At 42.9% G+C, this 138,737-nt stretch overlaps 3 long non-coding RNA genes across 3 annotated transcripts; 1 reads left to right on the plus strand and 2 right to left on the minus strand.

Annotated features, from left to right (window-relative positions):
• Window positions 1-57,831: 57,831 nt before the first annotated feature.
• LOC140690733 (uncharacterized) lies at window positions 57,832-108,890 on the minus strand. Its single transcript, XR_012066011.1, has 5 exons — window positions 108,647-108,890; window positions 105,976-106,090; window positions 71,360-71,457; window positions 64,655-64,778; window positions 57,832-58,062 (listed from the first exon to the last, which is right to left on the minus strand). It is a non-coding gene; the product is annotated as an uncharacterized lncRNA (long non-coding RNA).
• An 836-nt stretch (window positions 108,891-109,726) lies between these two features.
• On the minus strand, window positions 109,727-121,522 carry LOC140690732 (uncharacterized). The gene is made up of 4 exons (XR_012066010.1): window positions 121,295-121,522; window positions 111,887-112,034; window positions 110,597-110,656; window positions 109,727-109,875 (listed from the first exon to the last, which is right to left on the minus strand). It is a non-coding gene; the product is annotated as an uncharacterized lncRNA (long non-coding RNA).
• Window positions 121,523-125,739: 4,217 nt separating this feature from the next.
• LOC140690738 (uncharacterized) lies at window positions 125,740-127,164 on the plus strand. Its single transcript, XR_012066016.1, has 3 exons — window positions 125,740-125,905; window positions 126,312-126,419; window positions 126,932-127,164. It is a non-coding gene; the product is annotated as an uncharacterized lncRNA (long non-coding RNA).
• Window positions 127,165-138,737: the final 11,573 nt, after the last annotated feature.

Genomic DNA, 138,737 nt, shown 5'->3' on the forward strand with positions numbered 1-138,737 from the left:
ATTAACCCGTTCCCTTTGTGCTGGATGAACGAATGTCTCTCCACATGCTCAGTTCTGAGAGATAAGTGTGTGTGAAAGCCGTACTTCACCTAGCTTGAAGGGAACACAAAGTTTCTTTTCAGTTGCCAACTCCACTCCATACATATATATGTGGAGGTACAAGCTCCAAATCTGTTTTACAGTGAAAACCGCAGGCACTTCAAACCGGTACTAGGAAACAGACTGAGAAACCAGAGTAACGGTTTCTCCTGCAACCCGTTCCATTTGTGCTGGATGAACGAACGTCTCTCCACATGCTCAGTTCTGAGAGATAAGTGTGTGTGAAAGCCGTCCTTCACCTAGTTTGAAGGGAACACAAAGTTTCTTTTCAGTTGCCAACTCCACTCCATACATACATAAGGTGAGGTACAAGCTCCAACTCGGTTTTACAGTGAAAACGGCAGGCACTTCAAACCGGCACTAGGAAACAGACTGAGGAACCAGAGTAAGGGTATCTCCTGCACCCGTTCCCTTTGTGCTGGATGAACAAACGTCTCTCCACATGCTCAGTTCTGAGAGATAATTTTGTGTGAAAGCCGTCCTTCACCTAGTTTGAAGGGAACACAAAGTTTCTTTTCAGTTGCCAACTCCACTCCATACATATATATGGGGAGGTACAAGCTCCTACACGGTTTTACAGTGAAAACGGCAGGCACTTCAAACCGGCACTAGGAAACAGACTGAGAAACCAGAGTAAGGGTTTCTCCTGCAACCCGTTCCCTTTGTGCTGGATGAACGAACGTCTCTCCACATTCCCAGTTCTGAGAGATAAGTGTGTGTGAAATTCGTCCTTCACCTAGCTTGAAGGGAACACAAAGTTTCTTTTAAGTTGCAAACTCCACTCCATACATATATATGGGGACGTACAATCTCCAACTCGATTTTACAGTGAAAACGTCAGGCACTTCAAACCGGCACTAGGAAACAGACTGAGAAACCAGAGTAAGGGTTTCACCTGCAATCCGTTCCCTTTGTGCTGGATGAACGAACGTCTCTCCACATGCTCATTTCTGAAAGATAATAGTGTGTGAAAGCCGTCCTTCACCTAGCATGAAGGGAACACAAAGTTACTTTTCAGTTGCAAACTCCACTCCATACATATATATGGGGACGTACAAGCTCCAACTCGGTTTTACAGTGAAGACGGCAGGCACTTCAAACCGGTACTAGGAAACAGACTGAGAAACCAGAGTAACGGTTTCTCCTGCAACCCGTTCCATTTGTGCTGGATGTATGAACGTCTCTCCACATGCTCAGTTCTGAGAGATAAGTGTGTGTGAAAGCCGTCCTTCACCTAGTTTGAAGGGAACACAAAGTTTCTTTTCAGTTGCCAACTCCACTCCATACATATATATGGGGATGTACAAGATCCAACTCGGTTTTACAGTGAAAACGGCAGGCACTTCAAATCGGCACTAGGAAACAGACTGAGAAACCAGAGTAATGGTTTTTCCTGCAACCCGTTCCCTTTGTGCTGGATGAACGAACGACTCTCCACATGCTCAGTTCTGAGAGATAAGTGTGTGTGAAAGCCGTCCTTCACCTAGTTTGAAGGGAACACAAAGTTTCTTTTCAGTTGCCAACTCCAATCCATACATACATATGGTGAGGTACAAGCTCCAACTCGGTTTTACAGTGAAAACGGCAGGCACTTCAAACCGGAACTAGGAAACAGACTGAGAAACCAGAGTAAGGGTATCTCCTGCAACCCGTTCCCTTTGTGCTGGATGAACAAACGTCTCTCCACATGCTGAGTTCTGAGAGATAAGTGTGTGTGAAAGCCGTCCTTCACCTAGCTTGATGGGAAAACAAAGTTTCTTTTCAGTTGCCAACTCCACTCCATACATATATATGGGGAGGTACAAGCTCCTACACGGTTTTACAGTGAAAACGGCAGGCACTTCAAACCGGCACTAGGAAACAGACTGAAAAACCAGAGTAAGGGTTTCTCCTGCAACCCGTTCCCTTTGTGCTGGATGAACGAAAGTCTCTCCTCATGCCCAGTTCTGAGAGATAAGTGTGTGTGAAATCCGTCCTTCACCTAGCTTGAAGGGAACACAAAGTTTCTTTGCAGTTGCAAACTCCACTCCATACATATATATGGGGACGTACAATCTCCAACTCGATTTTACAGTGAAAACGTCAGGCAGTTCAAACCGACACTAGGAAACAGACTGAGAAACCAGAGTAAGGGTTCCCCTGCAATCCGTTCCCTTTGTGCTGGATGAACGAACATCTCTCCACATGCTCATTTCTGAAAGATAATAGTGTGTGAAAGCCGTCCTTCACCTAGCATGAAGGGAACACATAGTTTCTTTTCAGTTGCAAACTCCACTCCATACATATATATGGGGACGTACAAGCTCCAACTCGGTTTTACAGTGAAAACGGCAGGCACTTCAAACCGGCACTTGGGAACAGACTGAGAAACCAGAGTAAGGGATTCACCTGCAACCCGTTCCCTTTGTGCTGGATGAAAGAACGTCTCTCCACATGCCCAGTTCTGAGAGATAAGTGTGTGTTAAAGCCGTCCTTCACCTAGCTTGAAGGGAACACAGTTTCTTTTCAGTTGAAAACTCCACTCCATACATATATATGGGGACATACAACTCCAACTCGGTTTTACAGTGATAACGACAGGCACTTCATACCGCACTAGGAAACAGACTGAGAAACCAGAGTAAGGGTTTCTCCATCAACCCGTTCCCTTTGTGCTGGATGAACGAATGTCTCTCCACATGCTCCGTTCTGAGAGATAAGTCTGTGTGAAAGCCGTCCTTCACCTAGCTTGAAGGGAACACAAAGTTTCTTTTCAGTTGCCAACTCCAATCCATACATATATATGGGGAGGTACAAGCTCCAACTCGGTTTTACGGTGAAAACCGCAGGCACTTCAAACCGGCACTAGGAAACAGACTGAAAAACCAGAGTATGTGTTTCTCCTGCAACCCGTTCCCTTTGTGCTGGATGAACGAACGTCTCTCCACATGCTCAGTTCTGAGAGATAAGTGTGTGTGAAAGCCGTCCTTCAACTAGCTTGAAGGGAACACAAAGATTATTTCCATTAGCAAACTCCACTCCATACATATATATGGTGAGGTACAAGCTCCAACTCTGTTTTACAGTGAAAACGGCAGGCACTTCAAACCGGCACTAGGAAACAGACTGAGAAACCAGAGTAAGGGTTTCTCCTGCAACCCGTTCCCTATGTGCTGGATGAACGAACGTCTCTACATATGCTCAGTTCTGAGAGATAATTTTGTGTGAAAGCCGTACTTCACCTAGCTTGAAGGGAACACAAAGTTTCTTTTCAGTTGCAAACTTCACTCCAAACATATATATGGGGAGGTACAAGCTCCAACTCGGTTTTACAGTGAAAAGGGCAGGCACTTCAAACCGGCACTAGGAAACAGACTGAGAAACCAGAGTAAGGGTTTCACGTGCAACCCGTTCCCTTTGTGCTGGATGAACGAACGTCTCTCCACATGCCCAGTTCTGAGAGATAAGTGTGTGTGAAAGCCGTCCTTCACCTAGCTTGAAGGGAACACAAAGTTTCTTTTCGGTTGCAAACTCCACTCCATACATATATATGGGGACGTACAATCTCCAACTCGATTTTACAGTGAAAACGTCAGGCACTTCAAACCGGCACTAGGAAACAGACTGAGAAACCAGAGTAAGGGTTTCCCCTGCAATCCGTTCCCTTTGTGCTGGATGAACGAACGTCTCTCCACATGCTCATTTCTGAATGATAATAGTGTGTGAAAGCCGTCCTTCACCTAGCATGAAGGGAACACAAAGTTTCTTTTCAGTTGCAAATTCCACTCCATACATAAATATGGGGACGTACAAGCTCCAACTCGGTTTTACAGTGAAAACGGCAGGCACTTCAAACCGGCACTTGGAAACAAACTGAGAAACCAGAGTAAGGGATTCTCCTGCAACCCGTTCCCTTTGTGCTGGATGAATTAACGTCTCTCCACATGCCCAGTTCTGAGAGATAAGTGTGTGTGAAAGCCGTCCTTCACCTACTTTGAAGGGAACACAAAGTTTCTTTTCAGTTACCAACTCCACTCCATACATATATATGGGGAGGTACAATCACCAACTCGGTTTTACAGTGAAAACGGCTGGCACTTCAAACCGGCACTAGGAAACAGACTGAGAAACCAGAGTAAGGGTTTCTCCTGCAACCCGTTCCCTTTGTGCTGGATGAAAGAACGTCTCTCCACATGCTCAGATCTGAGAGATAAGTGTGTGTGAAAGCCGTCCTTCAACTAGCTTGAAGGGAACACAAAGATTATTTCCATTAGCAAACTCCACTCCATACATATATATGGTGAGGTACAAGCTCCAACTCTGTTTTACAGTGAAAACGGCAGGCACTTCAAACCGGCACTAGGAAACAGACTGAGAAACCAGAGTAAGGGTTTCTCCTGCAACCCGTTCCCTATGTCCTGGATGAACGAACGTCTCTACATATGCTCAGTTCTGAGAGATAATTTTGTGTGAAAGCCGTACTTCACCTAGCTTGAAGGGAACACAAAGTTTCTTTTCAGTTGCAAACTCCACTCCAAACAAATATATGGGGAGGTACAAGCTCCAACTCGGTTTTACAGTGAAAAGGGCAGGCACTTCAAACCGGCACTAGGAAACAGACTGAGAAACCAGAGTAAGGTTTTCTCCTGCAACCCGTTCCCTTTGTGCTGGATGAACGAAATTCTCTCCACATGCTCAGTTCTGAGAGATTATTGTGTGTGAAAGCCATCCTTCACCTACCTTGAAGGGAACAGAAAGATTCTTTTCAGTTGCAAACTCCACACCATACATATATATGGGGAGGTACAAGCTTCAACACGTTTTTACAGTGAAAACGGCAGGCACTTCAAACCGGCACTAGGAAACAGACTGAGAAACCAGAGTAAGGGTTTCTCCTGCAACCCGTTCCCTTTGTGCTGGATGAACGAACGTCTCTCCACATGCTAAGTTCTGAGAAATAAGTGTGTGTGAAAGCCGTCCTTCACCTAGATTGAAGGGAACACAGAGTTTGTTTTCAGTTGCAAACTCCACTCCATACATATATATGGGGAGGTACAAGCTCCAACTCGGTTTTACAGTGAAAACGGCAGGCACTTCAAACCGGCACTAGGAAACAGACTGAGAAACCAGAGTAAGGGTTTCTCCTTCAACCCGTTCCCTTTGTGCTGGATGAACGAACGTCTCTCCACATGCTCAGTTCTGAGAGATAAGTGTGTGTGAAAGCCGTCCTTCACCTAACTTGAAGGGAACACAAAGATCCTTTTCAGTTGCAAACTCCACTCCATACATATATATGGGGACATACAACTCCAACTCGGTTTTACAGTGAAAACGACAGGCACTTCATACCGCACTAGGAAACAGACTGAGAAACCAGAGTAAGGGTTTCCCCATCAACCCATTCCATTTGTGCTGGATGAACGAAAGTCTCTCCACATGCTCAGTTCTGAGAGATAAGTGTGTGTGAAAGCCGTCCTTCACCTAGCTTGAAGGGAACACAAAGTTTCTTTTCAGTTGCCAACTCCACTCCATACATATATATGGGGAGGTACAAGCTCCAACTCGGTTTTACAGTGAAAACCGCAGGCACTTCAAACCGGTACTAGGAAACAGACTGAGAAACCAGATTAACGGTTTCTCCTGCAACCCGTTCCCTTTGTGTTGGATGTACGAACGTCTCTCCACATGCTCAGTTCTGAGAGATAATTGTGTGTGAAAGCCGTCCTTCACCTAGATTGAAGGGAAAACAAAGTTTCTTTTCAGTTGCCAACTCCACTCCATACATATATATGGGGAGGTACAAGCTCCAACTCGGTTTTACAGTGAAAACGGCTGGCACTTCAAACCGGCACTAGGAAACAGACTGAGAAACCAGAGTAAGGGTTTCTCCTGCAACCCGTTCCCTTTGTGCTGGATGAGAGAACGTCTCTCCACATGATCAGATCTGAGAGATAAGTGTGTGTGAAAGCCGTCCTTCACCTAGCTTGAAGGGAACACAAAGTTTCTTTTCAGTTGCCAACTCCACTCCATACATATATATGGGGAGGTACAAGCTCCAACTCGGTTTTACAGTGAAAACGGCAGGCACTTCAAACCGGCACTAGGAAACAGACTGAAAATCCAGAGTATGGGTTTCTCCTGCAACCCGTTCCCTTTGTGCTGGATGAACGAACGTCTCTCCACATGCTCAGATCTGAGAGATAAGTGTGTGTGAAAGCCGTCCTTCACCTAGCTTGAAGGGAACACAAAGTTTATTTCCAGCAGCAAACTCCACTCCATATATATATATATGGTGAGGTACAAGCTCCAACTCGGTTTTACAGTGAAAACGGCAGGCACTTCAAACCGGCACTAGGAAACAGACTGAGAAACCAGAGTAAGGGTTTCTCCTGCAACCCGTTCCCTATGTGCTGGATGAACGAACGTCTCTACATATGCTCAGTTCTGAGAGATAATTTTGTGTGAAAGCCGTACTTCACCTAGCTTGAAGGGAACACAAAGTTTCTTTTCAGTTGCAAACTCCACTCCAAACATATATATGGGGAGGTACAATCTCCAACTCGGTTTTACAGTGAAAAGGGCAGGCACTTCAAACCGGCACTAGGAAACAGACTGAGAAACCAGAGTAAGGTTTTCTCCTGCAACCCGTTCCCTTTGTGCTGGATGAACGAAATTCTCTCCACATGCTCAGTTCTGAGAGATTTTTGTGTGTGAAAGCCATCCTTCACCTACCTTGAAAGGAACAGAAAGATTCTTTTCAGTTGCAAACCCCACACCATACATATATATGGGGAGGTACAAGCTTCAACACGTTTTTACAGTGAAAACGGCAGGCACTTCAAACCGGCACTAGGAAACAAACTGAGAAACCAGAGTAAGGGTTTCTCCTGCAACCCGTTCCCTTTGTGCTGGATGAACGAACGTCTCTCGACATGCTCAGGTCTGAGAAATAAGTGTGTCTGAAAGCCGTCCTTCACCTAGATTGAAGGGAACACAGAGTTTCTTTTCAGTTGCAAACTCCACTCCATACTAATATATGGGGAGGTACAAGCTCCAACTCGGTTTTACAGTGAAAACGGCAGGCACTTCAAACCGGCACTAGGAAACAGACTGAGAAACCAGAGTAAGGGTTTCTCCTGCAACCCGTTCCCTTTGTGCTGGATGAACGAACGTCTCTCCACATGCTCAGTTCTGAGAGATAAGTGTGTGTGAAAGCCGTACTTCACCTTGCTTGAAGGGAACACAAAGTTTCTTTTCAGTTGCCAACTCCACTCCATACATATATATGGGGAGGTACAAGCTCCAAATCGGTTTTACAGTGAAAACGGCAGGCACTTCAAACCGGCACTAGGAAACAGTCTGAGAAAACAGAGTAAGGGTTTCTCGTGCAACCCGTTCCCTTTGTGCTGGATGAACGAACGTCTCTCCACATGCTCAGTTCTGAGAGATAAGTGTGTGTGAAAGCCGTCCTTCACCTAGCTTGAAGGGAACACAAAGTTTCTTTCCAGTTGCCAACTCCACTCCATACATATATATGGGGAGGCACAAGCTCCAACACGGTTTTACAGTGAAAACGGCAGGCACTTCAAACCGGCACTAGGAAACAGACTGAGACACCAGAGTAAGGGTTTCTCCTGCAACCCGTTCCCTTTGTGCTGGATGAACGAACGTCTCTCCACATGCTCAGTTGTGAGAGATATGTGTGTGTGAAAGCCGTCCTTCAACTAGCTTGAAAGGAACACAAATTTTTTTATCAGTCGCCAACCCACTCCATACAATTATATGGGGAGGTACAAGCTCCAACTCGGTTTTACAGTGAAAACGGCAGGCACTTCAAACCGGCACTAGGAAACAGACTGCGAAACCAGAGACATTGTTTCTCCTGCAACCCGTTCCCTATGTGCTGGATGAACGAACGTCTCTCCACATGCTCAGTTCTGAGAGATAAGTGTGTGTGAAAGCCATCCTTCACTTAGCTTGAAGGGAACACAAAGTTTATTTCCAGTAGCAAACTCCACTCCATACATATATATGGTGAGGTACAAGCTCCAACTCGGTTTTACAGTGAAAACGGCAGGCACTTCAAACCGGCACTAGGAAACAGACTGAGAAACCAGAGTAAGGGTTTCTCCTGCAACCCGTTCCCTATGTGCTGGATGAACGAACGTCTCTACATATGCTCAGTTCTGAGAGATAATTTTGTGCGAAAGCCGTACTTCACCTAGCTTGAAGGGAACACAAAGTTTCTTTTCAGTTGCAAATTCCAGTCGAAACATATATATGGGGATGTAAAAGCTCCAACTCGGTTTTACAGTGAAAAGGGCAGGCACTTCAAACCGGCACTAGGAAACAGACTGAGAAACCAGAGTAAGGGTTTCTCCTGCAACCCGTTCCCTTTGTGCTGGATGAACGAAATTCTCTCCACATGCTCAGTTCTGAGATATAATTGTGTGTGAAAGCCTTCCTTCACCTACCTTGAAGGGAGCAGAAAGATTCTTTTCAGTTGCAAATTCCACACCATACATATATATGGGGAGGTACAAGCGTCAACACGTTTTTACAGTGAAAACGGCAGGCAATTCAAACCGGCACTAGGAAACAGACTGAGAAACCAGAGTAAGGGTTTCTCCTGCAACCCGTTCCTTTTGTGCTGGATGAACGATCGTCTCTCGACATGCTCAGTTCTGAGAAATAAGTGTGTTTGAAAGCCGTCCTTCACCTAGATTGAAGGGAACACAGAGTTTCTTTTCAGTTGCAAACTCCACTCCATACATATATATGGGGAGGTACAAGCTCCAACTCGGTTTTACAGTGAAAACCACAGGCACTTCAAACCGGCACTAGGAAACAGACTGAGAAACCAGAGTAAGGGTTTCTCCTGAAACCCGTTCCCTTTGTGCTGGATGAACGAACGTCTCTCCACATGCTCAGATCTGAGAGATAAGTGTGTGTGAAAGCCGTCCTTCACCTAGCTTGAAGGGAACACAAAGTTTCTTTTCAGTTGCCAACTCCACTCCATACATATATATGGGGACGTACAAGCTCCAACTCGGTTTTACAGTGAAAACGGCAGGCACTTCAAACCTGCACTAGGAAACAGACTGAGAATCCAGAGTAAGGGTTTCTCCTGCAACCCGTTCCCTTTTTGCTGGATGAACGAACGTCTCTCCACATGCCCAGTTCTGAGAGATAAGTGTGTTTGAAAGCCGTACTTCACCTAGCTTGAAGGGAACACAAAGTTTCTTTTCAGTTGCAAACTCCACTCCATACATATATATGGGGAGGTACAAGCTCCAACTCGGTTTTACAGTGAAAACGGCAGGCACTTCAAACCGGCACTAGGAAACAGACTGAGAAACCAGAGTAAGTGTTTCTCCTGCAACCCTTTCCATTTGTGCTGGATGAACGAACGTCTCTCCACAGGCTCAGATCTGAAAAATAAGTGTGTGTGAAAGACGTCCTTCACCTACCTTGAAGGGAACACAAAGTTTCTTTTTAGTTGCAAACTCCAATCCATACATATATAAGGGGAAGTACAAGCTCCAACTCGGTTTTACAGTGAAAACGGCAGGCACTTCAAACCGGCACTAGGAAACAGACTGAGAAACCAGAGTAAGGGTTTCTCCTGCAACCCGTTCCCTTTGTGCTGGATGAACGAACGTCTCTCCACATGATCAGTTCTGAGAGATATGTGTGTGTGAAAGCCGTACTTCACCTAGCCTGAAGGGAACACAAAGTTTCTTTTCATATGCCAACTCCACTCCATACATATATATGGGGTGGTACAAACTCCAACTCGGTTTAACAGTGAAAACAGCAGGCACTTCAAACCGGCACTAGGAAACAGACTGAGAAACCAGAGTAAGGGTTTCTCCTGCAAACCGTTCCCTTTGTGCTGGATGAACGAACGTCTCTCCACATGCTAAGTTCTGAGAGATAAGTGTGTGTGAAAGCCGAACTTCCCCTAGCTTGAAGGGAAAACAATGTTTCTTTTCAGTTGCAAACTCCTCTCCATACATATATATGGGGAGGTACAAGCTCCAACTCGGTTTTACAGTGAAAACGGCAGGCACTTCAAACCGGCACTAGGAAACAGACTGAGAAACCAGAGTAAGGGTTTCCCCTGCAACCCGTTCCCTGTGTGCTGGATGAACGAACGTCTCTCCACATGCTCAGTTCTGAGAGATAAGTGTGTGTGAAAGCCGTCCTTCACCTAGCTTGAAGGGAACACAAAGTTCCTTTTCAGTTGCCAACTCCACTCCATACATATATATGGGGACGTACAAGCTCCAACTCGATTTTACAGTGAAAACGGCAGGCACTTCAAACCGGCACTATTAAACAGACTGAGAAACCAGAGTAAGGGTTTCTCCTGCAACCCGTTCCCTTTGTGCTGGATGAAAGAACGTCTCTCCACATGCTCAGTTCTGAGAGATAAGTGTGTGTGAAAGCCGTCCTTCACCTAGCTTGAAGGGAACACAAAATTTCTTTTCAGTTGCAAATACCACTCCATACATATATAGGGGGAGGTAAAAGCTCCAACTCGGTTTTACAGTGAAAACGGCAGGCACTTAAAACCGGCACTAAGAAACAGACTGAGAAACCAGAGTAAGGGTTTCCCCTGCAACCCGTTCCCTTTGTGCTGGATGAACGAACGTCTCTCCACATGCTCAGTTCTGAGAGATAAGTGTGTGTGAAAGCCGTCCTTCACCTAACTTGAAGGGAACACAAATTTTCTTTTCAGTTGCCAACTCCACTCCATACATATATATGGGGAGGTACAAGCTCCAACTCGGTTTTACAGTGAAAACGGCAGGCACTTCAAACCGGCACTAGGAAACAGTCTGAGAAACCAGAGTAAGGGTTTCTCCAGCAACCCGTTCCCTTTGTGCTGGATGAACGAACGTCTCTCCACATGCTCATTTCTGAGAGATAAGTGTGTGTGAAAGCCGTCCTTCACGTAGCTTGAAGGGAACACAAAGTTCTTTACAGTTGCAAACTCCATTCCATACATATATATGGGGAGGTACAAGCTCCAACTCGGTTTTACAGTGAAAACGGCAGGCACTTCAAACCGGCACTAGGAAACAGACTGAGAAACCAGAGAAAGGGTTTCTCCTGCAACCAGTTCCCTTTGTGCTGGATGAACGAACGTCTCTCCACATGCTCAGATCTGAGAGATAACTGTGTGTGAAAGCCGTCCTTCACCTAGCTTGAAGGGAACACAAAATTTCTTTTCAGTTGCCAACTCCACTCCATACATATATATGGGGAGGTACAAGCTCCAACACGGTTTTACAGTGAAAACGGCAGGCACTTCAAACAGGCACTAGGAAAATGTCTGAGAAACCAGAGTAAGGGTTTCTCCTGCAACCCGTTCCCTTTGTGCTGGATGAACGAACGTCTCACCACATGCTCAGATCTGAGAGATATGTGTGTGTGAATGCCATCCTTCATTTATCTTGAACTGAACACAAAGTTACTTTTCAGTTGCAAACTCCACTCCATACATATATATGGGGAGGTACAAGCTCCAACTCGGTTTTACAGTGAAAACGGCAGGCACTTCAAACCGGCACTAGGAAACAGACTGAGAAACCAGAGTCAGTTTTTCTCCTGCAAACCGTTCCCTTTGAGCTGGATGAATGAACGTCTCTCCACATGCTCAGTTCTGACAGATAAGTGTGTGTGAAAGCAGTCCTTCACCAAGCTTGAAGGGAACACAAAGTTTCTTTTCAGTTGCAAACTCCACTCCATACATATATATGGGGAGGTACAAGCTCCAACTCGGTTTTACAGTGAAAACGGCAGGCACTTCAAACCGGCACTAGGAAACAGACTGAGAAACCAGAGTAAGGGTTTCTCCTGCAACCCGTTCCCTATGTGCTGGGTGAACGAATGTCTCTCCAAATGCTCAGTTCTGAGAGATAAGTGTGTGTGAAAGCCGTCCTTCACCTAGCTTGAAGGGAACACAAAGTTTCTTTTCAGTTGCCAACCCACTCCATACATATATATGGGGATGTGCAAGCTGAAACTCGGTTTTACAGTGAAAACGGCAGGCACTTCAATCCGGCACTAGGAAACAGACTGATAATCCAGAGTAAGGGTTTCTCCTGCAAACCGTTCCATTTGTGCTGGATGAACGAACGTCTCTCCACATGCTCAGTTCTGAGAGATAAGTGTGTGTGAAAGCCGTACTTCACCTAGCTTGAAGGGAACACAAAGTTTCTTTTCAGTTGCAAACCCCACTCCATACATATATATGGGGACGTACAAGCTCCAACTCGGTTTTACAGTGAAAACGGCAGGCACTTCAAACCGGCAGTAGGAAACAGACTGAGAAACCAGTGTAAGTGTTTCTCCTGCAACCCGTTCCCTTTGTGCTGGATGAACGAACGTCTCTCCACATGCTCAGATCTGAGAGATATGTGTGTTTGAAAGCCTCCTTTAAAAAGCTTGAAGGGAACACAAAGTTTCTTTTCAGATTCCAACTCCACTCCATACATATATATGGGGAGGTACAAGCTCCAACTCTGTTTTAAAGTGAAAACGGCAGGCACTTCAAACCGGCACTAGGAAACAGACTGAGAAACCTGAGTAAGGGTTTCTCCTGCAACCCGTTCCCTTTGTGCTGGATGAACGAACGTCTCACCACATGCTCAGTTCTGAGAGATAAGTGTGTGTGAAAGCCGGCCTTCACCTAGCTTGAAGGGAACACAAAGATCCTTTTCAGTTGCCAACTCCACTCCATACATATATATGGGGAGGTACAATCTCCAACTCGGTTTTACAATGAAAACTGCAGGCACTTCATACCGGCACTAGGAAACAAACTGAGAATCCAGAGTAAGGGTTTCACCTGCAAACCGTTCCCTTTGTGCTGGATGAACGAACGTCTCTCCACATGCTCAGTTCTGAGAGATAAGTGTGTTTGAAAGCTGTCCTTCACCTAGCTTGAAAGGAACACAAAGTTTCTTTTCAGTTGCAAACTCCACTCCATACATATATATGGGGAAGTACAATCACCAACTCGTCTTTACAGTGAAAACGGCAGGCACTTCAAACCGGCAATAGGAAACAGACTGAGAATCCAGAGTAAGGGTTTCTCCTGCAACCCGTTCCCTTTGTGCTGGATGAACGAACGTCTCTCCACATGCTCAGTTCTGAGAGATAAGTGTGTGTGAAAGCCGTCCTTCACTTAGCTTGAAGGGAACACAAAGTTTCTTTTAAGTTGCCAAATCCACTCCATACATATATATGGGGATGTACAAGCTCCAACTCGATTTTACAGTGAAAACGGCAGGCACTTCAAACCGGCACTAGGAAACAGACTGAGAAACCAGAGTAAGGGTTTCTCCTGCAACCCGTTCCCTTTGTGCTGGAAGAACGAAATTCTCTCCACATGCTCAGTTCTGAGAGATTATTGTGTGTGAAAGCCTTACTTCACCTAGCTTGAAGGGAACACAAATTTTCTTTTCAGTTGCCAACCCACTCCATACATTTATATGGGGAGGTACAAGCTCCAACTCGGTTTTACAGTGAAAACGGCAGGCACTTCAAACCGGCACTAGGAAACAGACTGAGAAACCAGAGTAAGGGTTTCTCCTGCAAACCGTTTCCTTTGTGCTGAATGAACGAACGTCTCTCCAAATGCTCAGATCTGAGAGATAATTGTGTGTGAAAGCCGTCCTTCACATATCTTGGAGGGAACACAAAGTTTCTTTTCAGTTGCAAACTCCACTCCATACATATATATGGGGAGGTACAAGCTCAAACTCGGTTTTACAGTGAAAACGGCAGGCACTTCAAACCGGCACTAGGAAACAGCCTGAGAAACCAGAGTAAGGGTTTCCCCTGCAACCAGTTCCATTTGTGCTGGATGAACGAACGTCTCTCCACATGCTCAGTTCTGAGGGATTATTGTGTGTGAAAGCCGTCCTTCACATATCTTGAAGGGAACACAAAGTTTCTTTTCAGTTTCCAACTCCACTCCATAAATATATATGGGGAGGTACAATCTCCAACTCGGATTTACAGTGAAAACGGCAGGCACTTCAAACCGGCACTAGGAAACAGACTGAGAAACCAGAGTAAGGGTTTCTCGTGCAACCCGTTCCCTTTGTGCTGGATGAACGAACGTCTCACCACATGCTCAGTTCTGAGAGATAAGTGTGTGTGAAAGCCGGCCTTCACCTAGCTTGAAGGGAACACAAAGATCCTTTTCAGTTGCCAACTCCACTCCATACATATATATGGGGATGTACAAGCTCCAACTCGGTTTTACAGTGAAAACGGCAGGCACTTCAAACCGGCACTAGGAAACAGACTGAGAAACCAGAGTAAGGGTTTCTCCTGCAACCCGTTCCCTTTGTGCTGGAAGAACGAAATTCTCTCCACATGCTCAGTTCTGAGGGATTATTGTGTGTGAAAGCCTTACTTCACCTAGCTTGAAGGGAACACAAATTTTCTTTTCAGTTGCCAACCCACTCCATACATTTATATGGGGAGGTACAAGCTCCAACTGGGATTTACAGTGAAAACGGCAGGCACTTCAAACCGGCACTAGGAAACAGACTGAGAAACCAGAGTAAGGGTTTCTCCTGCAACCCGTTCCCTTTGTGCTGGATGAACGAACGTCTCTTCACATGCTCAGTTCTGAGAGATAAGTGTGTGTGAAAGCCGTACTTCACCTAGCTTGAAGGGAACACAAAGTTTCTTTTCAGTTGCAAACCCCACTCCATACATATATATGGGGACGTACAAGCTCCAACTCGGTTTTACAGTGAAAACGGCAGGCAATTCAAACCGGCAGTAGGAAACAGACTGAGAAACCAGTGTAAGTGTTTCTCCTGCAACCCGTTCCTTTTGTGCTGGATGAACGAACGTCTCTCCACATGCTCAGATCTGAGAGATATGTGTGTTTGAAAGCCTCCTTTAAAAAGCTAGAAGGGAACACAAAGTTTCTTTTTTAGATTCCATCTCCACTCCATACATATATATGGGGAGGTACAAGCTCCAACTCTATTTTACAGTGAAAACGGCAGGCACTTCAAACCGGCACTAGGAAACAGACTGAGAAACCAGAGTAAGGGTTTCTCCTGCAACCCGTTCCCTTTGTGCTGGATGAACGAACGTCTCACCACATGCTCAGTTCTGAGAGATAAGTGTGTGTGAAAGCCGGCCTTCACCTAGCTTGAAGGGAACACAAAGATCCTTTTCAGTTGCCAACTCCACTCCATACATATATATGGGGAGGTACAATCTCCAACTCGGTTTTACAATGAAAACGGCAGGCACTTCAAACCGGCACTAGGAAACAGACTGAGAATCCAGAGTAAGGGTTTCACCTGCAAACCGTTCCCTTTGTGCTGGATGAACGAATGTCTCTCCACATGCTCAGTACTGAGAGATAAGTGTGTTTGAAAGCTGTCCTTCACCTAGCTTGAAAGGAACACAAAGTTTCTTTTCAGTTGCAAACTCCACTCCATACATATATATGGGGAAGTACAATCACCAACTCGTCTTTACAGTGAAAACGGCAGGCACTTCAAACCGGCAATAGGAAACAGACTGAGAATCCAGAGCAAGGGTTTCTCCTGCAACCCGTTCCCATTGTGCTGGATGAACGAACGTCTCTCCACATGCTCAGTTCTGAGAGATAAGTGTGTGTGAAAGCCGTCCTTCACTTAGCTTGAAGGGAACAAAAAGTTTCTTTTAAGTTGCCAAATCCACTCCATACATATATATGGGGATGTACAAGCTCCAACTCGGTTTTACAGTGAAAACGGCAGGCACTTCAAACCGGCACTAGGAAACAGACTGAGAAACCAGAGTAAGGGTTTCTCCTGCAACCCGTTCCCTTTGTGCTGGATGAACGAAATTCTCTCCACATGCTCAGTTCTGAGAGATTATTGTGTGTGAAAGCCTTACTTCACCTAGCTTGAAGGGAACACAAATTTTCTTTTCAGTTGCCAACCCACTCCATACATTTATATGGGGAGGTACAAGCTCCAACTCGGTTTTACAGTGAAAACGGCAGGCACTTCAAACCGGCACTAGGAAACAGACTGAGAATCCAGAGTAAGGGTTTCTCCTGCAACCCGTTTCCTTTGTGCTGGATGAACGAACGTCTCTCCACATGCTCAGATCTGAGAGATAAGTGTGTGTGAAAGCCGTCCTTCACATATCTTGGAGGGAACACAAAGTTTCTTTTCAGTTGCCAACTTCACTCCATACATATATATGGGGACATACAAGCTCAAACTCGGTTTTACAGTGAAAACGGCAGGCACTTCAAACCGGCACTAGGAAACAGACTGAGAATCCAGAGTAAGGGTTTCTACTGCAACCCGTTCCCTTTGTGCTGGATGAACGAACGTCTCTCCACATGCTCAGTTCTGAGAGATATGTGTGTGTGAAAGCCATTATTCAACTATCTTGAAGGGAACACAAAGTTACTTTTCAGTTGCAAACTCCACTCCATAAATATATATGGGGAGGTACAAGCTCCAACTCGGTTTTACAGTGAAAACGGCAGGCACTTCAAACCGGCACTAGGAAACAGACTGAGAAACCAGAGTCAGTTTTTCTCCTGCAAACCGTTCCCTTTGTGCTGGATGAACGAACGTCTCTCCACATACTCAATTCTGAGAGATAAGTGTGTGTGGAAGCCGTCCTTCACCTAGCTTGAAGGGAACACAAATTTTCTTTTCAGTTGCAAACGCCACTCCATACATATATATGGGGAGGTACAAGCTCCAACTCGGTTTTACAGTGAAAACGGCAGGCACTTCAAACCGGCACTAGGAAACAGCCTGAGAAACCAGAGTAAGGGTTTCTCCTGCAACCAGTTCCCTTTGTGCTGGATGAACGAACGTCTCTCCACATGCTCAGTTCTGAGGGATTATTGTGTGTGAAAGCCGTCCTTCACATATCTTGAAGGGAACACAAAGTTTCTTTTCAGTTTCCAACTCCACTCCATACATATATATGGGGAGGTACAATCTCCAACTCGGATTTACAGTGAAAACGGCAGGCACTTCAAACCGGCACTAGGAAACAGACTGAGAAACCAGAGTAAGGATTTCTCCTGCAACCCGTTCCCTTTGTGCTGGATGAACGAACGTCTCACCACATGCTCAGTTCTGAGAGATAAGTGTGTGTGAAAGCCGGCCTTCACCTAGCTTGAAGGGAACACAAAGATCCTTTTCAGTTGCCAACTCCACTCCATACATATATATGGGGATGTACAAGCTCCAACTCGGATTTACAGTGAAAACGGCAGGCACTTCAAACCGGCACTAGGAAACAGACTGACAAACCAGAGTAAGGGTTTCTCCTGCAACCCGTTCCCTTTGTGCTGGAAGAACGAAATTCTCTCCACATGCTCAGTTCTGAGGGATTATTGTGTGTGAAAGCCTTACTTCACCTAGCTTGAAGGGAACACAAATTTTCTTTTCAGTTGCCAACACACTCCATACATTTATATGGGGAGGTACAAGCTCCAACTGGGATTTACAGTGAAAACGGCAGGCACTTCAAACCGGCACTAGGAAACAGACTGAGAAACAAGAGAAAGGGTTTCCCCTGCAACCCGTTTCTTTGTGCTGGATGAACGAACGTCTCTCCACATGCTCAGATCTGAGAGATAAGTGTGTGTGAAAGCCGTCCTTCAGCTAGCTTGAAGGGAACACATAGTTTCTTTTCAGATGCAAACTCCACTCCATACATATATATGGGGAGGTACAAGCTCCAACTCGGTTTTACAGTGAAAACGGCAGGCACTTCAAACCGGCACTAGGAAACAGACTGAGAAACAAGAGAAAGGGTTTCTCCTGCAACCCGTTCCCTTTGTGCTGGATGAACGAAAGTCTCTCCACATGCTCAGTTCTGAGAGATAAGTGAGTGTGAAAGCCGTCCTTCACCTAGCTTGAAGGGAACACAAAGTTTCTTTTCAGTTGCCAACTTCACTCCATACATATATATGGGGACATACAAGCTCAAACTCGGTTTTACAGTGAAAACGGCAGGCACTTCAAACCGGCACTAGGAAACAGACTGAGAAACCAGAGTAAGGGTTTCTACTGCAACCCGTTCCCTTTGTGCTGGATGAACGAACGTCTCTCCACATGCTCAGTTCTGAGAGATATGTGTGTGTGAAAGCCATTATTCAACTATCTTGAAGGGAACACAAAGTTACTTTTCAGTTGCAAACTCCACTCCATAAATATATATGGGGAGGTACAAGCTCCAACTCGGTTTTACAGTGAAAACGGCAGGCACTTCAAACCGGCACTAGGAAACAGACTGAGAAACCAGAGTAAGGGTTTCTCCTGCAACCCGTTCCCTTTGTGCTGGATGAACGAACGTCTCTCCACATACTCAATTCTGAGAGATAAGTGTGTGTGGAAGCCGTCCTTCACCTAGCTTGAAGGGAACACAAAGTTTCTTTTCAGTTGCAAACGCCACTCCATACATATATATGGGGAGGTACAATCTCCAACTCGGATTTACAGTGAAAACGGCAGGCACTTCAAACCGGCACTAGGAAACAGACTGAGAAAACAGAGTAAGGGTTTCTCCTGCAACCCGTTCCCTTTGTGCTGGATGAACGAACGTCTTACCACATGCTCAGTTCTGAGAGATAATTGTGTGTGAAAGCCGGCCTTCACCTAGCTTGAAGGGAACACAAAGATCCTTTTTAGTTGCCAAATCCACTCCATACATATATATGGGGATGTACAAGCTCCAACTCGGTTTTACAGTGAAAACGGCAGGCACTTCAAACCGGCACTAGGAAACAGACTGAGAAACCAGAGTAAGGGTTTCTCCTGCAACCCGTTCCCTTTGTGCTGGATGAACGAAATTCTCTCCACATGCTCTGTTCTGAGGGATTATTGTGTGTGAAAGCCTTACTTCACCTAGCTTGAAGGGAACACAAATTTTCTTTTCAGTTGCCAACCCACTCCATACATTTATATGGGGAGGTACAAGCTCCAACTGGGATTTACAGTGAAAACGGCAGGCACTTCAAACCGGCACTAGGAAACAGACTGAGAAACCAGAGTAAGGGTTTCTCCTGTAACCCGTTTCCTTTGTGCTGGATGAACGAACGTCTCTCCACATGCTCAGATCTGAGAGATAAGTGTGTGTGAAAGCCGTCCTTCAGCTAGCTTGAAGGGAACACATAGTTTCTTTTCAGATGCAAACTCCATTCCATACATATATATGGGGAGGTACAAGCTCCAACTCGGTTTTACAGTGAAAACGGCAGGCACTTCAAACAGGCACTAGGAAACAGACTGAGAAACAAGAGAAAGGGTTTCTCCTGCAACCCGTTCCCTTTGTGCTGGATGAACGAAAGTCTCTCCACATGCTCAGTTCTGAGAGATAAGTGAGTGTGAAAGCCGTCCTTCACCTAGCTTGAAGGGAACACAAAGTTTCTTTTCAGTTGCCAAATTCACTCCATACATATATATGGGGACGTACAAGCTCAAACTCGGTTTTACAGTGAAAACGGCAGGCACTTCAAACCGGCACTAGGAAACAGACTGAGAAACCAGAGTAAGGGTTTCTACTGCAACCCGTTCCCTTTGTGTTGGATGAACGAACGTCTCACCACATGCTCAGTTCTGAGAGATAATTGTGTGTGAAAGCCGGCCTTCACCTAGCTTGAAGGGAACACAAAGATCCTTTTCAGTTGCCAACTCCACTCCATACATATATATGGGGAGGAACAAACTCCAACTCGGTTTTACAATGAAAACGGCAGGCACTTCAAACTGGCACTAGGAAACAGACTGAGAATCCAGAGTAAGGGTTTCTCCTGCAAACCGTTCCCTTTGTGCTGGATGAACGAACGTCTCTCCACATGCTCAGTTCTAAGAGATAAGTGTGTTTGAAAGCTGTCCTTCACCTAGCTTGAAAGGAACACAAAGTTTCTTTTCAGTTGCAAACTCCACTCCATACATATATATGGGGAAGTACAATCTCCAACTCCTCTTTACAGTGAAAACGGCAGGCACTTCAAACCGGCACTAGGAAACAGACTGAGAAACCAGAGTAAGGGTTTCACCTGCAACCCGTTCCCTTGGTGCTGGATGAGGGAACGTCTCTCCACATGCTCAGATCTGAGATATAAGTGTGTGTGAAACCCGACCTTCACCTAGCTTGAAGGGAACACAAAGTTTCTTTTCAGTTGCAAACTAAACTCCATACATTTATATGGGGAGGTACAAGCTCCAACTCGGTTTTACAGTGAAAACGACAGGCACTTCAAACCGACACTAGGAAACACTCTGAGAAACCAGAGTAAGGGTTTCTCCTGCAAACCGTTCCCTGTGTGCTGGATGAATGAACGTCTCTCCACATGCTCAGTTCTGATAGATATGTGTGTGTGAAAGCCAAAATTCACCTATCTTGAAGGGAACACAAATTTTCTTTTCAGTTGCCAACTCCACTCCATACAAATATATGGGGAGGTACAAGCTCCAAGTCGGTTTTACAGTGAAAACGGCAGGCACTTCAAACCGGCACTAGGAAACAGACTGAGAAACCAGAGTAAGGGTTTCTCCTGCAACCCGTTCCCTTTGTGCTGGATGAACGAACGTCTCTCCACATGCACAGTTCTGAGAGATATGTGTGTTTGAAAGCCGTACTTCACCCAGCTTGAAGGGAACACAAAGTTTCTTTTCAGTAGCAAACTCCACTCCATACATATATATGGGGAGGTACAAGCCCCAACTCGGTTTTACAGTGAAAACGGCAGGCACTTCAAACCGGCACTAGGAAACAGACTGAGAAACCAGAGAAAGGGTTTCTCCTGCAACCCGTTCCCTGTGTGCTGGATGAACGAACGTCTCTCCACATGCTCAGTTCTGAGAGAAAAGTGTGTGTGAAAACCGTCCTTCAGCTACCTTGAAAGGAACACAAAGTTTCTTTTCAGTTGCCAACTCCACTCCATACATATATATGGGGAGGTACAAGCTCCAACTCGGTTTTACAGTGAAAACGGCAGGCACTTCAAACCGGCACTAGGAAACAGACTGAGAAACCAGAGTAAGGGTTTCTCCTGCAAACCGTTCCATTTGTGCTGGATGAACGAACGTCTCTCCACAGGCTTAGATCTGAAAAATAAGTGTGTGTGAAAGCCGTAATTCACCTAACTTGAAGGGAACACAAAGTTTCTTTTCAGTTGCAAACTCCAATCCATACATATATAAGGGGACGTACAAGCTCCAACTCGGTTTTACAGTGAAAACGGCAGGCACTTCAAACCGGCACTAGGAAACAGACTGAGAAACCAGAGTAAGGGTTTCTCCTGCAACCCGTTTCCTTTGTGCTGGATGAACGAACGTCTCTCCACATGATCAGTTCTGAGAGATATGTGTGTGTGAAAGCCGTACTTCACCTAGCTTGAAGGGAACACAAAGTTTCTTTTCAGATGGCAACTCCACTCCATACATATATATGGGGAGGTACAAGCTCCAACTCGGTTTTACAGTGAAAACGGCAGGCACTTCAAACCGGCACTAGGAAACAGACTGAGAAACCAGAGTAAGGGTTTCTCCTGCAAACCGTTCCTTTGTTCTGGATGAACGAACGTCTCACCACATGCTCAGTTCTGAGAGATAAGTGTGTGTGAAAGCCGTCCTTCACCTAGCTTGAAGGGAACACAAAGTTTCTTTTCAGTTGCAAACTCCACTCCATACATATATATGGGGAGGTACAAGCTCCAACTCGGTTTTACAGTGAAAACGACAGGCACTTCAAACCGACACTAGGAAACACTCTGCGAAACCAGAGTAAGGGTTTCTCCTGCAAACCGTTCCCTGTGTGCTGGATGAATGAACGTCTCTCCACATGCTCAGTTCTGAGAGATATGTGTGTGTGAAAGCCAAAATTCACCTATCTTGAAGGGAACACAAATTTTCTTTTCAGTTGCCAACTCCACTCCATACAAATATATGGGGAGATACAAGCTCCAACTCGGTTTTGCAGTGAAAACTGCAGGCACTTCAAACCGGCACTAGGAAACAGACTGAGAAACCAGAGTAAGGGTTTCTCCTGCAACCCGTTCCCTTTGTGCTGGATGAACGAACGTCTCTCCACATGCTCAGTTCTGAGAGATATGTGTGTTTGAAAGCCGTACTTCACCTAGCTTGAAGGGAACACAAAGTTTCTTTTCAGATGGCAACTCCACTCCATACATATATATGGGGAGGTACAAGCTCCAACTCGGTTTTACAGTGAAAACGGAAAGCACTTCAAACCGGCACTAGGAAACAGACTGAGAAACCAGAGTAAGGGTTTCTCCTGCAAACCGTTCCTTTGTTCTGGATGAACGAACGTCTCACCACATGCTCAGTTCTGAGAGATAAGTGTGTGTGAAAGCCGTCCTTCACCTAGCTTGAAGGGAACACAAAGTTTCTTTTCAGTTGCAAACTCCACTCCATACATATATATGGGGAGGTACAAGCTCCAACTCGGTTTTACAGTGAAAACGACAGGCACTTCAAACCGACACTAGGAAACACTCTGAGAAACCAGAGTAAGGGTTTCTCCTGCAAACCGTTCCCTGTGTGCTGGATGAATGAACGTCTCTCCACATGCTCAGTTCTGAGAGATATGTGTGTGTGAAAGCCAAAATTCACCTATCTTGAAGGGAACACAAATTTTCTTTTCAGTTGCCAACTCCACTCCATACAAATATATGGGGAGGTACAAGCTCCAACTCGGTTTTACAGTGAAAACGGCAGGCACTTAAAACCGGCACTAGGAAACAGACTGAGAAACCAGAGTAAGGGTTTCTCCTGCAACCCGATCCCTTTGTGCTGGATGAACGAACGTCTCACCACATGCTCAGTTCTGAGAGGTAAGTGTGTGTGAAAGCCGTCCTTCACCTAGCTTGAAGGGAACACAAAGTTTCTTTCAGTTGCCAACTCTACTCCATACATATATATGGGGAGGTTCAAGCTCCAACTCGGTTTTACAGTGAAAACCGTAGGCCCTTCAAACCGGCACTAGGAAACAGACTGAGAAACTAGAGACAGTGTTTCTCCTGCAACTCGTTCTATTTTTGATGGATGAACGAACTTCTCTCCACATGCTCAGTTCTGAGAGTTAAGTGTGTGTGAAAGCCGTCCTTCACCTAGCTTGAAGGGAACACAAAGTTTCCTTTCAGTTGCAAACTCCAATACGTACAATTATATGGGGAGGTACAATCTCCAACACGGTTTTACCGTGAAAACGGCAGGCCCTTCTAACCGGCACTAGGAAACAGTCTTAGATACCAGAGTATGGGTTTATCCTGCAACCCGTTCCTTTTGTGCTGGATGAACGAACGTCTCTCCACATGCTCAGTTCTGAGATAAGTGTGTGAGAATGCCGTCCTTCACCTAGCTTGAAGGGAACACAAAGTTTCTTTTCAGTTGCCAACTCCACTCCATACATATATATGGGGAAGTACAAGGTCCAACTCGGTTTTACAGTGAAAATGGCAGGCACTTCAAACCGGAACTAGGAAACAGACTGAGAAACCAGAGTATGGGTTTATCCTGCAACCCCTTCCATTTGTGATGGATGAACGAACGTCTCTCCACATGCTCAGTTCTGAGAGATAAGTGTGTGTGAAAGCCGTCCTTCACCTAGCTTGAAGGGAACACAAAGTTTCTTTTCAGTTGCCAACTCCACTCCATACAAATATATGGGGAGGTACAAGCTCCAACTCGGTTTTGCAGTGAAAACGGCAGACACTTCAAACCGGCACTAGGAAACAGACTGAGAAACCAGAGAAAGGGTTTCTCCTGCAACCCGTTCCCTGTGTGCTGGATGAACGAACGTCTCTCCACATGCTCAGTTCTGAGAGAAAAGTGTGTGTGAAAACCGTCCTTCACCTACCTTGAAGGGAACACAAAGTTTCTTTTCAGTTGCCAACTAAACTCCATACATATATATGGGGAGGTACAAGCTCCAACTCGGTTTTACAGTGAAAACGGCAGGCACTTCAAACCGGCACTAGGAAACAGACTGAGAAACCAGAGTAAGGGTTTCTCCTGCAACCCGTTCCCTTTGTGCTGAATGAACGAACGTCTCTCCACATGCCCAGTTCTGAGAGATAAGTGTGTGTGAAAGCCGTCCTTCACCTAGCTTGAAGGGAACACAAAGTTTCTTTTCAGTTGCAAACTCCACTCCATACATATATATGGGGACGTACAAGCTCCAACTCGATTTTACAGTGAAAACGGCAGGCACTTCAAACCGGCACTAGGAAACAGACTGAGAAACCAGAGTAAGGGTTTCTCCTGCAACCCGTTCCATTTGTGCTGGATGAACGAACGTCTCTCCACAGGCTTAGATCTGAAAAATAAGTGTGTGTGAAAGCCGTAATTCACCTACCTTGAAGGGAACACAAAGTTTCTTTTCAGTTGCAAACTCCAATCCATACATATATAAGGGGACGTACAAGCTCCAACTCGGTTTTACAGTGAAAACGGCAGGCACTTCAAACCGGCACTAGGAAACAGACTGAGAAACCAGAGTAAGGGTTTCTCCTGCAACCCGTTCCCTTTGTGTTGGATGTACGAACGTCTCTCCACATGCTCAGTTCTGAGAGATAAGTGTGTGTGAAAGCCGTCCTTCACCTAGCTTGAAGGGAACACAAAGTTTCTTTTAATTTGCCAACTCCACTCCATACATATATATGCGGAGGTACAAGCTCCAACTCGGTTTTACACTGAAAACGGCAGGCACTTCAAACCGGCACTAGGAAACAGACTGGAAACCAGAGTAAGGGTTTCCCTGCAACCCGTTCCCTTTGTGCTGGATGAACGAACGTATCTCCTCATGCCCAGTTCTGAGAGATAAGTGTGTGTGAAAGCCGTCCTTCACCTAGCTTGAAGGGAACACAAAGTTTCTTTTCAGTTGCAAACTCCACTCCATACATATATATGGGGACGTACAAGCTCCAACTCGTTTTTACATTGTAAACGGCAGGCACTTCAAACCGGCTCTAGGAAACAGACTGAGAAACCAGAGTGAGCGTTTCTCCTGCAACCCGTTCCTTTTGTGCTGGATGAACGAACGTCTCTCCACATGCTCAGTTCTGAGAGATAAGTGTGTGTGAAAGCCGTCCTTCACCTAGCTTGAAGGGAACACAAAGTTTCTTTTAATTTGCCAACTCCACTCCATACATATATATGGGGAGGTACAAGCTCCAACTCGGTTTTACAGTGAAAACGGCAGGCACTTCAAACTGGCACTAGGAAACAGAATGAGAATAAAGAGTAAGGGTCTCCCCTGCAACCCGTTCCCTTTGTGCTGGATGAACGAACGTCTCTCCACATGCTCAGTTCTGAGAGATAAGTGTGTGTGAAAGCCGTCCTTCACCTAGCTTGAAGGGAACACAATGTTTCTTTTCAGTTGCAAACTCCACTCCATTCATATATATGGGGAGGTACAACCTCCAACTCTGTTTTACAGTCAAAACGGCAGGCACTTCAAACCGGCACTAGGAAACAGACTGAGAAACCAGAGTAAGGGTTTCTCCTGCAACCCGTTCCCTTTGTGCGGGATGAATGAACGACTCTCCACATGCTCAGTTCTGAGAGATAAGTGTGTGTGAAAGCCGTCCTTCACCTAGCTTGAAGGGAAAACAAAGTTTCTTTTCAGTTGCCAATTCCACTCCATACATATATATGGGTTGGTGCAAGCTCCAACTCGGTTTTACGTTGAAAACGGCAGACACTTCAAAGCAGCACTAGGAAACAGACTGAGGAACCAGAGTCAGGGTTTCTCCTGCAACCCGTTCCATTTGTGCTGGATGAACGAACGTCTATCCACATGCTCAGTTCTGAGAGATAAGTGTGTGTGAAAGCCGTCCTTCACCTAGCTTGAAGGGAACACAAAGTTTCTTTTCAGTTGCCAACTCCATTCCATACATATATATGGGGAGGTACAAGCTCCAACTCGGTTTTACAGTGAAAAAGGCAGGCACTTCATACCGGAACTAGGAAACAGACTGAGAAACCAGAGTAAGGGTTTCTCCTGCAAACCGTTCCTTTGTTCTGGATGAACGAACGTCTCACCACATGCTCAGTTCTGAGAGATAAGTGTGTGTGAAAGCCGTCCTTCACCTAGCTTGAAGGGAACACAAAGTTTCTTTTCAGTTGCAAACTCCACTCCATACATATATATGGGGAGGTACAAGCTCCAACTCGATTTTACAGTGAAAACGGCAGGCACTTCAAACCGGCACTAGGAAACAGACTGAGATACCAGAGTAAGGGTTTCTCCTGCAACCCGTTCCATTTGTGCTGGATGAACGAACGTCTCTCCACAGGCTTAGATCTGAAAAATAAGTGTGTGTGAAAGCCGTAATTCACCTACCTTGAAGGGAACACAAAGTTTCTTTTCAGTTGCAAACTCCAATCCATATATATATAAGGGGACGTACAAGCTCCAACTCGGTTTTACAGTGAAAACGGCAGGCACTTCAAAACGGCACTAGGAAACAGACTGAGAAACCAGAGTAAGGGTTTCTCCTGCAACCCGTTCCCTTTGTGCTGGATGAACGAACGTCTCTCCACATGATCAGTTCTGAGAGATATGTGTGTGTGAAAGCCGTACTTCTCCTAGCTTGAAGGGAACACAAAGTTTCTTTTCAGATGGCAACTCCACTCCATACATATATATGGGGAGGTACAAGCTCCAACTCGGTTTTACAGTGAAAACGGCAGGCACTTCAAACCGGCACTAGGAAACAGACTGAGAAACCAGAGTAAGGGTTTCTCCTGCAAACCGTTCCTTTGTTCTGGATGAACGAACGTCTCACCACATGCTCAGTTCTGAGAGATAAGTGTGTGTGAAAGCCGTCCTTCACCTAGCTTGAAGGGAACACAAAGTTTCTTTTCAGTTGCAAACTCCACTCCATACATATATATGGGGAGGTACAAGCTCCAACTCGGTTTTACAGTGAAAACGACAGGCACTTCAAACCGACACTAGGAAACACTCTGCGAAACCAGAGTAAGGGTTTCTCCTGCAAACCGTTCCCTGTGTCCTGGATGAATGAACGTCTCTCCACATGCTCAGTTCTGAGAGATATGTGTGTGTGAAAGCCAAAATTCACCTATCTTGAAGGGAACACAAATTTTCTTTTCAGTTGCCAACTCCACTCCATACAAATATATGGGGAGGTACAAGCTCCAACTCGGTTTTGCAGTGAAAACGGCAGGCACTTCAAACCGGCACTAGGAAACAGACTGAGAAACCAGAGAAAGGGTTTCTCCTGCAACCCGTTCCCTGTGTGCTGGATGAACGAACGTCTCTCCACATGCTCAGTTCTGAGAGAAAAGTGTGTGTGAAAACCGTCCTTCACCTACCTTGAAGGGAACACAAAGTTTCTTTTCAGTTGCCAACTCCACTCCATACATATATATGGGGAGGTACAAGCTCCAACTCGGTTTTACAGTGAAAACGGCAGGCACTTCAAACCGGCACTAGGAAACAGACTGAGAAACCAGAGTAAGGGTTTCTCCTGCAACCCGTTCCCTTTGTGCTGAATGAACGAACGTCTCTCCACATGCCCAGTTCTGAGAGATAAGTGTGTGTGAAAGCCGTCCTTCACCTAGCTTGAAGGGAACACAAAGTTTCTTTTCAGTTGCAAACTCCACTCCATACATATATATGGGGACGTACAAGCTCCAACTCGATTTTACAGTGAAAACGGCAGGCACTTCAAACCGGCACTAGGAAACAGACTGAGAAACCAGAGTAAGGGTTTCTCCTGCAACCCGTTCCATTTGTGCTGGATGAACGAACGTCTCTCCACAGGCTTAGATCTGAAAAATAAGTGTGTGTGAAAGCCGTAATTCACCTACCTTGAAGGGAACACAAAGTTTCTTTTCAGTTGCAAACTCCAATCCATACATATATAAGGGGACGTACAAGCTCCAACTCGGTTTTACAGTGAAAACGGCAGGCACTTCAAACCGGCACTAGGAAACAGACTGAGAAACCAGAGTAAGGGTTTCTCCTGCAACCCGTTCCCTTTGTGCTGGATGAACGAACGTCTCTCCACATTCTCATTTCTGAGAGATAAGTGTGTGTGAAAGCCGTCCTTCACCTAGCTTGAAGGGAACATAAAGTTTCTTTTCAGTTGCCAACACCACTTCATACATATATATGGGGAGGTACAAGCTCCAACTCGGTTTTACAGTGAAAACGGCAGGCATTTCAAACCGGCACTAGGAAACAGACTGAGAAACCAGAGTAAAGGTTTCTCCTGCAACCCGTTCCCGTTGTGCTGGATGAACAAACGTCTCTCCACATGCTCAGTTCTGAGAGATAAGTGTGTGTGAAAGTCGTACTTCACCTAGCTTGAAGGGAACACAAAGTTTCTTTTCAGATGCCAAATCCACTCCATACATGTATATGGGGAGGTACAAGCTCCAACTCTGTTTTACAGTGAAAACTGCAGGCACTTCAAACCGGCACTAGTAAAGACTGGGAAACCAAAGTTAGGGTTTCTCCTGCAACCCGTTCCCTTTGTTCTGGATGAACGAACGTCTCTCCACATGCTCAGTTCTGAGAGATAAGTGTGTGTGAAAGCCGACCTTCACCTAGCTTGAAGGGAACACAAAGTTTCTTTTCAGATGCCAACTCCACTCCATACATATATATGGCGAAGTACAAGCTCCAACTCGGTTTTACAGTGAAAACGGCAGGCACTTCAAACCGGCACTAGGAAACAGACTGAGAAACCAGAGTAAGGGTTTCCCCTGCAACCCGTTCCCTTTGTGCTGGATGAACGAACGTCTCTCCACATGCTCAAATCTGAGAGATAAATGTGTGTGAAGCCATCCTTCACCTAGCTTGAAGGGAACACAAAGTTTCTTTTCAGTTGCCAACTCCACTCCATACATATATATGGGGAGGTACAAGCTCCAACTCGGTTTTACAGTGAAAACGGCAGGCACTTCAAACCGGCACTAGGAAACAGACTGAGAAACCAGAGTAAGGGTTTCTCCTGCAAACCGTTCCCTTTGTGCTGGATGAACGAACGTCTCTCCACATGCTCATTTCTGAGAGATAAGTGTGTGTGAAAGCCGTCCTTCACCTAGCTTGAAGGGAACACAAAGTTTCTTTTCAGTTGCCAACTCCTCTCCATACATATATATGGGGACGTACAAGCTCCAACTCGGTTTTACAGTGAAAACGGCAGGCACTTCAAACTGGCACTAGGAAACAGACTGAGAAACCAGAGAAATGGTTTCTCCTGCAACCCGTTACCTGTGTGCTGGATGAACGAACGTCTCTCCACATGCTCAGTTCTGAGAGATAAGTGTGTGTGAAAGCCGTCCTTCAACTAGCTTGAAGGGAACACAAAGTTTCTTTTCAGTTGCAAACTCCACTCCATACATATATATCTGGACGTACAAGCTCCAACTCGATTTTACAGTGAAAACGGCAGGCACTTCAAACCGGCACTAGGAAACAGACTGAGAAACCAGAGTAAGGGTTTCTCCTGCAAACCGTTCCCTTTGTGCTGGATGAACGAACGTCTCTCCACATGCTCAGTTCTGAGAGATAAGTGTGTGTGAAAGCCGTCCTTCACTTAGCTTGAAGGGAACACAAAGTTTCTTTTAATTTGCCAACTCCACTCCATACATATATATGCGGAGGTACAAGCTCCAACTCGGTTTTACAGTGAAAACGGCAGGCACTTCAAACCGGCACTAGGAAACAGACTGGAAACCAGAGTAAGGGTTTCCCTGCAACCCGTTCCCTTTGTGCTGGATGAACGAACGTATCTCCTCATGCCCAGTTCTGAGAGATAAGTGTGTGTGAAAGCCGTCCTTCACCTAGCTTGAAGGGAACACAAAGTTTCTTTTCAGTTGCAAACTCCACTCCATACATATATATGGGGACGTACAAGCTCCAACGCGTTTTTACAGTGTAAACGGCAGGCACTTCAAACCGGCTCTAGGAAACAGACTGAGAAACCAGAGTGAGCGTTTCTCCTGCACCCCGTTCCTTTTGTGCTGGATGAACGAACGTCTCTCCACATGCTCAGTTCTGAGAGATAAGTGTGTGTGAAAGCCGTCCTTCACATAGCTTGAAGGGAACACAAAGTTTCTTTTAATTTGCCAACTCCACTCCATACATATATATGGGGAGGTACAAGCTCCAACTCGGTTTTACAGTGAAAACGGCAGGCACTTCAAACTGGCACTAGGAAACAGACTGAGAATAAAGAGTAAGGGTCTCTCCTGCAACCCGTTCCCTTTGTGCTGGATGAACGAACGTCTCTCCACATGCTCAGTTCTGAGAGATAAGTGTGTGTGAAAGCCGTCCTTCACCTAGCTTGAAGGGAACACAATGTTTCTTTTCAGTTGCAAACTCCACTCCATTCATATATATGGGAAGGTACAACCTCCAACTCTGTTTTACAGTCAAAACGGCAGGCACTTCAAACCGGCACTAGGAAACAGACTGAGAAACCAGAGTAAGGGTTTCTCCTGCAACCCGTTCCCTTTGTGCGGGATGAATGAACGTCTCTCCACATTCTCAGTACTGAGAGATAAGTGTGTGTGAAAGCCGTCCTTCACCTAGCTTGAAGGGAAAACAAAGTTTCTTTTCAGTTGCCAATTCCACTCCATACATATATATGGGGAGGTACAAGCTCCAACTCGGTTTTACAGTGAAAACGACAGGCACTTCAAACCGGCACTAGGAAACAGACTGAGAAACCAGAGTAAGGGTTTCTCCTGCACACCGTTCCCTTTGTGCTGGATGAACGAACTTCTCTCCACATGCTCAGTTCTTAGACGTAAGTGTGTGTGAAAGCCGTCCTTCACCTAGCTTGAAGGGAACACAAAGTTTCTTTTCAGTTGCCAACTCCACTCCATACATATATATGGGGAGGTACAAGCTCCAACTCGGTTTTACAGTGAAAACGGCAGGCACTTCAAACCGGAACTAGGAAACAGACTGAGAAAGCAGAGTAAGGTTTTCTCCTGCAACCCGTTCCCTTTGTGCTGGATGAACGATCGTGTCTCCACATGCTCAGTTCTGAGAGATAAGTGTGTGTGAAAGCCGTCCTTCACCTAGCTTGAAGGGAACACAAAGTTAGTTTTCAGTTGCAAACTCCACTCCATACATATATATGGGGAGGTACAAGCTCCAACTCGGTTTTACAGTGAAAACGGCAGGCACTTCAAACCGGCACTAGGAAACAGACTGAGAAACCAGAGTAAGGGTTTCTCCTGCAACCCGTTCCCGTTGTGCTGGATGAACGAACGTCTCTCCACATGCTCAGTTCTGAGAGATAAATGTGTGTGAAAGCCGTCCTTCACCTAGCTTGAAGGGAACACAAAGTTTCTTTTAAGTTGCCAACACCACTCCATACATATATATGGGGAGGTACAAGCTCCAACTCGGTTTTACAGTGAAAAGGGCAGGCACTTCAAACCGGCACTAGGAAACAGACTGAGAAACCAGAGTAAGGGTTTCTCCTGCAACCCGTTCCATTTGTGCTGGATGAAAGAACGTCTCTCCACATGCTCAGTTCTGAGAGATAAGTGTGTGTGAAAGCCGTCCTTCACCTAGCTTGAAGGGAACACAAAGTTTCTTTTCAGTTGCCAACTCCACTCCATACATATATATGGGGAGGTACAAGCTCCAACTCGGTTTTACAGTGAAAACCGCAGGCACTTCAAACCGGCACTAGTAAAGACTGAGAAACCAGAGTAAGGGTTTCTCCTGCAACCCTTTCCATTTGTTCTGGATGAACGAACGTCTCTCCACATGCTCAGTTCTGAGAGATAAGTGTGTGTGAAAGCCATCCTTCACCGAACTTGAAGGGAACACAAAGTTTCTTTACAGTTGCCAACACCACTCCATACATATATATGGGGAGGTACAAGCTCCAACTCGGTTTTACAGTGAAAAGGGCAGGCACTTCAAACGGGCACTAGGAAACAGACTGAGAAACCAGAGTTAGGGTTCCCCTGTAACCAGTTCCCTTTGTGCTGGATGTATGAACGTCTCTCCACATGCTCAGTTCTGAGAGATAAGTGTGTGTGAAATCCGTCCTTCACCTAGCTTGAAGGGAACACAAAGTTTCTTTTCAGTTGCCAACTCCACTCCTTACATATATATGGGGAGGTACAAGCTCCAACTCGGTTTTACAGTGAAAACGGCAGGCACTTCAAACCGGCACTAGGAAACAGACTGAGAACCCAGAGTAAGGCTTTCTCCTGCAACCCGTTCCCTTTGTGCTGGATGAACGAACGTCTCTCCACATGCTCAGTTCTGAGAGATAAGTGTCTGTGAAAGCCGTACTTCACCTAGCTTGAAGGGAACACAAAGTTTCTTTTCAGTTGCCAACCCCACTCCATACATATATATGGGGAGGTACAAGCTCCAACTCGGTTTTACAGTCAAAACGGCAGGCTCTTCAAACCGGCACTAGGAACAGACTGAGAAACCAGTGTAAGGGTTTCTCCTGCAACCCGTACCCTGTGTGCTGGATGAACGAACGTTTATCCACATGCTCAGTTCTGACAGATAAGTGTGTGTGAAAGCCGTTCTTCAACTAGCTTGAAGGGAACACAAAGTTTTTTTCAGTTGCCAACTACACTCCATACATATATATGGGTAGGTACAAGCTCCAACTCGGCTTTACAGTGAAATCGGCAGGCACTTCAAACAGGCACTAGGAAATAGACTGAGAATAAAGAGTAAGGGTTTCTCCTGCAACCCGTTCCCTTTGTGCTGGATGAAAGAACGTCTCTCCACATGCTCAGTTCTGAGATGTAAGTGTGTGTGAAAGCCGTCCTTCAACTAGCTTGAAGGGAACACAGTTTCTTTTCAGTTGCCAACTAGACTCCATACATATATATGGGGAGGTACAAGCTCCAACTCGATTTTACAGTGAAAACGTCAGGCAATTCAAACTGGCACTAGGAAACAGACTGAGAATAAAGAGTAAGGGTCTCTCCTGCAACCCGTTCCCTTTGTGCTGGATGAACGAACGTCTCTCCACATGCTCAGTTCTGAGAGATACGTGTGTGTGAAAGCCGTCCTTCACCTAGCTTGAAGGGAACACAAATTTTTTTTCAGTTGCCAACTCCACTCCATACATATATATGGGGAGGTACAAGCTCCAACTCGGTTTTACAGTGAAAACGGCAGGCACTTCAAACCGGCACTAGGAAACAGACTGAGAAACCAGAGTAAGGGTTTCTCCTGCAACCCGTTCCTTTTGTGCTGGATGAACGAACGTCTCTCCACATGCTCAGTTCTGAGAGATAAGTGTGTGTGAAAGCCGTCCTTCACCTAGCTTGAAGGGAACACAAAGTTAGTTTTCAGTTTCAAACTCCAATCCATACATATATATGGGGAGGTACAACTCCAACTCGGTTTTACAGTGAAAACGGCAGGCACTTCAAACCGGCACTAGGAAACAGACTGAGAAACCAGAGTAAGGGTTTCCCCTGCAACCCGTTCCCGTTGTGCTGGATGAACGAACGTCTCTCCACATGCTCAGATCTGAGAGATAAGTGTGTGTGAAAGCCGTCCTTCACCTAGCTTGAAGGGAACACAAAGTTTCTTTTCAGTTGCCAACTCCACTCCATACATATATATGGGGAGGTACAAGCTCCAACTCGGTTTTACAGTGAAAACGGCAGGCAATTCAAACCGGCACTAGGAAACAGACTGAGAAACCAGAGTAAGGGTTTCTCCTGCAACCCGTTCCCTTTGTGCTGGATGAAAGAACGTCTCTCCACATGCTCAGTTCTGAGAGATAAGTGTGTGTGAAAGCCGTCCTTCACCTAGCTTGAAGGGAACACAAAGTTTCTTTTCAGTTGCCAACTCCACTCCATACATATATATGGGGAGGTACAAGCTCCAACTCGGTTTTACAGTGAAAACTGCAGGCACTTCAAACCGGCACTAGTAAAGACTGAGAAACCAGAGTAAGGGTTTCTCCTGCAACCCTTTCCCTTTGTTCTGGATGAACGAACGTCTCTACACATGCTCAGTTCTAAGAGATAAGTGTGTGTGAAAGCCATCCTTCACCTAGCTTGAAGGGAACACAAAGTTTCTTTGCAGTTGCCAACACCACTCCATACATATATATGGGGAGGTACAAGCTCCAACTCGGTTTTACTGTGAAAAGGGCAGGCACTTCAAACGGGCACTAGGAAACAGACTGAGAAACCAGAGTAAGGGTTCCCCTGTAAACAGTTCCCTTTGTGCTGGATGTATGAACGTCTCTCCACATGCTCAGTTCTGAGAGATATGTGTGTGTGAAAGCCGTCCTTCACATAGCTTGAAGGGAACACAAAGTTTCTTTTCAGTTGCCAACTCCACTCCATACATATATATGGGGAGGTACAAGCTCCAACTCGGTTTTACAGTGAAAACGGCAGGCACTTCAAACCGGCACTAGGAAACAGACTGAGAAACCAGAGTAACGGTTTCTCCTGCAACCCGTTCCCTTTGTGCTGGATGAACGAACGTCTCTCCACATGCTCAGTTCTGAGAGATAAGTGTGTGTGAAAGCCTTCCTTCACCTAGCTTGAAGGGAACACAATGTTTCTTTTCAGTTGCCAACTCCATTCCATACATATATATGGGGAGGTACAAGCTCCAACTCGGTTTTACAGTGAAAACGGCAGGCACTTCAAACCGGCACTAGGAAACAGACTGAGAACCCAGAGTAAGGCTTTCTCCTGCAACCCGTTCCCTTTGTGCTGGATGAACGAACGTCTCTCCACATGCTCAGTTCTGAGAGATAATTGTGTGTGAAAGCCGTCCTTCACCTAGTTTGAAGGGAACACAAAGTTTCTTTTCAGTTGCCAACTCCACTCCATACATATATATGGGGAAGTACAAGCTCCAAGTCGGTTTACAGTGAAAACGGCAGGCACTTCATACCGGCACTAGGAAACAGACTGAGAAACCAGAGTAAAGGTTTCTCCTGCAACCCGTTCCCTTTGTGCTGGATGAACGAACGTCTCTCCACATGCTCAGTTCTGAGAGATAAGTGTGTGTGAAAGCCGTCCTTCACCTAGCTTGAAGGGAACACAAAGTTTCTTTTCAGTTGCCAACTCCACTCCATACATATATATGGGGAGGTACAAGCTCCAACTCTGTTTTACAGTGAAATCGGCAGGCACTTCAAACAGGCACTAGGAAATAGACTGAGAATAAAGCGTAAGGGTTTCTCCTGCAACCCGTTCCCTTTGTGCTGGATGAAAGAACGTCTCTCCACATGCTCAGTTCTGAGAGATAAGTGTGTGTGAAAGCCGTCCTTCACCTAGCTTGAAGGGAACACAAAGTTTCTTTTCAGTTGCCAACTCCACTCCATACATATATATGGGTAGGTACAAGCTCCAACTCGGTTTTACAGTGAAAACGGCAGGCACTTCAAACCGGCACTAGGAAACAGACTGAGAAACCAGACTAAGGGTTTCTCCTGCAACCCTTTCCCTTTGTGCTGGATGAACGAACGTCTCTCCACATGCTCAGTTCTGAGAGATAAGTGTGTGTCAAAGCCGTCCTTCACCTAGCTTGAAGGGAACACAAAGTTTCTTTTCAGTTGCCAAATACACTCCATACATATATATGGGGAGGTACAAGCTCCAACTCGGTTTTACAGTGAAAACGGCAGGCACTTCAAACCGGCACTAGGAAACATACTGAGAAACCAGAGTAAGGGTTTCCCCTGCAACACGTTCCCTTTGTGCTGGATGAACGAACGTCTCTCCGCATGCTGAGTTCTGAGAGATAAGTGTGTGTGAAAGCCGTCCTTCACCTAGCTTGAAGGGAACACAAAGTTTCTTTTCAGTTGCCAACTCCACTCCATACATATATATGGGGAGGTACAAGCTCCAACTCGGTTTTACAGTGAAAACGGCAGGCACTTCAAACCGGCAATAGGAAACAGACTGAGAAACCAGAGTAAGGGTTTCTCCTGCAACCCGTTCCCTTTTTGCTGGATGAACGAACGTCTCTCCACATGCTCAGTTCTGAGAGATAAGTGTGTGTGAAAGCCGTCCTTCACCTAGCTTGAAGGGAACACAAAGTTTCTTTTCAGTTGCCAACTCCACTCCATACATATATATGGGGAGGTACAAGCTCCAACTCGGTTTTACAGTGAAAACGGCAGGCAATTCAAACCGGCACTAGGAAACAGACTGAGAAACCAGAGTAAGGGTTTTCCTGCAACCCGTTCCATTTGTGCTGGATGAAAGAACGTCTCTCCACATGCTCAGTTCTGAGAGATAAGTGTGTGTGAAAGCCGTCCTTCACCTAGCTTGAAGGGAACACAAAGTTTCTTTTCAGTTGCCAACTCCACTCCATACATATATATGGGGAGGTACAAGCTCCAACTCGGTTTTACAGTGAAAACTGCAGGCACTTCAAACCGGCACTAGTAAAGACTGAGAAACCAGAGTAAGGGTTTCTCCTGCAACCCTTTCCCTTTGTTCTGGATGAACGAACGTCTCTACACATGCTCAGTTCTAAGAGATAAGTGTGTGTGAAAGCCATCCTTCACCTAGCTTGAAGGGAACACAAAGTTTCTTTGCAGTTGCCAACACCACTCCATACATATATATGGGGAGGTACAAGCTCCAACTCGGTTTTACTGTGAAAAGGGCAGGCACTTCAAACGGGCACTAGGAAACAGACTGAGAAACCAGAGTAAGGGTTCCCCTGTAAACAGTTCCCTTTGTGCTGGATGTATGAACGTCTCTCCACATGCTCAGTTCTGAGAGATATGTGTGTGTGAAAGCCGTCCTTCACATAGCTTGAAGGGAACACAAAGTTTCTTTTCAGTTGCCAACTCCACTCCATACATATATATGGGGAGGTACAAGCTCCAACTCGGTTTTACAGTGAAAACGGCAGGCACTTCAAACCGGCACTAGGAAACAGACTGAGAAACCAGAGTAACGGTTTCTCCTGCAACCCGTTCCCTTTGTGCTGGATGAACGAACGTCTCTCCACATGCTCAGTTCTGAGAGATAAGTGTGTGTGAAAGCCTTCCTTCACCTAGCTTGAAGGGAACACAATGTTTCTTTTCAGTTGCCAACTCCATTCCATACATATATATGGGGAGGTACAAGCTCCAACTCGGTTTTACAGTGAAAACGGCAGGCACTTCAAACCGGCACTAGGAAACAGACTGAGAACCCAGAGTAAGGCTTTCTCCTGCAACCCGTTCCCTTTGTGCTGGATGAACGAACGTCTCTCCACATGCTCAGTTCTGAGAGATAATTGTGTGTGAAAGCCGTCCTTCACCTAGTTTGAAGGGAACACAAAGTTTCTTTTCAGTTGCCAACCCCACTCCATACATATATATGGGGAAGTACAAGCTCCAAGTCGGTTTACAGTGAAAAAGGCAGGCACTTCATACCGGCACTAGGAAACAGACTGAGAAACCAGAGTAAAGATTTCTCCTGCAACCCGTTCCCTTTGTGCTGGATGAACGAACGTCTCTCCACATGCTCAGTTCTGAGAGATAAGTGTGTGTGAAAGCCGTCCTTCACCTAGCTTGAAGGGAACACAAAGTTTCTTTTCAGTTGCCAACTCCACTCCATACATATATATGGGGAGGTACAAGCTCCAACTCTGTTTTACAGTGAAATCGGCAGGCACTTCAAACAGGCACTAGGAAATAGACTGAGAATAAAGCGTAAGGGTTTCTCCTGCAACCCGTTCCCTTTGTGCTGGATGAAAGAACGTCTCTCCACATGCTCAGTTCTGAGAGATAAGTGTGTGTGAAAGCCGTCCTTCACCTAGCTTGAAGGGAACACAAAGTTTCTTTTCAGTTGCCAAATACACTCCATACATATATATGGGTAGGTACAAGCTCCAACTCGGTTTTACAGTGAAAACGGCAGGCACTTCAAACCGGCACTAGGAAACAGACTGAGAAACCAGACTAAGGGTTTCTCCTGCAACCCTTTCCCTTTGTGCTGGATGAACGAACGTCTCTCCACATGCTCAGTTCTGAGAGATAAGTGTGTGTCAAAGCCGTCCTTCACCTAGCTTGAAGGGAACACAAAGTTTCTTTTCAGTTGCCAAATACACTCCATACATATATATGGGGAGGTACAAGCTCCAACTCGGTTTTACAGTGAAAACGGCAGGCACTTCAAACCGGCACTAGGAAACATACTGAGAAACCAGAGTAAGGGTTTCCCCTGCAACACGTTCCCTTTGTGCTGGATGAACGAACGTCTCTCCGCATGCTCAGTTCTGAGAGATAAGTGTGTGTGAAAGCCGTCCTTCACCTAGCTTGAAGGGAACACAAAGTTTCTTTTCAGTTGCCAACTCCACTCCATACATATATATGGGGAGGTACAAGCTCCAACTCGGTTTTACAGTGAAAACGGCAGGCACTTCAAACCGGCAATAGGAAACAGACTGAGAAACCAGAGTAAGGGTTTCTCCTGCAACCCGTTCCCTTTTTGCTGGATGAACGAACGTCTCTCCACATGCTCAGTTCTGAGAGATAAGTGTGTGTGAAAGCCGTCCTTCACCTAGCTTGAAGGGAACACAAAGTTTGTTTTCAGTTGCCAACTCCACTCCATACATATATATGGGGAGGTACAAGCACCAACTCGGTTTTACAGTGAAAACGGCAGGCACTTCAAACCGGCACTAGGAAACAGACTGGGAAACCAGAGTAAAGGTTTCTCCTGCAACCCGTTCCCTTTGTGCTGGATGAACGAAAGTCTCTCCACATGCTCAGTTCTGAGAGATAAGTGTGTGTGAAAGCCGACCTTCACCTAGCTTGAAGGGAACACAAAGTTTCTTTTCAGATGCCAACTCCACTCCATACATATATATGGGGAGGTACAAGCTCCAACTCGGTTTTACAGTGAAAACGGCAGGCACTTCAAACCGGCACTAGGAAACAGACTGAGAATAAAGGGTAATGGTTTCTAATGCAACCCGTTCCCTTTGTGCTGGATGAACGAACGTCTCTCCACATGCTCAGATCTGAGAGATAAGTGTGTGTGAAAGCCGTCCTTCACCTAGCTTGAAGGGAACACAAAGTTTCTTTTCAGTTGCCAACTACACTCCATACATATATATGGGGAGATACAAGCACCAACTCGGTTTTACAGTGAAAACGGCAGGCACTTCAAACCGGCACTAGGAAACAGACTGAGAAACCAGACTAAGGGTTTCTCCTGCAAACCGTTCCCTTTGTGCTGGATGAACGAACGTCTCTCCACATGCTCAGTTCTGAGAGATAAGTGTGTGTGAAAGCCGACCTTCACCTAGCTTGAAGGGAACACAAAGTTTCTTTTCAGATGCCAACTCCACTCCATACATATATATGGGGAGGTACAAGCTCCAACTCGGTTTTACAGTGAAAACGGCAGGCACTTCAAACCGGCACTAGGAAACAGACTGAGAAACCAGAGTAACGGTTTCTCCTGCAACCCGTTCCCTTTGTTCTGGATGAACGAACGTCTCTCCACATGCTCAGTTCTGAGAGATAAGTGTGTGTGAAAGCCTTCCTTCACCTAGCTTGAAGGGAACACAATGTTTCTTTTCAGTTGCCAACTCCATTCCATACATATATATGGGGAGGTACAAGCTCCAACTCGGTTTTACAGTGAAAACGGCAGGCACTTCAAACCGGCACTAGGAAACAGACTGAGAACCCAGAGTAAGGGTTTCTCCTGCAACCCGTTCCCTTTGTGCTGGATGAACGAACGTCTCTCCACATGCTCAGTTCTGAGAGATAATTGTGTGTGAAAGCCGTCCTTCACCTAGCTTGAAGGGAACACAAAGTTTCTTTTCAGTTGCCAACTCCACTCCATACATATATATGGGGAAGTACAAGCTCCAAGTCGGTTTACAGTGAAAACGGCAGGCACTTCATACCGGCACTAGGAAACAGACTGAGAAACCAGAGTAAAGATTTCTCCTGCAACCCGTTCCCTTTGTGCTGGATGAACGAACGTCTCTCCACATGCTCAGTTCTGAGAGATAAGTGTGTGTGAAAGCCGTCCTTCACCTAGCTTGAAGGGAACACAAAGTTTCTTTTCAGTTGCCAACTCCACTCCATACATATATATGGGGAGGTACAAGCTCCAACTCTGTTTTACAGTGAAATCAGCAGGCACTTCAAACAGGCACTAGGAAATAGACTGAGAATAAAGCGTAAGGGTTTCTCCTGCAACCCGTTCCCTTTGTGCTGGATGAAAGAACGTCTCTCCACATGCTCAGTTCTGAGAGATAAGTGTGTGTGAAAGCCGTCCTTCACCTAGCTTGAAGGGAACACAAAGTTTCTTTTCAGTTGCCAACTCCACTCCATACATATATATGGGTAGGTACAAGCTCCAACTCGGATTTACAGTGAAAACGGCAGGCACTTCAAACCGGCACTAGGAAACAGCCTGAGAAACCAGAGTAAGGGTTTCTCCTGCAACCCTTTCCCTTTGTGCTGGATGAACGAACGTCTCTCCACATGCTCAGTTCTGAGAGATAAGTGTGTGTCAAAGCCGTCCTTCACCTAGCTTGAAGGGAACACAAAGTTTCTTTTCAGTTGCCAAATACACTCCATACATATATATGGGGAGGTACAAGCTCCAACTCGGTTTTACAGTGAAAACGGCAGGCACTTCAAACCGGCACTAGGAAACATACTGAGAAACCAGAGTAAGGGTTTCCCCTGCAACCCGTTCCCTTTGTGCTGGATGAACGAACGTCTCTCCGCATGCTCAGTTCTGAGAGATAAGTGTGTGTGAAAGCCGTCCTTCACCTAGCTTGAAGGGAACACAAAGTTTCTTTTCAGTTGCCAACTCCACTCCATACATATATATGGGGAGGTACAAGCTCCAACTCGGTTTTACAGTGAAAACGGCAGGCACTTCAAACCGGCAATAGGAAACAGACTGAGAAACCAGAGTAAGGGTTTCTCCTGCAACCCGTTCCCTTTGTGCTGGATGAACGAACGTCTCTCCACATGCTCAGTTCTGAGAGATAAGTGTGTGTGAAAGCCGTCCTTCACCTAGCTTGAAGGGAACACAAAGTTTGTTTTCAGTTGCCAACTCCACTCCATACATATATATGGGGAGGTACAAGCACCAACTCGGTTTTACAGTGAAAACGGCAGGCACTTCAAACCGGCACTAGGAAACAGACTGAGAAACCAGAGTAAAGGTTTCTCCTGCAACCCGTTCCCTTTGTGCTGGATGAACGAAAGTCTCTCCACATGCTCAGTTCTGAGAGATAAGTGTGTGTGAAAGCCGACCTTCACCTAGCTTGAAGGGAACACAAAGTTTCTTTTCAGATGCCAACTCCACTCCATACATATATATGGGGAGGTACAAGTTCCAACTCGGTTTTACAGTGAAAACGGCAGGCACTTCAAACCGGCACTAGGAAACAGACTGAGAATAAAGTGTAATGGTTTCTAATGCAACCCGTTCCCTTTGTGCTGGATGAACGAACGTCTCTCCACATGCTCAGATCTGAGAGATAAGTGTGTGTGAAAGCCGTCCTTCACCTAGCTTGAAGGGAACACAAAGTTTCTTTTCAGTTGCCAACTACACTCCATACATATATATGGGGAGATACAAGCACCAACTCGGGTTTACAGTGAAAACGGCAGGCACTTCAAACCGGCACTAGGAAACAGACTGAGAAACCAGACTAAGGGTTTCTCCTGCAAACCGTTCCCTTTGTGCTGGATGAACGAACGTCTCTCCACATGCTCAGTTCTGAGAGATAAGTGTGTGTGAAAGCCGACCTTCACCTAGCTTGAAGGGAACACAAAGTTTCTTTTCAGATGCCAACTCCACTCCATACATATATATGGGGAGGTACAAGCTCCAACTCGGTTTTACAGTGAAAACGGCAGGCACTTCAAACCGGCACTAGGAAACAGACTGAGAATAAAGGGTAATGGTCTCTAATGCAACCCGTTCCCTTTGTGCTGGATGAACGAACGTCTCTCCACATGCTCAGATCTGAGAGATAAGTGTGTGTGAAAGCCGTCCTTCACATAGCTTGAAGGGAACACAAAGTTTCTTTTCAGTTGCCAACTACACTCCATACATATATATGGGGAGATACAAGCACCAACTCGGTTTTACAGTGAAAACGGCAGGCACTTCAAACCGGCACTAGGAAACAGACTGAGAAACCAGACTAAGGGTTTCTCCTGCAAACAGTTCCCTTTGTGCTGGATGAACGAACGTCTCTCCACATGCTCAGTTCTGAGAGATAAGTGTGTGTCAAAGCCGTTCTTCACCTAGCTTGAAGGGAACACATAGTTTCTTTTCAGTTGCCAACTCCACTCCATACATATATATGGGGAGGTACAAGCTCCAACTCGGTTTTACAGTGAAAACGGCAGGCACTTCAAACCGGCACTAGGAAACAGACTGAGAAACCAGAGTAACGGTTTCTCCTGCAACCCGTTCCCTTTGTGCTGGATGAACGAACGTCTCTCCACATGCTCAGTTCTGAGAGATAAGTGTGTGTGAAAGCCGTCCTTCACCTAGCTTGAAGGGAACACAAAGTTTCTTTTCAGTTGCCAACTCCACTCCATACATATATATGGGGAGGTACAAGCTCCAACTCTGTTTTACAGTGAAATCGGCAGGCACTTCAAACAGGCACTAGGAAATAGACTGAGAATAAAGCGTAAGGGTTTCTCCTGCAACCCGTTCCCTTTGTGCTGGATGAAAGAACGTCTCTCCACATGCTCAGTTCTGAGAGATAAGTGTGTGTGAAAGCCGTCCTTCACCTAGCTTGAAGGGAACACAAAGTTTCTTTTCAGTTGCCAACTGCACTCCATACATATATATGGGTAGGTACAAGCTCCAACTCGGTTTTACAGTGAAAACGGCAGGCACTTCAAACCGGCACTAGGAAACAGCCTGAGAAACCAGAGTAAGGGTTTCTCCTGCAACCCTTTCCCTTTGTGCTGGATGAACGAACGTCTCTCCACATGCTCAGTTCTGAGAGATAAGTGTGTGTCAAAGCCGTCCTTCACCTAGCTTGAAGGGAACACAAAGTTTCTTTTCAGTTGCCAAATACACTCCATACATATATATGGGGAGGTACAAGCTCCAACTCGGTTTTACAGTGAAAACGGCAGGCACTTCAAACCGGCACTAGGAAACATACTGAGAAACCAGAGTAAGGGTTTCCCCTGCAACCCGTTCCCTTTGTGCTGGATGAACGAACGTCTCTCCGCATGCTCAGTTCTGAGAGATAAGTGTGTGTGAAAGCCGTCCTTCACCTAGCTTGAAGGGAACACAAAGTTTCTTTTCAGTTGCCAACTCCACTCCATACATATATATGGGGAGGTACAAGCTCCAACTCGGTTTTACAGTGAAAACGGCAGGCACTTCAAACCGGCAATAGGAAACAGACTGAGAAACCAGAGTAAGGGTTTCTCCTGCAACCCGTTCCCTTTGTGCTGGATGAACGAACGTCTCTCCACATGCTCAGTTCTGAGAGATAAGTGTGTGTGAAAGCCGTCCTTCACCTAGCTTGAAGGGAACACAAAGTTTTTTTTCAGTTGCCAACTCCACTCCATACATATATATGGGGAGGTACAAGCACCAACTCGGTTTTACAGTGAAAACGGCAGGCACTTCAAACCGGCACTAGGAAACAGACTGAGAAACCAGAGTAAAGGTTTCTCCTGCAACCCGTTCCCTTTGTGCTGGATGAACGAACGTCTCTCCACATGCTCAGTTCTGAGAGATAAGTGTGTGTGAAAGCCGACCTTCACCTACCTTGAAGGGAACACAAAGTTTCTTTTCAGATGCCAACTCCACTCCATACATATATATGGGGAGGTACAAGCTCCAACTCGGTTTTACAGTGAAAACGGCAGGCACTTCAAACCGGCACTAGGAAACAGACTGAGAATAAAGGGTAATGGTTTCTAATGCAACCCGTTCCCTTTGTGCTGGATGAACGAACGTCTCTCCACATGCTCAGATCTGAGAGATAAGTGTGTGTGAAAGCCGTCCTTCACCTAGCTTGAAGGGAACACAAAGTTTCTTTTCAGTTGCCAACTACACTCCTTACATTTATATGGGGAGATACAAGCACCAACTCGGTTTTACAGTGAAAACGGCAGGCACTTCAAACCGGCACTAGGAAACAGACTGAGAAACCAGACTAAGGGTTTCTCCTGCAAACCGTTCCCTTTGTGCTGGATGAACGAACGTCTCTCCACATGCTCAGTTCTGAGAGATAAGTGTGTGTGAAAGCCGACCTTCACCTAGCTTGAAGGGAACACAAAGTTTCTTTTCAGATGCCAACTCCACTCCATACATATATATGGGGAGGTACAAGGTCCAACTCGGTTTTACAGTGAAAACGGCAGGCACTTCAAACCGGCACTAGGAAACAGACTGAGAATAAAGGGTAATGGTCTCTAATGCAACCCGTTCCCTTTGTGCTGGATGAACGAACGTCTCTCCACATGCTCAGATCTGAGAGATAAGTGTGTGTGAAAGCCGTCCTTCACCTAGCTTGAAGGGAACACAAAGTTTCTTTTCAGTTGCCAACTACACTCCATACATATATATGGGGAGATACAAGCACCAACTCGGTTTTACAGTGAAAACGGCAGGCACTTCAAACCGGCACTAGGAAACAGACTGAGAAACCAGACTAAGGGTTTCTCCTGCAAACCGTTCCCTTTGTGCTGGATGAACGAACGTCTCTCCACATGCTCAGTTCTGAGAGATAAGTGTGTGTCAAAGCCGTCCTTCACCTAGCTTGAAGGGAACACATAGTTTCTTTTCAGTTGCCAAATACACTCCATACATATATATGGGGAGGTACAAGCACCAACTCGGTTTTACAGTGAAAACGGCAGGCACTTCAAACCGGCACTAGGAAACAGACTGAGAAACCAGAGTAAGGGTTTCTCCTGCAACCCGTTCCCTTTGTGCTGGATGAACGAACGTCTCTCCACATGCTCAGTTCTGAGAGATAAGTGTGTGTGAAAGCCGTTCTTCACCTAGCTTGAAGGGAACACAAAGTTTCTTTTCAGTTGCCAACTCCACTCCATACATATATATGGGGAGGTACAAGCTCCAACTCGGTTTTACAGTGAAAACGGCAGGCACTTAAACCGGCACTAGGAAAACGACTGAGAATAAAGAGTAAGGGTTTCTCCTGCAACCCGTTCCCTTTGTGCTGGATGAACGAACGTCTCTCCACATGCTCAGTTCTGAGAGATAAGTGTGTGTGAAAGCCGTCCTTCACCTAGCTTGAAGGGAACACAAAGTTTCTTTTCAGTTGCTAACTCCACTCCATACATATATATGGGGAGGTACAAGCTCCAACTCGGTTTTACAGTGAAAACTGCAGGCACTTCAAACCGGCACTAGGAAACAGACTGAGAAACCAGAGTAAGGGTTTCTCCTGCAATCCGTTCCCTTTGTGCTGGATGAAAGAACGTCTCTCCACATGCTCAGTTCTGAGAGATAAGTGTGTGTGAAAGCCGTCCTTCACCTAGCTTGAAGGGAACACAAAGTTTCTTTTCAGTTGCCAACACCACTCCATACATATATATGGGGAGGTACAAGCTCCAACTCGGGTTTACAGTGAAAACGGCAGGCACTTCAAACCGGCACTAGGAAACAGACTGAGAAACCAGAGTAAGGGTTTCCCCTGCAACCCGTTCCCTTTGTGCTGGATGAACGAACGTCTCTCCGCATGCTCAGTTCTGAGAGATAAGTGTGTGTGAAAGCCGTCCTTCACCTAGCTTGAAGGGAACACAAAGTTTCTTTTCAGTTGCCAACTCCACTCCATACATATATATGGGGAGGTACAAGCTCCAACTCGGTTTTACAGTGAAAACGGCAGGCACTTCAAACCGGCACTAGGAAACAGACTGAGAAACCAGAGTAAGGGTTTCTCCTGCAACCCGTTCCCTTTGTGCTGGATGAACGAACGTCTCTCCACATGCTCAGTTCTGAGAGAGAAGTGTGTGTGAAAGCCGTCCTTCACCTAGCTTGAAGGGAACACAAAGTTTCTTTTCAGTTGCCAACTCCACTCCATACATATATATGGGGAGGTGCAAGCTCCAACTCGGTTTTACAGTGAAAACGGCAGGCACTTCAAACCGGCACTAGGAAACAGACTGAGAAACCAGAGTAAAGGTCTCTCCTGCAACCCGTTCCTTTGTGCTGGATGAACGAACGTCTCTCCACATGCTCAGTTCTGAGAGGTAAGTGTGTGTGAAAGCCGTCCTTCACCTAGCTTGAAGGGAACACAATGTTTCTTTTCATTTGCCAACTCCACTCCATACATATATATGGGGAGGTACAAGCTCCAACTCGGTTTTACAGTGAAAACGGCAGGCACCTCAAACCGGCCCTAGGAAACAGACTGAGAAACCAGAGTAAGGGTTTCTCCTGCAACCCGTTCCCTTTGTGCTGGATGAACGAACGTCTCTCCACATGCTCAGTTCTGAGAGATAAGTGTGTGTGAAAGCCGTCCTTCACCTAGCTTGAAGGGAACACAAAGTTTCTTTTCAGTTGCCAACTCCACTCCATACATATATATGGGGAGGTACAAGCTCCAACTCCGTTTTACAGTGAAAACGGCAGGCACTTCAAACCGGCACTAGGAAACAGACTGAGAATAAAGGGTAATGGTCTCTCCTGCAACCCGTTCCCTTTGTGCTGGATGAACGAACGTCTCTCCACATGCTCAGTTCTGAGAGGTAAGTGTGTGTGAAAGCCGTCCTTCACCTAGCTTGAAGGGAACACAAAGTTTCTTTTCAGTTGCCAACTACACTCCATACATATATATGGGGTGGTACAAGCACCAACTCGGTTTTACAGTGAAAACGGCAGGCACTTCAAACCGGCACTAGGAAACAGACTGAGAAACCAGACTAAGGGTTTCACCTGCAAACCGTTCCCTTTGTGCTGGATGAACGAACGTCTCTCCACATGCTCAGTTCTGAGAGATAAGTGTGTGTGAAAGCCGTCCTTCACCTAGCTTGAAGGGAACACAAAGTTTCTTTTCAGTTGCCAAATACACTCCATACATATATATGGGGAGGTACAAGCACCAACTCGGTTTTACAGTGAAAACGGCAGGCACTTCAAACCGGCACTAGGAAACAGACTGAGAAACCAGAGTAAGGGTTTCCCCTGCAACCCGTTCCCTTTGTGCTGGATGAACGAACGTGTCTCCACATGCTCAGTTCTGAGAGATAAGTGTGTGTGAAAGCCGTCCTTCACCTAGCTTGAAGGGAACACAAAGTTTCTTTCAGTTGCCAACTCCACTCCATACATATATATGGGGAGTTACAAGCTCCAACTCGGTTTTACAGTGAAAACGGCAGGCACTTAAACCGGCACTAGGAAACCGACTGAGAATAAAGAGTAAGGGTTTCTCCTGCAACACGTTCCCTTTGTGCTGGATGAACGAACGTCTCTCCACATACTCAGTTCTGAGAGATAAGTGTGTGTGAAAGCCGTCCTTCACCTAGCTTGAAGGGAACACAAAGTTTCTTTTCAGTTGCCAACTCCACTCCATACATATATTTGGGGAGGTACAAGCTCCAACTCGATTTTACACTGAAAACGGCAGGCACTTCAAACCGGCACTAGGAAACAGACTGAGAAACCAGAGTAAGGGTTTCTCCTGCAACCCGTTCCCTTTGTGCTGGATGAACGAACGTCTCTCCACATGCTCAGTTCTCAGAGTTAAGTGTGTGTGAAAGCCGTCCTTCACCTAGCTTGAAGGGAACACAAAGTTTCTTTTCAGTTGCCAACTCCACTCCATACATATATATGGGGATGTATAAGCTCCAACTCGGTTTTACAGTGAAAACGGCAGGCACTTCAAACCGGCACTAGGAAACTGACTGAGAAACCAGAGTAAGGGTTTCTCCTGCAACCCGTTCCCTTTGTGCTGTATGAACGAACTTCTCTCCATATGCTCAGTTCTGAAATTTAAGTATTTATGAAACCCGTCCTTCAATTTGCTTTTTGGAACACAAACTTTCTTTTCAGTTTAATGCTACACATTTGGAGTGACTTTCGTACATCTAGCACAGTTGAAACTTGTTTCTGGTGGAACCCTCACCCTGCTTTCTCAGACTTTTTCTTAGTGCCGATTTTAAATTCCTGCGATTTTCAATATTAAACAGAGTTGGAGCTTTTACCTCCCCTTATATATGTTTGTAGTCTGGTTTCCAAATGAAAAGCATCTTTTTTCCCACAAAGCTTGGTGTGTTTTTTTTTCACACACACTTCTCTGTAATAATTGAGCATGTTTATTGTCATTCGTCTATCTAGCATTAAGTGAATTTTTGTCAATTTTAACACTTACTCTTGTTCTGATTATGTTTCCAAAACTGCTTAGACGTTCATGCAGTTTTCACTGTTAAATCGATTTCGAGTTATTACCTCCCAATACATATCTATATAGTTTTTTTCCAGTAGAAAAAACTATGTGTTCACAACATGCTTTGTGATTCACGGATTTCACACAAACTTTATTCTCAGAGTTCAGCATTTGAGCAGACGTCCTTTCATCTAACCTAAAGTGACTGGGTTGCAGTTGATTCACTTACTCTGGTTTCTCAGTATGTTTTTTGTGTCAATTTGAAGTTCATGCAATTTTCACTGTAAAACAGGGTTGAGCTATTTCCCCCATATATATGTATGTAGATTGTTTTCCCAGTGAATTAAACTCTGTGTTCCCTTCAAGCTAGTTTATTGATGGCTTCCACACAGTCTGAACTCTCAGTACTGAGCAAATGGAGTTACGTTTGTTCATATAGGATAAAAAGATTAGGTACCAGTAGAAACTCATACTCTGTTGTCGCAGTATATTTAATATTTTTGGTTTGAATTTCATGATGTTTTCACTGTATAACCTAGTTGAAAACTGTACCTGCCAATGTATATTTATGTAGTGTGTTCCTCACTGTAAACAAAGTATTTGATCCCGAGAAGATTTGTGATTTTCGGCTTTCACACACATTCAATTTTTGAAACTGAGTATATGAGGTGGGATTCGTTCATCTAAACTAAACAGAATGGATTCCTGTAAATACACTTACTGTGGGGTCTGAATATGTTTCCTAATTCCGGTTTGAAATTGATGCATTTTTCACTTTAAAACCAATTTGGAGCTAGTACCATCCCGTATATATATATATACAGTGTAGTTTCCTGCTGAATAAAACTTTGTTTTCCCAAAAAACTAGCTAATTGATGACTTTTACACTGACCTAAATCTCAGAATTAACATGTGGAGAGATATTCGTTCATCTAACCTTAAGGGAATGTCTTGCAGTAGAAACGCTAACTTGGTTTCTCAGTATGTTTCCTAGTGCCGGTTTTAATTTCATGCAGTTTTCACTGTAAAACCGAGTTGGAAATATTACCTTCCCATATGTATTTATATAGTGTAGTTTTCCAGTGTAAAGAAAGTGTGTGTTCCAAACAAGCTAGTTGGTTGACGGCTTTCACACACACTTAACTCTCAGAATTGAGCATGAGGTGTGAATTTTTTCATCTAACATGAAGGGAATGTGTTGCAGTTGAAACATTTACTCTGGTTTCTCAGTATGTTTCCTATTGCCGTTTTGAAGTTCATACACTTTTCACTTTAGACACGAGTTGGAGCTTGTATCTCCCTATATATATATAAAGAGAGATTAGTTTCCCACTGGATAGAATCTGAGTGTTCCCAAGTTGCTTGATGATTGACGGCTTTCACACACAATTAATTCTCAGAATTGAGCATGTAGAGAGACGTTCATTCTTTTAGCAAAAAGATAATGGTTTGCAGTAGAAAGAATTACCCTGGTTTCTCAGGATGTTTCCTAGTGTCCTTTTAAAGTTCATATATTTTTCAGTGTAAACCCGAGTTGGAGGTAGTACGCCAATATATATGTATATATGTAGTGTCGTTCTTCACTCTTTAGAAACTATGTTTTCCCTTCAAGCTAAGTGATGTTTTACATTTGCACACATTCATCCCTCATAACTGAGCATGTGTAGACGCTTTCGTTCAATTACGATAAAGGGAATTCTTTGCAATTGAAACACTTACACGGGTTTCTCAGTCTGTTTCCTCATGCCGGTTTGAAGTTCATGCAGTTTTCACTGTAAAACCGTGTTGGGGCTAGTACCTCCCCATATAAAATCATGTCATGTATTTTCCCCATGAAAAAGATTGTGTTTCCCCAACAAGCTAGGTGTTTGACGGCTTTCACACTCACTTACTCTCAGAATTGAGCATGTTAAGATACGTTCTTTCATCTTGCATAAAGAGAAGAGGTAGCACTTGAAATATTTACTCTGTTTTCTCAGTATGTTTCCTAGTGGCGGTTTGAAATTCATGCAGTTTTCAGTGTAAAAACGACTTGGAGCTATTACCTTCCAATATAGATATATGTAGTGTATTTCCCCACTCAAAGGAAACTATGTTTTCCCTACAAGCTAAGTTATAGTTTACATTCACCCTTATTCAACACTCAGAACTGAGCATGTGGAGAGGTATTCTTTCAACTAGCTTAAAGGGAATGATTTGCAGTAGAAACACTTACTTTGTTTTCTCAGTATGTTTCCTAATTCGAGTTTGCAGTTCATGCAGTTTTAACTGTAAAACCAATTTGGAACTAGTACCTCCCCATATATAGGTATTTAGTGTTGTTTCCCACTGAAAAGAATTTGTGTATTCCCAAAAGTTAGCTTCCTAACGGGTCTCACACTCATTTAACTCTCAGAATTGAGCATGTGTAGAGACGTTCATTCATATAGCATAAAGGGGATAGTTAGTAATAGAAACACTTACTCTGGTTTCTTAGTATATTAACTAGTGCTGGTCTGAACTTCATGCATTTTGCACTTTTGAACCGACTTGGAACTAGTACCTCCTCATTTATATGTATGTAGTGTATTTCCCCAATCAAAAGTAACTGTGTGTTCCCTACAAGCTAAGTGATAGATGGCTTTCGCACAGAGTCTGCTCTCAGAACTGAGCATGGGGTGAAGCGTTAGTTCATCTAGGATGAAGGGAATGGGTTGCAGTTGAACCACTTATCTGGATTCTCAGTTGTTTCCTAGTGCCAGTTTGAAGTTCATTCAGTTTTCATTGTAAAATCGACTTCGGGCTAGTACCTCCCCGTATATATGTATGTAGTTAGTTCGGCACTCAAAAGACACTGTGTTCCCTACAAGCTAAGTGATAGATGGTATTCGCTAGCATTAAACTCAAAACAGAGCATGTGGACAGGCTATCGTTCATCTAGTATAAAGGGAATGGGTTGCACTAGAAATAATTACTCTTGTTTCTTAGTATGTTTCCTAGTGTCGGTAAATTTGCTGCAGGTTTCACGGTGAAACACTTGGACCTAGTACCTCTCCATATATATGAATATATTGTAGTTTTCCACTCAAAAGAATATGTTTGTTTCCAACAAGCTAGGTGACTGTCGGCTTTCACACACACTTAACTCTCAGAATTGAGCATGTGGAATCTGGTTCGTTCATCTAGCATAAAGGGAATGGGTAGCATAAGAAACACTTACTCTGATTTCTCAGTATGTTTCCTATTGCCGGTTTGAAGTTCATGCAGTTTTCACTGTAAAATCGACTTGGAGCTAGTACCTCCCCATATATATATGTAGTGTAGTTCCCCAGTCAAAAGAAACTGTGTGTTCCCTACAAGACTAGTGATAGATGATTTTGCACACATTCAACCCTCAGAACTGAGCCTGTGGAGAGACGTTCGTTCATCTATGATGAAGGGAATGATTTGCTGTAGAAGCACTTACTGTGGTTTCTCAGTATATTTCCTCGTGCCGGTTTGAATTTCATGCATTTTTAACTGTAAAACAGAGTTGGAGCTAGTACCTCCCCATATATATTTATATAGTGTCATTCCCAACTCAAAAGAAACTGTGTGTTCCCAAAAAGTTAGGTGATTGACGGCATTCACGCACACTTAAGTCTCAGAATAGAGCATTTTAAGATACGTTCATTCATCTACCATAAAGGGAATGGGTTGCATTAGAAAGACTTACTCTGGTTTCTCAGTTTCGTTCCTAGTGCTGGTTTGAATTTCATGCAGTTTTCACTGTAAAGTTGACTTGGAAATATTACCTCCCATATATATGTGTATATTGTTTTTCTCCACTCAAAAGGATCTGTGTGTTCCCTACAAGCTAACCGATAGATGGCTTTTGAACACATTCATCTCTCAGAACTGAGCATGGAGAGAGGCGTTCATTCATCTAGGATGAGGGCAATGGGTTGCAGTAGAATCACTTAGTCTGGTTTCTCATTATTTTCCCTAGGTCCGGTTTGAATTTCATGCAATTTCCACTGTAAAACCAAGTTGGTGCTAGTATCTCACCATATAGATATTGTGTAGTTTCCAATAGAAAAGAAACTGTGTTTTCCCAACAAGCTAGTTGTTTGATGGCTTTCACACATATTCAACTCTCAGAATTGAACATGTGTAGAGGCATTCGTTCATGTAGCATAAATGGATTTTGTAACTTTAGAAACACTGCGATTTGTACGTATGTTTTCTAGTGCTGGTTTGAAGTTCATGCAGTTTTCAGTGTAAAATCGTGTTGGAGCTACTAGCTATCCATATATATATATACATATATATATATATATATATATGTATATATATATATTTAGTTTAGTTCCACACTCTAAAGAAACTGTGTGTTCACAACAAGATAGGTCATTGACCGATTACACGCACATTCAACTCTCAGAATTGAGCATGTGGAGACGCGTTCGTTAATGTCGCATAAAGGGATTGAGGAGCCATAGAAACACTTAATGTGATTTCTCAGTATGCTTCTTAGTGTGAGTTTCAAGTTCATGCACTTTTCTCTGTTAAACCGAGTTGGAGCTAGTACCTCCCCATATATATTTATGTCGTGTATTTTCCCACTGAAAAGAAACTGTGTGTTCCCAACTAGCTAGGTGATTGACGGCTTTCACACACACTCAGCTGTCAGAATTGAGCATGTGGAGAGGCGTTCGTTCATCTAGCATAAATGGAATTTGAAAGCGATTATAATGACCTATGTTGGTATTAAAACAGTAAAGGGAGGATTAATTTAGAGCCTGTATAGTTATGATCAGCATACATGACAGAATTTCATTTTCAGCATAAATTTCTTTTTTTAACGTTCAGAAAACTTAATTCTTTCCTGTAACTGGATATAGATAGTGAATGTTTTAAAGTCTTTGAGCAACTGCTTTAAACTAGAATTGTTACTTTGCTTCTGGTCTTTAACCTAAGGGAATATCCAGAATTCCAGTGGCAGTTCAAAGCAAGGGCCTGAAACTTGCCTATTACTTGTTTTAAGTACAGTAAGAATAACTGTATACTAGGGTACTGTGGATAACTGAAGGGCTGCTTGGATATGTTATATGTAAGTTATATTTTCAAAAATTATTAATATCATGAAAATCAATCAACCTTGGTGATCTATTTGGTATAATTTAATCTTTAATAATGTAAATTTTGATAGCCCTTTTATTTATGTAACTTATGAAAAATAAGTTGGCTTTATATAACTACTTTTTAAATAAATGATTAAATTTTGGGTTTTTTATCATTTGCTTATTAAAAATAGGATATTAATTACACAATATGTATTTTCCTTCAAGTTCATACACTTTTCCCAAAACTATCTTGACTTGTTTAGATAAGTTAACCCATAGTCTGATTTATTTTAAACACTCAGAATGTTCTTATGTATGTTGCTTTATTAGAGAGCAAGAATTCCTTATTATTTTTAATAAAATATACTTGCAGGAAACTATACTGGGATTCTTTCATTCACAGAGTCAAGCAATGATTCCTGTTTTGTTAGATCAGGTGTCTAGGTCTCTCAACTTCCAAAAGATTACATGGACAAAGTTAAAAACGCCATTAATGATCTACTAAGAAAGTTTATTGTGTTCCTTGATTAAAAGTATAAATATGGGTCAGCCTTAAATTCGGATGTAAAACTGTTATGAATTACATGAGTCTTCTCCAAAATTCTTTTTTTAAACATTTTTTATTGATTTATAATCATTTTACAATGTTGCGTCTAGTTCCAGTGTTCAGCACAATTTTTCAGTCATTCATGGACAATAACACACTCATTATCACATTTTTTCTCTGTGAGTTATCATAACATTTTGTGTATATTTCCCTGAAAAATTCTTTAATTTGGGCTTTAAACCCTCCAGTAAAATACTGGTTTGAAGGAAGAAGAAAGTTGAGAAATGATTCAATCCAAATTCTATGGGAATAAACAAAGCTAAATGTTTCAGTCATTATTTGAAGCAGAACAGATATGTTTTCTGCACCATATGATTTTAATATTATTCATCTGAACATACGGTATAGACACCATGAGACCACAAGCCAACAAACAAGATGTCAGGTAAAGCAAGAAAAACAACTGAGGGGATTTTCTACTGCAAAATTTCCCCTAACTCGAACTGTAATAGAGAACAAATCTGACGCCACATTGGATCTGTTCCTTTAGTTTGAAGCACTGTGCCCTGTTTTCCAGGCTTAATCTTGCTGGCTCTGCACCTTTTGTAAAACAACGTTGCCTTTAGCCTAATACCTACAGGAAAGCCTATTCTTGGGGCTCTGACCTTTAATGATGTTAGCACTTCTGCACTTATGCAGGGATGACAAGTTTCAAAATAGAGAATAACCTTTGTTTTGTTGGAGATTTACAGGGACACCACAGCCTGACACACATGGATGACTGCAAGAACAAAGAATGCCTGCAGCAAGAAGTTTGCACAGCCAACCACACTCCCTCCCCTTTTTAGCTTAAAAGGGGCCTGAATTCTGACTTGGGCAAGATGATTCTCCAGGACATTAGTCCCCCATCTTCTTGGTCTGCCAGCTTTCTGAATAAAGTTACTATACCTTGCTCCAAAACCTTGTCTCCTGATTTATTTTTTTATCGCTGTTGTGTAGCGAGCAGAACAAGTTTGGCCTCGGTAACAGAACCAGCTTTGTCATTTCGTCTGATGTGAAATCTCTCTGGGTGTACACGTGCTTGCCTGGTGGTGGTGGTGGTAGTAGGCAAAAATATTTCACTTCTCCTGATTTCAATAGGCTAAAATTTCCTGCTATTTAAGTCAACTCTAGACTTTTACAGAATCACCTGCAGATGTGCTTCTGGAAGCTAGAAAAATTCCAACAATGAAAATAATTGTATTGTCTCCAGACAAGATACTTTTCCTCAAAACTGAGTAGCTGTGAGACACAATTCAGGAGTACAGATAGATGCAGTGTGCTTCATTTCCCATGTTGTTCCAACACAATTTTCCAGTTATATCAAAGTAAATTAAAATCAGTCTTCAATAGCAGATGCTCTGGCATGATACAACAATGTCAATTCCACATATTGAGCCAGAGCAGCTTTAGAGTAAATAATTTTATACCAAATCCTGCTTGATGTCCTGTCTTCTCCCTGGTGGCTAATTCCTTCTTCTGTCTTCCTAAAAGTTCTCCTGTTATGGAGTTAGCCCTTACTGTGCACATTCAATTGGGAAGGCACAAATTAAATAAATGAGGGGATGACATGCATATTTAATTCTTACTTATACATTAAATACAAACACACAGGACCTGTGTCTTGGAAGACGTCACTTCCTAATATGGGCAAGAGGATGGTCTATAGTTCAATCAATGATCTAAAAGCAGTTTTCTAGGATATAATAAAGCAATGCCTGAGTTATAAGACAGAACAACCCCTGGATATGAAACAGTGGCACCAATCAGTGGGGGCACATGTGTGCACACACACGCCCATGCACACAGAGCAGCCTTGGAGACACTCCATCTGTGCTGATGGAGCAAAGTCATGCTGGGGAGATGAGGAAAAAGTGCCTAATACAATCAAACCAGGACACCTGAGGAATGGGTCATAGGAGTCAATTAAATTTTCTGGTTAGCTGTAGGTCAAACAAAAACACTTTTAGTTTCAAACGTCATTATTAAAAATTTTGTTAAAGCACAGGAGCCTGTTTTCCTGCCTTGCTTAGTGTCATATGCCATATTAAACATGACAGATTCATGCTTCTCTGACTGTGGAATGGGAAAGGCCTTGCTGTCCTATTCTGAATATTAGTCTATGTTTTGCAGCACAGTGGATACTGAAAATGGGGCAATTTGAGTGAATGGGAATGGACATAACCTAGCAGTCATTCACTGTGTGTGATCTGCCAACTTTCTCCAAAAAGAAGGGGTAGCAAGCAAATCAGATTAATTCAGGGATCTTGGGGTGGGGAGTCGGGTGGGCTGACAGCTGGGTGGTCTCATGTAGCTGTTTTACTGTGTAAAATAGTGACTATGAGCCACAGTGACACATTGTCAAATTCTTGTGCCTGTAGCTGTGATACCTGGCCAAGTCTGTGCAGCCAATTTTATCGAAGGTGCATAATGAAAATAACTAACCTTCCCTGAGGACCATCTTATGTGAAATCCATTCATTGTCTCACTGAATTCCCTAAGCACACTTTTTGGTACATAACAGTCTTAAAATATGAAGCAGGGATAAAATGAAGCTCTGAAGTGTTGAAGCCTTGCCCGAAATCATGCAGTTGGGAAGACGCGGTGCTGGGAGCTAAGCTCGAGCCAGACTACAGAACCTGAAGGGCCCAGCAAGTCCCCTCACCCAGGAACCTGGCCCACAGCCACTGCCAGGTCCTGTTCTGTTTCTATGAGTGCTCATGGGAAAGTGCCAGGGACTTAGCGTAAATATGACTTGATTAAGAAATTCAAACTGGGATAGCCTTTTGTTTGGGACTGCAACCTGGGAGTGAAACTGGCAGTGAAGTAAGGGAGGAAACAGCCCTGGTTGTAAGAACATTTCTAGGGAAGAAGGCTCCCTGATGGGCTGGCATGGGAATCGCTGTGGTTGTGAGCCCCCTGTTGCCCTGTGGGGGTGTGGGCAGGGAAGGAGAGAGACTGTTCAAACTGGTCATAGTCACTACAGTTTGTAAACAGCTGAGTTCTGTTCCCTCACAGCTCAGACACATGCAGGACATGAGGCTGCTTAGCTAATGACCAACAGTGGGTAGCAAAGGCCAAGAGTGGGGTGGGGAGGAGAGATGGGACCACCTTCTAGAAAAACCTCTGCCCCAGGGGTCCAGGAATGTAATGAATGATTGGGGATTCATAAAGGGTTTATATGACCTCATCAGGTAGTTCCTACTTTAAACTGAGAGTCTGGAATATATGGTAAAATACGGTGGAATGACTGCTCTTATTTTAGGTTCTGCAAAAACTTAAACAGATGGATTTCTATCTCCATTATACAAGCACTGCTGGGTAACCTTTAGAGCCATGTGAGGATCAAACGAGTGAGTACTTATTAATACTATTACCATGCTTCTACTGAATTAACACTTCTGCAACAGTATAATGGCCATGCTTCTTAACAACTGCCTCTGTAAGAGCTCTTGTAAGTCATAAATAATATTTATAAAGAAAATATATTAAAATAATAACAATTACAGTTACAACATTTATGTTGTTTATAGCGATGTCAGTGTTAGCATCTGCCTCTCATATTAAACAATGCCCAACACTGGATTCCTTAGGAAGTAATGCCAATGCATGTTTGGACTTTTCAAAGTCTTCAGCCCATGAAGACTTTTTACTCACATTGGTCCACCACAGCCAGAATTGCTGTTCCTTGCATGGTGGGCTGCCATGCTGCGATGTCCTGGGCTTTTTCTGGTACCATGCGTCTATACAGGGTAGTCAAGTTTCCACATACCCACTCTGATTTGCAATATATTGTTCTCCAGAGCCAACAGATTGGCCACTGGAAAGAGGCCACAGATAAGGTGGTGAACCCAAACTGAATACCTGTTGAAGGAATGGACACACAACATGGAGTGGTGGATGGATGGAAGGACAGCATCAATTCCTTTACTCCTGTAAAGAGAGAGGGGCAAATGGTGAACTAAATCCCAAAGAGAAAAGACATTCATGGTAATAATAATGTTCAACAGTGAAAGAATCCAAACAAAAGGCAAATATAAAATCTCTCGGAAGAAGACACATTACAACCTGTTTCTTTCACGTATATACCCTTAGTAGGAATAACATACTTAAAAATCTTCAACCAATCATAGTTATTTTCTGGTAACAAACTTGGGAATCTTGAAGCATATTATTCACTCTCAGTGTTGAAATAATACAATCTTGGAAGATGATTTGTCATTGAGGATTAAGAAAAAGAATATTGTGGTTGTATATAAGAATTTAAAAAGGAATAAGGAATGTACTTTTGGGAAAGCTCTGCATAGAGAATGTTGGAGGAAATGCACTGAAAATAGGCAAGTGAGCAAGCTCCCTTGAGTCTGGGAAGGTGAGTGCAGCACATTCAGAGAGTCTATGAAGTTATTACAAGTCACAGAAAGGTATGCAATTAAAGTGTCTTCCTAAGCAAAATATCCTTCTTCAGTAATTTTTATCTTGATATTTCTATGGTCTGTGTGGTCACAGGAAGTCAAAGTTATGGTGGTGGCTTAGAAGTTCTTTTCTCTCTGTCTGTAATTTACAGGGCATTGCTACAGATGGGGCAGCAGAGATCTGCGGTAAGCTGTTCCATGGGGTGGGGGAGCAGTTAGAAATGATAAGGCCAGAGATCTAAAAGACTTTTAGACCCTAACTGGCAGACTTTTAAGTAAACTACCACAGGTATGTAACTAAGACAGTGGATGAAAGGCAAGTTTGTAGTCCCTTTAGTGTTACTGCTCAGTCAAGGGATAGGGACCACTCTGGCCAGGAACGGCAAGACCGTGGATTGGGTGGATGAGTAGGAGGAGCTGACATTTGCTTCTGACCTGAGAGGCAGGGGTGTGTTGCCGAAAAACCGACAGTGCTGGAAAGAAGCCTCATGTCCCCAGCCTAAAAGGAGATGTCATATTCAGGGAAGTCACAGAGAAAGAACCAGAGTTAGTGATGCCACAGGGTCAGCAGCGTGGCAGCAGTGATGTCAGTATCTGTTTCCATAACCCACCTAACCCTACATGAACAAGTCTGCCTACAGGGGGCGGGTAAGTATCAGAAAAATGTGGAGTAGGTGCAGCCACTGGCAAATTGGCAAGTGGACATCTTAATGAAATGCACTGCTCACAGTCACCATATTGGAAAGAGGGCCCCACACTGTCAGATCCCTTTCTAATTCAAGAGAAACTAGAAATTAAGACTTCATTAGCAATCATCCCTGTTCAAACCCAGAAAAGATATCATTTATAATGACAACCAAGGCACAGACTATTCAGAAATAAATTAATGAAAAATGTTAAAATGATTCTGATAAATGACTTAAAAAAGAAAAAAAATGATGATTGAATGAACAATAGAATGCACCATCCTCTTCAGTTGGCAGACTCAAATTTGGGGGACATAGAACATTTTTTCTCCAAAATAAATTTAGTATCTGAATGCAAATTTACTTAATAAACCCGAATGGATTTAAGAAAAATTTCTGAAAGGTGATCCTAAATTACTTCCAGAAATATACACAAATATACAAATAAAATAATGAGGAGAGATGTTTGAATTTGTAATATTAGGCACACTCTGGAAAAGGATAAAATAGGACCAACTGTAGGAGATATTAATCTATGGTCATGGAAACAGTATAGAAATAGTGCACTGAGAGTATGAATGAAATAGAATACATTTCAAGAATAGATGTGGATATTTAAGAGATTTTAGTAATATTATAAAACTGACACTTAAAATCAGTGGATTCAGGTACTGGTGTAATTAACTAAATCATTAGAAGGCCTGGTACATTGTCCGCACTTTTGACATTAAAATAAATTCCAGAAAATTTTTTAATTAAAAATAAAACACTAGAAATAACCCAACATGATTTAATCTGTTCAGATAGTCAAGCGAGAAGAACTTTCTAAAAAGCTTTTGGAACAAATACCAACAAGAGCAAAGGCCTAGCAACACAGCAAGGCCAGAAACGCCCCCTGTAAAACAAAACTGACCCTTGCCCAACCCTCTCTCACTGCCCTGTATTGCTCTCTGATACTTTCTATACTTTCTTCTTCCCTTTAAAGTCCAGTATCTTGGAGAAGTGCCTGCGCTGATGACTCCTCCAGGGCTCAGAGCCCTGCATCCCCCACGGCCCTCACCGCGGCACTGAGAAAGGAGTTGCACTGCCTGTGGCTGCGTGTTTCAAACCAGTGGGCATTTTCAGCTCCTGTTTATTTGATTACCAGGTAGCTTTTGCCGTGGACAAATATTTTCCTCTCAGTGGAATGTTTTCCCCCCTTAATTTTTGTTTTAATTAAATAAATATTAAAAGCCCAGGCAGAAAAGTGTGTGTGCACATATGCACACACACAGATACACACAGATCTGTTTTTTAAAAGCTACCTAAGTGTAGTCCTCCTCCGCCTTTTCCTCAGTTTAGACAATTAGAGGTGGGCTTTAGCCCTTGCTTTTATGCCCCACACAACCCCCTTTCTCACTACGCTCCTTTTATTCAGTGTTCAAATCCCTCTTAAGCCAGGTTACAGCCTTCTCTGTGTTGCCTCAACTCGTTTTCTCTCAACTGCACTGCTATTCTTCTTTCTCTTGGTGGACCTCTCTTCTCCCATTTGCCATGTACATGGCCCTTTTCCCCAAGGCCTCGTCTTCAGTCCTCCACCTGGCAGGACTGAATCGCCCCCACAGCCTCACCCACAGCTCCTCTGAGCTCCTGACTGGTGAAACCAGCTTAACAATGGACATCACCCCTTAGATGTCCCATAGACACTTCACACTCCAAATGTCACACACAGAACCATCTCCTCGAAACCAGCTCCTCCCCTTACACTCCCCCTGCAGATCTGCTCTCTGGATGGGTCACTGAAAGTCAACTCAGCAGCTCTGCGGCCCGCCGCCCCGGTCCTGCAGTCCCCACTGCAGCAGTCACCACTTATGCCCCCCATGTCTCTCTCCTTCTGCCCACGGCCTCTCTGCAGGCATGTTCCAATTATTGTCTGGGTTACCTGGGTTGGTCCCCGAAATATCCTTTCCCCCAAAATTATGGGCCTCCCCCCAAAAATAGTATCTTCCATTCTGCTGCCAGAATAACCAGATATTCTGCAACATAAACATTATGCAATTCTCTTACAAATATTCCAATATATCCCTGCTTCCTTAAGGATATATTGAAGTCTAAGCACACAAGGCCCATCGTGACAGAGGCCTTGTGCACCTGATATTCCCACCTATGGATCCTTTGTTCTAGCTCTACTTGTTGTTCTTCAGTCTGGCCAAGCCACTTCATGCTGTGTACACATATATGTCTCTACCTCTCTGCATGAAGTGTCCACTCCCTCTATCACAAAATTGAGAGCTAACTTCCTTTCACCTTTCAAGATTCAGTTCAAATATTTCCAGCTCTAGGAAGTCCAATTTGTGTTCACCTGCTTAGCAATCCATTAACTACTTGCCATGCCTCGCCTGGCCTGGGAAGTGCAGACACCAAGTCTTACCTGTCTTGGTCTCCCCAGCAGTTGATGCAGTGTTTGGCATAGCAGTACTCAATGTTTGTTGGTTGGATAAATGAATGAATCAGTAAAGAGATGAGAGGTCTAAAATCGCCCCCAGTTACTCAGCTGCCATTTTGGAAAGTTTATTCTGCGGAGTTAAGGAAATGTCAGTGCAGGTGGTGGGCAGTCAGAACAGAGGTGAGGGCGTGGGGGAGACAGGCCTGTTCCTGGAGAGTGCAGGAGAGGAGTGGGTGGGAGAGCACTGGAGAGATAGGGAAAGGAGGGGGCGGGTGCAAGGAGATGTTGAAGAACAACTGATATTAAATGCAGTAAATTAAATGGAGAACATAATATATGAAGGGAAGATCAAGTTAACACAGCAAGGGTGGAAAAGGCAGTACCAGAGATGCAGAGCTCTCACTTCATCCCTCACAGCATTCCACTTATGGCACCCGCCCTCTGGGAAGGCAGCGTCAAATTCTTGAGAGACTGGTGTTTGTGCTGTGGGTGCTCTAAGTACAAAACGGTATCTTATGGCTTCCAGATTTTAAGACTGATAGATTATTTCTCTTATGTCCCATGTCTGAGTTCTCAGGCAGCAGGATCATTCACTGGTGGGGGGAGAGATATTGTGGTTAACAACTCAGGGTTACTCTAATAATCTCAAAGGACAGTGGGGAATTCATGAAAACAAATAGAAGAGAAATTTCACTCAGAAAAAACCATTTGCCATATAGAACCTTGTGGGGGCATTGGGGGCAATGTTACCGCCACCTCATCTAATAGTTGTATGTGAGTGTGTTGAAACTACAAGCTCAAGTCACTTAAACACGTAGGAGAACCAGGGTCCAGGCTGTGGTGCTCCAGACATGGACGGGAAGATGAAAAGTCTGACTACTGCCTCCGACAGGATCACTACAGTCGGGGAGCACAATGGACATGGACACGATCATGCAACATCAAGACAAGAATCAAGTACAATTCATGCCTAGACAGGAGAGCAGATAATCTCTAAAAAGTGGAGGGGTCCCTGTCAAGGCTTGGCAAGAGTCCTTCCAGGCAGAAAAGCAGAGAAAGGTAATTCAGGCGAAGGAGACTAGGGTTGGTGGCTGCGTGCAAGGCCTAACGAAGCACGGGTGGAGGGCTCCAGGGTCATCTATCAGTAGCTGTTCCCCTTCAGCAGCTAAGAGGCATAACTAAAAGGCAGGTGGGGTGTCATTAATGATCATGGGGAAAACTGGGAGGAGGAAACTGAGGTCAGGAGATCACCACCAAAGGCAATTTATTTTAGAGGAACAAAAATAATTCAAAAAGCACTTGGAAATTCTATCTCCCATGAATGAAAAGAACACAAAATAAGTTTCACTCCAGCATTGAATACAGAATAACAGACTTCCTACTCTCAGAAATGGATTGAATTTTCTAATTCGTCAGGGATTATTTAGATAATAGGAAAACGAATAAATCTGAAAAATCTCTCTAGAATAGCTGTTACTCCATCCTGTTATGTAGGGTAGAGTTAGGCTGAATTATTTAATTGGTATTTTAATGAGACTATAAAGTTCTAAAAGCCCTATCAATTTCTCCCAAAAGCGTACAATTTTTCCTTTCATGACATTTATTTGACTTAATTAGAACAATAACTTTTTTCCAAGGCTTTTTTTTGTGTGTGTTAAAATACCTAATGATATGCTGCTCCCAGAATGTTGTTGTTATTATTAATGCTGATAATACCCCCAATAAGACATATTTACCATTATGACTCATTTTGGAATAATAGGTCATTGGCTTAAAGTCCTTTTGAAAATAAGAAGAATAAACGAACATAATTTCTACACCAGGGACAGCAGCTGCACCCTTCATGGAACCTGGTCACTAAACACAGCAAAATCAAAGATGAAACTCAAATCAGACACCAGGCCACAAAGCATAGCTGACTGAAGATGCCACAATATGACCTTTCATTCACCGAGGGAACCAGATGCATTTCTATGTATAATGTATATTTTTAAAAGCAATTATTTTATATATAGAATGTAATTTAGGAAAAAGAAAACTCCATCTGTAGACTTATAAACAGGAAGCACAAAGGGTGCCTTTGCAGACAAGAACCTGCATGCATAAATGCAAAGCCTATTGACAAAAATCCTTTCCTGTCTCCTAAGTTTAAAAAAAAAAAAAAACTACTTCAAGGCAGTGGTGAGCTGAAAGGTTTCAGATACAAAACGTGCACATCAACAGCCTTCTAGTAGATAAAAGTGCACCATGCATAATAGAAAAGATAACGTTTCCTATGGAAATCTATTTTGAGATGCAACAATTTAAAGGCAACTGAGAGCTCAAAACCAAGTTCAACCAAGAGGAACAGAGCCCAAGCAAATGTACGGAAATGGACAAAGACATTGGAGAAGGAGGGGATCTGTGTTCTACCGATACTCCAGATCAGCAAATTCATCCTGAATTCAAGCCAGTGATGTGTCATGAGGTCACTCAAGGAACCAGGCAGAAACCATCAGCCAGAAGAAATAGGAACAATATCAAAGGCAGGTGTGAGATGTGGAAGGGGTGACCCGGTGCACCTTGCTGCAATGAGGCAGGATGCGCTTGCGGGCTTTCTGTACAGGCTGACTGGCTCACATGACTCTGTTTAGAAGGATATCAGCCAACAGCTGTGCCACACGGGCTACAGCCTGAGCTGAGTCACATCTAGTAACGGTTCTGAGTTCATCCTTAGACGACATGACCAGAAGGATCTGAGAATCAATGGTGGAGACATATCTGAATAAGTATTCCATTTCATTCCTTGGCAGTAAATCTTCAGCTTTGTACAACATAAATATTGACAAAGATATACACAGGCACCCTATTTGAAAGCCTGACTGCATAATTGCATCTAATGGAAAAAAGCGGGCTCCGTTTCGGTATGCTAGGACATTGTTTGGCTTGGTAACCGATGCTTCTGAGACCCAAAGCATACTCTAGTATAACCGACAGCACAGAAATCTCCACTGATGACTTACTCATTTCAGGGTATTCATAAAATAACCCCAGTTTGCTCATGGGATACAGATGGTTTTCCCGTTCCCATCGTGGGTTGGTCTGTTCTGCTCCCGAAATTGTGGCATCATTAGATTCATGATCCAGCTGTCAAACAGATCAAATTATAAGGCAGGATATTATCAGACCAAGGTCATAAAAGTATTACTGATATCTCAAGCTGAACACATCATCTTCCCAAGAATTTAATTTCTTGTTTTCAGGATAAATTTCTTTTTATTGCTGCCTCCCTACCCTCAAATATTGTGAAAACTAGTCCTGACTACGTGCCTTGGGTTTACCAAAATTGTAACGACTACTACTACTTTATCTCCTACCTCCTTTTCAGGTGGGCATTTTAGCTTTTAGAAGATGCCTTCCCTCATTTGTCTTTTTTACCCCCACTTTTCTGCTATTATCCACCATGGCCTTTCCAGTCTGAAAATCGTCAGAGAAAATAAGTAAAAGAAAGAAATACAGGTTCTGTGAGCTGGTGATAAGTGCTGTGGAGGAAAATAAAGGAGAGTGAAGAATGTGTGCTAGGGAGGAGTGGGGATGGGGCAGTGACCTTTGAATAAGGCAAAGACGGGAGCAAAGGGGTTTGCAGAGAATGGGCAGAGGAAACAGTGATCACAGGCCTGGAGGTCCCTCACGCTGGACAGACAGCATGGAGACTGGTGTGGGCCACAGTGAATAGGAAATAAGTGGTGGTTTTGGGGGTGGAGCCTTAGAGGCTGCCGTGAGGATGTGGGCATTTTTCCCTTTGAAGGAATTGCGGAGCCCTGGAGGGTCACCGAGCAAAAAAGTGATACTCTAATTTGGATAGAACAGGTCCAAGACCCTAATATAAGCTGAACAAATCAAGGGCCAAAGAAGTGACATGCCACCTCAAATTCAGTGCAGAGCTTGAAAGAAACACAGCCTCGACTCGCAGCCCAATGCTCTGCCCCCTTCTGGATGCTGTCCCACAGAGCTGTCTCTAACATTATGTTTTTTCCTCACTCAGAGGCTTGTGGGCCAACTGAATGCTTCCCCCTTTTTCAAATGGCAATTTGTCCTGAAAGGAAATCAGAGTTGGCAGTGAAACAAGGCATGGACCTGTAGCCTACAGAGCTGTTGTCTCTGAAAGCAACAGGTGGCACGTGGTTTACTCGTGGAGTTCAGCAGAAGAGACAGAGCAACAACAGACAACTTAGCATCTGGCTGAGCTTCGGCTGACAGCACTGCACGTTTGGATGGATTTCAAATTTGGACAGTGAGGCGGCTTCACACGAAAGGCAGGTGTATACATCATACATGCCCACACGTCTGTATGCATACACACGTAGACACACACAGAGCATATGATGTGACTTGTAAAGAGCTGCCTCTGCTTGGTTTCCCACGGCCTCTAATTTCAGCATTAACCTTTCATTGGCCATGCTCCCAGGTCTGCTACGAGATTTCTTTGCAATGGAACATGCCCTTCGCTTCACAATCTTTCCCCACTTCTTTCAATGACATTAGGGGAAGAGCAGGGAGCCCTGGGAAATGCTGGGGATATGGAATCGAGATACCGCTGAATCTGAATCCACACTTCATGGCTTATTTGTTATTTAACTTTATTTACATTCAAAATGCAATTGTTGCAGATCTCAGAAGATGATTTACACTCACTGCTATGGCAGAATGTTGTGGTTAGTAGACTCACCACTGGATCCTCTTATTCAACACGTTCTTCCAATATTTCAGATATTACTGTATCACAAATGCCCATTTCTATATTTTGATATCTGCTTTTCAGTATAATTATCTTCCTTCTTTATTCTCTAAATCTTATGGTTTTAAAACATTTTTCTGAGAAGTGTTCCACAGGCACTTTACATATGATAATTTGATAAAGAGATCCTGGAGATCAAAACCACATTTAAATCCTGAGATAAACTCAACTGTGTCATATACATGGCTAGGTTTAGTCTGCTTACTTTGTTACTTTGTTTAGTAATCTTTGTTTCAAACAACAAGATCCTTCTGTATAGCACAGGGATCTACACTCAATAACTTTTAATAGCCTTTAGTGGAAAAGTATATGACAAGGAATATATATATATATAGTCCAAGAATTAAACGAGAATTAACACAATATTGTAAACCAACTATAGTTTCAACAAAAAAAGTTGAAATAAAATTGAGAGATGAAACTTCCACTGCCCAGGCTGCTATGAGGATGAAAAAATTCAAAGCAGGCCAGGTATTAGCAACCCCCCTGACACAGCAAAACCCCATGTGGGGTCTTCCTTTTGAGCAGCACAGGCTAACCGGCTGTGGTCAACTGTAAATAAGGTTGAAGTCACTTAGACCCTTGGCTTGGGATCACCGTGGCCACAGGGGTGGGGGTCACTGTAGCACCTACGAAAATGACGGGGCCAGCCTGCTGCTGAGGCCACTCCCCAGGCTGCAGCCCAGAGCGCTGCAGGCAGGTCTGTGGTCCGGCCGGGGGCGCACAGCTCCACAGCCCCTCGGAGCCCTGCAGTGCGGGTGGCGCTGGGACTGCACTCGTCCATTACCCTCCCTGGCACCCAGACTCGGGATTCTCCTGGGGGAATTTTTCTCTGCCTCATACTTCCTGTCTCAGCCACTTGTGGAATCCGGTCCATGCCCCAGGGAAGAAGGGCTTTTACCCTCTGGGACCCAAATCCATCACGGTTTGGATCCAGAATGAAACTTCCATGTTAACTCACCTGGCGCTCCCTTCTTGTGCTGAACTGCCCTCCCCCGTCGATGGCATTAGGTCATATTAGAAGTCCCGACTTGCTTGTCCTTAGCTAAGACTCTGAGCCTCTTGCTCAGTGTTTCTGAGTGGAATCACTCATCTGTGGCAGAAAAGCTTGGGCTGTCGTCTACCCATCATTGTCCACGGTCTTTTGGGCTTTCTGTTGGTTTAAGGTTCTTGTGCAGGGATATCAATTTGCACATGAGAAGCAACTGTACACATTTTAAAAAATACAGACACTGGATCCTCCCCCCTCTCCTGCCAAGGCTGGAAGCTTTCTCCCTCTAGCAGGGGTTACACAATCATTTGCTTGGGAATTGACCACACATATTGGCATAATCATAGTATATTGCCCTTTACTCTGTGCTTGCCACGTGGCATTTTCTACTTCATGTTGTCTTTGTACCTTCATTATCACATTTAATCCCTGCATTATAGATTATCACCATTTCTGTTGAGGACACTCCTACTTGCTAATCTTGAATACAAGTATCTTTGATTCTCTTAAACTATTTCATTCCTGAGTTTCCTGTTCCTGAATTTAAAGAGTGAATTATGGACGCATGTATTTAAGATTCTCTTATTATATGTATCTGACTCATCCTCTAACCAAATCATATCTGGAGAAGAGAAATTTTCTCTTTTAAACATTTGCTTTTTCTTATTATATAGTAGTGCATACACACAGTGGAAAATGTAGAAACATATAAAGTAAGAAAATTACAGCCATACATTATCTAAACACCAAAGGACTATGCTATGTCATTTTGGGCATTTAACTATTTTTCTTTATATTTTATCATAAAATTTCCCTAGGAAAGTTGCTTAACCCTGGAATTGTACTAGCCTTTTGTCCAGTACAGAATAACATTCCCAGAAATGACCCCAACATCAAAATAGTATGTGAGGCTGGGAAGGCCACAGGGCACTCAGCTTATTGTCTGAGTCCTACAAAGAATGCTGTTAATTCACTGATGTTACGCATTCGATGCCTGTGAGTCATTCACTCACTCAGCTGGCTCGGACTGAGACCTACTTTATACCAGGTGCCGATCCAAGTGCTGGGGAGACCCCAGAGGGAGCCTGGATCACGGCATCACTGTCCTTAATTTGCTCCCAGAATCCTACTCAAGAACCCTACATGGGATGGGGGGGCGGAGGCAGGTGAGATATGGTGAAATTCATTTCATTATGTTCCTTTAGACATATTTAAAAAGCATGAAAATAGTCGCTAATTTTGGTAAGTTTTCTTTTCCTTTCCTATGTATTTTTGAGGATGGGTATAGTTTTGGTGCAGCAAGAGTAATTGATAGATCTTTGGTTTGTTAGGATTTTATATGAAAAATTAAGAAGGAAACTGCACTTATACAAAGAGAAGAGGCAGTGAGGAAAAAACAAGCCACCCTCGAACTTGGCTACAATTCAGAATTCCTGGTTTTCAAAAAAGGGAAACATAATTCAAAATAAATTCCCTAAATATTTTAGCCCATATTAGAAATACATGGAGGCAAAGTTCAGCTCACTGGAACCTAGAACAATGTGCTTACTTAAGCGAAGGTATAAACAGACCACAGATACTATAATGCATCCTTTATTTTAAACTAGTTCATGTGAGCAAGTTTCATTTCACATAAATTGCTAAGTAACAGTTTTGGAAATATATCCTTCTTGATTGGTAAAAATAGCTCATGGATTACCAGATTCAACAAAATTTAGTATTAAATAATTTACTTATTTCCTTCAGGAAATTCTTTTGAGTAATCTGAGTTAAGTGTTTCCTCTATCTGATCTATTACTTTTCACAGAGAAAAGTAGTATTATTTGCACATGACCTACTTTTACTCCTCTGGAAATATCTGACTGTGAGCTCAGGTTAAGGGTTGTCTACTGCACAGTAGGGAAAAAAAAGTTTCATTTCACAGCGGAGATCAGAATCATTTTTTTGAGGGGCATGGTGAGCTGGGGGACAAGGGAAATGCCTTTGTTTCGAGACAGACCCCAGGAATCCACACTGAAGCTGAAAGATGAAGCCCTTGTGAAGAAATGTGGAAGGACACACTGACACGAAAATGTGTTCACTCTGCAAAAACAGAAAGAAAGAAAGAAAAAATAATTTAACTGCCCTATAAAGAGAATGGACAGAAACTTGGTAATAAGGGAGAGAGAAGGAAGGTTAAGAAAGGGAGGAGAAACAATGAAAGGAAACTTGGATGCGGTGGGCAGAATACCAGGTTTCTGGAGCCTACAATGAAGGATGATAAGAAAAAAGTACAGTTTAAAAAAAGTTACAAAGTTTAAAATAGTTTAAAAATTTAAAACAAAGTTAAAAAAATAAAATTTTATAGTGGCATGGAAGATTTTAAAATGATGGAGGTTTTTTATTTCAAAATTCAAGTTGTTTGAGTTTCTCCCCCATGCTACAAACAACAATAACACCTGCTTGTGTAAGTGGTTTTGGGGGACACCACAGAGAGGGACGAGCTCTGCAGTTAGGTTGGCCAGGAGCATAATGCTGGTGTGGAAGGCAAGACAGAAGAGAGATCAACAGTTTCATGAAAACAGATACTCAAAGCCAGAAATTATCTTAAAAAGGTTAGTGTGGTAGGCAGAAAAATGTTCCCCGCCAATATGTCTATGTCCTCATCCACAGAACATAGGAAGAGGTCAGATTCCCTGGCAAAGGGGCCTATGGTTGCAGATGTGGTTAAGGTTGCTAACCAGTCGACTCTAAGAGAGACCAGCTGGATTATAGATTTGGGCTCAGTGTAATCACCAGGGTCGTTAAAGGAGGAAGAAGGAGGCAGAAGAGGGGAGAGAGGAGAGGAGATCTGACCACAGGTTCAGAGTCAGAGGCACACAACCATGCTGACCTTGAGACAGAGAAAAGAGGTCACAGGCCAAGAGACGCAGGTGGCCTTTGGAAGACAGAAAAGTCAAAGATACAGTTTCCCCTGAGGCCTTCAGAAACAGCCGTGTCAACACTTTGACTTCATCAGGCTTCTGCGTTCAAGAACCCTACAAGGTTAAATTTGTGTTGTTTAGTGGAGACTTTTTCTTTTTTCTTCCTACTACCATGATGTTTGGGGATACTAGTTACAATAGCAACAGAAAGCAAATACAGTAAGCTCCTTGAAATGTTCAGAAATTGCAGATAACACTGGACTGTCCACTTTGATGTGGGATTGGGCTTATGTGAAAATCAAAAGGACAGTGTGACCTTTGCTAACATCTGCTTTTCTCATTTTTAGGAAGAGAACAGTAAGTCAAAACCTCTGTTGTTATTATTTTAGACAGTGTCTCTTAAAACATTATGTAACCCTGTGCCTTAGGACCCTAAGAGAGTCTCTGTTCTTAGAAGAACCTGGATTCAGAGAGATAGGGTCTTACATCTGAGTCCCACAGTGGTCTCTTATTGGCAATGAGAGCTTGGGCAAATCAGTTACCCTCTTTAAGCCACAGGATCTTCATTTGCAAAAGGAAGATAAGAATAAGGATTGTTTGGGTGATTAAATTGTACACACACACACATGCACACATACATATATGTACAACATTTAATACAGTGACTAGCACATACTAGGCACTCAACAAATTCCTGTTATGGATTTTTAAGTGCATATATAAAAGGAGGAGAAATTTGCAGGAAGTTGTAGGAAAACTTAGTTCATGGCCCCAAAAAGGGCTCTGATCAGTCAGTCCCCAGTGCTGTGCTAATAAGCAGAGACTATAGCACTTGAGGATTTATGTTAAACATAAAAAGGAAGGTATTTAAACATAATTATTAAACAGCAGGTACATTTATAATGTTGGCTGGATCATCTTATCTGGAGAGCTTTAATAAGCAGAGAGTCTCCCCTGTTCTAGAGATGGCCACGCAGGAAAATGACGTGGGTGGGTGGGCCGTTCTCACCCCAAGATCACATGACTGAGTACTCACGGAAGTAACACCTCTTGTATGTTATTCCAGATGGACTGTCCTCCCATGATTATTGTCAGCTGTGTCATCAGTTCAAGGAGACAGCCACTTGAGTCACACTGGAATATTAGAAAGAAAATCTCATTTAAATTTTGGATAGCTCTAACATGAAATAAAGTCATTATTTTATGCCTAAAATATCTAAGGAACAGAGAGTAAAGACACTCTTCATTGGGCAACTAAGAGAAAACCTGAAACAGGTTAGACTGTCAGAACACAAAGCTGTATTCACACCTCTTCATTTCTGTATTTTTACAGCCAATACACCAGATCTCACAGATAAGTCACAAATCTGCCCTTAAAGAATGTGTTGTAGAAACACGAGGAGTAGTAGTTGACAAAGTGGAACAAGAACACCTTCATGGCTGGGTTGTTCTCATAGTCAGTCTGGTCCTTGGGAGCTCTGCAGCTAGAATAAAGAAAAGTTAAGTCTGCAAAATTGTGAACGGCTTTGAGACCCTAATCAAAGCCACGGACACATGAGTTAACACGCTAAATATGTATATATATATATATATATATATATATACACACACAATTCACACTGTTTTCATATCAGCTCTTTTGAATTTCTTAACATATCCACTATGTTAATTCCAACTGTACACACTGTTGTAAGAGTTTCTCCCACTAAGAACGAAATATCCCACAAGGCAAAAAAAAAAGTCACCCGTTCCTTAAAATTTATAAGCACAAAAGTATCTAATGGGCAAGAAATTTCCTTTGTCAGGTGTAATTTGAAAGAAAGCTACTTCTAAACATCCTGCTAAATAATATTCTCTTGTCTCCCTGAACGGCAGTAAGGTAGGACTATTGAAGAAGACAAACAAAACACGGGGCAACTTGCTAGAAGCATTTGGGGAACATAAAACGGGTCATCCTTCTAGTTCAGAATTTGAATTGGTCTTAGTATTTTCAGAAGATGACAACTGAGCAGACCACTGGGAGAACCACCCAGCCACATGCAACGTGTGGGAAGCACTTAACTTAGGCCGCTAAGCCGCTGGGTGGGATACAAGCCAGAGAGAAGAAACATTTATTATAGAAGTCGCAGCTGATGAGAATAGAGCTACACTAACGGGAACAGCATGGGGGGAAGACATATAACAGTGTGATTACTTGTCCTCTCCGTAACGCACAAGCAAATCTGCCACTGGAACCACGACCCTCTTCCACTTATTTGCAATACAGAGACTATTTACTTTCAACAATAGGGTACATTATCTAACGTAATTGAAATTGTTATTAAGCACTGACATATTTACACAGAGCTTGGACATTCTAAAGCTTCCTTTGTCCCTTTTACTAATGCAAAAATGGAGCTAATTCACTTCTCACATAGGCTAGAGAAAATACGTTTACACTTGAAGTTAACTAAAGACTGTAATGTACTGCAATTGAAGTGCTTAAAAGATAGTCTCTGTTTTGACCTGGTTCTAAAACTAGTGTAGAAATTATCTCAGCTGCAGGAGGACCTTACCAGAGTCAGTCATCATGATTGCCACTTTCTCATATATGGCGTTCAGGGTCACCATGATGATAAAACTGATGAGGGAAGCAGTGATGGGTGTGGCCCACCTGCACAGTCAGGTACTTTTGGATTGGGTCTGTTCCATTCAGGTTCTTGGGAAGTTTTGCAGAAAATACAATGAACACTGAAAGTCCTTAGACAATGATCCCAATAACTGAAGCAATGGTCAACAGGACCTGACAACCCAAAAACCCAGCAGCATAAGACTCACTAATGATCATATTTTTACACAGAAAACTTGCCCCCAACCCAGCTTAAACAGAAAACATGCATGTGTTGTAAACCCCACATAAACGTGAGAAGTGATATAAATCGCACGTAAATGCCATGAGACGTGAATATCAGGCATGTTAAATTTTAGGGGAGGAGGAATGAAAGATGTCAAAAAGAATGAGTGCATCCAGTAATGTAACATGCTGACAGCAGGAGCAGCTGTGTGCAGGGCATAGGGAATATATGGGAACTCCACTTTCTGTGAATTTTTCTGTAAACCTAAAACTGCACTAAAGAAGGAAGCCTGTTAAGTATATTTTAATGGGTGAAAATGGGGTAACTGGTGGCATGATATTTTGGAGGGAAGTCTGTGATAGCAGAACCAATGAAAGTATCCCTTCTACATCTGTAGAATTACTTAGGTTATGAACTAGTTGTAACCCATGAAGGGGATATGCTTCCTTTCAAGGGAGAACCTATCACTGATTCAGGGGTCAGCAGGTGCTAGCTATCGTCTTCATTCTGAATAAAACCAGTGAAGCTGTGGACATGCCCTGAGGGAAACAGTGGAAGTGACAGCAGGTCTCTGCTGATGAAAGCTTCACATGCTTTTCATACTCCTTGAGATCCTAAAATGGCAGGTATTCCTACTCCCTGCATTTACATAAGTTTCATGTCCCTGATCCCCTGTAGTTCTGACTGTGTGGACCCAAGGGCAGCGGGGGTGTCTGAAGCATAATTTGCACGTGGCTGATAGGGTTTCAGTTCCTCACTTGGCAGGTTTTTTCCTGCCCATTGAAGAATGCACATTAAAGATCCCATTTTTAAACTGTTTTCCTTCCATCTACCTTCTTGGTCATAGTCCAGAAGCATGTACTCAGTGTCCCTGGCTGCTCCTGATGACTGCCCCAGATAGAAAGCTACAAAGAATGTGAATTTCAGGACTAAGTGAACCACATCATGTTATTTACAGTAACAGCGGGTGGCTGGCTTGCACCTGCAGGGGAGAGCAGAGGGAGTGTTTACAAGCCCCCCCTGGAGACACACTCCTGCATCTGGATCCCAGCTCCGATGCTAGCTGTGAGGACTTGTGGAAATTTCTTAACCTCTAGGGGCTTCAATCTCCTCACCCATATAATGGGAGGATAATAATAGCAATTTATAGGACCATTGTGATGAGTCAATTAGTTACTAATTGTGAAAACAATTGGAACATTAACCGCAGGCATGTGAAAAACTCTACCTAAGTATTAGCTATGAATATGGTGACCAAAGTCTTTTTTTAATTATTATTATTTTTTTTTACATTTTTTATTGATTCATAATCATTTTACAGTGTTGTGTCAAATTCCAGTTTTCAGCACAATTTTTCAGTCATTCATGGACATATACACACTCATTGTCACATTTTTTTCTCTGTGATTTATCATAACATTTTGTGTATATTTCCCTGTGCTATACAATGTTATCTTGTTTATCTATTCTACAATTTTGAAATCCCAGTCTATCCCTTCCCACCCTCTACCCCCCCGTAACCACATGTCTGTATTCTCTGTCCATGAGTCTATTTCTGTCCTGTATTTATGCTTTGTTTTTGTTTGTTTTTGTTTTTTAGATTCCACATATGAGCGATCTCATATGGTATTTTTCTTTCTCTTTCTGGCTTACTTCACTTAGAATGACATTCTCTAGGATCATCCATGTTGCTGCAAATGGCATTATGTTGTCGGTTTTTATGGCTGAGTAGTATTCCATTGTATAAATATACCACATCTTCTTTATCCAGTCACCAGTTGATGGACCAAAGTCTTAAAAAGGCGTTCTTCTTAGTTTTTAAGCCATCAGTTTGTAGAGAAAGCATTTTATTTTCTCCTCTACTCTCTTTCATCATCCTTTCCTTCACAGTTAAGTCTTCATGCTTGTGAAAGGAATAACTTTTTGGTGTGTGTGTGATTAAATGTGAAAATTAGTTAAGGCTGAGAAAAATGTATTATAGAAGGTATATTAAGCCTTCCTCTCTTGTACAGCACATATAGGCCATTTAAATAGTATGCATTTTTTAAAAGTCTGCATAATAATTTTTAATTATGTATTAAGTAAACATAAAAGTTAAGAATCCTTAAATGCTTACTATTGCCTCAGCACACATCTATTTTTCAAAATCCTCACAATTACCCTGTGGGGAAAGTAATATTATATCTCTTTTACAGATGAGGAAATAGAGCCACGTGGAAATGATGCAATTTGCCCCAAATGAAGCAACTTTTATGTGAAAGTACTGAAATACTCAAAGAGCCCAAAGACACACTAACTGTATAGCACTATCTCCTACATGGTCTGTAAAATCAATTCTAATTCATTTCAGAACTTTTACAAACTTGAAACATTTCCATTTTTCTTCCAAGCACTTAATGGGTTCAATATTTCTTAAGAAACAGGAAAGCTTTCCATTTTCCTTCCTTAAGTTTCTTATTTATCATCTTTTCTGATCATAAATTTAACATTTGCTCATTAAAGAAAATTTGAAAGCACTCAGTAATGGACAGAACTTCTGTCCTGTATCTGTCCCCAGTCTTAGAAGAGGACCCAGAACTTGCTTTAGGATAAGTAACCTCCCTTTCGTTTTTAGTCCTGTGATTTAACCTCGATTGACCCACTCTTTCTGAAGCACCAGAAGTAGATCTCAGTTGGTTTAAGACAAATAATACCCCTCATTGTATTGGCCTCGCACATGATTGGAGAATTGGCAAATAACCCAGGAAGAGCCACTATTATGTGAGGAGATATGTGCTGGTGCCCATGTGAATCATAAGCTTCCTCTATCAAGAGAGAAAGGGGCCAAAAGGGACCTGTCTTGGTTTGGATGGATGATCTGGGATGCTGCGTGCCTAGAAGCATCATGCTGAGACATCTTTGGACACAGAATGAAGACAGGACAAAAGCAGCCCTTGACATCATCTGGGCTAGAGTATCTCTCCTTGACTGAAGCCAGACCTCAGACTGGAGGTTTTCATTTACAGGAACCAATAAATTCCATGCATCCCCATTTTTTGGTTGTTATTTAAACACATTGGAGATTGATTTTGTCACCTGCAATCAAAAGACCCCAACTCTGAAAATGAATAAAAAATAAAATAAGAATAATTGCTTCGACCTTTAGACATAATTCCTTCAGAACGGTGCATTGTTTGTATATTACAAATCATTTTATATATTAATTTTCTCCTCAAATCTATCATAACACTTTGACATGTCATAAAATATTTTCATGGACACACTTTTTCATGACTGCATACTATTCTACTTTGTGAAGGGTTGGAAGAATATTTTGGCTGAGATTTTATATATATATTTATACACATACATATAAAAGTATGTCTGTGACTTGCATCCATACTGACTTTTCCCTGCCATTTTGATATAATTCCTGATTAAAAGTTTTTCAAAGCTGAATTAGTGGATTAAAACATATGAGTATTTTTGACTCTTGATATCAACTGCTAGACTGCTTTCTAAGAAGGCTTGAGGAGTACACCAGAATTTAACACAGCATTGTAAATCAACCATACTTCACAAAAATTATCCAGTAACTAGGCATGATATTGGTGATCATTGGCATTTCATCCTCATAAACAGAGCTGTGTCACTTGAGAGGTGGAAAACTATTTCATTTTGATGTGCACTGAGTGAATTACCATTGAAGTGTGACATCTATTTTTTCCTTTGTGAATGTGTGTTCATCTTTTCGGCCTTCTGCGCTCCTGAGATTTTTTGATGTTACCTTTGAAGTGATCTGAACTCTCTATGTATTGAAGGAATTAGCCCCTGGTCGGATTTGTAAACAAATAACATCCTCTGGTGTTTTGTTTAAAATTAGGATGCTTCTGATGCATGGAAATCTTTGTATACTTTCCTCTGAAACTTACTGTTCATCTAGAGGCTGTATACTCATCCATATTTATTTCTAGTTTTTTTTTTCTAATTGTGTTACTTTTTAAGTGTTTCTGGAATTTATCACAATATATGGTTCACTGTATGATTTCAATCTTTTCTTTTCCCCCCAAGTAGCTAACAAGTGTTCTATTCACTGAATAACCTTTATTTATCTCCCTGATTTGTAATGCCTTCCATCTCTTATATTAAATTATTATTGATATCAGAGCCCATATCTGGACTTCCTGCCCTATTTTCTAATCTGGCTATTCTTGAACAAGTAAAACTCTCATTATCTTATTAATTATTATATTACTAATATTATTTTATTCACAATAAACCCAAAAGAATTTTATAATTTCTGATACTTTGGAGATATGATCTTTTAATCTAGAATCATGTGATTAAAGCACCTTTTATACCTTTCAGTAATTTTTACTTTTATTTTTTGATAGTTCCTACTATCCTTTTGTTAGGCTATTTTTGGATATTTTACCTTGGCTGTTACACTTGGAAAATTTTAGAAATCTTAATGCCTCCAACTGGTCTCTTAATCAGACCCTGGAGAATCCTAAACCACTGATCTGATTTGAACAAATGAGGTGAAAAGAATTGGGTGAAGCACTGTGAGCAGAAGAGACTGTGGAACCTCCAGAGTGGCACGCTGCATTGGCTCAGATGTTCTCTGGAAAAAGTTTTCTCTATGAGACTACATAGTTCCCAGCTTGACTTTCAGTTTTCTCAGCATTTCACATTAGATTTTAAAAGTCTGTGGCAGGTTCTTACCCAGAAATAGAGCACTTGCACAAAGGGTTATATGTATACACTTTCCCCAGGTGGTAAAGGGAACACGCTCTTCTTCCTAATTAAAAAAACAAGTTTAGTCAATCAAGGGATTACACCAATGAAATGATATTTTTCCTAACTGGTCACTAAATCCTAAACATAATATAAAAAAATAATAATTTTCAGACATAGCCTCATTGTTTGTAAATACATGGGTTTTTTTCTGTTTTTTTTTCTTTTTCTTTTCTGTTAACGATGTCAAACGCACAACAAAATATGTACAGTGTTCGTTTTAATACTATTTTTTGAAAATTCACATGTGAACAGTAAACTGTTTCCCTGCCATGGTCTGAACACCTGACCAGGCCAAGCTTTAAAGCTCTATTCCTTAGCTTGCCTTTGATTTCAGAAGTGACGGTAGTTACAGCTTAGAGTCTGTGCAGGACAGAAAATATCACAGCTGTCTGCAGCTAACTGGTCTCTACTGTGTGTTTCTTGGTTGGACTTTATGTGTTAATTAGCTACAACTATGAAGTTTAAGAATTTCCATTTTAGAGTTTATATTTAGAATTTTTTAAGAGATGAAATCAGTAAGACTCAAGATTTACATGGATTATAAAACCAGATATAGTATAATAATAGCTGTAACTAAGTACATGGCCCTTCCTCTCTGCCAGGAGGCCTTCCAAGTAGATTCTGTACATTACTTCGACCCGTCTTTACCACTGTCATGAAGAAGCAACTCTCTTATTCTTATTTTATAGGAACCAATGGCACAGAGAAGTTAAGTTGTCCAAGATCACTCAGGAAGTAAGCTGCTGTGTTCAAATATGAATTTAGGCAACTTCATTCGCAAGATCTCACTACCACGACGCTGGCCTCTCTAAACAATGGAGCATGCTTTCGCAAGTAAAGTAAAATACTTCAAATAAAAAACTAAAAAAAAATAAGGCAATTTTTTAAATAAGGAAGAACGATAAAGTTAAATGAGTCTTCATCTTCAATTTTTCAACAAGCATGTTTCAATGAAAATTTAAACTTATTAGTTGGCAATTTTAAATTTAAACTTGGCAGTTTAAATGACCAAAAAACTTTTCTTCAGTATTTTTTGTATGCTGCCAATATGATAAGTTTTTGTTTTTCAGGACTCAAAAGCATTATGAACATCTAATTTTGTCTTAGTTTCAGCTTTCATCTCTGAATGTACAATCTTTCACCAACATACGCTTTTACCCACATCTTCAGTTGTAAACAATGGGAACTATTCATAATGGGGATTATTAGAAGCTTATTACATTGTAAAAGACCAATGTCACTTTCTATTGGTAGCTGAACCTCATTTTTGTTCATTTATAAAAAGAGGAGTTTGACCTACTCCCTCCATATCTTTTCAGTGCCAACATTCTGTAGATCTGTGATTCAATTTATTAAATCAATATTTGGAGACATTTTCAGATGATCCTAGTAAAAGCATTTTTTTCCCAAGAGTTATTCATGCTCACAACCTACTGTCCTGTTGCTGCTGACCGCAAGCACCAACAGCTCTAAATTATCTCAGCTGATGGAAAGAAGCAATAATACAGATGACTCAAAAATCATCTTTTCATAGCTCTGGAATGTTGATACAAAGATATATAGTTTTATTTTTTTTAATTTTGCAGCAGGAGTGGCAGCAATAAATTTACATTTCCAATTATGTAAAATGCCTAGCTCAAACACTGCTCAAATACTGATGGCACCTCAACAAATGTTTCCCTGCTTCTTCTACCCTTTCTCTGACTTTAGGATGAGGGTCATGCTTCTTTGTGCACATCCCAATAGGAAGGGGGAGCAGTGACCGGGACTTAGTTCAAGACAAAGGGGCACCTAGTCTACGATGAAAAGGAGGCCGCAATAATGAAGGTGCATGTGAAAAAATGGGAGTCAACTATAAAAACCAATTTGTCTTTCCTTCTACATCTGTGTCATTGCAGCTAATTTATATTTTGCATTTTTTTATTGGTGTTATGAAAGGATACAGATCAATGCCTCTTTTCATATACACTTATACCAGTCTTTTTCTTTTCCCCTTTTTTCTGTTATTATGAAGGAAGGACCTCACTTCCCTTCTGTGTCCACCATTCCAGGCAGTGCTCCTTCAACTTGGCTGCACATTAGAATAACCAGAGGAGCTTTAAAAACTTCCCTATGCCAGAATGCACCCCAGGCCACTGAGTACCATCAGAGTTTGCAGTGATGGAATCCAGGCACCAACATTTTTTAAGGTCCCCTGGTGATTCCAACATGCAGCCAAGGCTGACAAGTCCAGAAGTAAACACACTAAAGTGCATCTAAACAGCACCCGCTTTTCCTGGGTAATCTCATCTATCTCCACGTGGGGACAACGTGCCTCCTATTCTGGCCAGACTTGTTCTTCCTGCTCAACCGTGTCCCATTTGTACTCAAGCACTGCCTGGCGCCGATTCCAGAACTCCAGAAGTAAGGTGACTAACAGAGAGAGAGAACAGCAGAATGTGGATCTTCAGTGATGACTGATGCTTCAGAAATCTGTACTTAATATTTATTACACTTAACACTTTGGTAAATGGTTAATAAAATCACATTTTATTTATAGGCGATACTAAAGAGAAAAATGAGTTAATACCTTTTTTTAAGAAAAAAGAAAATGAAGATAATTTATTGAACTTTTGGAAACAGACAAGCTCTCTAGCTCAAGGGAAAGGTATTAACGTGATGGTCAGAGGCAGGTGACTGTCTGATGCTAAAGTACCTGCTTCCAGCATATTATGCCCACTAAAAACACAAATATCGGGGGGAAGGGTGGGTATATCTCAGTGGTAAAGCACGTTCTAAGCATGCACAAGGTCCTGGGTTCAAGTCCCATTACCTCCATTAAAAAAATTTAAAAAAAGCACAAGTAACTGTCACAATTTAAAAGCAATGCACGGTGCACCCTCCAAGCCTTCTCCTCACATCACTCTGTCTCTTCTGTCCAAAGGATCTGAGGGTGGGGAAGGGGATGAGAATACTTTAGTAGCCCCTGCATTTCTATTTTCCACCACCCCAGTCACACAAACTTAAAATAATATTCTTAAATATGGAAAACTGCCATTTTCCTCAATCATCGGTAATTTTTAGAAATCATCATTCTGTTTTAAGACTCGTAATTTTAAATAGTAGACAAAAACAACATGAAATGTTAATTGAAAATGAGGCTTCAGGGTGAATCCCCTAAGCCCTTCTTCCCACCAGACTGTTACCCCTAGGCCCCAACTCTAGAGAAATTGCAGAATAACCACTGTGTCCTCCACCATTGTACCTGAGTCTCTACAATGCTCTGAGAATAAAGAGGAAAAAGACACAGTCCCTGCTTCCGGGAGCTCCTAGGTGCACAGGACTCATTGTGAAATGATGGCTGAGGAGGCGTGTTAAGAGGGCTTGGATAACAGTCAGCAGAGGGTGCTCGGGGCAGGGAGCCGGAACTGTAGCCAAGGCTCTCCCAGAGGAGAGAACCACTGTGGTGAGCTCTGAGATGCCCTAGAATTGATCAGGTGAACTTATAATGTTAAGGCCATTTCTCCCTGGGGAGCTGCACATGCAAAGGAGGGAGGCCAAAGAGAGCCAGGTCCCTTCCAGGAACTGCAAATAGTCTAGAAGTGAGCACAGGGTGTGGGAGGCAGGTGAGGCAACCAGGTGGAGAGATCACAGGGGCACATCACAAAGGGCTCTGTGTGCCTCCAAGGTAGAGGAGACATGCAAAGTGATCTAGAAAGAGACAAGATAGAGGCAGGGAGGACTATTGGCAGGTTCATGTGGAGGCCTGCTGAGGCCCTGCCAGGAGGAGAGAGAAGAAAACATTTCAGCAGGTGGACGGATTGGCCACAGGTGTGATGGAAGGGCAGGAAGGGGACAAAGATGCCGACCAGCTTTCTGGCTTTGGCAGTGTCTAATTTATAATGCCATTCCCTGAAATAAGAAAGGCAGGAACCTCCTAGAGGAAAACATAGGCAAAACATTATCTGACATACATTTCAAAAATTTTCTCCTAGAAAAAATAAAAGCAAGAAAAAACAAATGGGACCTAATGAAACTTACAAGCTTCTGCAGAGCAAAGGAAACCAGAAATAAAACAAGAAGAAAACCTACGGAATGGGAGAAAATTTTTGCAAGTGAAACCGACAAAGGCTTGATCTCCAAAATATATAAGCAGCTCATACGACTCAATAAGAAAAAAATAAACAACCCAATCCAAAAATGAGCAGAAGACCTAAACAAGCAACTCTCCAAGGAAGACATACAAATGATCAAAAAGCACATGAAAAAATGCTCAATATCACTAATTATCAGAGAAATGCAAATCAAAACTACAATGAGGTATCACCTCACACCAGTCAGAATGGCCGTCATTCAAAAATCCAAAAATGACAAATGCTGGAGAGACTGTGGAGAAAGGGGAACCCTCCTACACTGCTGGTGGGAATGCAGTTTGGTGCAGCCACTATGGAAAACAGTGTGGAGATTCCTCAAAAGACTAGGAATAGACTTACCATATGACCCAGGAATCCCACTCCTGGGCTTGTACCCAGAAGGAAATCTACTTCAGGATGACACCTGCACCCCAATGTTCATAGCAGCACTGTTTACAATAGCCAAAACATGGAAACAGCCTAAATGTCCATCAACAGGTGACTGGATAAAGAAGACGTGGTATATTTATACAATGGAATACTGCTCAGCCATAAAAACTAACAACATAATGCCATTTGCAGCAACATGGATGCTCCTGGAGAATGTCATTCTAAGTGAAGTAAGCCAGAAAGAGAAAGAAAAATACCATACGAGATCACTCATATGTGGAATCTAAAAAACAAAAACAAACAAAAACAAAGCATAAATACAGGACAGAAATAGACTCATGGATAAAGAATACAAACTTTTGGTTACCAGGGGGGTAGAGGGTGGGAAGGGATAGACTGGGATTTCAAAATTGTAGAATAGATAAACAAGATTACACTGTATAGCACAGGGAAATATACACAAAATGTTATGATAAATCACAGAGAAATAAATGTGACAATGAGTGTGTATATGTCCATGAATGACTAAAAAATTGTGCTGAACACTGGAATTTGACACAACCTTGTAAAATGATTATAAATGAATAAAAAATGTTAAAAAAAAAAAGAAGGGCAGGAAGAGGGGCAAGTCATGAGAGGAGACAACTGATTCAGTTCTGGCTGGGTGCCTGTGGGCTCCAGGAGAGATGTGCAGTAGGCAAATAAAAGTCTAGAAATCGGGAGAAAGTTCTAGGCTGAGCCAAGTAGTTTTCCTGTTTCAAGAGGCTAATTGGTGTGAGTGGACAAGCTCACAAGAGGTGTATAGGGATAGCTCTCACCCTCCTGCATATGGGATGCATTTGGGAGCCTTTAAAAAATAGTGCACCACAGCCTGGAGTGGGGCCTTTGTACTGTTTATTATTTTTTAAATACTTCTTTTATTTTTGTGGGGAGTATTGAGCTTTATTTATTTTAATGGAGGTACTGGGAATTGAACCCAGGACCTCTTGCATGCTAAGCACGTGCTCTACCACTAAGCCATACCCTCCCCACCTTTTTTTGTTTTTAGACGTTAGCTCTACCCAGCAGTTAGGGTTGAGAATCAACCTGCAGAGAGCAGAGAGCCTTGGGTTTAGAGAACAAGGAGAAGCTGCCCAGAGCCCTGTAGACCCCACCAGGGGCAGCCGGAGATGCAGGGAGCCTCGGAAGGGCTATGAGGAATGTGAACTCAACACTCCCCAATGGCAAAGACGTCAAACATGTTTCAAGCACCCACTTCCCAGCAGTGTTTGTTCTGACTTTACTAGTATTCCAGTAATACTGAGTGAGAATAGAAATTATCTGGACACAGGGATCAAATTCAAATGCTGATTATGACCATTCTTAGTTGCATGATTACTGATTAAAAATTACTCGTCTGCCACATGTAAAACGGGGGACCTAGCACAGTGCTCGTGGGCTGCTGTGAGCGTAATGAAATGACATCTATAAAGGCGCTCCTGACTCTCAGAGGTAATTGCTACTATTGTCCCCATTTGGGACACCAAGAAACAGAGGCACAGAAAGCTTCAAACATTTGCCCAAGATGAGGGTTGAGGTCAGGAATCAAGCCAATGACTTCTTGGATCCAGAGCCCAGGATCTTCTTACGAACAACACGGCACTGCCCAGGCTCCCTGCTTCAAAATCAGCCTCCCTTTGGCTCAGTTCCATGGCACCTGCACTGCACAGATGTCCTCACTGCCTGCCTGCCCTCCCGGTGTCTGACCCCAGCACTCCTCCCTCTGTCCCACACAGCGCTTCCTTGGGCACACCATCGCTCACGAGGCCATTGCTGTGGCTACTCGGATGTTTACACAGAAACGCAGGTGGCAGCCCAGCTTTTTGCTATACATGCTGCTGTCAGTGGAGGCAAAGAGCTCACAGTTGGTGGGGGAGGCCACTTGTGGTCTCCTCCTTGGCTGGAGAGCTGGATGAAATCCAGTTTCCCTTTGCAACTTAGACATCCAGCATGAGAGATATGTAAGGCCATCTGGCCTCTCAACATAGAAATGATGCCCCCGCAGTCGTTCTTAACATTGTAATCTCCTGGCTCCACCAGGGAGCACAGGCAATGGCCTGTTGTCCACCAAGTTTTGTTTCCTTGCACAACAGCTACAATGGGGTGAGTTAACACCGGACCAGAAAATCTACAAAGCCCTCGTGTACTATTTCCTGACACTTGCAGGTCACCAAAATACCCCAGATCCTCCAAGTAAACAACTAGTAAGAGGAACTGAGCTGGCTCGTCTGTCAGACCCCTGATGGCAGGACTGATTTGGCCTCTCCTGCTCTCGGGATGATCCGTTCTCCTTCTGTGTGCCCTTCCCCGAGTGAAAGGGACTGTTCTTTGTTTATGGGCTAGGGAGTATTTATGGCTGTCTGACCAGAACCTTCAAAAGTAGAGCTCTTGGTGAGAGTGGAAGCATGGCACCCACGTCTCATGAGCTCAGCTACTCAACAGCCTCATCTAGCCAAGACTGTGGCCAACACCAGGGGTCCATGCTGTTGAGTGTTGGGTCTGGAGAGCAATGCCTTCGCCACTGAGAAGCTGCCCCACCACTTGTGACCTTGTCCCCATCGAGGGGGAGGTGACGCATCCATGGGATGGAAGCCGCGAGGGCACTAGGTGACTGTGGACCAAGCTGTGACTGGCTGGTCCTGCCCCCCATGTGACCCATGTTATCCTCAAGTGCAGAAAATCCCCAAAAAGACCCCTGCTTGAGTGAATGGGTCACCTATAAGCCAACTGTTCTTGAGCCGCCTAAGAAGCAACACAGTATATACAGTGAGCCACCCACTCACTGAAGTCCCCAAGGCTCACAGCTCCCTAATGTGACACCAGGTAATCCCAGCAAACAGAAGACCCTTACTTTATAATTGACTTGAGAATTCTACTACCAACACTGCCTTCCACCTTCCACTTATGAAGTTCTTTCCACTCTATCCCCTGCTCTGCAATTGTGCAATCAGTCCAGAGCTCCTTCATGAGACAGGAGGGAAGGGGGAAGGGCACTGCCATTAAAAGAATGGCACAGCCATTAGCACCGAGACGGTGGAAAAGTCAACTCCCAGTAGATCTTGAGCTTCAATACACACTCACTGAAATACAGCAGGATGCTATATGGCACTCCCACAGGTGCCAGGACAGGTTCAAGGCTGACCATGAAAGGTCAAAGGGTGAGTGGTGGCCCAATTTCTGGTAATCGCAACACCTTCCCCAAAGCGGTTGGAATATTCCTCCCACTTATTAGCATATGAAGATACTGAGGGCATAAAAACTAACAACCACACCTCGTGGCTGCTCTCTCTGCTGAGGGAGACAGCCCACACTCTGTCTGTGGAGTGTGTATCTACTTTTCCTTTAAACTGGAGCACCCAACCCTCACGCCTCATGGCCTTTCTGTTGCCTTCTGAAACAGCCCACTCTGTCTGTGGAGTATATATCTCTCTGAATAAATCTACATTTACTGAATTGTGGCTCTCTCTTGGATTCGTTCCTGTGCAAACCAAGGACCCACACATCACGAGGTGCATCTCAGGGACCCAAATAAGACCTGGGATACGGCCATCCTCTCCCCCACATTTTCCTGTATCATACATTCCTTCCCAAAGGATCTCACCTTGTGCACTCCAAAGTAGACGGCACTCATGTGTCCTGACGTGGATCTGCTTCTGCGTTTATCATTTCTTATGTCAACTAGAACGTCATCTTCATGAGGACAGGGATTTGATTCTGTTCACAATGGAAGCACCAGCACATGACAGGTGCAGAAGAAGTATTAGCTGAATGAATGAGCTGTGGGAAGTCCTGGGAATTCAACCTGGAACTCCTAGCCACTTGGGCCCCAGCTCACTCCAGTTGCTCCCTCCTACTCATGGCTGACCTCTTGCCACCACTCTCTGCTCTGCCATCACCTGAGCCTGGATGAGCTGAGATGAGCACACACCACGGAGAGCATGGTGAATGGTTCACGTCGTTGCAACACACTCGCCCTCTGACTGCCAGGGGTTACTTAGGATGGACAAACTGAAGGGAGCACCATGTGCACCGCCCTAACCTACAACTCACTTGAAGCACCAGGAATGCACACATGGGAAGCGCAGGCCCTTTCCAACCTAAGGAGAGGGACTATGGGTGAGAAGAGGGTCTCTGTCAACTAACAGTCTCTTTACAAGCCCAGTCTTAGAAAAGCTCTTTAAAGACACTTTTGGTATCTTCCTTGTGTTTCGGTAATCCCTCTAGATTTTGTCATTTTAATCTATGCATCAGAAATACAGATGCTCTTGAAATCTCTATTGATTTTCAATGAAGAAAATCCTCAATTTCCTTCTCTGCTAGGAAAATTACTGCACTTTATATAAAAAAAGGCAGCTTCCTTTCATGAGTTTCTATCTTCAAACACCTAATTTCACAAGAATCAGTGAAGCAGGACATGAAAATCTCGCTGTGCTTTATCACCTACTGGTGGGCAGGAATGAAATGAATGAGTACTGATCTCATGAGATGGGAAGGCTGGGGCTGTCTTATTCCTGCTACAGATGGAAGGGTCCATATCTGTGAAGGGGAGGAAGGACCAAGGATGAGAAACCAACATTTTCTAACCCATTTCTCTTTTTCAGAGTCTCAGACAAAACGCTGTGATTTTATAAACAAAACAAGAACATCTGCACCCTTTTAAAAGCACGCTACAACTTTACTACTACACACGGCACTCTGTCATTGACCTAAAGGCGAATGACAGCCAAGAAATTTGCGGGGATCTTATTCTGTGCTCATCCCTTTTGGTCTTTGGAACCTCAGGAAGTTTGCCTCCTCTCCCTGAGTGTCGTTTTTCTCATCCTTCAAATGGGAGTGTAACAGTCATTCATTTGCTCAGTGTCCATTCGACAACAGGAGACGGCTTATGAAAACAATAATAAAAAAAGCAAAACAGCATTTCTGATCTGTGCTTCTTCCTCCTCCTCCCTGAACATGAACTTACAGGCTAAAATGGCATCTTTCACTAAATCCCGAACGTAAGGAGCAGTTCTGATAAGGAAGTCACAGGACTGCAGGTGTAACCGAGAAATGACCCAGTGAAAAAGAATGAGTTGCCAGCAAATCCTCAAAACCCGTAAGGGTGCAAACCCTGGGAGTTACAGCCATGGGTGGGAGTTCCTTAGTTCCCCATTTCACAAAGCCGAGAACTTTGCAGGGCCCATGAAAGACACAGATAACCCAGTAAAACCACACCATGTTTTGGAGTACACCGGGGCCACATTGCTGCTGACCTGCACTGCTGTGTGTCCCAGAGCAAGAGCCCTCGGCGGGGGTGACTGTGTTTGAGGCTGGACAAGAACTTCCTGTTCTGTCTCTTTTGCTCTCTCTCTTCCTGCAATAAAACAACTGGTAGGACTCTGGTGGGGAGCACTGCACCCACATTCTCTGGGAAACCACACAACAGGCAGCTCTAGCTGATCTGAGAGAGGACACGTCAATGAACATATATACACCAAAGTCAGGCAGAAGGCTGCCTGTGGCCTTGGGAATCCAAACTAGCTTGTCCTGTTAATCAGGATATTACACATCTAAAGAAAGTGTGCACCAGATGAAGACGATGCCTTAGACAGCGTCGGTGGTTATGTCCAGCAGTGTCTAAGGACAAGTCATGCTCTGGTAGATGGGAGCATTTTGGTTGCTTTAAGAGTTTGCTACTGAAGGGCTGGGACATTTCATTGGGACTTGAAACTCCAGACCTCTTTACTCACAAAGGCAGACAAGTAGGTGAGCCAGGTCAGCCTTTATTCCAACTTCCTAACCAAAAGGCTATGAGGTCGAAAATATATTTCTCAGACTCTTCCGCAACAAGGATTCCAGATGTGGCTTTAAAAATTCCCATCAGAGACTGAGATTTGCAAATATTAACTACTATATATAAAAATAGCTAAAAAAACTAAATTTCTTCTGTATAGCACAGGGAACAATATTTAATATCTTATAATAAACTTTAGTAAAAAAATATGAAAAGGAATTCATACATATATATGTGAATATGAAAGACTGGAACATTGTGCTGTACATCAGAATTTGACACATTGTAACTGACTATACTTCAATTAAAATATATATATATATATATATATATATAATGCCCATCAGCAGCATCTGAGTGTCACTGAAAGAAGAAACCCAGATGAATGGACGCTGAGGTGGTTGGATGAGCTACGTTATTTTGCTGGGGTGGATGCAGCCTGCATGGCAGAGATCTAGAAGGAATGCTCACAACAGCCACTCACTGATCTGAAAGTGAGTTAGGTTAACAGCTTTCTGAAATCCTCACTGCCCCTCCTGATGAGCCAAGTGTCTGGCGTTTCTCTGGAAATCACTAGGCGCAGTCTGGAACTCAAAGGTAAAAATTAAAAACTGCAGTCAGGTAGCAAAGAGACTGGCAGGACGCGTTGGACAAAAGTAGGTCAGAATCAACAAGGAATGGGGAGGGGATAGAATGTGTTGAGGACCCTGAATTCAGGGGTGGATTGTCTATGTTGAGGACTCTGAGTCAGTATGAGTAGATGGATTTGTGTGGACTATGGACTAAAATGGTGGCCATTGTTCAGATAAGTGTGATTTGGAGTATATTTATTTGAGGAGGGTTTTTTTTTTTCCCCTTCAACATTGATCATTTCTAGGGAGCAGAATAATACTCTGCCACACAACCTCTAAGTGCAAAAGAGATGCTATGGGATGATGGTGGTATGAAAAATTTCAGTACTGCAATTTCAAGCTTTCCTTAATGAGGTGCACAGCAGTAGGTACTTAAAATAAAATAAGGTACTTATATTAAAGACATCATCATATGTACATATCCTTTAAGATACACATATGGTGCTATAAGTGGGCCTGAAATGTGTTCTGCATTCTAAAATCCGATGAAATAAAATCAGTAGTTCAATATGCCTGTCGGCTCTAAAAACATGATGTAGCTCATGATCACAGAAAGCAAGATCAGCTAGGGAATTTGAGATTTGTCGTTTCCAGTGTCAAAGTTAATATTTTTTGCTTTACTTAAAAAGCATTTTTTTAATTAGGTCTGTCAGCATCCATTGGTATACGGGGTTCAGTAGATGTGTTCAGATATTCCAGACAGTGAATCAGAGCAAAGACTGAGGTTTAGACAGTAGTTAAATGCCTCACCCGTGTGATCAGCATCCACAAACTGCTTTACTGAAAATCCTTAAAAGTGAGAACTTCATTAAAGCAACGATAAGTGAGGGGAAAAAATAGCTACAGACTAGTGGAAGTTTTATAACGTGTAAAAATGACAAAAGGCTATTCATGAGCATATTTTTAAAAACCCCTACACTTTAATAAGAAAAACAACAATCTGACAACAGGTTGTACACTGCTGTAGGAGAATCCATGCAGATGGACTCTTATGTGAATGGGGCTGGAGCTGTAGAATTAGTTAGTCTTGCAAGTAACTCAGTTAAACACAAATGCAAATGGGATACACTTCTAGAATATCTGAGGAAATATCTTGGAAAACTTACTCCTCTATGAAGCAATGACAATGGCAAAATTTCTCAAAATTAACCTCTGTAGAACTCTGGAAATTAAACCAAGACTTCCAGCAATCCGGGGAGTCTTTATTTGAGAAAGAAAAACAGCTAAATCTCCATAAATATAGTGAGTTTTGAGGCATTGTAACTTGATCTACCCCATCCCTGTATCCTCACCTAAATGGTGGCCTTTATAAGCAATAGTCTCACAATCAAGGTAGGGGCAGAAGTGATTTAAAGTTACCCAAAAAATCCGCCCCCAGAGAGCTGTCACTATGTGACCTGTCACAAACTCATGCTGTGCAAACAGCCTGTCCCCAGAGTGTGTGTGGGAAAAAATCAGCAGTGAGTATCTAACATTACAACTGCCTGAGGCAGTGGGACCAGTAGAGGCTAACTAGTTGCTGACTAGGAAACTTAGAAGGCAAAATTGAGTAATGAGAAGTTCTGGGGGTGAAGGTAGGGTTAAAAAGCTCCAAAAAATTCTGAGAATTGTAGAAGGCAATATACATGTGTGGCACATGGCAAGGAAAGATCTGAGAAAATCCTAAGCCTTCAACACTGGCTGAACTTGAGGTTCTGCATAAGCAAGAACTAAAGGCTACGGAAGAGCTGCTGACTGCATGCTGGTGCTGAGGGCATCCCTCAGCATGCGGACACACAGCCACCTGGCAACAGCTCAAACGATTGGCTCCAGGCATTGAAAGAAATCACTGTCCAATTATTACTACAGTGATGACAACTAGGCTTTCTTCACACACACTGATCTCATGGTCATGCATGATAAAGAAAACAGACTTTAAAGAATTTGTTCAGGAAAGTAACTAAATAAATAGCTGCAGCAGCAATGACAATGGAAGCAACAATAAACCCTTGAGATGAGGAAAATCTGGCTTTCAGATCTGCCACATTGTAATATTTTAAATGTCCAGTTTTCAACAGAAAATTAGAAGATGTACAAAGAAACAGAAAAGTTTGGTCATAACAGATGGGGAAAAAGTAGTCAATAGAAACTCCCTGAGGTAGCCCAGACACTGGACTTACTAGACAAAGATATAAATAAGCAATTACACACATGTTCAAAATACTAACAGAAACCATGCCTAAAGGATTAAATTATGTGCACATCTCATTGTACAGAGAATATCAATAAATAAAATTTATAATAAAAACCAACTAGAAATTCTAGAGATACAAATATGACTAAAATAAAAACTTCAATAAGAGGTTTCTCTGTAGATATGAACTTGTTGGAGAAAAAGTCAGTTAAATTAAAACTACTGAAATTATCCAGTCTGTGGAACAGAAAGAAAAAGGAATAAAAAAAAATAGAACACTGTGTCAGAGATAGGTGGGACACCATCAACAATATCAATACACACATAATGGGAGCGCCAGAAGGAGGGAGAGAAAAAAAGGGGCAGAAAGAATATATAAAGAAATAATGGCTGAAAACTTCCCAAATTTGATGACAGCATTAATTTGTACATCCCAGCAGTTCAACAAACTCCAAGTGCTATAAACGTAGAGACATCTAAAATAGGCACATCAGACTCAGTGTGTCAAAAGACAAGAATAAAGTATCTTGACAGCTGAAAGAGAAAAGTGGTTCAACATATAGAAAGGCTCCTCAGTAAGACAGTTGATTTCTCATCAAAAACCATGGAGACCAGAAGGCAGTGGATGGTATCGTCAAAGAGATAAAAGGAAAAGACTGTCACCAAGTATTTTATAGCCAGCAAAATGATTCTTTAAAAAAAATTAAAGGAGAAATTAAGACACTCCTACAAAGACAAAATCTGAAAGAATTCATTGCTAGCAGGCCTGCCCTACAAGAAATACTAAGGATAGTCCAGCAGGTGTAAATGAAAGGACACTTGCCTGAAAAATAAAGAGCACTACTACATGAGTAAAAAAATAAAACAGTATAAATCGAGTATTACATGTAAATGTTTTGTTCTATTTGATGTAAAGGACAACTGCATAAAACAATACTTATGAAACTGTGTAGATGAGCTTATAAATGCATAAAGGTGCAATTTGTATGACAGTGACAGCATGAGGAGGGGGAGGGAAAAGACTGATACCAAAGCAAAGTTTTTGTGTACTGTTGAAATTAAGTTGGTATTCATGTCAACTAGATTGCTTTAAAACAAGATGTAAATTATAATCTCCAGGGCAATGGAAGAGAAGGAGGAGGAGGAAGAGGAGGAGGAGAAGAAAAAGATAAAATAAACAAATTAAAATGACACACTTGAAAATGCTTACTTTGTACAAAAATGTGTAGTAATAGAGGAATGGGAAAAAAAGACATATAGAAAGTAGACAGCAGTTGTAACTTCAATCTGATAAGAAATTACATTAATGTAAATGAATTAAACATTCTAATCAAAATACTAAAGGCAGAAATAAATGGAATAGACAATAGATGAACAATAGAGAATAATCAACAAAAGGAATAGTTGGTTCTTTGAAAAGTTCAATAAAATTGACAAATTTTATCTAGTACTGAAAAAAAAAGAGAGAAGATTCAAATTACTAAAATGAGAAATGAAAGGAAGGATGTCACTACTGCCCTTACAAAAATAACAAGGAATGTAAGGGAATACCATGGATAATTATATAGCCAATACATGAGATAATGTAGATGAAATGGATAAATTCCTAGAAGGACATAAATGACTGAAGCTAATTCAAGGAGAAATAGAAAACTCAAATAATCCTACAGTAAGTAGTAACTGAAATAGCAATCCAAAACTTTCACACAAAGAAATGCTAGGCCCGTATGGCTTTGTTGGTGAATTCCATCAATTACTTAAAGAAAAAACAAAAACAAAAACAAAAACAAACAAAAAATGCTTCACAAATTCGTCTGAAAATAAAAAGGTGGGCACACTTCCCAATTCATTCAATGAGACTAGTATCACACTGATACGAAAACCAGACAAAGGGATCACAAGAAAACTAAAGACTATCTCTTATGAATATAAATGCAAAAAATCCTCAACAGAATACAAGCAAATCCAAAACAGTAACATATAAAATAGACCACCATTAAGTGGGATGTATCCAGGTATGCAAAGGCAGTACAACATACAAAAGTCAATTCATGTAATACACCATATTAATAGAATAATGGATAAAAACTAGGAATAGAACTTCCTCAACTTGACAGAGAACATCTATGAAAAACCTGAAGCAAAGATCATACATAATGAAGAAGCACTGAATTATTCCCTCCCAAAATCAACATTGTACTAGAGGTTCTAGTCAAATCAATCAGACAAAGAAAATAAAGCCTCTAGATTAGAAAGAAAGAAATAAAACTGTTTTGATTCCAGATGACATGATATTATATATTGAAATCACAAGGAATCCACAAAGGAAAAATAGAAAAGAAAAAAAATCCTCTTAGAATTAATAACCCAGTCTGACCAAAATTGTAAGGCACAGATGAATATATGAAAAGTAATTACATTTCTATTCAACAGCAGTGAATAATCTAAAAATAAAATGAAGGAAACCTTTTCATTTACAATAGCATCAAAACGAATAAAATAATTAGTAATATTAAGAAAAAATATGTGGAATACTGAGAAAAATATCTGAACCTTGTATATTGAAAACTAAAATACTACTGATAGAAGTTAAAAATGACCTAAAATAAATGGAAAGCTCTTCTGTGTTCATGGATCAGAAGCCTTATTATTGTTAGGATGGCCATTGTCCTCAAAATGACCTATATATTCAATGCAGCTCTGGCTTTTTGGCAGAAATGAACAAGCTGATCCTAAAACTAATATGTAAATGCAAGATACCCAAAACAGTCAAAACAATCTTGAAAAATAACAAAGTTTTGAAGTTTCCAAATTCAAAACTCACTAACAAAACTGTGATCCATACAGTGTGGTACTTGCAGAAAGGACAGAAAAATAGATTGAGAGAAAAGAACTAAGAGACCATAAACAAAGTCTTACATGCAGCCATTTAATTTTTGACAAAGGTGCCATGACAATCCAATGGGGAAAAATAATCTTTACAAAAATGATGCTGGGACACCTGTACATACACCTGGAAAGAAAGAAAACTGAACTTTTATCTTAACACCATTTATGGAAATTAACTCAAAATAAATCACAGACCTGAAACTATAAAACATTTAGAAAATGAACAATGAGGAAATCTTCAGGACTTTGGATTACAAATACTTGTAATATATGACACCAAAAGCACAAACAACAAAAGAAAAAAATCAAGTAAACTGGACTTCAGTGAAATTAAAAACTTCTGTGCTTCAAAGGACTTCATCAAGAAAGTAAGAAGACAATCCACAGGATGGATGAAAATATTTCCAAAATTTTCCCTGATAAGGGACTTTTATCCAGAATAGACAAAGAAGACTTAAAACATGACAATACAAAGACAAATGTAATTAAAATGGGCAAAGAATTTGAATATATGTTTCTCCAAAGAAGACATACGAATGGGAACTAAGCACATAAAAAGATGTTCAACATCAGTAGGCATTAGGGAAACAGAAATCAAAATCACAATGACATACCACTTCATACCAACTAGGATGACAAATATATATGATATATGATATATAAATATGAATCTATAAACCCAGTAATAAAAAGTGTAGATGAGGATTTGGAGAAACTGGACTCCTCATACATTACTTCTGGACATATACAATGCTTCAGTCACTTTAAAAGCTATATTAGCAATTCCTCAAAATGTTAAAAGCAGAATACATCCCAGCAATTCCATTTTTTGATATATCCTGAAGAGAAGTGAAAATATGTGTTCACACAAAAACTTGTCCATGAGCATTTACAGCAGAATTATTCAGCATCAACTGATGGATGGAATAAGCAATGTGGTGTATTTATAACTACGGCATATTATTTGAATACAAAAAGGAATTTGGGTATTGATATATGCTACACTGTGGATGAGCCTTGACAACGTCACACTAAATGAAAGACAATAATCAAAAAAGGCAGCATACTGTATGGTTCTACTTATATGAAATGCCTAGAACAGGCAAACCTGTAGAGGCAGAAAGTAGAGTGGTGGCTGTTGAGGGCTAAGGGAAAGGAAGGTTAGGGACTGACTTACTAAAGGGTACTGGTTCCTTTTGGGGGTGATGGCTACACAACCCTGAAATGTACATAAAACCCTAATGCACACTTTCAAAGGCTGCATTTTACGGTATGTGAATTATATCTCCATAAACCTGTTATTCTTGAAGCTGAGCCCACCTATGGAGCAACTGACACAGCACTGACTGTGGCATCCGAACGGGGAGTAACCCACCCGCCCACCGCGAAGGAGAGCAGCACCTGACCCAGTGTTGGAGGGGTGCAGTCTTCTTGCCAATGGACACTGTGAGCAGCACAGATGAGGGGGCCAACAGAGCAAGCTGAGTTCATGAAACAGGGAGAAGACACAAAGACCTCTCAATAAAACCATTAAGAGCGTTCAGTCTCTAGGAGAACACATCTTTGTTTTTAAAATCTTTTTATACCTGTTTTATTTTCTATTAGCTTTTTAATCTTTACTTTTTAAACAGTTCTATATGTTTACAATTCTCATTTCATTTTTAATTCTCTTGGATTTGATCTGTTATTGATTATTCACAGGTTTTAAATATTGTGTTTTGAGTTTTTTCTTCTTTGCATTAAGGTTTTAAAAAGACATCTCAACTCGATTCCTATTCTTCTTCAACTTGCTCTTCTATTATTGATTATACACTGTTTTCAAACCTTCTTTTCCTCCATTCTTTTAAAATTCTATTTCTCTCTCTCATTTTTAAGTTTTATTCCAGCATAGGCCTTAGATAGATAAAGAAATAAACCCCTTTAAGGGCCACAATAGATAACTGATACTCCTTAAGCCACAGTGCCAGAGAGATATGAGCAGTTGAAGAAGCAGAGAAAGTATTCCCAATTAAAAGAGAAAGAGAAATCCCCTGAAAGAATGATCAATGAAATAGATATTAATGGCCTATTAGATCAAGATTTCTAAAAAGAAGTGATCGAATTACTGAAGGAACTAAAAGAGATAGTATTTAGAGACATAAAATATGTCAAAAACAAAATAGTAGCTATAAAGAAGAGCCAAGTAGAATTGGTAAATTCATTGGCTGAAATGAGATCTGACCTAAAGGCAGTACAACTCAGGCTAGATAATGCAGAGGAACGAATAAGTGACCTAGAAGACAGGACAACAGAAAGCACACAATCAGAACAGTTGAGAGAAAAAAATAAAAAACCATGAAAACAATATATGGAACCTATGGGATAATATAAAGCATGCCAATCTATGCATCATAAGAGTTCCAGAAGGGGAAGAAAGAACAAAGGGGATGGAGAAGGTATTTAAAGAAATCATAACTGAAAAATTCCCAAACATAAAGAAAGAATCAGACACCCAAGTACAGGAGGCTCAGAGGTTCCCAAACAGGAAAAGCCTAAAGAGACACACACCAAGACATAACAAAATCAAGATGGCCAGACTGAAGGATAAAGAAATGATCCTAAAGGCAGCAAGAGAAAAACAAAGAGTGAGTTACAAGAGATGGCTCTCAGCTGATTTCTCTACAGAAACACTGTAGGCCAGAAGGGAGTGGAAAGATATATACAAAGTCCTGAATGAAAAAACAGATGCAGCCTAGGATACTTTCTGCAGCAAGGCTATCCTTTAGAACAGAGGGAGAGGTAATGAATTTCACAGAGAAGAAAAACTAAAAGACTTTAGCAACACTAAACCCATGATAAAAGAAATATTGTAAGGTACACTCTAAATAAAAAAGAAGCAGGATGATACAGAAATGAGAGCTCATAACTGGAAAGGTGATAACTACCATGAATTACAAATAGAATGAACATGAAATTGTAAAAGAAGACATCTAAATCATTGAGTGGGAGAGGGAAGCAAGAAAATATAGAGTATTTTTTCTTTCTTCTTTTTTCTTAAATTTTTCGTTCTAGGTAGGATGGGTTAGAGATTGCTTTACTATCTGTTTAGTACACAAAGTTACAGTAATTGCTTAACAGGCTTACAAAAAAGTGCAACCACAAGCCAAAAACTTACAAGTGAGTAACAAAAACTAAATACAATCCAAGATAACAGAAAGGAAAATTACCATACCACAAAAGGAAGAAGAAAGGAACAAAGAAGAAATATGAAATCAACTGCAAATAAAAGTTCAAATAGCAATAAACACTCATTTATCATTAATTACTCTAAATGATAATGGACTAAATGCTCCAGTCAAAAGACAGAGTGGCAGACTGGATAATAAAGCAAAAAACTTCAATAAACTGCATACAAGAGACACATTTTAGGGAGAAGGACACATATAGATTGAGAGTGAATGGACGGAAAAGGATATTCCATGCAAATGGAAACTCCAAAAAAGCAGGTATAGCAGTTCTGATTTCAGACAAAATAGACTTTAAAACAAGGGCCATAAAGAAAGATAAATAAAGGCATTTTATAATGATTAAAGGAGCAATACAAGATGAGGATATTACAATCATTAATATATATGCATCCAACATGAGCACCTAAGTACATAAAACAACTACTAACAGAGATAAATGGGGAAATTGATGGGAATACAATCATTGTCAGAAGTTTTAACACCACATTAACATCACTAGACAGATCTTCCACACAAAAAATAAATAAGGCAACAGAGAAATTAAATGATACAATAGAAAAATTAGATTTAGTGGATATTTTCAGAGCATTACAACCCCCCAGAATAGGATATACATTCTTTTCAAGTGTGCGTGGAACATTTTCTAGGATTCATCATGTACTTGGTCACAAAAGAAGCCTCAAAAATTTTAAGAAGATAGAAATTATCTCAAGTATCCTTACTGACCACAATGCCATTGAAACTAGAAATCTCTTCAGAGAAACAAAGCATAAAATAAAGGAAAGCATAGAGATTAAACAACATGCTATTAAAAAAAAATGGGTCAAGGATGAAATCAAAGTTGAAATTAAGGAATACATTGAGACAAATGAAAATGAAAACAACCACAAAAAACTTATGGGACAAAGCAAAAGCAGTGCTAAGAGGAAAGTTTAGGGCGATACAGGCCTTCCTCAAAAATGAAGAACAATTTCAAAAAAACAATCTAACCCACCAGTTAAAAGAACTAGATACTGAAGAGTAAAAACACCCAAAAAGTCAGCAGAAGGAAGGAAATAATTAAGATCTGGGAGGAAATAAATAAAATAGAGATTAAAGAAATAGAGAAAATAATCAATCAAACCAAAAGCAATTTTTTGAAAGAGTAAATAAAATCGAGAACCTCTGGCCAAACTCACAAAGAAGAAAAAAGAGAGAGCACAAATTTGCAAAATAAGAAAGGAAAATGGAGAAATTACAACAAATAACATAGAAATATAGACTATCATATGAGATTATCATTAAAAACTACATAAAAAAAGGGATAACCTAGAGGAGATAGACACGTTTCTGGAAACATACAGTCCACTAAAACTGAATCAAGAAGAAACTGACCACTTGAACAAAATGACCACTAGGAATGAAATCGAATTAACAATAAAAAAAATCCCTACAAATAAAATCCAGAACTGGACAGCTTCACCAGGGAATTCTACCACACATACAAAGAAGTACTCATACCAGGCCTTCTCAAACTCTTCCAGAAGATTGAAAAGAAGGAATATTCCCAAACTCATTCTATGAAGCCACAATCACCCTGATACCAAAACCAGGCAAAGACACCACCAAAAAAGAGAATTACAGAACAATATCACTGATGAACACAGATGCAAAAAAAGTCCTTACCAAAATACTAGCAAATAGAATTCTACAGCACATAAAAAAGATTATACAACATGCTCAAATGGGGTTCATCTCAGGGACACAAGGGTGGTTCAACATATGCAAATCAATCAATGTAATACTTCACATCAACAAGAGAAAGGACTAAAACCACATGATCATCTCAATAGATGCATAAAAGCTTTTGATAAAATTCAACACCCATTTATGATAAAAATTCTCACCAAAGTGGGTATTGAGGGAACATAACTCAACATCATGAAAGCTATATATGACAAACCTACAGCCAGCATAGCACTGAACGGTGAAAACCTCAAAAGCTTCTCACTAAATTCTGGGACAAGACAAGGATGCCACTATCACCACTCTTATTCAACATAGACTTGGAAGTCCTGACCATAGCAATCAGGCAAGTAAGAGAAGTAAAAGGGGTCTAAATTGGAAAAGAAGAGGTAAACGTGTCACTATATGCAGATAACATGACACTATATATAGAAAACCCTAAAAGGTCCACACCAAAACTACTAGAGCTGATCGAAGAATTTAGCAAGGTAGCAGGTTACAAGATTAATGTTCAAAAATCAGTTGCATTTCTTTACACTAATGATGAATCAACAGAAAAAGGAAGTAAAGAAATAAAACACTTTAAAATAGCACCCAAAGTAATAAAATTTCTAGGAATAAATCTAACCACAGAGGTGAGAGAATTTTACACAGAAAACTATAAACCATTGGCGAAGGTAATTGAAGAAGACTTTAAAAAATGGAAAGGTATCCCAAGCTCTTGGATTGCAAGAATCAATATTGTTAAAATGGTCACACTGCCCAGGGCAATATACAGATTTAATGCAATCCCTGTAAAATTACCCAAGACATATTTCATAGAACTAGAACAAATCACAATAAAATTTATATGGAACCATCAAAGACATAGAAATTCCAGGGTATTACTGAAGAAAAAAAAGAAAGAGCCTGGAGGAATAACTCTCCCAGACTTCAGACAATACTATAGAGTTACAGTCATCAAGACAGCATGGTATTGGTACAAAAACATACATATAGACCAATGGAACAGAATAGAGAGCCCAGAAATGAACCCAGAAACTTTTGGTCAACTAATCTTCGACAAAGGAGGCAAGAATATACAATGGAATAAAGACAGTCTCTTCAGCAAGATAAACATAAGACAAGATACAATAAACCTCCTAGAAGAAAATACAGGCAAAATATCTGACATACATCTCAGAAATGTTCCCTTAGGGCAGTCTACCCAAGCAATAGAAATAAAAGCAAGAATAAACAAATGGGACCTAAAGAAACTTACAAGATTCTGCACAGCAAAGGACACCATATGTAAAAAAAAGACAACCTACAGAATGGGAGAATATTTTTGCAAATGAAACTGACAAAGGCTTGATCTCCAGAATATATAAGCAGCTCAAATGACTTAATAAGAAACAACCAAATAACCTAAACCAAAAATGGGCAGAAGACCTAAACAAGCAATTCTCCAAGGAAGACATACAAATGATCAATGGGCACATGAAAAAATGCTCAATGTCACTAATTATCAGAGAAATGCCAATCAAAACTACAATGAGGTATCACCTCAAACCAGTCATAATGGCCATCATTCAAAAATCCACAAATGACAAATGCCAGAGAGGCTGTGGAGAAAGGGGAACCTCCTACACTTCTGGTGGGAATGCAGTGTGGTGCAGCCACTGTGGAAAACAGTATTGAGTTCCCTCAAATGTCTAGGAATAGACTTGCCATATGACCCAGGAATCCTGCTCCTGGGCATGTATCCTGAAGGAACCCTACTTCAGGATGACACCTGCATCCCAATGTTCATAGCAGCACTATTTACAGTAGCCAAGACATGGATACAGCCTAAATGTCCATCAGCAGATGACTGGCTAAAGAAGTGGTATATTTATACAATGGAATACTACTCGGCCATAAAAACTGACAATTTAGGGCCATTTGCAGCAACATGGATGCTCCTGGAGAATGTCATTCTAAGTTAAGTAAGAACGGTAACAAGGAATAAAGACAATTACCCACAGGTACAGTTATTTTGATTAAAATATCCACACAGAAAGCAAGTCACCCCCACGACTGCTGCCAGGAGGAGCATCTGAGTGTAATAGCCCAGCCAAGCAAAGTAGATTCTGAACTTCTCTCCTTAGAATTTCCTGCAGAAAGACAGAAGGAAATTTCAGAAGACACAAATAATCACTCTGTAGCTTCATCCTCATGTTAATTTATTTTTTTCTTTTTTCGGGGGCATAACTAGGTTTATTTATTTGTTTTTAAATGGAGGCATTGGGGATTGAACCCAGGACTTCATGCATGCTAGACATGCACTCTACCACTGAGCTATACCCTCCCTCCATCATATTAATTTCTGATTCTAAATCAAGGGGGCTTTAAGTTTAATCCTCCGACTCAATTCACTCTTAAAACATATGCGTTTTCATAGCAGCCCCCAAATTCTACCGTGAAATAAGAAGTGTTTTATGTATCATAGAAGTACAGATCACTGGCTCACCTGCTGAAGAGAGATAAATGAGAACAGAGCAAAGGAGAGGACGAGGCTGACTCCAGAGCAGATGCAGGGGATCATCACCACTCACTGGACAGTCTGGCACATTCAACAAATCCCCCCAAAAATCATTCTTAACAGGCTTGACACAAGTGGACATCAACAAGTGGCTCAGTCATCTGCTCCTGCCTTATCTCGGGAATGTCCCTGGAGCAAATACATCGTAAACCACAGATAATAAGGAAATGGCTGATAATGATAACAACTGGGAGTGCAATGTCTGTCTGACAAAATATTTATAAAACTCATTGTGGGAATGGGAGAGGGCAGGAGGGATGTGACTGAGGAAGGCACTGCCTTGTATTCTTTGTATCTAGCACGTCTGTTGTTCCTAGGTTTTAAAACCTCTTCTCAGTTAACCTGGAGTAGATGGAACAGGCCAGGGAGGCAAGATTAGAAGAAAGGAGGCAGGGCATTAAGTGGTGCCAGGCTGATCCTAAAAGGGAGACCGACACAGACAGGCAGACACAGAGAGTTTAGGGATGAGGCGGAACAATGAGACGGCGGCTCAGGTGTGTCTTGCTGTTGCTGAACCTTCCCTCAACTGGCTCACTGATGACTCGGCAGTGCTGGGTAAAACCTGTGGATTTCCTCAGCTCTGAGTTCTCTCTGAGGCTTCCGGCTCAGTCTGGAGCTGAGATGAGTTCCGTGGGCTTAGCCTAGGGGGGACTCAGCTCCGAGAATAGCCTGGAATCCTGGAAAACTTCACGCAGGAACCCCGGAGGCTGGACCAGCACTCACAGGGCTGCTGTGAGACCAGCTCCATAGTCAGAGCCCTGGGCATGGACCATTCCATGGGGAAAAGGGCTGAGCCCGATGCCAAATCAGATAGGAGCGAAAAAGTGTGTTCATTCTCATGTGACTGGGCTTTGTGGCCTGGCTCACGGGTGGCAGGCTCAGGATGGTGTCTGGCAGAGAAAACCCTGGCAATGGGTTTGAGATGTCTTGGACTCTTTCTTGTTAAGCTTTTTGTAATACATTCTTATCAACTATCCATCCTGAAAATGCCAAATTCAAAACTGAAAGAATGTTAGAAGTTGCCTGCTCTAACTGCCCAATGGTAAACACACCCTGCTACAGTTAGAGAGCTGGTCAGGCAGCCTCTGCCTGGATATTTACAGTGACGGGGAGTTCATTACTTCCAAAGGTTACAAGTCGGCAGGAAGGTCAGACAGAATTTTTGAACCTTAAACAGATATCTGCCTCCTAGTCCTTGCTGAAAGGCAAGGAATAATGAGGATCCCTTCAAATGTAGTTTTGCCTGATTGTTATCTCTGTCTGTCAAAAGCACCCCAATTTTTTTTTTCAAAATTCAGCTTTGATTTCTTTTTATCAAAGTAATGCCATACATTTAATAAAGAGTCAAACAGTTCTCGAACACCGATTGTAAAAAGGAGCAGTTCCCATCAACCACCCCATTTCCTGGCCAGAAACAACCACGTTCAGCTCCTACTGCTGACTCTTGGAATACTTACTCCCTTTCTCTGACTAATATCCTTGTAACACAGCCTACTGACTTTTTCAGCTTTATGTATCACCTATTTAACTTTCTATTTTGGAAAATGAGGATTCAGCTCTCTTTCAAACCCCATCTCATCTACACACCCAAACCTTCATTCTTCCAACCTTTTGATACAATTACATTATAATTTTCATCAGCTCAGTATCCTTGATTTACATTATTATTACTCTGTACAGACTATTCAAAGCTGTAGCAATTTGTGCTAGTCTTACCTTTTCTTCCCTACTTCGTTTTCCTGGAGTTAATAATTGTCTTGGTTTTTCATAGCTTAGATTTCTGTGCACTTAATAATTCAACCTCAGACCTTCTCTTAACGAACAACTTTCACAATACTTTCCAATACATTGTCTACAAATTTCATCTCCTTGAATAAATCTCTTCAGATCTCCTTCCACATGGATTAAGGACATGCTAGTCTTGTCACAGAGCTCATGGGGCCACTAGTGGGAAGTAACATGGGAATACATGGACCAGGATCAGGGAAAAGATCAACATAATTGCCTTAGCAATACATACTTAAAATAGTAGGAAAATTGTTTTCTTTACAAACACAAACACACACACAAACCCCAAAAGCCCATAAAGAATGATTAAAGAGTGGTCAAACCCATTGCCCTGCCTTCAAATTCTGTATAACATAAAACAAAAATAACAGAAGGAAGATATCATATAAATATGAATCTCAAGGGGGATTGGGTACACTCAGTGGCAGAGTGTGTGCTCAGCATGCTTAAGGTCCTAGATTCAATCTTCAGTACCTCCATTAGAAAAAAAAATTAAAAAGAAAAAAAAATTATCAATTTTAAATATTTACATATTAACAAATATCCTCCTTTAAAACTGTGTTCTAAAGGATAACCCGGGTTAAGGAGAAAGTACCTCTTCATGACTGTGATCCTGCTGATAATTGAGGGAGGAAATTAGAGTATGACCACATGAAATAAAATTCCTTATGAAATAATGATCCCGGGTGACAATCATTATTGGCTGCTGTCATCACAAAAAAGAGAGTCGAATGTAATATTATGTACCTTATGACAGGAGTACAAAACTTCACATAACAATTATTTTTGCACAAAGTTGAACCTCAATCAGATCAAGCTTTTAGGGGAGGATTAAATCACTTAGCTAAAGCCAATACATAGAATGGAGAAACAAGTCTAACACCATAGGGGAGAATGAAATCAGCCAAACAGGAAATAGAGAAACCCTTCAGCAATTTCAAGGAAAATGAGAAACAGGAAAATTATAGATTAGAACGCACTTGAGAGATATGCTAGCTGCAATGTCTGAATCTTGTCTGGATCTTGATTTCAACCCCAAAACTACTTAAAAGTGTATTTTTGTGACAAGCAGGGAATTATTTTGTAACCCTAAAAAAAAGGAATATTCCAATTTTATTTGAAAGAGACCTTGTCATTTCACTAATGAAAGGTTAAGCTATGTAGGATTGTCTTCAAAATGACCCCATAGTGGGGGAGGGGAGGAGATGGAGATGAAAGATGCAACAACAGTGACTCTGAGTTTATAATTCTGGAGCTGGGTGACTGATAACAACCAGGCAGGCTGGCTGTACTGTTCTCTCTATTTCTGTACATGTTTGAATCTTTCCATAAAATGTGAAACAACAAATAGACTTCAGTGTTTTAAAATCCTCACTTTGAAGGTTAAGAGGTTTGCCCAAGTAGGTGGGCACCTGCATGGGGCACTGAGATAAGAAAGAACAGACACCTGGCTCCAGACCGACCTGGGGCTACCTTGACCCTCCTCTTCTCCTAACCATCCACAGCCAGCCCATAACTGCATCCCGTCAGCCCCACTCCCCAAATGCATTCCTCATTGGCTCCCACCATCTCTCAACTGGCCCAATCCAAGAGCCTCCTACCTGGCCTCCCTGCTTCCTGGGTCCCTGCCATACATTCTCCACATTATCTTTGCAAAATGTGAGTGAGAGAAAATTACTTAAGTGCTTAAGCTATCATGACTGCTTCTCACTGCGCTTAGAGTCTACACTCCTTTCCGTGCTCCTGATGCCCTTCTAAACCTCGCGTCTCATCACTCTCACCAGCGCTGGCTCCAGTGTCTCCACAAACCTGCTGAGCACATTTGTGCCTCGGGGCCAATGGACAAGCTGCCTCTATTCCATGGGTGACTTTTCCCAGATCTTCAAATTCCAGCCTCCTTATCGCCATCTCAGCTCACATGTAACCTACTCAAAGATAGCTTTCTTAACTCACTTCCCCCCAAGTCTCCCATCTCAACACTGTGTTATTTCTTCATTTCAATCTGACATTGTTTCCTTATTTGCACGATTATTTTTGTTTTCTCGGTTGTCCTTGGCCTCCATCCCCCCAGCAGCCTTGCCCAAACAGCATAAGCCCCCGGGGAGCAGCCGGCGCTGGTGCTCTGAGAAGACACATGCTGAGCGTGACATTACAATCACGTGGTGTAGTGAAACGGTGTCGAACAGCAGATACAGAAAAGCAGTGAGAATTTCTCTCTTATTTTATAATTTAAATGAAATATAACATTTACTCCTATGTAATGAAGAATTTGGTAGGTCTTTGTTCCCAGTTCCTAGGCAGCAACCGCTAAAGCCTCGAAATTTCCCAAGATAAGAGTGTCTTTGCTATTCATGGTGGAACCTTGGATGGCTTGTGTTCATGAGATGACTCAGGATGGGGACTGGCCAGCCAGAGACACCAACCATGTGATTAGAGGAGTGGGGCTTTGAGCTTTGTGACAAGTGAGTGGCCACCAGGAGAGGAAGGGGCTCAAAATTTAGGGCTAAGGAAAGGTTTGACTTACAGTTAGGGTTTGGGTTAGCCATGTCGGTAGTGACCCAATAAATCATGGCTTTGTAATAAAGCCTGCAGTAAAAACTTGGGGCAACGAAGCTCAGAGCTCCTGTGAGCTTCCTGGTTGGTAACACTCTTGGAGGACTGTCACACTCAGATGCCATGAGGACAACCCTGAGCCCTTCCCACTGGGGTGCTCTCCACAACAGCTCACCTGATGAGACCTAAGGGCTGCTGCTTGTCTGTGCTTCGAGGAGGAGCCCATTCCCTGTACAGAAGGCCCTGATCACTGGGGCAGCTGAGGTCCTCTGACGGAGGCTGAAGTGGCACTGGGAATCAGAAGCAAACAGGTGAGCGTCACTGTCACAAAATGTTCACATGTTCTGTTGATAAAATTTGGTGCTAACACTTCATGGTCATTTGTAAATAAGGGGCCCTCACTTGCCAGGAGGGATGGAGGTACCATATAATTTTTCATAATTCTCACCCAGGATTAATATTAACCCCTTGAGGGTCATTTGCAAACGTGGGTGGAAAGGAACGCTTGGATGTCACAGTCCTGGGACCACCGTGGGTACCTGGTGAGAGCCTTGCAGATGCTTAATGTTCTACAACCGGGCCAGTGTTCCACAGCAAAAATCTAGTCCACCCAAGTGCCCAAACTGCTGCAGTGGAGGGACACCTGATGGTCCAGCCCCCTCTTTGGACACCCGGAGGAACTTGGACCCTGACAGGTTAGGGGCAGGGTCAATTCTAAAACCCAGGCATTTTTGTCCCCACAATTCAGTAGTTATTCGGTGACAGCACATGGAATATAAACAACAAAGTAACTTGACATGATGTTATATATTTAGCTTACTCAAGAAACAAAGTTTAAATCCAGTCATTCTCCTTCCCACCTGACCTACTTTCCTTTGTCTTGTACTAGCACCAGATTATTACCCACCCAGCCTTAACAAGGGTCCTGACTCCACTTACCTCCCTCCCAAACACCACATGAGATGATTCCTCAGCCTGGATGTGGGACCAGCAATTACAAGAAGCTTTAGTGGAAAAGAACTGGTTATGCACAGATACCAACTAAACACTGTAGATTCCTGGTGTCCCACAATAGTAATCATGACAGCTGTTTGCAAGTGTCCCCAAAGTTCATTTAAGACTCTCACTGCTAATTTTGCTGGGACATAAATATGAAACATGTGGACTGCTGGGCTGGACTGCTAAGCTGGGTCTCTAATCCAGGAAGCTCAGTGTCTGCTCCCTGCACCCAGCTCCCTGTTCTGTTCATGCATATGCATCAAGAAGCTGTTTAGTGTCCATTTTAATATCTTAAACAGTGCATTTCAATATTGTCTTCATCCACAAATACGTGTACCACATAGTAGTAATGATCAATCTTAGTATTTGCTTTCTTTGGTCTTAGAGAGTCAGATAAATGGATAGCAAAGATAACAAAGTCATAGAGGGCTATAATATAGTATTTCCTTTATTTCAATGGCAGGATTTATTTAAAGAGCTTAGATATAACATCCTTGCATTTATGGCATCATTAAGCGTCTGAAGCTGTTACATTATAAAAACTTCATTTCTAGCGAGATGTTATCAGTTAGAGAAGAGCTCCTAAATTTGAGGGGTTGCTGTCATCTCAGACAGAGTCCCTAAAAAATGTCAGCAATCTGCAGTATTGCCATCATGACAAGAACCCAGACAGATGAAATTTGGAAAGCCCTGTGGCTTTCTAGTGTACAGACATAAAATGGTATTTCAGAGGGAAAAGCCTGAATTACAGAAAGTGATAAATGAAATGGTCTAACATGCATTTCCCTTTCAAAGAACTAATATGTCTTTTGTCGATAATAACATCTGTCAGTAATTATGAAAAGAGCTGACAGATGCATAGTACTTAATATAAGCCAGGGCAGTTGTATCACTGACACAGATTCATTAATCCCCATAGCACCTCTACGAGGTGGGTACTACAATTATCCCCATTTTATTGGTGAGGAACTTGATAGACACAGAGGGTAAATGACATTTACAAGGTCGACAGCGAGAAACCAACACAGGTGTTCCAGCTTGAGTCTACGCTCTTGGCCACTTCTCTTTTTTTTTTTTCTTTGTTGGTGGGGAGATAATAAGGTAATTCTGGTGGGGGGTGGGGAGGTAATTAGGGTTATATGTCTATTTTAGAGGACGTGATGGGGGCTGAACCCAGGACCTTATGCTTGCTAAGCATGTGCCCCATCACTTGAGCTGTGCCCTCCCCTCTAGAGTCTATGCTCTTAGCTGCTAATCCTCACTGTCCCACATGGTAACTGTGGGGGAAGTACAGTTCATTCATTCACTCGTTAAACTCAGCCTTCCCGGTGCCTGAGATTCAGCAGTGAACAAGACAACATGTTTCCTGCCTTAAATGAGCTTGTCGCCTCCTGATATATTATCTTCATTTTACCCAGGAAGAAACAAGGTCAAGAAGATTAGCCTTTTCCTGTTAACACCGGAGGATACATGAGGTGCTTTATTTCAATTCTGCCATTTGACTTACACCATGGGGAGGGAAAGCTGCCTTGCAAATCCTGGAGCTCACAAACCTGTTAATCCTGAATTTTTTTTAACACTGTCCCTTACTTGATACTTGATCTGAGAAAGGATGAAGTAAACCTAAAAATGTTCTAAGAGAGCTTGTGGCTTATACAAGGTAACTAACCAGCCACTGTTTACTATCCTAACAGGAATCTGTAGGCATATTTCTTTTCTTTCTCTTTTTTCCTTTTTATGGGCAGCTTTTAAAAACCAAATCAAACCAACCAAACCAAATCACTGATAATTCAACAGCAGGTTCTAAATCACCCCCAAGACAGCAGCTAAACTCGGTTTAGACTTACAATGCGGTTTCTGGTGGTTGGATTGAAGAATGTATCTCTATCCTGAATATAAAAGTCTTTCATGGAGCTCTTCTCAAATAGGGCAATGAAAAACTCTTGTTCCGGTTGTTGATACTTTCATCCACTTGGAGGACTTTCATCAAACAGCTGAAGTTATCAAAGGCTGAGGACCGGGTTTTCAAATCATTGGGCTTCAGAGGCAATATTATGTGCAGTATCTCAGCGTATGTACAGAACACCTCCCACAGGGGGTGTACTTTTGCAAATACAAGCTTGTCATCCAAAACCTATATTGGGAGAATGAAAACACAAACCAGGAAAATATTTTCACATTTTTAGTATACAGATTTTTCCTACGTTGCTGGTAGTTAAAGCACTTGTGCAAACACACACATATGTCACACTGGTAAAAGTGAAGATATAATAAAAATAGATTTGCAATACATCATACATTTTTGCCTTAAAGATAATTTCTTTGTTGAAATTACTGAAAAGTTTTTTAAATTCCTTACAGTTCCTTCATAAAATAACCAATGTTTTAGATAAAGAAAAGCAAACTTGTTAATTTTTAGTCCAAATTAGTAACTAAAAATAGAAACACCAAAATATTCTTTGCAGTGGTATTGTAATGACAATTTTTTAAATTTCTGAAACCTAGAACTATTTACATATCTGTTCAATATATTGTTAAACAGCCATTAAAAGGGATTTAAAAGATTTATATTTATTGATATGGAATATATAATAAAAGGAGAAAACAAAAAAAATGTGAAATAATAATTTTCCTTTTTGGAAGGGAAAAATATCTTCATTTGAACAAAAAAAAGTTTAGAAGGATTTTATGATCCTTTATATATAATTAAGGTACAGATGGTTTTTAATTCCACTGTTCTTTCACTTTCAATTTTGGGGGTAACTTTTTATAATAAAAAAATCTTTAAAAAGTTTCTTGCATAAATACATTAATAGATATATTTATGACTATATTCTCTGGCTATTAAAAAAGATCTCCTAGCTGTGGATCTGAAACTTACATTCCATAATGCAGATTCTGACTGACTCGCCTCCCAGCCCACAGCAAATGCACGGCTAGTGTGACATGTTTCAAATACCATTCCAAGGAACATGCAGGCTCCCAGCCAATGGCTGCAAGGGGACTGACACTGATCTGGTTGCTCCCAGCTGCAGACCATCACAGATGAGGTTAGATCCACAGGCTCATATTTTCTCTGTCAAAAGAAATCAGAAAGTGTTAGGCTTTTACTTACACCAGGGAACAAGAATTTGTTTTTTTATGCAAAAAAATAACAACAAACCAATTTGAACCTGATGAAAAGACATTTACTCAAAACAGCACAGTAGCAATGAAGGTGCTCTGGCAGACAGGGACTTGTTGGATTCCTGTGAGTGCTGGACTCCTCACATGGAATTTCCTTGGCACTCCAGAAGGCCTGTGGTTGTCCTCATGGGTTTGTGGCCATAAGTGGCGCACAAAAGTCTCTGGCTTTGCCAGAGTTTCAAAGCCTTTTTGGCTTATGAAAGGTTTTGCCCTCAAATGGAGTTTTCTTGAGTCCAGTCACTGATGTCATTTACCAGAGTTACAGTCCAGATCTGATATTCTAGACTCTTAATATCTTGCAGACATTCAAATGGTTCAGGTTTGGATGTGTATTCACCTCTGCAGGCCTGGACCAAATCCGATAAAGACACCCGGACAAGTTCAGCAAAATACAAAGAAATTTTTCTCTCTGCAAGACTGAAATGTCTGTGAAGCTATAAAAACATCTGCACCTACAAAAATAGGGAACCAACTCATCAATAACATATCTATCCATAATGCATGGACATTCAAAATAAATACTGTATTTACTCCTATTAAATTCTATCTTGCTTTTGCCAAACTGTGTCCTAAACTGAAAGGAAAGTAGGTAAATGTAGAGAATTTTTTACCTTTTAAGAGAAAAAGGAACCCTCCTACTCGGTTGGTGGGAATGTAAATTGGTGCAGCCTCTATGGAGGACAGAAAAGAGGTTCCATAAAAAAATGAAAATAGACTTCCGTGTGATCCAGCAATCCCATTCATGGATATATGTTTGGAGAAAAATTTAATTCAATAAGACACATGCACCCCAATATTCACAGCAGCACAATTTAAAATAGCCAAGACACTGAAACAACCCAAATGTTCACTGACAGATGACTGGATAAAGAAGTTGTGGTATATTATATATATATATATATATGTATATATACATGTATGCATATATATACACACGCATATATACACATGAACACACACACAAATGGAATACTGTTCAGCCACTAAAAAATAAAATAATGACATTTGCAATAACATGGATGGACCTACAGGGTATTATGCTAAGTGAAATAAGTCAGAGAAAGAAAAACAAATATTCTATGTATTAACTTATATGTATATCTAAAAAATAAAACAAATTAATGACTATAATAAAACAGAAATAGACTCACAGGTACACAGAACAGACTGGTGGTTACCAATGGGGAGAAGGAGAAGAGGGGAGGCAGGAAGGGGTTAGGGGATTGAGAGGTAAAAAGTACTAAGTATAAAATGGATAGGTTACAGGGCTGTATCATACAGCACAGGGAAATATAGCCATTATTTTATGGTGACTTTAAATGGAATATAATCTATAAAAATGTTGAGCCTCTGTTTTGTACACCTGAAACTAATATGATGCAAATCAACTACTCAATTACAAAATTTTTAATCAAAGTTTTCTTTTCATATTATTTGCAATAAGTTAGAAGCCAGCACTGTCAACAGAAACATAGTGCAAGTCACAATTTTCCAGTAATCCCATTTAGAAAATAAAAAGGAACAAGTGAAATTAATTCCAGTAATAATTACATTTATCCCAAAATATCCAATATACTATCATTTCAAAAGTGTGATTGACACTTTTAAAACTTATTAATAATATTTTACATTATTTTTGTTGTACAAAGTCTTGAAAATCTATTATGTATTTTCCACTTATAGAACATCTCAATTCACAATAGCCACATGTGGCTGGTGGCTACCATACTACACAGACCAGATTACACCATTCACACTTCTGATAAATTAACTGCTCTTACTTATTTAAAAAACTTGCAGAAAAGGGTTTAGATATTCCCTCTATCAAACAAAGCAACCTTGACAGGTGGGGATTATTTTCATTATAAAGTGAAAAATAAAGGTAAGAGAGCCATGCTTACATGTATGTTAAGGTAACAATACCTTCTTAATTCATTCAGGACTTTACAATCTTTCTTCATATGCCAAGGATTCACTGTCACTGTGCAATGTTTTTCACTACTATCATCTTTGTGATTGAGAGGCTTCTGATGACCCTGCTTTGTGCTTCTGTACATAAAGTAACAAAACAGAGAAAAAGACCTTATTAAAGATAATTTAGGGGGGAGGGTATAGCTCAAGTGAAAGATCATGTTCTTAGCATGCACAAGGGCCTGGGTTCAATCTCCAGTAATTCTTCTAAAAATAAAATAAATAAATAAAAACCTAATTACCACCCCCCAGCAAAAAATTAATTTATTACTTTAATTAAAAGTTTAAAAAAGATAATTTAGTGCAGGCTTATCAGGCTACAAGAGCTACAATGAATGCCCCCACCCATTAATTTAGAAGAAGTCTCACAGTATTTCTCAACATAAAGGCTAAAATATAATTGAGAACACTTCCTGATGGTCAGCATCATTTTAACAAAAATGTAGATAATTACGTCCCTGTTGTCAAATTTCTGTCAGAGTTGGGCATGGAACATTTAGTTAGTAAAAGTGATTTTGCAGCTCTCTTTGAAAGAAATGCTGAGAAATGATCTTTTCTGTTGGAAATTAGCCTGCTTTTAAATTCTTCAGTAGGCATAAGTGTTTACAAACCAGGCAGGAACTGGATTATATTTTACATATACTTTAGAAACTGATTTGAATTTTGCCCTCTACCTGCAAGGTTATTTCTTAGGTAATAACATAAGCAGGCCACTATACTAAATTTTGTTTCCCTGTTTGCTTAATCCTCACAACAACTCTGTAAGCTGCTATTATTACCCCCATATAACAGATAAAGAGCTTGAGGCAGAAAATAATTTGGGTAACTTGGTAAATGGTGGAGCTGGGTAAGACTGCAGCCAGTCTGACACTCAGGTCCATTCTTCTCACCAATGTCTGATACTGCTACCTACATTCAGCAATGACCGCTAATTTCATATTTAAGTGTGTCATTTCTAAAAGTGCAAAGCTATATTAGTACTGCTGTGTAAATTATCCGTTTGAGATGTGATTGCCAAAAAAAAAAAAGAAATAAAATCAGGGTGCCACTGAGGGGGGGCAAACTGCATATGGACGGACACAAGGGGACTTTGTGAGGACAAAGTTGCACAAATCTAGAAATAGCTAAAATGGCTGACTTGTACAATTATAATATGTGAATTTTATGGCCTGTAAATTACACCTTAATACAGATATTAAATTAAGAAACTGGGATACAAAATTAAGACTAAAACACATATATAAATCACACAAAGAACAACAGGCAAATATCATTATTTACTGCACCATTGTCCTTGATGCAGCTTCCTATCCTCACCCATTCCTGAAAGGATGATTCATTTTTAAAATAGTCTTTTAATTTATTCAGCAAATAATTTTTGATTGCCTACTATGTACCCAGGACTAGTCTAGGCAGTTGGAATAGATAAATAAACAATACAAAATCCTGTCCTCACGGAGCTTTGTTGGAGTCTAGCTGGGATGGGGGTGGAGATGACAATTCACACAACAGAGCAGCAGAGGAGGTGGCATGTTAGGAAAGAGGAACCATGGAAAAATCAAAAAAGGGCAAGGTAAAGAGAGTTTAGGGTATGGGATGAGGGTGATGTTGTATTAAATACCAGAGCAGGCCACACTGAGGACTGAGGTTAGAACTAAGACTTGGAGGTGAGAAGTCCCAGGTGGACGGAATAACCATCACCGAGGCCAGCGTGCACTTCGCATGTTCCAGAATGGGGGCACGGCTGGAGCTGCGGAGAAGGGTCAGTGCAGATCCTGTATGGCCTTGGAGGACGTTGTAAGGACTGTGGCTTTTACCCAGAGTGAAATGGGGAGGCACTGCAGAAGGACGACACAATCTAACTTAGGTTTTCGAGGCTCACTTGACTGCCAGGTGAGACTAGTCGAAACGGGTCAGAGATGAAAGGAGGGAAGCCTCTGAGAAGGGCTGTGCAGGAGGAGAGGACAGTGGCTCAGGGTAGGGAAGCAGCAGTGGAGGCAGGAACCATGGTGAGAAGTGGCTGGGTTCTGGATATGTTTTAAAGGCAGTGTTAAACCAGATCTATTGACAGAATTCATGTGGTATGTCAGTGAAAGTCAGAATAACTCCAAGTTTTTTGACCCAAGCAGCTGGATGGATTAAGTTTCCACTAACTGAATGGGGGAGGTTGCAGGAAGAACCAGTTTGGGGTGTAGGAGAACAAAGAGCTCAGTTTTTACACATGTTGCTTTTAAGATATCAGAGTTTCAAGTGAAGATGTCAAATCAGCAGAAGATTGTAAGAGTCCAGAGTTGGAGAGAAAAATTCTAGCAGGAGACAGAAATGTGGGAATCATGGGTCACACAGGTGGCACAGGAAGACATGAAACCCAGGTACTCAAACATTAAGATAACCTGGCATTAACCATAGAAGTTGTCCTTGAGGGCCTGCCTACTAGGTGTGGATATCAGTCCTATTTCCTGACCACTCGAGTTTTAAAAAGCAACTTACAAATTAATTCGTGCAAGACACTGCCTCCAGTGGGTGGGTCCAGAGCTGGAGTGGGAGAATTGGATGGTGCACACTACTCCCTACAGTAGAATGTGTGTGTGTGTGTGTGTGTACACATGTGTGTGTGCGCAGGGGGATGAGATACACCTGGCTTAAGAAAAAGAGCTAGTAAGTCTAGAAGCTGGAAGATGAAAGAACATCCAGATATGGTAGAGGGAACAGGGGAAACACTGTGTACTGTAAGACATATCCCCATAATGCCATTTCCCACCATCCTTTCATCAGGAACACAGTTGGAAAGGGGGGAATTATGTAGATACGTGTGATGTACACAAACTTTCTGAGTATGTAACACAGAATATCTACATATGTAGCAAGTTAGTGATATTTGTATATGCTTCAAGTTTAAAAACAAGTTCACAACAGAGGGAAAATAAAATACTGAGGAGTGGTAGAAGTATCATAGAAGGCCTTTCAATGCTCAGAATGGAAGCAAAAGCAGCTTCACCCAACAAAGAACGTCAATAAGAGTCAAGAATGTTTATATTTGCTTAAGAAATTGAGAGTTACAACTTCCTGCTTTAAAGAATTAACATAAGACAGATACCACACTATAAGCAACGTCTATACTGGAGCTTTCTTAAAGCTATTTTAGTTCCTGCTTGTTCTGATGTACTCCAGACACTCTGCAAAGAAAACCTTCTATTCAAAGGCTTAAAGGAATAAAATAAGAAATAACACTGCATTCTTTTCAGTGGTCTCTGTACTGAAAGTCACTTGCAAATGCAGCACCCTGCCACAGGTCCACATTTTTAACAATAAAGACCTTTGCGCAATTTTTCAATTGCTATGTGACTTTGGGTCAGTCTCTCACTAAGAAGCAGAATGGAGTACCAGAAAATGACACATCAGGTCTAAAACTACAGATGTGGGAGATGAACCTACACCAGGAAACAGCTAAGTGGGAGGGTAAGGTTTACCTTTTAAGTTACCGTAAGTGCAGTTACACCTGCTCCCTGCTTCCCCTGTGAAGTGAAGAGCTAGTCTTTTCCAGAAAAGCTCTCATTCTGAGAACTGTCTTCTTTAAAATATTCGGAGATTCTCTTTTAAGGTTCTTGCACTTTTAAGCCTTTCCCCAACTCTACATCCTATAACAAGTGTAAAAATTATCCTATAGCCTATTGTTACAGAACATACTCTACAAAAGCTGAGGTTTCCCAGGGTTTGGATCCCAGAACTCTGCTACCAGGTAATCCTAAAGCTTTCCTTCCATAACAGACTCTTCCGCCAATTCCCAGCTGTGGGCAAATTCGGCTTCTCAGATCAGGTAACTTTCTAACTCTGCCTACGAACACTCTGCTGCCAGTAAAGGAACTCTCAGACAGAAAGCACACAATGCCCCTAGTGAGGGTTGCCTCCTTCAATCAATCAAGATGCCATCACCAAGCAAATATTTAAACCTACTGCAAAACCTCTAAAGACATCTTACAAACAATATAGTTTGTATAGATGCATACTATTTGCTCTGGAATAGTGATTTCCAATGGAAGGAACAAAGGACCACATGACCCAAGCAATTTTTTAAAACTGCACATAACCATCCCTCTTCACGTGAGGATTCAGGCAAGACGGTCTTACAGGCCTAGGTGTAACAGAATGACAGCACCTCTAGGAGTAGGTTGAAAAGCAGCGAGGTAGACTTCTAGTGAAAGGGGGTGATGTAATAGGCCCCATCGCCCACTTACCTACCAGCACAGGACAGTCATCTCAGATCGAGAACAAACACTTTGGGAAACAGAGGTTGTTTATATTTTTATGGTATTCTGGTGGAAATAATGCCCTGAGTCATGTGAAGTTGTGGCTGCAAAATTGAACAGGGGACTGGACATTTTCACATTCAGGACAAAAATAGCCCCTGGATAGCCACCATATCTGCTCTCCCCTTTGCCTGTTCACCCCAAAAGCTGCAGGACTCTCCTGCTTGCAATGACACCCACCACTTCTCACAAATTCTTGCCAAGTTCACATCAGCAGCTGGTGGTGTCAAAGTCACCATTTGTACTGCTATGAAGTCCCTCCATTTCTTTATATCCCTTCTATTTTCTCTGTTGTCTTCCTAGCTACAGTTGCATTCACATGATAGTTACCGCACTAACATTGCCTCTGTAATCAGTCCAGGATATAGGAAGTAGAGATTCAACTGTAACCAGTCCCAGAATACTTGTCATGCCACACTAGTGTCCCAAAAAATACTCTGGCATCCCTCATCTCACTCAAAGAACCACTGCATTACTTAGAGGTTGTAAAATTAGAGGGCTTTCTCTACTGGGAAACACTGTGGCTTGTGGTAGAGTTGTGATTTCAGTTTTTGCAACTACTTACAGGCAAAAAGACATGGCCCGCAAATTTTCTTCAAGCGTTTGGTATTTAAACTTTCATTAGATACAGAGCCGGTGGACTAACCGTAATCTATGAACATATGGTCATATTATCAAATAATGTTCATGTCTACCTTACAGACATGTAAGAACTTGGATTACACCTGCAAGCCTCTAGGACTTTAGAATTAGATGTGAAGCATCCTGTGAGATAAAAAACCTCCTATCCAGTCACAGAACACAATTATAGACAACATGACACTAATGTCACTGAATACATTAGTATAGTCCATGTATGGTTAAGTTACATCTCCAATTTCTCAGAGCTGGAAAGGAGATGTCTAGAAAAGCTGGAAAAGCCCAATTACCAAAACAGCTCAAAAGTTAATGCAGACTCCTGCACCTCCCAGAGCAGAGGGCGGAGGGGGCATTGCCCACCACTCTGTCCTCCCCCAGGACGTGGCATGTGGGGAAGCAGGCAGGAATGGGTGGCTGGGACTCGGAGGTGGAGAGGTGATGAAAGCAAGAGTGGAACTGCTCTGGTCCTAGAACAACAGAGCTGTAAAAAGCTCGGCTTCAGTTCAACCAACTCCCTCTCCCACTTTCCCTCCCACCTACGTGACAAACAGAGCACAGCCAGGCACTTTCTGCCCATGACGGTGACTACTAGTAGGAAAGGGACCAGGATAAAAGCATGTCCTATAAAAGATCAGTCTGATTTTAAGGCTATGTTATAAACAATGAACAGCACTGTCAGAGTGGGACACTTGTGTGGCGCTCAAGTAGGGAGGAGGAGGTTGAGGATCCATTTCCAGCACTTCCATGTCTTTTATCACTCCTATTTCTGACCTTTCCTTTGCCACTTTTTGAAGCACTGCCATCACTGGCAGGTAAAGGGGCAGCAATGTGACTTGGCCGTTTGGCTGATGGGGCTACATTTCCCAGCAGTGGAATGAAAAGGCACTGGAAGAGGATCAGCTGGAAGATGTGAACTGCGGTCCTGGCCTGTGCCAAACACTAACCAGGTGACCCTGGGTTAGGCTCTTAGTCTCTCTGGGCTTCCGGCTGTTTACTTATAAAAGAAGGTTTTGTCATTGCACAAATATATCCAATATGAAATGTAACATGAAAGTCAAACATAATGACATCTCACCTGCTTGCCTCAGGGAACTGTACAAGCACTGAACACTATGTGAATGTAAACACAGTCTTAAGAAAACTATTGAGGTAAAGCACTAAACTGAACATGGAGATAAAGTTTTATGGATTTTCTTGGCTTTCTTTTTTAATTGCAACACTGAATTAATAGTTATTAGCTATAATCCACACCACCACCACTGCGAATAAATAAAGAAGGTAAGCACTGCCTGGATGCCTGTTATTGCCCGATGCTAAGCAGGGTGAGGGGTATAAAGGAGGCTGAACAAGTGAGTCTTCTCCAGTTACCAGCTAAGTGAGGAGACACATTGGAAACCACCCAGGAATGGTACCAAGTCAGTACTCAAATCCAAGATTACAGACTACTGATCATAAACAGTACAGGAATACAAAGAGGAGCTAGAAGTATTTGGAATAAATAGGGAAGACTCTATGAAGGGGATGGGGCTCCAACTAGTTCTCAGGGCAATTCTAAGCTGTTTTAACTGAGGACTGGATAGGAAAAGGCTGGTGACTCCTGGTTTTTAATAAGGCACAGGTTACCCTAGGAGGCTAAGTTACATAATGATTGGAACAAATAAGGTAAGTCCAAAATGATGAAGGGTCGAGACTCCCTGGCTGAGATCTGGTTGTGTTAAGTCTTTGACTTGACTGTAGATGTGGGAGCACCAAAACTGTAGGTTGACTGAAAGGGGGGGAGAGAATATCCAAGAATTCAGCAGAAGGAAAAATTCATGTATCAGGGATGAAAGCTCTTCATCAGAGTATCAGCAATCAGAATAGACACTTGAAACCAAAAACATACAGTTCAAGAAGCTGACAAAATGTGGAGGGTGGTGAGAGAAAGATAAATCAAAGACCACTCCAAGCCTTTGTGTATTCAAGACCGAAAGAATGATTATCCCACTGAATAAGTGGAGACGCTGCAAGAAAAAAGATTATGAAATCAGCTTTAGACATGTTGAATCTGACGTATGAGCTAAGAGTAGGTTTTCTCTAAGAAGCTCAAAATTCAAAACTGAAGCACAGATGTTGAGTACAGGCTTAAGATGCAGATGGACAAGACATGATAAATCTCCTAAAAGAAAACATAGGCAAAACATTATCTGACATAAATCTTAGCAACATTCTCCTAGGGTAATCTACCCAGGCAATGGAAATAAGAGAAAAAATAAACAAAAGGGACATAATTAAACTCATAAATTTCTTCACAGCAAAGACAACCATAAGTAAAACAAAAGGAAACAACAACCTACGAATGGGAGAAAATATTTGCAAATGATACGACTAACAGAGGCTTAATTTTCAGAATATATATAACAGCTCATACAACTTAATAACAAAAAAACAAACAACTCAATCTTAAAATAGGCAGAAGACCTAAACAAGCATTTCTCCAATGAAGACACAAATGGCCAATAGGCACATGAAAGAATGCTCGATATCACTAATAAACTGAGAAATTCAAATCAAAACTATAATTAAGTATCAGCTCCCATCATTCAGAATGGCCATCGCTCAAAAGTTCATGAATGATAAATGCTAGAGAGGCTGTAGAGTGAAGGGTACCCTCTTACACTGCTGGTGGGAATCTAGTTTGGTGTAGTCATTATGGAAAGCATGGAAATCCCTGAAAAAACTAAAAGTAGACTTACCCTATGACCCAGCAATCCCACATCTGGGTATATAACTGGAAAGAACTCCAATGTGAAAAGATACCTGCACACCAGTATTCACAGCACCACTGTATACAAGAGCCGAGACATGGAGGAAAGCTAAATGTAGCAACAGATGACTGGATAAAGAAGTTGTGGCATATTTATACACTGGAATACTACTCTACCATGAATAGGACAAAATAAAACCATTTGCAGCAACATGGATGGAGCTAGAGATCGTCATTCTAAGTGAAAGCAGCCAGAAACAGAAAAATACCAAATGATACCACTCATATGTGCAATGTAAAAAAAGAGAGAAAAAGACACTGTGAACTCATCTACAGAACAGAAACAGACTTGCAGACTTAGTAAACAATCAAGGTTACCAGGGAAAGGGGATAGGAAGGGATAAATTTGGGAGTTCGAGATTTACAAATGTCAGCCACTATATATAAAAAGAGATTTTAAATTAAGTTTCTTCTATATAGCACAGAAACCTATGTTCATTATCTAGCAATAACCTATAATGAAAAAGCTGATACAGCCACCAACTGAGGAAGCAGGAGAAGAAAGGAGAGTTAGTTATGCTGGGCTAGAGCCCACTTCTAAAATCCTTGTCAGCCACTGAGGCTGCCCCGAGTACACTGAGCTTTCCTCCCAGGGACAGGCTGACATGACATGCGTCCTGCAAACCTGGGGCAGCAGAGGCCGTCCCCAGGTCTGGCCCTAGGGGAGATGGGAGCAAGTCCACCTGCTCCCCTTGGGGCAGCACCCCTCCCTGCAGCCCCCGCCACCTGACTGCACCACGCCTGCATCTCAGGAAACCACTGACTTGAAAACAACTGATCCACGAACCTGGGGCAGCGGCAGGGAGATGGGCAGCGACCTGGCAAGCTGGTAGACTTGCCCCCATCTCCCCCATGGCCTGTCCAGGGCTCGGCCTCTGCTGCTCCAGGCACGGTCCGCAGGTCAGCCTGCTCTCGGGAGGAGGGCACGGTGTGGTTGAAGGCAGTGGCGGGTTATGGGGTCTGCCCATGGGAGCCCTTGGATTTGCTTCAAACTCCCCAGCGCATGGCCTGAGCTTGGCCTCTGCTGCCTCAGGTTCGTGGAACTCAGGTTTCAGGTCAGCCTGCTCCTGGAAGGCGGGTGCTGTGCTGTCAGGGAAAGGCGGCAGCTGCGATGGCGGGATTGGGGCTGCCCTGTGAGAGCGCGGGGGTTGCAACAATTTCCCGCTGCTGCTGCAGCCATCCCAGCACACTCATCGCACCGAGCCCATCTCCCAGCAGCAGACTGACCTGTAACCTGAGTCCCACTAACCTGGGTCTTTAGAGGCCGCCCCCAAGGTCAGGCCGCAGGTAAGATGGGAGCAAATCCATGGGCTCTCATGGGGCAGTCCCCATTCCATCCGAGGCCCCGCGACCGCACCGCACCCACCTGCAAGGAGCAGGCCATCGTCTGAGGGCCAGTCGGAGATGCTCTGGAACCGTCCGGCGCCCTCCCAACTCCCGGGGCTGTACCTGCTCTCCTAAACCCGGGTATAAGCGGCGGCAAAAACACGGTGTTCAGGAACTACTAATACCGGGGTTACCACGAACCACAGCGGCGGCTGGGACCCGCCTCAGGGTCCTAACGGGACGCGCGGCCGGGACCTCACCTCCGCACCCCTCCCTGGGCGCCTCCTCAGCTGCACAGCCCAGGCGTCACCCGCCGGCTCCCCGAGCAGCGCGCCCCCACCAGCGCCCTCTTAACTGTCCGGCAGCGGCAGCCGAGCCGCGGGCAAGCGGCGGCCCAGGCCCCAGGCCGTGTTCCTCTTCCAGGAGCTGGTCCAGGAGCAACCGGCTGCCGCCAGCTTCCACGCGTTCTGGGTGGGTTCCGGCGTCCGTGCGTCTGTCCGTCTGCGCGTGCGCGCCCCTCCTCCTCCCGCCCGCAGCGCAAACTGCTCGGGTGGGTCTCCTGCTTTACCGGCCCTGGCCGCTGGGGCCGGGAGGAGCCAGGTGGGGCCCCTCCTGCTTGTCCCGCCGGGTCTCCATCCCCAGAGCCTTCACCCAGCCACCGACTGGGTCCTGGCATTGAACTAGAACCACGACTGCCCTAGGCCAGGCCTCACCCACCCAGCCCCACTTTCCCTGCTCAACTTCCCCTCCCTGTTACTACCCTCCCACCACTGGCCAGGCCCAGTCTCCCACCAGACCTTGAAGACAGGGCTCCTTCTCCTCACACCATGGTCCCTGCCCTGACACTCCATCCTGCTAGGTCCTAACCTATGGCCCCTACACCCACAAGCTTACCCCTCATGCCTCAGCACAGGACACCCAACATCCTGAAATTATCCCCCTCACCTCTCAGCCAGGTCATTTCCACTCTGATCGGGCCCCACACCTCTCAACCTGTACCCCCACACCATGGGATCCCCTTAAATCTGAGTGCACCCCTACCCTGAGCTCACTCACTCACCCTTCACCCTGTGGTTGGGTTGGGGAAATCCGTGCTCCAGTAATGATGACTACTGCCACCAGAGGGGGATCGAGCCTAGTGTGCACCTTCAGAGTTAATGTCTGAGGCTACAGGGTGAGGCAGGCTGGGATGAAGGTGGTTCCAATTCCTGCCTTGGCACCCTGATCCCCGCAGCCTGTGCCTGAACTGACCTGATGGGTCAGGTTGATCCCAGACTGCCAGCCACTGGCCTTGGGCTTTCGGTGGTTGATGGTCCTGATGGTGATCTGGACTCCTAGGGCGGAGGCATTGGGCACGCGGACCTTTGGGGTGGGGGAGTTCAGAGTATGCACTTAATCCCAGGGTTAGACATCAGATGGTGGGCTGTGTGCACGGGGCTTTGTGCATGGCATGGACTCAGCACAGGTGGGTGCAGGGAACTTGTTCATTCACACCAGGCCAGAGGGAAGAGGGAAGGGAGCTTTTAAAGTGTCAAAGTGAGGAAGCCAAAGCTTTAGAGCAAAGTAGGAAGGTGCACTGGCCAGGCCACCATGGATCTTGCCGCAACGCTTGTCCCTTGCATCAGGGGAGACTGGCAGTTGACTGGCCAATGAGACATCCCCTGCTGTGGTATAGTTTACAGGCAATTGAAGGGATTTTGAAAGGTAATTTTAATCCAATAATTTTCAGTTTCTCTGTGGTAGATTAGGTCCAAAATCATGGTGAATCTGGCAGGGATCCTGCCTGAAATCCAGCCTGGGACAGTGGAGGACCCACCCAGGAATCATCCACTTAGCTCTCACCAAAAGTCACTGTAATAGAGAAGAACAAATCTGACTCCATATTGGATCTGTTCCTTTTCCTTTAACCCTCTGCCGTGTTATCTAGGCTTAGACTTGCAAGCTCTGCACTTTTTGTAAAACAGTGTTGCCTTTAGCCTGAAATAAACAGGAGAGCCTATTCTCAAAAGTCTGAGCTTTAAGGATATTAACACTTTGCACTCCTATAAAGATAACAAGTTGCAGAATAGAAAAAGTTTGTTTTGTTGCAGGTTTTGCAGGAACACCATGATCTGACCCACGTGGACAGCTGCAAAGGATTCCAAGAACAAAGAATTCCTACACCAACAAGTTTGCAACAACCAACCACAGCCCCTCCCCTTTTTAGTAGAAAAGGAGCCTGAAGTTGACATGGGGAAGATGGTTCTCCAAGATATTAGTCCGCCATTATCTTGGTTTACAGCTGTTTACGTAGACCAGGTCATAGTGCCTCTGTAAATCCCCTAACAAAACAAAAGTAGTTTTCTATTCTACAACCTGTTGTCTTTATATAAGTGCAAAAGTGTTAATATCCTTAAAAAATCAAAGCCTTGAAAGTAGGCTCTTCTGTATATTTAAGGCTAAAGGCAACATTGTTTTACAAAAGGTGCAGAGCTAGTAAAACTAAGCCTAGAAAAGAGGGCAAAGGGTTAAAGCCAAAAGGACAGATCTTCTATGGAGTCAGATTTTTTTCTTTTCTATTATACTATATTCTATTTTTGTTTTAAGTATATAAGAATAAAGTTTAGCCTTTTCCCATTTTAAATTGTGCAATTTTAAGGAGCATTAATTGCATTCACAGTGCTGTGAGACCAGCACCACTTGTTTCAGACTATTTCCTTCCTCAAAGTAAAAGCTTGTATACAAAGAGCACCCCACGTCCTACCTCCCCTAGCCCATGACAAGCCCTAATCCCCTTTCTCTCTCTATGTCTTTACGTATCCTGGAGGTTCCCTATCAGTGAAATCGTATAAAAGGTGGCTTTTTTTTGGTTTGTCTGCCCACATATCTTAAGTAGGGACGGGTGAATTATTTTTTTTTTTGTTTTCACGTGAAATAGCATTTTTGTATTTTGAGAGGAAAGTCCAGATGGATTAAAGATGAGACGTACCAAATGAAGCCCTTTTAGTAACTCTGTGTATAATCTCGGGGTAGGCACTGATGTTCTAACTGTGAAACCAGAGCCAGAAGGGAGATGCTTAGCTCTTCTTGTGGCAAAATAAATCCAAACAAAAGCAGAAAAAAAGGCCAAGAAAGACAGCTGGAAAGACAAACCACAGCCTGGAAAAACCTTTCCTCATGACCCAAGATCGGAAAAAAGCTTCACATCCCTGTGGTCCAAAAAGCTCTTGAAGCCCAGTGTTCTGAAAAGAAACAAAACACACAGAGTCAGTTCCAACGAGAGGCAGTGCAGGTGGCCGGTTTGTACTGGAGATGCTTGACCTCTCAGGTGAGGACACAGGCAGACAGACAGACTGCAGAGACAGCATTGGCCACCATCACCCTGGCAGGTCTTTAGCCCGGTGACAACCAGCCCTGGTGACAACGTGAGCAGGCAGAGGCCCCAGGAGGTACTCTGGAAGGAAGAGCAAATGGACGCTCCTCTCCGGCAGAACAAGGTGTAGGATGCATCAAAGTGCCACAGGTGCATCCCTTCCCTAGCAGTGCTGAGCCTTAGAGAAGATCCCACCAAAGTGCTTGCACAATTTTCAAAGATAATGTTTCTTCAGTAACATGAATTCAAAATAATCAATATGTCGTCAAGGGATTTTCAGAAGTGACCTGCCCTGGACCCGTACAATACACACACATAAATACACACATATACACATAAATATATACACACATACATACAGGAAAAGAGACAGACAGACTGAAACACAGAGAAGCAGGGGGAGACAGAGAAACAGAGAGAGAGACAACTCAGAGAGGCACTGAGAGACAGAGACAGAGAGAAGGAACACTGGAGCTGGTAATGAGTGGAACTCACATACATTTTCACAAGTCAGTCTATGTGTCAGAACCTGGTCCCAAAGTCGATCCACCCTCCAGGGGAGGGTGTGGGGATCCCACAAGGGTGTGGGGATCCCACAAGGGTGTGGGAACAGAAGGCAAAAAATAGGAAGCCATTGTGGGGCAGCCCACCACAGAGGCCGAGATGGGACACTGGGCCTGTATGTCAACATGACAGAATGACCTAGGAGGTTGTATGCCAGAGCGGACGATGTCAGAGTTGTATTTAATTTCAGTCTCACGACTGTGAGCGGGGAAGCAAGCAGCAAGGAAAGTGACTTTCTCCAGACCCCAGGGCAGACCCCGGCCTGTGTGGGGTGTGCTTTGCACTCCACCAGCCCTCTGTGGGTTCCTTCCTTTGCTGAGTCTGTGCACGATCTCCCTGTGATGCCAGCCCGTGGGGGTGACAGATGCAATAGGTGTTTCTAGGTCTAGAGACAGGATGGCTTCTCTAGGAAGCAGGGGCCAGAATGATCCCCACTGTGCTGATGGGGGATTGGGGAGACCCTGAGAGGCACGTGGCTTGTCCAGGATGATAACACTGCTGAGTAGGGGGAGCCAGGTCTGAACCCAGCTGTGTCTTCAGAGCTGCGGCACTGGTTGCATCCAGGACTCCCCAGGGCTATGGGGGGGGGGCTGAGTTGGTGTCACTGTGTGTGGACATGGCATGGAGTGAGAAATGAGAGATTGGAAGCCCAGAAAGGCCCTTGAGGAGCTTTGTGTCAGGAGGAAGCTTGGAGAAGTGGACCCCAGGAAGTGACCTCACTTCCCTGGCAATAGAGCCCAACAGAACTTGGAACCGAAGTCACCAGGCACCCGCTCTGTAGAGAAGTCCCTACTCAGCTCACCTGGTTGGAGACAGAGGCATGTTCTGCTGCATCCCATTATCCTGAGGCCACAGGCCCCGGAAAGCCCTCAGCGAGGGTCTCTACCAACGCTGCCGGCACTGGGTCAGGTCTCACCCAAGGCGCCTCTGGCCTTTTGGCCAGAGAGACCCAAAGGTAACACAGGGAGGCCCAGGGCAGGCCCCCCCAGGCTGGGCCACCACTCAGATCCCATCCAGGTAGCCACACGGCCCCATCCTGCCTGGTGGAGGTGGAGCAGTCATGTTGGGGATGGGTATCTGCCTCAAGAAAGAGCAGGACAGAGGCCTGGGGGCCCGGTCACGTAGACAGCCCAGGACAAAGCTGGCTGGCTGGGATGTGGAGAGCCGGGGAAGGGTCCTGCCGCCCGAGGTGGAGCCCATGCTCTCTGGGTATGCATTTTCCCTCCCGGATGTCTGAGCTGAACAAGGTTCCGGTCTGATCTAGCAGCAGAGGGTAGAGTCTACAGAATCAGGAGTGTTCCTGGCCGGGAAGGACTCTGAGACTTCCATGCTGGGTCAGCTGCTGGTCACTATCATTGCAGAGCCAGATACCACATGTTGAAAAGAAGCTGATGAATAAGAACACCAACGCCCCCTCCCCAAGTGAAGGACTGGTGTGTCACTCTTCTGAGGGCCAGCGCAGACTCCTGGTGGGTCTGGATATGGAGGGGTCCCCACCACCATGGCCCACAAATCAGTGGGGCAGGCCTCCGACCCAGACATCACCCAGGGCTCTCCCAGGGACCTACCCGGGGCTGACGGGTAGCTCAGCACACCCTGGTCTGACCTGGAGCACCGTGCCCACCTCGCTGCAAGTCAGGTGGAGGACCAGGAGCCCCCGAAGCAGAGACCAAAGGTCAAAAAAGCAGGGCTGGTGTATGTGTGTAGGTGAGGGTGGGGCGAAGGCTGGGCCACACAGGGAGGTGTCCCTAGAGGCTACTGTTGGGACCAGAAAAAAGAATGGCCTCAGAACACCTGTCTGGAAAAATTCAGTCACAGAATACATCCTGTGGGCACTTTCTGGGTGGGAGCTGTCTGGAAAGCTCTGGGAAGATTTCTGTCCTTGTAGAGGCACATGGAAAGGGAGGCAGGTGCGTAAATTTTTCCTCTCTCACAGCATGAGATCTTCCACAAGACTTAAAAGTCTCTCCACTTCCAATAGTTACAGAGGAGGCAGGGGCAGGGGAAGATGTCAGAGACCAAAAATGGGACGAACTGGATCCAGCAGGAGACCTCGAGCTCCCTCCTGTCGCTCCTGCAGCTCCTCCTGAACCTGCGTCTGCAGCTGGACTGCTGGGCAACGGAGAAACAGTTCAGGCATCACCACCACCTGGGGTAGAGCCCCCTCTGCACCCACCCACACCTTCTTCTCCAAAATGTTCTCCAAATTTCCACCGTCAGTCCCCCCACAAACTTGACGTCCCTTCCGCTGGAGATGTTTTTGTTTCATTTTCTTTAGTTTCCTTTGCTTGTTTCACATCATTTATGACATCCTTTATTTTTCTTTTTAGAGTTTCATGTAATAAAATGTAGACTTTTCCCCTTTTAAATTGTGCAATTCAGGAGCATTAGGGGCATTCACAATGTTGTGCGACCATCACTACCATCTAGTTTCACACTATTTCTTTCCTCAAAGTGAAACCTTGGATCCAGAGCATGCACTCCCCTCCCTCCTCACCCAGCCCCTGACAACCCCAAGTCCTCTTTCTCTTTGCGTGTCTTTACCTCTACTGGTTGTTCCCTGCCAATGAAATTTTAAAAAAGGATTTTTTCCTTCCTGCCCACATGTTTTCACCTGGGGCTGAGGATTTTTGTTTGTTTTCACTTGAAACAGCATTTTTATTATTTTCAGGGGATATGCAGGGGGATTAAAGATGTGATGCACAAAATGAAGCCCTTTTGGTAACTCTGTGCATAATCTCAGGGTAGACATTGCTGTTCCCCCTGTGACACCACAGCCAGAAGACACAAGGGCGATGCTTAGCTCTTCCTGTGGCAAAAACAAAACCAAACGAATCAAAAAAATTAGTAAAAGCCCAGAAAAATTGCTTGAAAGGCAAACCACAACCTGGAAAATGCATTCCTCATAACCCAAGGTTGGAGAAATTTTTCCCATTCCTGTAGTCCAAAATCCTTTTGAAACTCAGTGTTCTAAACAGAAACAGAACAGACATGGGCAGTTCCAATGAGAGGCAATGCAGGTGGCCAGTGTGTGTTAGAGATGCTTGACCTCTCAGGTGAGAACAGAGGCAGACGGAAACACTGCAGAGACAGCATTGGTCACCATCACACTGGCGGTTCTTTAGTCAGGTGACAACCAGCCCTGGTGACAATGTAAGCAGGCAGAGGCTCCAGCAGATCCCCTGGAGGGAAGAGTGAAGGGACACTCCTCTTCAGGAGAACAGGGTGCAGGACGCATCAAAGGGCGACAGATGCATCTCTTCCTCAGAAGATCTGATACTTACAGTTCATCCTGCTAAAATCCTTACACACCTATTCAAAGATGCCTTTTCAAGGGTGTTCATCACAGCACTGGTTGAAACAGTCGGAATTAAAGCAACAATAATATTGATGGAGAGGGGATGGGGTCCATTCGTTCTGGTTCATGTGGATGAATGAATGCTGTTCAGTTGGAAAAGTGGGTGCCTGGTCTCAACCCAATGTCAAGGGAGGCCTCAGGGTGGAAGTATGCAGACCCACTCTCTGCATCCAGGGTCCCATCTGCACGACCACATGTGTGTGAAATCAATATAGATGGAAATTGATCTGATTGTGAGTGTGTGAGAGACAGAGATGGAGAGGGACATACTGAGAGACACAGAGACTGAGACATAAGCACCAAATCATTCATGACAGACACCGCTGTGGGTGGGAATTACAAATCACTTCTTTTTTAGGCAATATTTCAATTTTTTGTACTGTGTCTGTATTACTCTACTAATTCTAAAAGGATTAAAATCCTATGCTAATGTGACCCATTCATTACTCATCTATGGAGTAATTAAAGTACATTAATCCCATTTTTAAAATAATTTAAAGCCTTCTCAGGACTCAGTTCCATTTCAGCTCAGTGGAAGCAGAGGTTCTCCAGGAGGTCGTGTCTCTTCTGAATCAGCATCCAATACAGGTGAGCAAGAAGTACCCGACTTGGACACTGAAGACTACAATAGATGAGAGAGTCTGTTGAGAGAAATTAAGACCTAAATTCAAAGAGAATAATCCCATATTCATGGAGCAGAAGGCTTCATTCTACTAAGTTGACAAAGGTCCATGAATAGATCTAAGGATTCAAAGAATGCCTACCCAAATCCCAGGTGGTATTTTGCAGGAATTGACAATCAATCTAAAATTCACGTGGAAAATCCAGGGGGTCAGAATACATGAGTGAATCTTGAAAAAGAAGAACAAAGTTCGAGGAATGGAAAGTCAGATGGAACCCACGGTTAATACAAAACCTCTTTAAGCTGAAAATAACTGAGATTCAAAAGATGCAGAAGAAAACCTGTCATGGAAGCCAATTCTCTCCTTTCCCTTTTCCCTATTAAGTTAGGTTGATAAAAAAGCCTTTAACTTTCACCATTTAACATGGTAGGTACTTTTCTGGTTGGCTCCTGCGTGTGTATAAATAAAACGTTTCTCTCGTTCATCTCCTCTTTACTTCTGTGGGCTCTTTGGGAGGGACTCTGGATTATGGGGACCTGCTCTTTTCTCACCTTCTTTAGTGACATCTTTTGCCCATGGTGAAGTTCTTAAAAAAAAGAAAAGTCTCATTGGTTTTGGGTCAGATTTGGAACATGTATACCTTTGGAGACCCCCTGGAGGAACAAGGGGGTTCAATACTGCCTGGAGAATTCACTTGTCAAAATGCCTAACAAGACGCTATTTGCAAGGTTTTTTTTTTTTTTTTAAAGATTCTTACCCTAAAACAAATCCCCTATCTAAACCTCTTGGATGATCAAATATAAAGAAAAAAGGAGAATCATGTCTGGCCTAAGAACACTTGCTTAACAAAACAGAAGGACAGAATCAGTTTCAGAGCAAAAATTAAAATGCATTTATACCATCAACCCTCCCACCCTTTTGTACACTGTCCTCATGTAATCTGCCAGATGGCCCCCTGGAGAAGGCCCTTTGCCCGGAACTCGTGCTCATTTTCAGAGCTCGGCCAAGCGGGAGGTTGGTCCCCAGGGCCTGAGAGGGGCTATGTGTGAAATCTTCTCTGCTGAGACCCAGTGGGCTGAAGGGAACTGTGTTCTCTGAGGGAGAGAGAGCACACCGAGCCTCTGTGGAGGCATCTCTGAGATCCTCCCAAAGGCACACATCTCTAACTCTGGACACGGGAATTTTTGATTAGCATCTTAGTTGGAAATCTCCTCCTGGATAGAAAGAAGCAGATTCAAGATGTTGCAATTGGATGGGCAGGTCGGCCTCTCGAATTAGTCGATGAGGAGGACACGCAATTCTCTGCAGAAGTAGGAACACCCATCCCTGCTCGGCTGACGTCATGTACAGAGAAACAGACGCGACTCTAGGGGGAATTCAAAACCCACCAACCTTTCTTACCGACGTCAACATCCCCACTTTATTCTCCTGTCAGGTCTCTGCACAAAAACTGTGGCTCATCCCCAAATATCACATACCCATCACCCTGTACCACTCTGTGTCTGTGTCCAACTCGAGCATTAAGGCCTGTGACCGTTACTGTTAATTCGTGTCCCCCTTTCTGCCCGTCTCCCGCCATCATCCCAGTCCAACCTCGGTGTCTCTCTCCAGGTCAGCAGTACTCTTCCCACTGGCTTCCCATCAGCTTACCTTGCCCTGCTTCCATTGCTTATTCCCCATACGTTACCCACAAGGGTCTTATTAAAGTATGAATCAGATCAAGTTGTTCCGCATTGCAAAATACTTTTGTGATTTTCCATTGTATTCAGAAGGATATCCAGAGTCCCTACCAAGGCCCTATGTGATCCGGGCCCTCACCGATCTCTGCAGCCTCAGCTCTCACCGTTCTGCTCCAGCCCATCTTCACCGCCCCGATGGTCCCCACCAGGACAGCTGCGTTTCTAACTCCAAGTCTAGTACTTACACTTCTTCCGGCCTGGGAGGCTTTTCTTGTCTGTTACATACGTGGCTTATTCTTTTGCTTTATTCAGGACTTTGTTCAAATTATTTACCCTCAGAGAGGACTTATCTGACCAGATTATTTAGAATAGCATGCACATATTTCCTATTCAAACATTTTCCCTCCTAAAATGCTTTATGTTTCTTTGTGGCAATTATTAGTACCTGGTAGTACATCATATATTTATTTGCTTACTGGTTTACTGTCTGTCTTTCTTACTAGACCTATATTCATGGAACCACAAATAACTGTTTTAACCAGTAACTTTCAAACCACCTTTAAATGAATTCTTTTATAAGATGAGAATTTCAGAGGCTTCCACGGGTTGCTTAGGGGAAAAAAGAAAAAGGATTCAGGTTGAAATAATTTATTAAGGACCTGAGAGTTGGTTATTTATTTTATACATAGTAGTGTGTACCTGTTAATCCCAAACTCCTAATCTAGCAAAAGACCTAGCTGACTACTATTTTTAAAGGAATTTTTTTTCTTTTTAAACTGGGGTTGTTTGAGATCTCTTTTCTTCTTCATTATTTTTCTTTTTTTAAAGATTTTTTCTTATTATTTTTTTACATTGAGGTTCCGCAAATTGAATCCAGCATGTACTCTACCCCTTGAACTATACCATCCCCTCCAAAGACAATTATTTTTATACTTTGACAATACCATATTGAATTAAGATTTTTGTTCCATTTTCCCTTCATAGAGTTTATAACTGAGGGAGAGAGTCAGAGGAAGCCCTGGGCCAACCCTTCCTTCTCAGCGGGGCACTACACAGCAGAGGAGCTTGGCTGTCTCCAGGCCCAGCTCACCTTTCTGCTCTGAGGGCCGACTCAGGCCACTTCTCTTAAAAGCGGCGTGTTAGAAGCAGCAGAAAGCCAACTAGCGAGCAACAATGACAAAACTGACCCACCTGCAGTTGGACATCATCTGCTCTGAAACGAACCTCTTAAATTTCTTCTTATTAGTGGATGGTTTTCAAAAATATTCCCAAGGAGATGAATCTCACTCCATTTTTCTGGATTTCTTAGGCCTTCTATGACTTTAACTGCAGGCTTCATTTTCTGCACAACATCTGCAGGGAAGCCAGGCAGAAAACGTGAACAGACCCTGCAGGCCGCGGCTGAGGCCTCCCGTCAAACATCCTTGTTGTGCAGAGCCTACGTTCATGGGACCAGTTTCATTACTGCTGTAATTAGTTCTTGTCCAAGTGTCCCACCGAAAATGTTTCTAGATAGAACGTGGCCTGACGCAGATGAGCAGTGGGGATGTGGGGTGCAGATGACACACAGACTGGAAGGAGAAAAGGGAAATGTTTCTTCAGGCTTCAGTTTGGAAGATTTCTGATTTTTATATGGACATTAAACTTGGTCAGGCTGAAGCACCATTTGCTCTAAGACGGGGTGATGTACACGTATCCCTACAACTTCAAAAAATATGTTGAAGCTGGGCGTAACAGCCTAGGGGACAGACAGCTTTGAGTGACACCTCCGTTCCAGGATGCCTATGATCTAGGGCTCACAAAGAGGAAAAGAATACACATATTTTGCCTCTGTAGTTCTATGTGAAATTATTTTGACCCTTGCCGGATGGTGTAAGATCAGAGAGCATGTAGTCTTTCGTACATCGCAAAGACGACAAGTCTTCTTGATGAGTCAGCAGACTGTTTCCGATGGCCCGGGGTCTATGTCAGACATTAGCTGTCTAGACAAATACCACACAGCCCCCCATCCCTCAAGGAGATCACAGTGTGTCGTGGAAGGGAAAAATTTAAATAGGTTTTCAAAACAATTTGGTAAGAGTCACTTTGCATCATATATACTATATGTTCAGAGGGGCTCTTGCACTGCCTGGGGCTGTGTTCTAGAAGGTAGGGAAGGTGTCAGAGAGGAAATGCTTTCTGCACTGACATCTGACGGATTCCAGCAAATCTCTAGACCAGGAGAGTGCGTGGTGGGGACGGGATTCTCAGCAGCTTGCGTGTCTTGTGCAGACCCCTGGTCATGTCTAAGAGCACTTTGCACTTAGGGAAGGAAGGTCAGTGAGGCTAGAGGCTGTGAGGAACTAACGGAAGCTGAGGCTGAAAAAAAGCAGCAACGAGGTGATGAGAAGGTGTGACGTTAAATCAGAGAGCGTGGACTTCCTCACACACGCAGCGTGGAATTCTTTGCGGTTTTAAGGAGGAGAGTGACACAGATTAGTCATTAAAAGTGAGCAAAGTGGATTGTTCACTCTAAAGTACAGCACTGGGGAGACTAGAAAGGGGTGGGAATTAATGCAGTGGGGAGCGAGGAGCAGGGACTTAGTTGGGGGACATTAAGGAATAGAATTGTAGTACTGATGGGGGTGAGGGAGTGGAAAAGTAAAGGAAAACTCCCAGATGTTTGGCACAGAAAAGAGATGGGACAGTGATGCCATTGTTTGAAAAAGTAAAACTAGTTCTGGGCGAGTGTAAATCCAGACAAACAGAGCTTGAGATTTTTATGTGCTAACCAAATATGAATGTCTACTTGTCAATTAGAAATATATTTCTGGGACTGAACTGAGATGTCCATGCTGGAAAAGATTTGACAGTTAATCATTGGACAGAGAGCAGTTGAAGCCATGGGAATAAATGCCACCCACTGACAGTTTACCAAAGAAAAGGGAAGGAGGGCACTTCTGGTTCAGAAAATATGGCAGACCAGAATCTTGAAGACCCACTCACTTAAGACACATAAAAACGTAGGACAAAATGCTGCCAGTGTTTTCCTGTTTTTTTTTTAAGGGCACGTTTATTGTGGTATGATACCTGTACAATAAAATACACATATTTCACATGTACTACTTGGTGAATTTGATAAATGTCTACACCCAGAAAACCATAACCACGATCAAGATAGCTAACATTTTCATCACTCCCCAAGAGGGGCACTTTTCGAATCCCCATATTTATCCCTTCCCATCCCCTTCTCTCCCTGTGAACCGTAAGTTTGTTTCTCTATGTCTGTGGGTCTGTTTATCTTCTGTATTTAAGTTCATATGTTTCTTTTTTTGATTCCACATATAAGTGATATCATATGGCATTTTTCTCTTTTTCTGGTTTACTTCACTTAGAATGACTATCTCTACGTCCATCCATGTTGCTGCAAATGACATTATTTGTTTTTTCATGGCTGAGTAGTATTCCATTGTATAAATATACTACTACTTCTTTATCCAGTCACCTGTCAATGGACATTTGGGTTGTTGCCATGTCCTGGCTATTATAAATACTGCTGCTGTGAGCATTGAGGTGCATGTGACTTTTTGAATTAGAGTTTTCTTCTGACATATGCCCGGGAATGGGAAGGCTGGATCATGAGTTAAGTCCATTTTCAGTTTTTAAAGGAACCTCCACACTGACCTCTCTAGTGACAATGCAGCCCATCTTGTGAAAGCAGAGCCATGCTCAGAAAGTAATGGGTATTTCTAAGGGCCAGACATGAAGTGCAGTGAGTGTGGCCTGTTCAAGAATCAGAGGGCAGTCTGCCAGGGCTGGAGGAGAGTGACAAGGGAAGTGTGGTACAGGTAGGAGTCAGACCATGTGGGGACATGGCAGGCTGGGATAAGGAGCCTGGACTTCCAGTAATCCCTTGGTAACCATGGGGCACTGGTTCCAGGACTCACCCTGAAGTCAACATCCATGGATGCTGACGCTTCTTGTATAAAATGACATAGGACTTGCATGGGACTCATGTACATCCCCCCATCTACTTTTATATATATATACAAACTTTTTTTAATGAGTTATAGTCATTTTGCAAAGTTGTATCAAATTCCAGCATACAGCACAAGTTTTCAGTTATACATGAGTATACACATATATTTGTTGTCACTTTCTCTTTCACTGTGTCCTCCTGTGTACTTTAAGTTATCTCTAGATTACTCATGGTATCTAATACAACATGAATGTTATGTAAGTAGTTGCCAGTGTATGGCAAATTCAAGTGTTGCTTTTTGAAACTTTCTGTTTTTTCAACAATATTTTCAATCCACCGTTAGTTGAATCTGCTGGATAGGGAGGCCCTAGATATGGAGAATCCCCAAGCTCCTCCTTCCCACATCCTATATTTTCACTGCAATCACTGAAGGGGTCCAAACATAGAAGAGACCCATCTACCTGCTGGAAACCCTGAGGAATTCCGTCAGCGTATGTAGAGCAGGAGACAAGGTTTAGGGCCAACTAGTGGGAAATGAGGGCCTGCCTGGAGAGGATGGAGGAAGGACAGTAGTGGAAGCCATCACGTACTCTTACTGGAACTAGCTGACAGCAGTGAGGGACGCCAAGGAACTGGGTACACGTCACGTGTGGGGCGATCCTGGCCACCAGGTGCAGGGTTCACATAACTGGGACCCAGTTTGCAAGATCAAAATAACAAGGAGGCAAAGGGGCTGCCTCAGTCCCAGGATCCTGACAACGGCCACAGCGACGTGACCCCAGCTAATGCGGTTCCCCTAGTAAGCCAGAAAAACGAAACTCTGAGCCAAGATATTGCAGATTCCACTGCAGCCACATGGATAACTAGATCTCTAACCTGACAAAATGTAACCACCAGAAACAGGAATCTTTCCTTTTCTCTTCCTTTGGAACTTTGGACAGGGAGTCACAAATCTTTGATGGGAACCACCTATAAACCAATAGAGAGCTCACTTTTTCAGGAATAAGCATGGAGAAAAAGAGTGGGGTGATGGTTTAAAGCAGAAGTCAAAGTTGAAGCCCATCTGAGAAATGGTAAAAACATGTTTCTCAATGAATTCGAGTTATGGCAAAAAGAAGGAGGAAGGTTAAGGAAATCTCTATTAATATCCATTCACCATAAAAGACTAGCCAGCCATAAAAAGACAACACCTTAAATTAATAATTTTTTTTTTTGGTGATGAAAAACAATGCCTTAATTTAAAACAAGGCTTGGGCCATCAACAACACTCTGAGAATTGTTGACGAGGAGAACATAAATCTGCATATAGATATGTAAGTGTTCCAAGTCCACCACTCAAAAACAATTAGTCAATCATCTGTCCAGTTGATTGGGAAATCCCAATAAGTAAATAACTCAAAAGTGGGAAAGACATGGGATTAAATAGTGGTAGTGAGCAATGAAATCCAAGATGTATATACCTATATTTTCTTTGTTAATGTAACAAACTTAAAGCAACTGTCTAAAAAGTAGTAACTGGAGCACACAAACACACACACACACAATTTAGAACAACAGAGAGGTAAAATATGCTAAATTTATCATTATTGAGGAACAGGATCTAATAGATTATTTCATTTTTGAGACACTTATAGGAATACTGGTCCAATTGCATAAAAATTTATGAACTTAGAGATGATTTATAAAGATTTAGAGAGAATTTTCTTTAAGAGGCAATATAGCTTCCAAATCACTGAAGAGAAAATTAACAATAAAAAAATTAATTAATCTAGGTAATATGGAGTAACACTGACCATATTTACCACCCTAAAATAAACCACAAAATGGATAAAATATATGAAGCAATGATTTTTAAGACACGTGGAAACGATCATCCACTAGGACCTTGCCTTGCCACCTCGATACCAAGGCTCCTAGGCCTCCTACTGCCATCACAAAGGATGTCCACCAGGAGGCGACATTTCCTTCCTCTGCTCCTACTGCAGAGCCAGTCCTGAGCAGTCCTTTTCCAGGTGTTGGCAGGCAGCTCCCAGAAGTGCTCTCGTGGGCCTTGGTCCCTTTTGGCCACCAGCAAAGGGATCAAGGATGAGCAGTGAGCCTCCTTCCTCATCCAAGACCTAGGAAACTATCTGACTTCTGAGCAGCCCTTCACTCTTGTCTGCTGTCTGGTACTCTCCACCCGGCTTCCCGAGTCCCCGGCACGGGCAGCCTGCACGCTGGCCACAGCCCATCAGAATCTGTTCCCCCGCCAAGAGGCCACGCATGATCATGAGCAGGGCTCCAGGCCTCTGGAGCAGTGCGGCTTGGACTGGGTCCTGGCCCTGGGCGCGCGAGCTCCATGCCCTTGGTTGAGTCAGTCAACATCTCTAAGCTACAGTTTCCTCATCAGTAAAATGAGGACATAATCAATATGGAAAAAAAACAGAATCTGAGGGGGACTAAATTTCTGGTGATTGAAGATAATTTTAATTTTGATTTATACAGCAAAGGACATCATACAATTTTTACTACATCGTATTTCTAAAGGACAGCTTCTACTATTAAAAGTAATGCATGCACGTACACACAAACACACGTGCAGACACACTGGCTCTAGTCCACATACATCCCCACGGGCACACACACATGGAGTCATGTACCACCCACACACCCATAACATACGCACAACCACACACATCCTCAGGCGCACACACACACATAACATACAGAACCACATACATCCCCAGGTGCACGTGAGCACACACAAACACACAGTCATGTACAACACACGTCCCCAGGTGCGCGCGTGCACACACACACGTCTTACACACTTTGGCGTTATTCTAAATCAATTTACAATTGAGGGTCACAGTGTCCATTGTTTTATCTACTCAGAAGGTCCTGACTTTGGAGCGTGAAGCAGGAGCTCTCCTCTCTGGAGATGGTCTTTACCAATTACAGTCTCAGTAGAGCCAACATAACTGCTCTGGACCTTTGGAAGTGCAGGCCAGAGCATACCTGGGAGCTCACATCCTGTACATGTAAACATGTTAAGTGCAGTAGGTTCTAAAGTCCTGCCTTTACAAATATACGTTCATTATAAGGGGGAAGACCAGGTTCAAATTTAGAATTCCAAGACACAGGGGAGTCCGGCAAAGAAAGTGAGCGTGTGGGGAGAGCTGATTCCCAGTCTCTGACCACTAGCCTGATCCTTTTCTTCCCAATGCTGGGTCCATCCCTTGCCACAAGTGGCCTTGGATGTTCACAGGGGGACACTCAAAACTCACATTCGGGATCTGCTCATACCCTCCATACATACAGCTGCCCTTTGGCCTCTCTGTGAGTCCTGGGAATCTGAGCTTCCGGGAGAGCCGGTGCAGGCACTAGGAATGGGTCAGGGGCTGCTGAGACAGGGCATCTGGGGTCCTGGGCTTCTAGAGCATGGGATGGAGCCAATGACCCTGCCCCCTTGGCCCTGCTGACTCCACCCCATGGAGGGCGTGGCCAGAGGAAGTGTCAGGGCCAGAGGGACCCTCTGCAGTGCAGGACCCAGGGCAGCGGGCCCCCTTGCCGGGGTCTAAGAGCAGAAGGCCTAAGGAAAGGTCTGAAGAGGCTGTAAGGTATCTTCATTCCCATTAATTAAACAAAAATAAAAGCATACCACAGGCGTGAGTGGAAAGGGATTTGTTAGAACAAGGGAAGGCACTTGCCAAGGTCTGGCCATAGAGGGCTGGTGGGTTTGTCAGGTTGATGAGGAACCAAGAGGCTGTTAGTCCCTTCTGGGTCTAAACACCTCTTGAATTCCTCCGGGTGACACTGAAATGCAGTGAGACACGGAACTCTCTTAAGTTGTTAAAATCTTCATGGTGAACCATTCAACTCTCTCCTCATTCTTGGCTGCGAAAGCACGATAAACACAGGCCAGAAACTCATCAGCCTGTTGGTTGGTTCACTATCCGTCTGGCGCCTCCTCTTGTAGGAGCCTTTATCACATCACCCAGGGCTGACCCGGCTCAGGATTATAGCTGATTTTCCGCAGGTGGCATCACTTGCTAGTGACATGAAGCAGGCACATTAGCCACCTCCCAAACACTGAGGCTCCTCCTGGGAGGAGCCTTCAGACCCCCAATCCAGCCTCTGCACCACGATGTTCCTTAGTGTCACTACCGGTTTGCTGCCTTGGCCTCTAG

Source organism: Vicugna pacos, chromosome 31 (genome assembly GCF_048564905.1).
Source record: "Vicugna pacos chromosome 31, VicPac4, whole genome shotgun sequence".
Taxonomy (NCBI): domain Eukaryota; kingdom Metazoa; phylum Chordata; class Mammalia; order Artiodactyla; family Camelidae; genus Vicugna; species Vicugna pacos.